The sequence below is a fragment of the Aulonocara stuartgranti genome, assembly GCF_965226115.1.
Source record: "Aulonocara stuartgranti genome assembly, chromosome: 18".
In the NCBI taxonomy this organism is placed as follows: Eukaryota; Metazoa; Chordata; class Actinopteri; order Cichliformes; family Cichlidae; genus Aulonocara; species Aulonocara stuartgranti.
In genome coordinates this window covers 2,748,985-2,871,754 of record NC_138954.1, presented here as the reverse complement: position 1 = coordinate 2,871,754, position 122,770 = coordinate 2,748,985, and the positions used below count along the sequence as shown (strand labels likewise).

Here is a 122,770-nt window from a genome sequence, read left to right as displayed (position 1 = left end):
GCTGGACTTTTGTTCAGGTTCATGAAGACAGTCGTGGCTCGTTGGAGCCGCTTCTCCTGATATAAGAGCTAATGGGGGGGTTGCAGGTATTTAACCTCTAATCTTCACGGAGGTCTTCCTGAGAGTCGCTGACCCAGGCAGAAGAGCTCTGTCATTCCTTATGTGGCAGGATTGTTGGAGAAACTTTCTCCATGCACAACTTCCCGTTGCACCTGAGACCCAGCATCACCGTCAGACCTAAACAGGCTCATCCCAAAGGTCATGTGAGCGCCCTGCAGACTCATGGCCCAGCAGCTCATCTGGCAGGAAACTCATGAGAAGACAAACGTTTGAGGAGCTTGTTTATGTCCACCTCTAATAACCATCTTTGAAGAGGTGGGGGCTCAGATGAGTGAACAGAAAGTCACACTTTGACCCACGGCAGCCTGAATAACCCACAGGACTGCAGGATCATCTCAGGCCCACCTCCAATGTGAAGACCCCACCCGAGGGTAAATACCCGTGACTCCTCGTCAGCTTTTAGAACTAAAGACGCCTCAGAGATGAGAGATGAAATAATACAATGGCAGTTATATTGTATATTTTAATTTAATGATGACATATTCTAAGTGTCGTGTCTCCTGAAAACATCACGAATGCAAACGTGTTCGTATGTGAAGAGCTCACAGCAGCTGCACAGATTTGTAACGGGACACCCGCCCTGCAGAGCTGTCCTCCTCCTCGCATTGAGCTTCAGAGGAGGAAAGTAACCGAAGATTCATCTTCCTGCGCAGCGGTGCCTGATTTTACATAATTAATGACTGCCATAACGTTTTAATAAGCTGACCCTGTCCTCTCCTCAAAGACTCTATACAAAGCCCATAAACGGGCTAAGTTCATAAAATCTAATCGTCTTAAAGCCACGACTGACACATTATATATCAGCTTTATGTGGCAGTCGTGTCATTTTTTAAAAATAAGTCATTAGACGAAGTGATTTACGAGGCTTTGGGAAAGGGAGTTCATTGAAAAGAGATGAAACTGTTGAAGTTTTTCTCTCGCCACATTTCTCCCGGTAACAGTTTTTCTTCCATTAATCTGACGTCTGCAGGTGCTTTATAAATTCAGATTGCACTTTGGACGAGATTAATCGTAACGAGGCGGCGTCCGCTAAATGTCCATCATTCACAGCACAAGTTAAGAGGCCTTCATGTCAAACTTCATTTTGTTTGATTCGCTGCGTTTATTTACAACCTGCGTGTCATAAAAATGTTTGGAGACAAAGTTGGAGAGATGCTTACATAAAGTGGACAAAGGATGATGAAGATGGAGCTGCAGTTCAGGAGGAGACCTCTGAGGATGTAGTGAAGGAGGACATGCAGAGGGCTGGTGTGACAGAGGCGGATGCTGGGATGAGGTGAGATGGAGGCAGATGATCAGATGACACCTGAAAGGAGGAGCCAAAAGAAGGAGACGTCATAAAAAAGCCAAACACAGAAGTTATTTGGGGGAAACTGAGCAGAGCGCCTCGTTTCTCTGACGTTATGTTCTCAGATGCTCGACAGCTGTTTCAGGATACATCGAAGTAAACCATGACCTGTCTCTATGCTCCTTCCCCTCACCCTCTGACCAGTCACAGCACAGAGCTGCCTCGTGATCCACCACGTGATATAAATTATAACTCTTAAAAGGAATATTTAATTAATCTTTTAATTGTCAGAAGGTTTAATAAACACACAAATCTATGATTTTCTGGTGATTATTTCCTGGTTCAGACTGTAAAGCCTTAAACCTGCCAGGTTCCTTTGTGTCACCGCAGAGATGACTTATTTATTTTTCCTTGTGGTCCCCATGGAGGACTTGAAGATGTAAAGCAGAGATGAGCTCCTCTGTAAATCTTTGAGTAAAAACCCGACCACCCCCCCAACAGGAACGTCAGAGCGAACCGAGCCCGCCCCGGGACTTTGATTCAGACAATTCTACATCAGGTCGGAATCGCTCGCCCTGGGCCTCGCTCCTCTCTTCCTCTCTTCAGAGCTTGAAAAGGAAATGACTTTTCCCCTCCATCTGTCACAGTGCTGCTGCGCTAATTGAAAGCTGAAAGTGTGAATCCATTCAAAAGGAGCTACATTTTCATTTTCACAAAACCTGTCCGATCACAGCGGCGGATGAACCTCGCTGCAAAAATTAAATCAGGATGAGTCACAGAGGACGTTCGGTGCGGGAAGCTCGTTTGTAACTTTGTGTCATCTATAATTAAAGGGTGAGATGATGTACAAATTAAACTTCTCTGTAAGATTCGGACTTTAATAACGCTGATTACTCCTCAGCTCCTGGTGGATTGCGGGAAACTGAAGAAAATGGGTGAACCAGCCAGATGATTGATTCATTCAAACTGAACAGAAAATCTCTGTGGAGTAAAATTTGACACTGAGGATACAGGTGAAACGATGCTGATGATGCTGCTTCCTCAGCTCAGTCATCACATGATGTAACGTGTTCATGTTCCAGCCCTAAAGTGAACATTTACTGGCTCACGTCTGTACATTTTTTAAATTGCAGCTAATTATTTTATTGCAGGGTGTAATGTCTGAATAGAGTTAACTAAAGTCTGGCTTTCTGCTAACTTTAAATCCATACGATGTTCTGCAAAAACTGCTGAACTACAGTGGTCCCTCTGCACCCTGCCACCTTTTTAGACTTCAACAACAAATATGTAGCATCATAATACAGTATGCATCAGGTAACCGATCAACAAACAAACAATCAGCCTGTCAGCCTTTGAGCAAACTCTAAATTTCATGTTGGCGAGCTGTTTAAGCTGCTTTAGCCTGCCTGCTGTTGCTAATGCAAGCCACTTTGCAGCCCACCTTCATCCCAGCTTCTCTTCTTCGTGCTGTCTGACATGATAAATATCTGTCGTTCTGTAAGTTGCTGCTGCTAACATTTAAAGTACTGCAGCTTTTACACAAGCTGGCTGGTCCATGGGCAGAAGAAAACTCAAATTATAAAAAATACTTTTTGCACAAACATGTCTTTAGAAGCGGTTAAATGTATTGATGCACTGATTGCAGTTTTCTTGGCCAGTTCTGATTTCCGTCTGTGACGTGCCGATACCAGTTTATGACGATTCCAGTTTTCTTTCTCAGAACTACGACTGACAGCATATACAAAAAAAAACCTAAACCAGAAAGCAGAGCAAAATATTAACCTTCACAGTTTCCCCCAAAGTGCAGCAAATCACAGGATCTAAAACTCTTTGCTACTGAAAAAAGGCACAAACAACAAAAGAAAGTGAGCTGCTGTACGCCCAGCGTGACCTGATGTATTTGACCTTACTGAACAAAAGCAGGTGCAACAGATTTAAATAGCAACACAAATAAACCGTCATTGACCCTTTTTTCTTTTTCATCATAATCTTCCACTGCTTTGCTCCGTTGCTCATACCGAGGCTGCTCTGGAAAGCTTTGCCTCCACAGTGAGGAGCTTCTACACTAATGACATTTATCACATAAGCATGCCAGACCAGCTTCTAATTGGTGATATGTGAGACTGACCGAGAACGCTGGAAACCAGCGATGTTGCTCCTGGCTGGTCGATCACTACATGTCTTCTAAAAAGAATGAAACAGACCAGCAGCTATGGCAGCAGCAATCTGGAGCTCGACTGTGACTCTTAGCAAGAAAATCCAGACTTTCATTAACACTTGTCTGTGCTAGACATCATCTTCAAACTGAGGCAGAACCAACCAGCAGAGAGGGGGAAACACTCTTCAGGAGCTGGATACATTTATTCCAGACCGAGACGAGGACGACACGCCCAGAAACACGCGGTGATTAAGAAAATGACATTTAAAAGCTGAATATAGCACAATCACAGGACTCTATGGAGTGAAATAAGTTAATTAGATAAAACTATGAAGCAAAAAAAGTGCACTTCCTTTTGTTAACCTTTCTTTTACTGAGAGGTTAATATCTGAAGGCCATATTATGGGCTGTGTTTGCTCTCGTTGTCTCTCTGCTGCTCATTATAAACTGTTTGTGTTTGCACCAAAAGACCACTAATTTCAGCTTCTGTGGCCTTTATAATTAGTGCCTCATTAGAAGCATTTTACCAGAAGTGTTCTGAATATTTCCATGAACTTATTGGTGAATCTGTGTTTGTTTTTTATTTTTCTGACAGCCGCTTTCCCATCAGCCCCTGCTCCCCTCGCTTGGTGTGCAGAGCTTTACTTTGATCATCACCCGCCTCTCTGAGTCGATCTGTTAATGAAGTGGACCTACCGGAGACCCGCAGCTTTAATCCTTCGATACAGCTGGAAGCTTATCGATACTCTGGCACCGTGCTGGGTTTTTTCAGGTTTTCATATCACCCTCCACCTCCACCTGCAGCAGCTCCCTCTGAATCCCCCTCTTGGTGACAATCGATTTAGACGGATCAGAGAGAAGGCTTACCCCGGCAGCGCTATTGATTTCACCCCCCACCCCAAGCAGGTTATGAAGTCAATTCAGTTTTGACCTATGAGAAACAAATCGCCCACAGAGTAATCACGGATCGGAGAAATAGATAAAGGAGGTAATGACATGGTTGGAGCGCTGCAGCTCGGTGATAAGGAGTCCTGAGAATACACAACAAAGCTGCTTCGAGCAGGAACCCGACCACAGGTTTAGAAAAGTGAGTCAGGAGAACATTTTATGTATCTGATGTTTCTCTCGTCTGATTTAAGAACTGACCGACGACATTGTTTATGAACTCGCCATGTTTTAGGTGAGATGTACAGACCACAGAGCTGGTTCACCCTCTGCTCCTGATGTGATGGTAGCAGGGTGATGTGGACGTGGAGGGGTCTGGGCTGGGTGGGGGAGGAAGGCCAGGTCACGATTTCAAAGCTGATCCTCTAATTAAACCCCTCCCTCCTTTGGGCCTGGGGACTGCTTCGTTGTGCAGTGGGCCGGCTCCCTCTTGTCTGGGGGAAACTCAAAGCCACAGATACCAGCTCAAAAACCCGGAAAGAAAATCAATCTTTGTGTGTAAAACTAGACAAAAAGCAAAAATAGGGATGAGCTGAATGACCTTGAGCTTCAGAGGAGGCTTTTTTCCATCCCCTCCTGAATGGACCCTTTAAAATGATCAGTTCTGTGTTTATGTTTAGATTTTTGTTCGTCTTGTGCCTCCTTTGAAAATGCCGTGCGCATCCACACCGCACTCATCTCCGTGTTTTTATTATTTCCTACGTGTTCATCTCCCGCGTCTTGTCCTGAGTCCGAACAACAGTTCAGAGGTTTTCAGTGCTGTGGGCTGTTTTTGGTCATTAAAGCATCCTTCAGTGGATGTTTCTCACACTGTGGTGTTACCACTGTTTTGGAGAAAGATTTTAAATGACTGCAAACAGCAACCCTACCGCTCCAGGTAAGTTTCAAAGAGAGACAGCTGACCTCGAAGGAGAAGATTTGTTGGTTCATCTTCACTGTTTCCCTCATCGACAGCTGCGAGTAGTGCCTGGAAGTTTATCCTTCGTGCTCTTTGAGCTCAGTCCTTCACTTGCTCACTCCAAGTCGAGATGACATGGTTGTCCCAGACTCCCGAGGAGGACCCAGGATGTGAGGGAGGGGTTTTATCTTCTGGCTGGCTTGAAGGGCAGCTACATGTGGACATGTGCAGACAGGTGCCTCCTCCAAAATGAGTTTAAACAACTACTTTTTAACCCATCCAGCTCTTGTGACATCAGACATCACTGAGGTAAAGATGTGTGAGGTCACTCCTGGGTCTCAGACTTATTTTCACCTTCTGAGCAGAGCCCAGATGTTGTCACTGACGTGAGGACAGAGGTAACAGAAGCAGGAGCCGTGCCAGTGGCTTCGTGTCACTTTCCATCATGTCAGCGTCGAAGGGCTGCGGGATGAAGATGAGTCATGGAAGTGTGTGATTAAGGCTCAGACTCGCCCTGATTAAATAAACATACAGGAAACAGTCACTCAGCGGCGGACTCTCATCAGGCTGCTGAGCAGAGCGGCTGATGAGAATCTGTTCACTTTGATCTGCGTCAGGCTCAATGATGTCGACAGCTGCTGTGTCAATGCTCACGAGGGCCTCAAGGACTTTGCTGTGTGACCGCCGGCCCCATGTTTGCATAGTCCTACAGGAAAGCAGGTCAGAGCTCCACCGCTGCTCCACAAATGTTCATATACTTCCTGCAACGACAGGAAGTCATCAGTCCACCAACAGTTCGCTGAAAAGCTGGGAATTAGACAGAGCAGTGTAATGTTTCTGGCATCAAACGTGGAGTACAAACACGTTCTTACTGATACTTAAAGGGAACGAACTCTTTAGGGAACAACAAGGCATCTCCATGGTAACCAAAGCAGATAAAGCCTGAGTCATGTTGAACAGGGGAAGAAATCTTTTTGAGTTTGGGTCGCTGTTTTTAATTTTCCTGCATTTTATATAATTTGTGCCTCCTTGTCTCCTCCTGTGACCTGAAAGTCAGTCTTAATATGTATCAAGTCCTAAACTCCACGCGGAGGACAGCGGACTGAGGAGGCCCGCCACAGCAGCTGCACAGATGTGCTGTTAGCGGATGTGTTGGCACACCGCTGTGTGGACTCGTCCTTTGTATTCAGACGTTTTCTGAATAGTGTCTGTTCACTTAAAAGAAAAGAGGTTGCATCTTGTCACGTGCTGCTCCAGGTTGTACAGTTAATCGAACTGTTATAAACACGTCATAATCTCTGTGACATCTGAGATCATAAAAAGCAGCCATAACAAAACAGTTTATGAGGCTCCGAAGGGACGACGTCTCACTGTTTCTCTCCTCGTGGATCTGCTGGTGGGACAAAACTGTGAAGGAGAGGATGCAAGGAAAGGAACTAAGGATGTACAGACTGAAACGTGACAAAGAGAAGATCGGCCCTGTCCTCGTTCAGGCTGCGGTCAGTCTCTGGTCTGCATCACTGCAACGTGTAGTCACACTTGCAGGAGCTGCGTGTGCTTACGGCGTGCACATTTAACACGGAAAAATAAATGCCCGTCAGTTTCATCTGTGCCCGTCAGCTCCGTTTGCCCTCGTCCTCATGATGTCATCACGCTGCCTTTGCCTCGTTTTTGGTTTCCTGCTCACTCATCATCCGCCTTCGTGGATGTTATTTCTCTGTGTCAGCTGTTAATGACTCGTTTTGCTGTTTATTAATCTGCCTCACTGCCTTCTGTAGAGCCTCTGTTCGTATATTTAAACGCAGGCGTTGTATTTTTGTGAAAACTTGTTTTTTACTTGTGTTGTTGTTCATATTTTTTATGTTTTTAATCTCTTGTTATTGCACAGTCGGTCAGCGCCTGCTGTTTGTAAGTGAGCGCATAAATAAACTGACATGACTTAAACTAGTTGCTGTAAATGATCTGAGTTTATTATAAAAACAGCTGCAGTGATGACAACATTGATAAACACTCGCTGTCTTGTTGTACAGCAGAAAACAAAAACACGACTCGTGATAAGAAATGAGTGAAATGTGTTTTTGTGAGCATGAGGCCAGTTCTGAAAGTTAAGTTCTTGCTGATGAACTTTATATCCTAGGATAGAAAACAATAAATGAAACTGTTTCATTTCATTGAATTAATACTATTTAACACAGATAATTACTGAGGTTACTTGTACTAAGGCTGAGTTTCCTGTCAGTGATCAGCAGGCTGTTGCACATCCTTCAGTGATTTTGTCGATCAGGTGTTTCTAGCTGCTCCTCCTGTTTGTTAGTTTGTTGTCAGCTCTCCTCTCCTCATGCTCTGAAATACAAAAGAAAATCTTTCATTCTTGCATTATTGGCAGCTTTGCTTCAAAACCTGCAATAAACCTCGTCCAGTGTTTGAGTTCATGTCTGTTCCAAGCTTGTCAAAATGTTATGAATGTCATGTTTATTGAGTTTAACAGAGTTCCAGGTGAGTGCAACGCTGAGTCAGAGCAAATAAAACAAAGAGCAAAAAGAAAAACATTTATTAAAAAGTAATAAAGTGGATGAAAGATTACAGTTGGTTTATGGTTCCTTCTGACTCTTAACTGACACAAACATCGTCCTGCTGCTGTTTAAATGTAATGAAAAAACACAAATAAATAGCATTTGTCTTTTTTAAGTAATACGTCACACACACACACGCACACACAGGAAATAGCAAACACAACAACAATTAAACTTTGCTGGTTCTTTTATGCTTTAAAGGGATTTTAAACAATGTGAATGAAAAATAAAATTATGAAACCGAACTTCTGACAGTTTGTGGTTCAGTCAACACTGTGGAAACTGTGGTACCACTGTGAGCGTGATGGGGCAAAATCTGATCTCCTGATAACTTTTCAACAACATAAATGTCAACATCAAATATACGAGCAACCAGTTACAGTGGGGCAAAAAAGTATTTAGTCAGCCACCGATTGTGCAAGTTCCCCCACCTAAAATGATGACAGAGGTCAGTAATTTGCACCAGAGGTACACTTCAACTGTGAGAGACAGAATGTGAAAAAAAATCCATGAATTCACATGGTAGGATTTGTAAAGAATTTATTGGTAAATCAGGGTGGAAAATAAGTATTTGGTCAATAACAAAAATACAACTCAATACTTTGTAACATAACCTTTGTTGGCAATAGCAGAGGTCAAACGTTTACTATAGGTCTTTACCAGGTTTGCACACACAGTAGCTGGTATTTTGGCCCATTCCTCCATGCAGATCTTCTCGAGAGCAGTGATGTTTTGGGGCTGTCGCCGAGCAACACGGACTTTCAACTCCCGCCACAGATTTTCTATGGGGTTGAGGTCTGGAGACTGGCTAGGCCACTCCAGGACTTTCAAATGCTTCTTACGGAGCCACTCCTTTGTTGCCCGGGCGGTGTGTTTTGGATCATTGTCATGTTGGAAGACCCAGCCTCGTTTCATCTTCAAAGTTCACACTGATGGAAGGAGGTTTTGGCTCAAAATCTCACGATACATGGCCCCATTCATTCTGTCCTTAACACGGATCAGTCGTCCTGTCCCCTTGGCAGAAAAACAGCCCCATAGCATGATGTTTCCACCCCCATGCTTCACAGTAGGTATGGTGTTCTTGGGATGCAACTCAGTATTCTTCTTCCTCCAAACACGACGAGTTGAGTTTATACCAAAAAGTTCTACTTTGGTTTCATCTGACCACATGACATTCTCCCAATCCTCTGCTGTATCATCCATGTGCTCTCTGGCAAACTTCAGACGGGCCTGGACATGCACTGGCTTCAGCAGCGGAACACGTCTGGCACTGCGGGATTTGATTCCCTGCCGTTGTAGTGTGTTACTGATGGTGACCTTTGTTACTTTGGTCCCAGCTCTCTGCAGGTCATTCACCAGGTGCCCCCGTGTGGTTCTGGGATCTTTGCTCACCGTTCTCATGATCATTTTGACCCCACGGGATGAGATCTTGCGTGGAGATTATCGAGGGAGATTATCAGTGGTCTTGTATGTCTTCCATTTTCTGATGATTGCTCCCACAGTTGATTTTTTCACACCAAGCTGCTTGCCTATTGTAGATTCCCTCTTCCCAGTCTGGTTCAGGTCTACAATACTTTTCCTGGTGTCCTTCGAAAGCTCTTTGGTCTTGGCCATGGCGGAGTTTGGAGTCTGACTGTTTGAGGCTGTGGACAGGTGTCTTTTATACAGATGATGAGTTCAAACAGGTGCCATTCATACAGGTAACGAGTGGGGGACAGAAAAGCTTCTTACAGAAGACGTTACAGGTCTGTGAGAGCCAGAGATTTTCCTTGTTTGAGGTGACCAAATACTTATTTTCCACCCTGATTTACCAATAAATTCTTTACAAATCCTACCATGTGAATTCATGGATTTTTTTTTCACATTCTGTCTCTCACAGTTGAAGTGTACCTCTGGTGCAAATTACTGACCTCTGTCATCATTTTAAGTAGGGGAACTTGCACAATCGGTGGCTGACTAAATACTTTTTTGCCCCACTGTATAACCAGGACATCAGCGATGAGTGCGTGCTGTCGCTGTCACCTTCAGTATTTTATCATCAAGGTAGCATTTACGTAGCCTTTAATCCCTTTCTAGTAACACATCACTGCCTCAGCTGCCCCCTTCCTGCTGCTCGAAACACACAAGGATGTTTTTAAGGAACCTTTGCTGCTTGTGGTGTGAAACATCAAAACTGAAACAAGCCTTAGCTGCTGTGGACGTCCACACCTGATGGAGGCTCCAGAACTCCTCAGTTTGTCTAAAATCTGAATCTCTCTGGTAAAAACAAACAAAAAGAGAAATGTGTGTAACTTATATTTGTCCATCTCTCAGCGCTGGACTAAAGCAGCATCTCTCTGCAGTAACCACCAGTGTGACCTGTGATTCCCGTGCTGATGGATTTTATGGTGTCACTGTGGGAAGTTCCACCAGGATAAGACAGAAAACATTAAATATATCTATCAGTCAGGAAAACAAACATTTTCTGGTGTGTATAATGACTGTAAAGCAATAAAAATGAGAGTAACTGAAACGTATGTGACTTTGATTGTTGCTGTGTTTGCAGAATAATAGGAAACCAATCACATCCAGGTATGTTTCCCAATTAGCTGCCCTCACTAAACAATTAAAATCAGCAGCAGTTTTAACACTTTGAAATAAAACCTCAAACCACTGCTCAGAAGCAGCACACGGGCCTGAATCTGGCACTTAATGGCACGACGTTTCACAGCACACGTCTGAATCACCGAGTCGAATAATTGTTTGAGTGTCACACTCGTTTACATATTGAGTGCATTTCCTGGGAACATGCCAGGAAAAACTATCAAAAACAACACGCGTGGGCGGACAATTTCAGCTAAAAGCCATTGTGCCGTCTCTCACACGAATAATAAGTGCTGCTCCTTTTAAAGCCTGAACAAATACCGGCGGTGTAAGCTCACGCAGCTGGCACAGGAAGCTGAATATGTGAATAATAATGAGTGAGCGACGCTGCGGCAGCTCCGAAGAGGAGCTCACCTGAACATCAGAGCAGTCTGTGGAATAAATAAGAGCCGAGGCCGGGTGAAACCGAAACAGCAGCGCCTTCAAATTAACTGTTTTCTGAGCTGATTTTGGTCAGTACTGCTCAGCCGGGCGGGAAAACATCTTATTGAACAGTTTCTGCCAGTGTGTGTCGGTTTGTTTGTTGGGGAGTGCAGGGAGCTGACAAGAGGCTCGTGTTCAGTTAAGTCTGTCCCACTGAACACCTGAGCACCCTCTCACTCCAATGTAAAGTACTACGGCATTAGAGGGAAAAGCCAACAATCAGACAATCCTATGAGCAGCACTCGGTGACAGCAGGGAGAAAGAACTCCATTTTAACAGGAAGAGACCTCCAACAGAGCCAGGCTCAGGGAGGGGCGGGGCCATCTGCAGTAAGTATGTGGGGGAGTAAGGGGACGAGAAGGGGGAAAAGAGAGTATAGAGATGAGGACTAACACAAACTGTGGGACAGAAAACACTGAATTATATTGACTCAGTGGATCATGGGAGATCCTCCAGCAGTCTGATCCTATAGCAGCACAACTAAGGGACTGCTCAGGATCAGTTGATCCAGCAGTAGTTTGAACCCTAACCTTCAAAGTAGAGAGGGTGTTGTTGTCTCCTGAAGCCAAACTGGGAGCTGGTTCCACAGCTGAGGGCTGAAGGCTCTGCCTCCCATTCTACTTTCAGAACCACAAGAGTTCTGCAGAGAACCTTTGTAGAGCCTATGATGTAGCTTGCACAGTGACCAGTGTCGTTGCCCACATTTATGCGTTTGTGGTGCATTATGTCTTCATTACGGCGTGGCTGTCCTGACGTCTCACACGCAGCGACAGCTTTTTTTCCTCTTTCTTCATGATTATTCTGATAGTTTCAACAATCTGCTGACATTTTGATTATGATCATTTATGCTTTATACACAGGTGATGATTGTTTTTGTGTAACTGTTAAATTCAAAAACTGTGTTGAAAAAGTTGCGGAAATGCAGATGAAGAATCGATGAAGCTGAACAGGCCACAGGTTGCATTTCTCTGGAGCTGCACATCAGGTTATGATGTAGATTTCCCAGTGAGGCTCCACTATGCTATCCAAAAGCCCAGACTGTATTCTGCTGTTGGAATAAAAAATGATTTCAAATGTGAGTCAGTGTGAAAGTGGACATTAGAGGAACTACCAGTGTTTGCTGCTCTCTGGGCATCCACACATCAGAGGGTCAGATCCACATCAGATCCAGCTACCTACAACCACCACACAGCTTCATCCATGTTGGCCAGCTCGCCCTCATCCATCGGCTAAACCCTAAATATTCCCAAAGAGTTTATTAGTTAGACTTTGTTTTCTACTCAAAGTCTCTTTCACGCTCTCAGAGATCAGCTGACAGCAGGATCATAGATGATTTTATACAAGGCACTCAAACACGTGACCTAAATTTAGCATCTGTATGGTTTTAATAGAAAGGAAAAAGTGGCCATTTTTTCTATCGACCGTGCTGAAAAGCTGTATACTTTCATACACCCTGTAGCCATACAGCTTCTTGCTGTGAAACTGTCACTACAGACAGAATGTGGACAAATCACCAAAAGCTGCAAATGGAGTGGAGCTTTTGAACAAAACTAATTCCCAGGATGTAAAAAACAGCCAAAGGCATCGTGAAGGACGGCGGTGCAGAAACACAGGAACTAAGATGTGCTACTTATGTTAAGAGCTGAGCCCCGCTGAGAGGAAACAGCTGAAATAAATAACAGAAGGTGGATTTCTTCTGAGTCTACTTAAGGAAATCTCCGTCGTGTAAGCCATTTATTTTCACTGCACCCCACCCACCCACACCCCAGCAAAGAGCACACTCCAATCAGACAAAGGAAATGTCCCGCAGAACCATTTCTTCTTCTGTCGTCAGAATTTAAACTGATGCGTTGTTTCTCTCTGAAACTCAACAATAAGTGCTCCCTTACAGTCATTACGCATCAATGATGTTATCAGGACAAAAATGAAGAAATGCTTCAGGTTACGGGCTGTTTTTGGACTTAAGCAGTCCACCTGAAACATATAAGGAGCATTGTCATAATTATATCCATGTGACCTTTAACCAGCGGGGTCTCGATGCCACTCGGGTGAATTTGGGGGCTCAAAGGAGCTTGTTAAACTAACTCAGCCTGTTAGAAATACGACCGTGCTTCCAGTTTCCAGCAGAAAATTACTTACTAAGTATGCAGGACACACAAGAGGCAGAGAGAATAAAATCTGAATCTTTTATCCAGTCAGAGGTCACGCGCAGGTAATCAGGTGGCGTGGCAAACAGGCGGGTGGAGAGCGCGCAAAAGAGCAGGAACATGAAACAACTCAAAGGACGAAGAGAGGACGGCCGAGCAGCTCGAGAGGAAAGAACAGTACAGTGTGAGGCAGGTGAACAACAGGGTGACTGGTTAATTCAGCACAGGTGATGCTAATGACGGCAGGTCAGACCATCCAGACTGCACACCTGAGACTCCTCGAGTCTTCACCCGACGAGGCAACGCATCTTTAACTTAATGACACATCTACGCTTTAAAAACAGCCTCGTTTAGAAAGTGATGCCAATTAAATTTAAAGTTTCACCAAGTGCATCATAAATTCTTCTGTTCATGTTTTATATTTAAGGCTTTTGATCAAAATCACATCAACCAGAGAGATAGGATCCATTTTTAGTCACATGCACCGAAAGAACTTGTTTGTATGTTCCAGCTGTGTGAAGCATACACCTGTGCGTCCTCGATTACAGCACCTCCCACAGCCTCCTCTCCCCTCATGATGCAATTCAGGAACTGAGACGCACTCGAGAGTGTGTACTGAGAACACCGGCAGGAGGACGGAGCATGGAAGAGACGAGGAAACACAAATAGATGAAAAAAACCCCGAACAAAGAATGGAAGTAAAGCCCACAACAGTGTGAAAGCACTGAGGATTACAGGAAACAAACAAACAAGAAATGAGCCAAAAAAATAAATGAAAACCACAAAATATGGCAGACGTGATCATTTTAGGCCTGATTGTAATTTAAAATATTAAACAACAAATTCATTTTTAGTGTTAGAAGAATCTGTTGCGGGCTGTGTTGCCTCCTGCAGTGGTGTACTGTAAAAAGAAGCTCAGGCAGGATTGTTCAAGTTTGTGTTTCAGGCTGTGAAACGTCGGTCTCTATTCCAGAAAGTCAGCGAGCTGCGAGGCGAAGGCTCCATATCCTGAAATGTTCGTGTTTAAGATCAATAAACGGATCCTTGTCCCCCGACAGTACAACCGATCATCAGTGACTGTTAAAAATAAATCAGAAGGACGTATCCTGATATTTTTGTTTTTATAAATGTTGGAAGACAAAATCATTGTGAAACTGGCTCTGCTGACAGGTCGGTGCTCATCCAAATCTGATCACTTCTAGATACAAATGAACAAAAAACTGAGGCTTCAATGTGTCAAAACAAAGCAAACAACAAAACAGAGGGTGATGTCACGTGGCTGCGTCCATCTTTTATGTACAGTCTGTGGTTTAAACCCAGCTCGAAGCTATGCGCATGCGCTCCTGCAGAGGCGCGCCCTCAAAATGAATCCGATGTGCTTGCGTGTATTAATGTTCCTTTGTCCAAAGTCTGTTTCACCCCCTGTGGTCTGTTCCTGTGCACTCTAACTCTCGCTGAGCGACTCTTTCTAAAGTTGTGTGGGCGAGCTGTTCCAGAGCGTCCCCTCGGGCGAAAACTGAATTTGCATTTCTGGCATGGGAACGGGCGTTTTTGGCTTTTAGAGCTGAGTTAGAGATTGAATTTGAGAAGCAGAACTCGGAGCAGATGAATAAGAAACCACCGAGTCAATGGCTTCGATTGAAGCGGGCATTGTCCATAAATATATTATGGTCATCGGATCTGCTGAGGGTCATAAAAAATCCCGTTTCTGATCTCTTTGATCAGCCCAGAAGTAACGAGGGCGATCTTTTGATGTCCTGCGAGGGTGTAAATTATTCACATAAGGCGGTGATGAGTCTAACGAGACCTGTGAAACACAAAGGCGCGTACAGTGCGCTCAGCTGTCACGTTAAACTCCCAAACTCAGGCGAGCATTTCCTGCACACAGGAAAACAGTGAAATAAACGCGTGGAGCGTAACATGGTTTCATCACATCCTGTCATATAAATTTCATCACATCCATCATATTAAAGAAAGCCCTAAAAGAAAGTTGATGAAACTCTCCGACACACTGTAAGAGCTTTCCCTGCGAGAGCACGCTGCCAGTGCAATCGGCTGGATTTGAACCGTAACTGGGTCATTCTGCCTCAAAAATGAAACAACTTCAAGTCTGTGGTAGAAATTTAAAGTTAATAACTTGCAAAGTTTGTCTTATTCCATTAAAATTCCCTCTTTCTGATGCCGTCCCTCTGCAGACTGTCGGGGAGCAGAAGAAAGAAATTAATTACACACTGAGAGTTTTGATTGAAGACTTTAAAAACTGCCGACAGCTTTAAATTTAAATCATTACGGTTTATTTTAGAGGACTGCATCTCCATTAACGCGCTCTCACAGCTCTCTGTGCAGCGGCAGTGAAACGGTCTCTGGGTGTCACCTGGTCTTAATTGCTGATTGTCTGCGCCTGACAAGGTGTGTTCGCGCGCTCTCCTGGCGATCATTATCCAAGACTGCTTATATATTCAAAAAGTATGATAAAGCAAACCCAGCAGGCCGAGCCATCACTTTCAATTCTCACGTTCATCTACAACAGTTTTACTCTTTTATGTTTTATTGTTTGTAATTACTGGCGAGGGTTGAAAAATAGCCACATGGCTCTTTCACTTTGCTGAAATCACTTTAAATAATCATACTAATAATATTAAAAATCATCTACATGCTGTGCCAGGTGGTTTGGGTTAAACTAAGGCGGTAAATACATTTTCCATGACTAAATTCTGAATGAAACTTTTAATCGCAGTGTTGTGTTTGTTTGTGTGGTTTGAATATGCACATTTAACAGTACTGGCATTACTGATTACTAACGGCATGAAATCATTTTTATTTTAAAGGTTATGGCAAAACAATATTGTGCATATATGTGATTACTGGAGACCTAAACACGCTTGTGTTCATGTTTCTCTCAGGGGGGATAATATGAGGACTGAGCTTTAATTCAAGGATGGTGCTGAAAACAGATCATTAAACATCCAGCCCTGAGATTAACAAAGTAAGAAGAAGATAATTTAACATAGTTTGAAAAGTGTTTAGTGAAATGAATGAAGAGCAGAGGACAGAGCACATTTGTGTCATTCACGGAGGTGGTTTTCTTGTAGGAGGTCGCCCCCTGGTGGAGGTTTACTTCACTGTGCAGTATTATTGCAGCTCACTCCCATCATTAAAAACAAATATTGCACATGTCAACTGTGAGCTTGTATTTATAACTTTCTAATCTCACCCAACACTCGAAGCACACTAGACTACAAGTTTAACTACAGCACTTTATTCTTTACACGTGAAACACTTTATCTTCTTCATCCTCAGCCAGTCAACCTTACACACACGTCTTTGGGCTGAGAGAGAAAGCCCGAGTTCCTGGAATCACCACCTGCACTCACTGAGAGGCTCGAACCAGGAACCTTCTTCCTGTGAGGCGACGGCGCTAACCACTGCACAACCACACCACCTAAATGCAGCTGTGGGAGCAGAGAGCAGGGATGAAATGAACCCTGTCATAAATACAAACACAGGGATGGGTGATGATTGGCTAATAATGAGACTAAAAGCAGCCTTCAGGTGCGTTTACACCCGCTGAACTGATGCGGACCATGATGCAACAGCTCTGCACTCTTGCTCTTTAATGACACAGATATTTTCTCCAGCTTCAGCCGCAGACTGTGACTCTGTGTAACAAGAGTGCAGTGAAAGTTCATTTCTGTCCATCTAATTACTAATCACTGAACTTCACAGTAACTGCACGAACATGTTTGAAGTGAGTAAAAGGTTCATATTTAAAGTGTTGCTTGATGCAGGACTAGACATGCTGTGTTTGGCCAAACAGGTAAAATGCAAGTTTTACACTTTGAATTTTAAGGTTTTATTGTTCAGTGAAGTTAAATGGAACCAAAAGACATTCTGAAAATAATCAACAGAAAACCAAACCCACAAATTCCTGAAAGTTACCGACACAAGTTGTTTGGTTTGATTTAAACAGCTGTGCCTCGATGCCATCGTTATGGCACCGAGTGAAGCAGCAAACAGACGGTGCCTCGTCTACGTTCGCGCCCCAGGTTTCAGCCCTCATGGTTTGGTAGCCAAATTTCATTAAGTCTGTAGGTCTCCATGTTATTGCTGACTAGCAGACAGTGCAGCGCAGCCGCTCTGAGATCCAGGAAACGAAATATGCAAAATGCACTATATGAACCTTTTAATGATTTTGAAGGATTCATTGAAAACATTTTAATGCCACCTGAGGCCATGCTGCAGGATGAGCTATTCCTGTGCATTTCTGCTGCGGTTCATTCCAAACACCAACACTTCTGGAGTTGTTGTTCTTCCTCCCACTGTCCACACATGCATGTTAGCTTAACTGGTGATGCTCTGTAGATGTAGGTGCAGATGTGAGATTTTTGAAATTTTGATGGGTCAGTAAAAGAACTTATAGCTACAGTGAGAAGCTTCTTTTCAGAGTTTGTTTCCACCTGAAAATGTGAAATCGGGCAGAAGTGAACGTAAAACAGGTTTAACAGGACTGGGAGGTATTTTTAAATGTTTTTCTTCAGCTGGAGTCACATCCTCACTTCCATTCTGAGGTTTTTTTGGTTTGACAGAAGTTCAAATGCCAACTGAAAGTGAGCTAAAGCTGCTCACAGACCTCCTGCAGAGGCTGAAGGTGAAGCTCACGCTCGAGTCTGTGCGCGGTGGAAAAAGGTGGAAGTGTCTCTGCTGCCGAACGCCTCGTCCCCCGTCTCACAACCCTGCAGCTACACATTAATAGTTAATGAAGGCGCTGGCCGCCTTGTGGCTGACCTCACCGCGACCTTTCCAGCAGCGCCGGGCAGAGGCACAACTGTTCATTTATGGAAATGACTCTGCGCTCTGTCATCTACCAAAGCCCCCAAGGCTTCATTTCAGCTCGAACACGTGGAGGTGAAGCGCTGAGAGGAAACCTGGGGCTGAGGTAAACTTCCTGCTGGTGAAGTGAGTCACAGCGAGATCAACACGCATACGCAGTGTTTCTCCTTTTATGGGCACTCTCTAATTTTAGATGGATGCTTCTGAGTACATATTTAAATTCAGTACTTAATAATAGAAGCTGGTGAGACAGATGTCTTCCTGTTTATCTTTGCTTTAAAGAAACATTTGGAAGATTCATATCTGTTACATATTGTTTCCTCAGACTGTTTGTCCTCAGTAGTTTTTCATGTTTTGGGGTTTCGGTTTGTAACTTTTGTTTTTGAAGAGCTCCAGCTCTTCCTCGGAGAGTTCAGGCTGAAGGATAAAGGTGGTCGTACCAAATATTGACTTTCAAGCTCATTAGAAACATAAAAAACTCAGTTTTTACCTGATAAACTGTATTTGATATGAAACAAAAACTTCAGCTTGCTTTGTGACTGTAGCTGTAGCTGTATTTTCATTCATTTCATTAAATATCATGTGGTGTTTGTTAATTATTTATTGAAATGCGTGGACTGACTATCAGCAGGTCTGAGATATTTTGAGAATCAGGCGGCACTGGGCTTGTTCCCCTTTGTGCGGGAAGATAACTCGTTTTGCAGTAAGAGCTTCATTTCCAGCTGTCTGATAACACAAACACGCCCACCCAACAGCCTCAGCTGAGCCCAACACTAATATTGTTCTTGTGGGCTGGGTGAGAGGAGCTCTGTGTGAACATGAGAGGCAGATGAAGGGCATCACATGTTGACCTCTGTACAGCGAGTCTTCAGTTTACTCAGCCCCGCCTGTCTGCTATGAACCACCACACAGACGCGATGAGTCCTTACAGATGAAACGTCCACTCAGCTGTCATCAGTGTTCATGGCTGTGATTCGGGTCATCTTCATGAATGTGTGCGTAAAAGGAGAACACAATGCACATGAAACAGAAGACTGTCAGAATAAAACAGGAAGTACAAACACTGAAAGCAAGACTAAGACACATGGGATGGTCAGGGACCGACGAGAAAACAGACAGACGTGTGCACGACTGCGAAGGCTGAAAGACACAGAGCTGGAACGACTGAGCTCAAGAGACACGGACATCGAACTAGAACCGTAACAAACACAAAAATGGGTCAGAGACCCAGGACTGTGACTTCCTGCACAGTCAGGACGTGCCTTCCACAGTTTAGTAGTTTTTATTTTACTGTACTCATGTGTAAGAATATCCCTCAGACACAGGAGCAAAGTGTGCAGGTCTAATCTTAACAGATGTACCTGTTAGTCATAATTACTTCAAAGACCTCGAGAACTGCAAACATACATGTTACTAAAGCGAAAAAGGTGCATATTTGTATTATTTCTTCTGGATTCAAGCCCCTAAAACACAGAAGACACAGGACATAAGGACGGTGCAGGAGCTGGCAGGGAGGACGAGGAGCACTGCTGATGAAAAATGTTGCATTCAGCCATAACTTCAACTGTCATAGATCAGCAACTGCAGATGACATCTTTACTCTGTGGTCACAAAATAAACAGACCACAAAGATTCGCCGTGTAGTTTCAGATGTGACGTTATTACAACCTCAGTTCCAAAGATTTGAGATGCTGATTCATCTTTATCGTGTTTTTCATGATGAACGTTTCAGTAGATGAAGAGTCTGGACTGCACCAGGCCGGTTCAACACTTGGACTCTTCTTTTATGACGCCATGCTGTTACAATAGACGCAGTATACAGGTTAATATCATCTTGCTCGAACATTCATGGCAATCCAGATGTTATGTGGATTGGAGCATGTGTTGTGTATACCTTTCAGCACTGATGGTACCTTTCCAGATGTCCCAGATGGTTCCTGGGTGGATGTGGCATTCATGTTTTCCAGAATATTTCAACCCTCTTCCCCTCAGTGCATTTTAAATGAGCTTTGGACCAGAGAAGTATTTCTTGATGGTGCTCACATACAGCTTTTCATCATATGACAGAGCTTTAACCTGCGTCTGTGGATGGACGGTGAACTCTGGTCACACTGATTTCTGGAGGTTTCTGCAGCGCTTTGAAAGCATCGTATCTGTTTGTAAAGCAGTGCCGCCCGAGGGCCTGAAGATCACAGGCATGAATATTGAGTTTCAGCTTTTTCCAGTAATTTTACACTGTGGAAAATTATTCTGCAAACGTAGACACGTTTTTTTCTTCCTTTTCTTTTTGCAGATTGGTGAACGAATGCAAATCTTTACTCGTGAGAAACTCTGCCTCTCTAAACTGCTTTTTCATACCCAATCATGTTACTGGACTGTTGCCAGCTGACCTAATAAGATGCAAAATGTTCCTCCAGTTGTTCTAAAAAGGTTTTTTCTTTAGTATCAGTAATATTGTTACTTATCCAGCTTTTTGTTTCCCAGTCCCAAACTTTTGTAGATGACACTTTTCATTACAGTCAGCATGACTTTGAAATGAAGCAATGCTTGTGCCTGTCGCATGTAGGTGAGAGGTGATTGAACAGAAACCCCCAGAACCAGGTTGTTTTTGATGCCCAGTGATAACTGGGTAGTTTGTAATATCTTGTTATTATCAGTACTATTTGTTGACTAAATTTGTTTTTTGGTGTCTGAACCAGTAAAACGTACTGAGCAAACACAAAAGAAGTCAGATAAAGTACTGACGTTTCAGCATTTCTTTCAAGTCAATGAAACTCCTCCTCCATCCTGGTGGGTTCTCTCCAGAAGGAACTGGCTGAGGTGCACATGTGAGAAGGGGAAAGCTGTGAGTGGTTAGCAAGCCTTAAAGTCCTTAAAAGAAAAGTCAGTGCATTTCCAAATGACTGAAAAATAAACATTTGTAAAAGGAAAGTTTAATGAGAACCTTTGAGAGTACTGCCATTGTGCCCCTAAAGCTAGAATGAGGTGCAATCATTTCTGAGGATGTACTAACAAGCCTGATAAACTGTTTCTGCTTCGTATCACAAAGCTCCACTGAGGTCCAAAAATAAAACTCATCAGCACATTCCCGTGAACGCACACAATGCATTTTATTTTCACTCAGCGCCATCATGCTGCCCCAAATAATCAGCAGAGCAGGAAATGTGAATTAGCTGCTGCTGAAGACGAGCTCACGGCAAAAACGGAGCAGTTTTACAGTAAAAAGCTGGAAACACATTCAAGTTTTAAAAAAGTCCACGCAAAACTGCTAAACCTGACAAAAAATGATCATCATAAGCGATGATCCCAAACTCCTGTGAGAAATCCTGTGATTTACACCAGCTCAGCCGTCATTACTGCATTTTTTATGCAAAGTAGGAGAAACATGCAAGTCATCTGACATCAACAGAAAGACCAGTGGAAACTTTAGAGCTTTGCATTCTGCACTGTGGACCAATTCACTGAGAAAAGGTGGAATAGTCATGAAAAAGAAATATGTTGGTTTCTTTTGTTACACTCAGCACAACTTTCAGACTGATAGATTTCAATAGAAAGTACTTTTGCTTCCACTCATGTGGATGTTTTCAATAATCTTCTATGGGGATCAAATGTGGCAACATCCCAAATCATAAGCTCTGCATTACAAGTCTAACATGTTACTGCCTACACTGGACAGTGTTTTAGTTTTCATTGCCTAAATCTAACTGAAGAACAAAGCTTCAATTTTAGTAAAAGTAAGATGACAGTCAAATGGTTACATTGTAACTTTGGTTCTTTGAGCGAGAGACTCTCTTCACTCTGTCGACGCCCACATATGGAAAACACAGCAGACAGTCGCGATGCTGCAGAGAACAGCAAAGTGAAATGCCGCCACCAGTTCCTTTTGCTTCCAAATATAAAATTTTATTTCATCTTTTAAAATAAAAGCTTCATTTTTCAAATGAAAAATGATGTGCATGTAAATAGAAACAGGGAAATTAATGAACAGGTGAAAAACACACTCTGAAATTTGAAATATATATATATATTTATACACACACACACACACACACACACACACACACACGATATAATAAAATGAAACTATATAGTTGTTCCTTTTCCTTTGTTGTCACTAATAAATAAAAGAAGACAAAAACGGTTCTTTTCAGTCATTTTCGTTTCTTCTTCTACAGTCTGAGTTTACAGACCCTCTTAATCAAATATCGTTGATCCTTCAGGAGCCAAAAACATGTTTGTCTGTTGGTTTATAATCACAAAACACGAGCTGCATTCAGTTCATCTGTTAACACCGACACAAAGATCAGGTGTGGACAGAATACTCAAACCGCTGTTTGTGCTGAGGGAGGGTTGGGAGACAGATTTGGGCGACAGGTGATTGTTTGGATCCGTCTGGGCTCAGCGTTCAGCTCAGCGGGGAGTTATCTCCTCTGAGACCGAGCCGTCCCCAGCTGATCTTCTGTTATCTTTGTGCACAACGTGAGACTCTGAACTGCAAACATTTCACACTGAAGCGAAACCTGAACAGTAGCGCTGTGGTAAGAGTATTCAGCACACTGCACACATGTATGATGTTAAAAGACCTTTTCTGTGGTCACAGGAAAACAGGTCACAGCTGCAGGATTTTTCCAGTCAGGAATAGATAAGCAAAGTTCAGTGACAGGTGTGTTTGTTTCAGCACAAGCTGCACGAGTATTACCGAATCACCAACTGTGCAGGAAGGTTAAAGAGGCGGTTAACGTAAAAACAACAACAAGGAGCTGCAAAAGAATTAGAGACACAAAGATGGTAAGAAACGAGGCGAATCAATAACAACTGACCACAGGGAGATCCACAACAAGAGAACTGTGATTAACTAAAAGGAGCACAAAAAATACAAAAAGGCACAAAATAGACACATGACGAACATAAAGAGACAAACATGTAAAAAAAGAGACGCAAAATGACAGCAGAGGCCTGCAGACAAGACAAAAAGAAGCAAATCAATGAGAGATATAAGCCGAGTCCAAACAGACACAGAAAGACACATAAAAATTAAAAATAACCCCCAAAACACAGAAACCAACAAAAAGACACAAAGGGGCAACAGACTGGTGCAAAATCACTGCAGAGAAACTCAAACGTTCTGCACATGCGCATCAAAATGATACGAAAAAGCACAAAGTGACTGAAAAGAATCGCAGACAGACACAGAGCTCAGAGTTTTCCTTCTGCGTCGAGTCTGCAGCGTCATCGCACATCAGAAGAATTTTATTTTTAACTGAAGATAGAAATAATTCATTCACATTCTCACTGGTGTTTATTATCATGTTTACCAACTGCAGATGACCAATCATCTTCCTTCCCGCCCTCTAACCGTGACTCTAATCCTCTGAGAAACCAAAGTGATGCTGACTCTTCCCTCATTCATCCTCCTCTTCCTCCTTCAAACAGACCTGGACAGGACTGCGCTGTCACGTGATCCAGCGCTCAGTCACATGTTGCGCACTACTGGCCTCCTTAAGAATTCTGCAGTTCCCCTATGATGCATTCAAGTGCTGCTGGGATTTTCTGACTTATTGGGCTCGATTAATTTTATTCTGCAAATGTAACAAAGATAATAAAACCCCCAGGGAGAAAACTTTAAAGTTTGATTCTTTAAATATGAAAAACAGACCTGAAACATTTAGCTAACAAGCTAACCACGCACAGGGCTGCATGCCACAATCTGCGCTAACGTTAATGCGGTTATGGCGTTCATGTCATTTCAACGAGATTAACGCTGACAGCACTAGCTGATACAATGAACTACTGGTAACTGCAATCTCATAAATCTGAGTATAAATAACTTTTTTTTTTTTGCCACAGGCAGCTTTAGTGTATTTCACCTGTTTTCAGTTTAATTATGAGCACAAAAAAATGCAAGCAGGCTTTGTCTAAAGTGTTGTACCAGTATGACAGCAGCCGGAAACCTCAAACTCTCAGGAGAGACATTTAGAGGTCATTTCTAGCTGCAGTTAACGATACAGCTGATCAAACAGCAGCATTGATGCTGGACTCAGGACTAAACATTTTGGTGTTAGTGTAGCAGATTTCAAATGGAAGACTACGTTGTGAGGACAGACACAGACTGGCTGGAAACTGGATTTATTTTCTAAAAGACAAAGTGCAGCAGCAAAATCAGTGTCACGCAGCAACAGCAGGCCTCTCCTCGTCCCTGTTTAGCACAAGTAAGGAACACATAGACGGATGGTGTAACAGATAAAAGGCAGTTCGTATTATTATTTTCCTCGTTCAAAGTAATCAAAAACACTTTGGCCATAAGAACTAATACTTAGTAAAGAAAACACATAATAGTACAGCGAGAGGAGCTACAGAAAGTGTGCCTTACCAGTGGGGAGTCCATGCAGCTCGACCGGGAACCCCCACACAGCATGTTTACAAATGGTGTCACACTGATTAATGCCCCACTTCAACAGTGACATGTGGAACTAGAGGTGGGAATCACTATGCATCCCACGATACGATATTATCACAATACTTAACGCACGATACGATATTATTGCAATTTTTTAAAAATATTTTGCGATATTCAGATTCTGTACATAAAGGTAAACTTTATCAATATTCATTTTATCTAATAACAAAGTCTCGCACTCAGTCTTTCTCTCATTTCAGTCAGTTTTATTGTTGACAAACTGAACAGTTTGTATTACAGTCTAGTCCAACTTAACTCAATGCAACCATCTGGTACAATTATAGCTATTCTGAACTATGCAATTTATGAAAACTATGCAGCCCCTTCAGCAACTGAAGAATTTGAAAGTAAACGAAAACAAAATATAATTTTACATTAAATAAAAAAGTTTTAAACTTAATTAAAATAAAACATGTCTTAAATTAAAATAAGTAAACTGTCGTGTTTATTGCTGCCAAAAAAAAAGTTAAACACATTTGGACAGTGAAGGAATGTCAGGATTCTTGCTCAGAAAAAGGACCAACATGCTCTGAAGTCAGAGCACAAAAACCTTTTTTGTAACAAAATATCGATTTCTGCCGTCCCTGTATCGATACATTATTAGCAAACAAAATATCACGATACTACACAGTATCGATTTTTTCCCCACCCCTATGTGGAACCTTAGTTTTACAAAAATTAACTTTACATAATAAAAAAAATCTATATACAATACAGTTTTGAGAATGTTCACACTCAGTATATTACATCTCAGCTACATTAGCATCTGCGCTAACGATTACTGCTGAAATTCAACAAATGTAAGAGAGCCACGTGCAGGTTTATGACCCTCAGCTAAAAGAGCTAAACTGTTATAATACAACAATAAATCAAATTCACTGTGGTTTAAAGGCAAAGAGGAAGTGTTTTAATCAATTATTAAATCATAGAAATATCAAAGGTGCATTAGTACGTCTGGTAATGACGCACAACAGATCAGCTGCTGCAGGCGAGTGACGATCTGTGAGGAGCAGACACAACCTGGCCCTCCAGTTAATGAAACCTATTTAAGAAATATTAGTCGAATAATAGAACTGGTCAAAAGGGATAAAATTATAAAAAAATTATGATTAAAACAAAGAAATGTCCGTTAAAATGAAATGCACGATGAAGGCATTAAGCCAGAGCTCCTCTCAGACAGTGTGGTGCTGAACTGTGGAAGGCCTCATGAAGAATTTATAATTCAGCGTGAACGTTAAACAGCAAACAGTGAAAGAATTCAAACCAGGCGAACTCGTCTCAGTCGACATCCGAGCAGCAGAACTCTGATTTAACCGTTTTGTTCTTCAGGAAGACGATAGTTACAGTAACTGAGGTGCCAAAAATCACTGTGAGCTTTCTATTCCTGCTTCTTGGCTCAAAGTGAGTCCCTGTAAACTATGAATCACTCTGCCATGTTATGTAGGAAGGCTCATGCTTAGAATTTGCATTTTGCCTGTAAACATATTTTATACACTGCACATATTTTGATTGAGCTCCGTAAGTCTGCTGAAATCGAGCCTTTTTATCTACATCGGTCAGTCTTTTCCTGCAAGGTGTCAGGAAATAAAGCACAGAAAAGATTCAGCTGTGAAAATTTACATTTTCATTGATAAATTGGAGTTTGTCATCGAAGCTGGCCTGTGCCATCAAACTTTACTAATGAACGGTGAAACTGCAGTTCCTGGAATGGCCACTGGAGGCTGCCTACATGTTTAGTTAATCCTTTCATGTTTACAGCAGCTGCTACGGATAGTTCCCCCACAGTTTTTACACTTGGTTAAGGCTTAAAGTAAGGGAGCATGGCTGCTTATACTGACAGGTGTTATGGCAAACTTATCCATGTCTGTGCGTTGCATCTGTACTGTTTTCTCCTGCAGCTCATTAGGATTAGTTGGTAAATTTGCTCTCCACCATCTGGCTCTAAATAAAACACCAGGACAGTGGCCAAAAACGTGAGTCCAGAAACCTGCAGGATCCTGTTAATTTGTGCTATATCTTGTATATAATATCCATTGTGATAATATATTTCAAGTTATTGTTTTGTAAAGCAATATGTAGCTTGTTTTGTATATTTCTGTTTCTTCAACTTCTTTTTTGTAGCTGATTGTTTAAAAAAAATGACTATACAACTCATCGATGTATTGATGGCTCCATTTATCAGACTAGTGATCCTATCTATATTTTTGGTAAAATTATGTGCAGAGCCTTTTTTTTGTAAAACATTCAATCTAAATTGAAACATAGAGGTCAGATCTATTTTGTGACGGTAGCGTGCTCAGTTTGTCGTTATGCTAATCACCTTTCGTTTCCCTCCTTCTGCCCCGTCCTTTGTATGCTCAGATTTCCGACAGCCAGTGAAGGTAACGCATCCATCAGCCGTGGTTACCGGACCGAAGGGGACAGAGCGGCACCGTGAAGCGTGCATTCATCCCCGCAGAGGATAAAAGCAGCACAAGCTCTCATTGTAAGTGGTTTCGGTCATTGAAAAGGCTCGCTTAAAACCTCTCTGCGGCCGCCGGGAGCCCCAGCACGGCCGGTCCAGTCCGCTCCGCGCGGTGGCGGCAGGAGCTGGTGCTGATTTCCGGGTTGTCGTCTTTGTGCACACGGCACACGGCTGGTGCGGAGCGCACAAACCCAACGTGTTACTGTTTACCTCCAGTGCGAGTTTGTGTTTCGGGTCAAATGCAGCCACGCGTGGCTGCTCGTACCACCGGGGATGTATTTTGTATGTTTTATTAGCCCTGTTTGAGCGGCCGAGCCTCGGCAGCACAAGGCCCAAGCCTGGCCCGGGTCATCTGGCAGATATCGTCTTTGAGCATCCTCCGAGAAATTTAAGAACTAACCAGGGGTAGCAGCGTAGCTAGCCGGCTAAACCACCGTTTAAAGGGGAGGAGGTGAGCGTCTGTGTGAGCGATATCGTCACTCATCGTTAAAATTGAACACCGCACACTCGTATTCATTAATACTAATACGATCGGTTTCTTATTTTAAGCTAACTTCCTAATGATCTAAACCAGCATCCGCTAACTTGGACGAACGGCACACCAAGATCCATTCAGAAAACGTCTAATTTTAACATTTCTCCTCGTGTCAAAGGACGCGTACTTCAAGTTTATTGTGATAAAATTCTTTATAAGCTGCTGCTTAGATCGGCTTAAATAAAACCTTTTTTCTGCACAGTGATCTCATCTGCTGTGCAGTTTCCATCTGTCACGGTGGGCTGCCGGTGTTTCTATTGTGTCATTTATTCACTGTAACTGTGGCGCGCATCTGTTCCATCTGTAGTTACTTACTGGGTGAGTCTCGACTGCAAGTTCTTGCAATACTTGAAGTTGAGGACATTTAAGCAGTAATGTTGTAGTGAGCACTAAAATCCCCTTTGACTCAGTGAACTGTTTTCACTTCCTTAGAAAAGCAGAGTCTCAGTCTGTTTCTTTGGTTTCTTATTTAGAGGGTGAAATGGTGAATCCTTTAAATAGAAACACAGACAGACATGAGTGAGTAAGCTGGGGAATTTCTGTGATTTCTGTTTATACGGCTATACTTGAGAATGGCGTCACCTATAGGCTGTGGGGAAATTACCACGCATTCGTGATTATGGATCCTTCATTAGTATCCTGTGATGAGTGCTGGAGCTTACTATTTTAATATTAGGTTTTAAGAGTAGATATTACATATAAATAGGTGATATAAATATGTAATAAGGGTTGTTTTTGATCAGTTACCCGTGGAGGGGGGGAATCTAAAACTGCGCCCTAGTTAAACCTAGCTAAAGCAAACGTAGTCTCAGAAGATAAATGTTACTTCAGATAATGAGTGCATTGGAAATCTGTTCAGATAATATGAGATAGACTCTATTTGTCTCAGAGATGGGAAATTCGCAGCAAAGTGGACGAAGCAGCATGCCTAAGAACAACAATACTGTGCAACAATCGAAGAGAATATACACTATATAAGGGAGAAGAAATTTATAGCTATATACACAGTAGTGCAGTACACTGGTAGCAGAATATTACAGTTTCAATGTTGGAGTTTATTTTTCGTCTATGATCACTGTTAATTAGTTAATGTCCCCAAATGATGCCCCATGCTTCATTGCTCTGTCTATAGAATAAATCAAACATCTTTTGGGAAATTTCATCAATAATCAATAATTAAAAAATTTCAGTTTCATCTACTGCTCAGCTCTCTGGTGTACGAGGGGCAGCCAATCAGAAGAATTTTGGCTTCAGGTGGGAGGGGCTAATAACAGTTTGTAGAAGAGGATAAATTGAGGACCCAGGAAGGCCCAGGATAAGATGCCCACCGATTACACAAGGACTGTAATAGAGTCCAAGAATAAAACAAATGTAATCGTTTCACTCAGTGTTGCCTCTTCCTGACGTGTCAACATGTCTACCGTCTGTTTTTGTCCACAGGAAGAAGAGGAGATGAGTGCAGTTCTGGTTCTGATGTTTCTCTTCGCCGTGAGTGGCGACTCATTAGGCGCCGTTACAGACTGCAGCGGGTCCACGATGGAAACCAACAGCGCGGTTCGTTTACTGTCCTCTGTCGTCGACGCCCAGAGAGCCGAGCAGAGCCGGAGGGAACACCTGGAGGCTCTGTTCAACAGGTGAGCTCCTGGCAGTGAGACAGGTGGAGCTGGTCCAGCAGCTGGTTTGTTAGTCAGCAGCTGAAGTCATCGATCGTCAGTCTGTGTGTTAGCTGCACAGGTGGCTGCAGGCCTCACATATATGCGCCATGTTTAATCGTTCTGTTCCATTGACAGATATGGAGAAAACGGCACCATCTCTCTGGCCGGGTTGAAGCGCCTCCTTCAGAGCGTGGGGCTGGGTCGCATGAGGACTGTTATGGTGCAGCATCACGAGCAACCCGGACACCATCCCCACCACCACCACCACCACCACAAAGGCCACCACCATCACCACCATCCCCATGAAAGCAATTCTGATCACCTAAAACAACTTTCACAGCCCCCGAAGTTTCCAGACACCCCCGACAACCACGACGGTGCTGTGGGAAAGAAAAGCGAGGATCCAGATAGTCGTCTAAACCTCTATGACAAGAAAACCACAGTGGCGGCGGTGGCTCAGGAGGTCGGCACCACGGTGACATACAGAGCTCAGCACGTGGTGAAACAGCAAGATGGAAGCCAGGGGCGACCGTCAGGGGAACAAACGACCAGGATCGCCGTCACTGAGAGCCAGACACAAGCAACCGCAAGCGGCGACAGCGAGCATGACCGCGATCAGGATCGTCCCCACGGCCGCAGCCAGAACGGTTCAGAGGTACGATACTGGTTTCTGGCTCAGTCGCAGTCAGCAAATCAGCTGATGTCAGCCGAGATGCTTGTACTCGTACACGTGATAAATCAAGTCTCTTATCAGGTGTTTTCTTTACTCAATGTTTTAATTTTTCCCCCTCTAGTGTCTGAACGCCTCCTTCATCCTCTCCTCACACGGGATGTCTCAGGAGGCCGGCGTCACGCTCAGAGACTTCAGCTTTCTTTGCCCCGCCCTCCTCAACCAGATCGATGGAGGAGCGTGCGTGCTGCACGGAGACGCCTCGGCACACGGGGCGAGAGGTAGGACCAAAACTCCTCATCAGTATCTCCAGGAAAATGTGTGCAGCTGCTGACTGATCTTCGGTGTTTCATACCAGAGAAATAATAAGAAAGCAGAACAAGAAAAACAAGCATTTTATTTTTTGTTGAGTCGAGATTTTCTTGCCTCTGCTGTAAAATCGAATGACTGACGTCTTCTTTAAGCAGACTCTAGCTGCTCTTTGTTTGAAGCTGTTGGGCTGAACGGTGAACTTGGCTCAGCGTTTGCGGCACTTTGTTGGATCTTCTGGTAAAATCACATTCCTGTTGCATGACTCGCTCGCTCCGAGTGTGACAGTGAACACGTCTGTTTGACTCCGGAGAGCGCTGACTCTGTCCTGGAATCAACAGGCTGCTCAGTCACGTCACCAATCAGAATCATTTTGGTAACTCGATTATTTTACACAGTTATTCTTTAAGAAACGTGCTGTTACTGAACTTCAACACGGGACCCTTTACAGGCAGTTTCTTTAACCGTCACTATAATTCAAATGAAACCAAACAAAAACGAGGTGGAGGAGGAGGAGGACAGGTTCATCTGGTCAGGCGTTGGGCCTCTATTGTGACTCCAAAGGTAAAGGGTAGTGATGAGTTAACTCGAAATAATAACTAAATGTGAAGTGAACGGCTGGCAGGAAGGAAAGAAAAGAAGGAACATTGAATGCAGCACGGTCTTTGTTTTATCACCAAACATTTGGATTCAAATTAAAATAGTTTTGCTCCCAGTGCAGCTCCGTCTGTCTCCAGGCCTTCGAACATCTGAGGAAAGTTCCCACCAGGATTAAACCCCTCAGGCAGGACTGCAGCTGATTACTGCTGTCAGACTCTGACTTTGTGGTCTGATTACTGTGATCTGGATATTTTGATCCTGATATTTGATTCGATGGCTGGAAAAAACAGATCCGAGTGTTTGGGAAATGTTGCCACCGACTGGGAATCAGGAGCATTTTGTATTTTATGATGAACTGTTTGCTTATCATCATCATCATCATCATCATCGTGTTTGTGTTGAGTGTAAGCCTGTGGTGTTTAATCTGGTGAACCAGTTTAAACCAGTTACACTCTGTCACAGTGTCCCGTCCTCTGACCTCAGCCTTACGGCTCTTTGAATTTGTAAGAATGAAGTAATAACTTCTGAATTTCATCTTTCCTTCTTCCTGTTTTTAGAGCATAAGCATCACAAGCATGCTCACGGTCACCATGGAGACCACAACCACTCAGACCACGACCACAGTGAGCACATGGGCGGGGAGAACAGCAGAAACATCACCACGGGTACGTTTAATGTGAGCCGTCTGCACCACCTAATCCTCCTCAGTGTGGGAGGAAAGTTAATCTCAGAAATATTATTATTAATAATATTTCTGCTAATATGAAATGTAAACACGGTATTTGTATCACACTTTTTAAAATGCAGTCATAAAGTTTGGATATGAACATAAAGAACTGGACATATTCTAAAATGCAAACACAATCAAGCACATGTATAAACTAAACTGTATATGTCGATACAAAGTCGGTCTGAGGAGACTGAGGCATGTTTTTAAGTTATCAGCTGACAGTAAAAGAAACAAGACTGGGTGTCAAATCTGAACCCTGGTGAAAAACAACTCTGGAGGTTCTTAGCAGGAGGTTTGATGCTGCTGCGAGGAGGCCGTGTAATGACCGAGCTCACTGTACAAACACTGAGACTGAGCTTGAACATTAAAACATCCAGTTAGTGGAAGTTGTGAAGCGTTCACTGAGGTCAGAGAAGCTGCTGATGTATTCAGGAAGCCACAGCTGTGTGTCAACAGCGTAGTAATCGTAAGAAGGATGGATGACGACATGTAGTCTGTAAATGTAATTGTGAAATGTCCGATAGTGTGATGAAAATGATCTGACAGCGCTGGTGTCAGACGCTGCAGATGAATCAAACTAAAACTGATTATTCATCGAGCAGCTCCGTTTGCAGACTCGTGTCAGGTGAGAGCATCTTTGAAGTGAAATTTGTGGTCCTGTGAACGTGTCCGTCCAGCGGTCTGCAGTTACTGTTTGCACAGCAACAGAAAGCTGAGCTGCTGGACGTGGACGACCTGTAGAGTTCATCAGGGAAAGAACGAATAAATGATCAAAGATAACACAAATACAGTGAGGACACTTCAGACTGCGACTGCTCGAGGCCTCTGTGCTGCTGCAGCAGAGTGAAACCAGTCTGAGGACATGACTCAGGGATCGCTCTGGGTCAGCACTGAGTTTGTGCCTGAAGTTGAAGAATCACAGCGTCGTGTGCTGGAAGCAGAGACTTTCAGAGGTCTTTACTGTCAGCAGCGTTTTGATGTTCCTGAAGCTTGTGTTTGTGTTGCAGCGTGGGTCGGCGGGTTCCTCTCCATCACCATCATCAGCCTGCTGTCTCTGCTCGGCGTCGTCCTCATCCCGCTCATGAACAAAGTTTTCTTCAAGTTCCTCCTCAGCTTCCTGGTGGCGCTGGCCGTGGGCACGCTGAGCGGCGACGCCTTCCTGCACCTCATCCCTCACGTGAGTCCCTGCAGAGTGCGACCACCTGACTTACAGGAAGTCTTACAACACGTGACGTTCATGCTCTCAAGTTAAAGTGATCAATGACTTCAGCTGTTGAACGCAGCGGCGAGCGAGCCAGCAGACAGAGGCTGCTTAGCTGCACGTTTGTAAATCTACTGCAGCCGTGAGGTGAAGCGAGTGTTCGAATCCCTTTTTTATCAAATTTGACTCTTTGTCGAGCTCTAAAACCAAACCTGATCTATCAGGTAGATCACGTCTCTGATTCTAATCAGCAGCCGGCTGATTGATCAGCCTCTAATTATTCTATTATTTTATCATAGTCTTGATTTTTCCAGTTAAAACTCACTGAGACTGTAAACGTCTTGTTCAAGAGCGATGTGAACAAAAGGGAAGCGGCCATTGCAACGTGTTTACACATTCATAGACACACGCAGACTCCACACATTATAAATGAGGATCACATGTCACGTGTGTGTGTGTCATGTGTGTGTGACATCATACGCATTCAAAGATCACAACAAGCACAACTTTAAATTATTTTTTTAAGAACAGTCAGATAAAGAACATTTTGTAACCGTTTACAGAGATTTGTGACAGTTTTTCTGTTTGCTTTTGTTCTGATAATAAAGAGCTTCATCATCATCATCATCATCAGTCGATGTGTAAACATACATGAGATACTTTCAGTCTAATTATTTAGTTCTTGCTGCTCCCCCTGTGTCACATATTTATGCTAAGCTAACGCTGTGTGATCAGTCTCAGGGAGGCCACCATCACCACCACGACGATGCAGCGATGACGGGACACCATCACCACCACGAAGATGCAGCGATGACGGGACACCATCACCACGAAGATGCAGCGATGACGGGACACCACCACGAGCATGAGGAGAACCTGGACGCGGTGTGGAAGGGCCTGACGGCTCTGAGTGGCGTCTACTTCATGTTTCTCATCGAGCACTTCCTGACGCTCGGAAAGATGTACAAGGACAAGAAACAGAAGGTCAGAGACGGCGAGTTTCTCTAACAGTCAGAATGACGTTTAAGACTCCTGATTCCTGTTGTTCGTGCAGACAAACTGTTAAACTGACCGTTTAACACACTGAGACCTGAGTCACATCATGCAGCCCGCTCTTACTTAGAATTTAGTTACTTAAAAGCCCTCAGTTAATAACCAAAGGTCAGAACAGAGCATCGTACAGTCACAGTCTTACAGGCAGACGGCCTGTTTGTCAAACGTCAGCTGCAGAATCCAAACATCCTGATGTCAAAGTTCAGGATCTTTCTTCGGGGCTTTGCACAGATCTTTGAGACAGCTTCACAGACGTGTGGGAGATTTCATTAAAAAAGCTCTTTGATCACATAGTTTACATGCAGTGTGCGGCGCAGCCTTCTGCCATGAAATTGGATGAACATAAACGCCTCAAAATTTCAGTTTTTCACAAAAATCCCCGACTCAGCTCAAACACTTTGAGGTTTGGCTCTGAGGAACATATTTTGCTGTCGTCGCCTTTTTTCAGCTGAGGGAGTTTCTGAAGTCCGCCTCCCCTGCGTGGCTGCAGATCGCCGCCGGCGTTTGGTTTCAACATGACTTTGCAGTTTTGTATTTTTTGAAACGTCATGAAAAATCGATGCATCCTCTGTTTACGCTTTGCAACGATACAGTCGGACACGAACGGTCTGATTTAGCATCAGCTTTCCTTCTCTGTGCAGATAGAGTTAATTGGGACACTTTGCACACAGCAGCTACAAAGTTGAACAATAAGTCTTTGTAACATGTTGATTTTCTGTTCTGATTGTTCACTCTTAAAGGAACTATTTATTTCTCATCTCATGGGTTTTTTTGTTGAGAAGTTGGTGTCTGACTTGGAGGTAAAATGAAGGCGTTTAAGCATTCATGGTAATTGTAAATATTCTGGCCTACAAACCTTCGTGCTGCTGTCAGAAAACTGTAAACTGGTCCTTTCATGTTGATGTTGATGAGTTTGTACGAACTCCACGCAGATCCAGAAGAAGTGTGATCAGAACGAGAACGCGGATCCAGAGAAACAGCCGGCGCTGGAGGAGAACAGCGTGAAGCCGAGTGAAGGTGAATTATTTCGTGTTTTGTTCAACAACTCAAAGTGAAGCCGAGCGTCACTCGAGCCGAGAGCTGAGATGTGTTTCTGTATGGAGGCTTGTGTCAGCTTGGTGCATGTTAACAACTGTGATGTCACGTTTGGCGTGAAGGCTTTAAGAGCTGCAGGTCGCTCCACCATAGAGAACAGAGCTCTGACCTCTGAAACGGCGCAGGCGGAGGTCGACCTCCCGGCCTAACCTGACCAGATCTCCATATTGTGTCTCCAGATGTGGAGACTAACGGCGCCAGCACGTTTGGCGACCACTCGAGCAGCCTGCACGGCAGCAACGTGGCGGAGGAGGAGCAGGTGATGCTGGCGCCGCAGGTGTCCGTCGTTTCGCCGCAGGCTTACGGCCGAGCGTCGGGGAGCGCCGCTAACTACACCGACGAGGACTGCGAGAACAAATGCCACTCCCACTTCCATGACACGGTTGGCCAGACGGACAGCAGGCACCACCACCACCACGACTACCATCACATCCTTCACCACCACCACTCTCAGAACCACCACCCGCACAGCCACTCCCACTCCTACTCGGAGCAGCACTTCCAGGAGGCCGGAGTGGCCACGCTGGCCTGGATGGTCATCATGGGAGATGGACTGCACAACTTCAGCGACGGCCTCGCTATCGGTGAGTAGAAGGGTCACAACCCGTGATGTCACTTCCTCTTTAGCTTCAGTTTTTTGTCTTGAACTCGTTTAACAGCAAACACACCAGTTTCTAACCAATCAGAGCCCAGCAGGGTTGGTTTGACGTGAATAAACATGGTGCTGAGAGTTTGTCATGTCACCACAGGAAGTGACCATTCAACAAGTCATCAGTTGGATATTTGTCTGCAGGAGAGAGATGAAGTTATATTTGTGAGGGTGTTAAAAACTAAATATGTGGTTTTGTTGTCACTGATGGGGATGAAACTCTTGAGCCTCAGCTTAAGGAACCAGTCAGTGTCTAATTACACCTGAGGCAGGTGTGAGTGGGCGTGGTCTGCAGTGATAGGCAATACAATATGGACCCAAACAGGGCGGGGCCTAAAATGGATCCCTGTGGAACGCCGCAGACCGAAGAAGCTGTTTCAGAAAGCTGATGGAAAACAAGCTGTTAGTCAGATATGAGCTGAACATACTCAGTGTGTTACCACGGATACCAAAAGACAGGAAATCAACGTTTCACGATTCACAAGTCGTACAATGAATGACTCACATCAGCAATACTCTAAAGATGCAGAGCTGTGATGTCATTTCAAACCAGACTGAAGAATCTCAACAAAGATTAAGAACTTCGGATGAAAGATTGTGGCGTTGGTCCAAAAGTCTCTGAAGACTCTGGAGGGACAGATGTCGTAATTAGTGGGTTTAAACTTCTCAACAGTTTGAAGTCTGGAAGCGAGACTGTTTGAAACTGATGGGAGTGGAAAAGTAGAAACATGAGAGAGTCACGGGATGAAGCGTCAGTTCGGTGCACAGAAATCATCTTCACAGAGTAGGTTAGAAAGTTGGTGCACAGCATATTTAACATACTTGACCACTGACGGCAGAATTAGTAATGTTAGAACAAACTGGTGATTAAAGTTAAACGTCAGGAGGATTCACCCTCAGCCACGGTAAACAGTGACATGAAGGTGTGCATTTTCATGCTGATGTTTGCCTCTTGCTGCTGCTGGTTTCTAATGTTTATCTGTTTGCAGGCGCTGCGTTCACTGAGGGTCTGTCCAGCGGTCTCAGCACGTCTGTGGCTGTTTTCTGCCACGAGCTGCCTCATGAGCTGGGTGAGACTTTTTCATCTTATCTCAGTGGAACATTTTCTCTGTAAGCCTCAGTCTTACCTACATAAAGTCCTTTATTGTTGCAGTGGAATAAAGAGATATTGGCTTTGAAAGAGTGAAGAAACCCTTCTTTCAGACTTTTAAACATCTGTTCATTTAAATATGGAAACCTTTCACTGGGAGGTCACAGCGTGTTTATTTTGTTATGAAATCAAAAATTCGCAGCCTGCATGTGTTGGTCGCAGCTGATTCCTGCGTTGTGCAGTCGTTTTGAAGCAGTAACATCACAGTAAGAGACAGACAAGGTTTAAATGTGTGGAACAGCAGAAGCTGAAGAGCTCGTTCCTTTCTGCAAAAGCAACGCAGCTCATTTACTCAACCACCTGAAAATACACCACAAACTGCACGATCTTTAATGCATGAAGGCAAAGAGAAACAGTGCAGTGGCTGCAAGGCTGAACCAACCAACACCAGCTCAGAGCGAGCTGTGCAGCACGTCTGTCTTTGTGCACAGTCCTGCTCTTGATTCTTTTCACGTGTTTCTCTGATGTTACTTTGATTTATTAGTTATCCTGTCCTTGGACGCAGTCTGATCCTTAATTTAGTTCACGGTCAGAGGTTTTATCCACATCCATCATGCGGGTGCAGCAGTCGTAGTGAGTAACAGTCTTCTCCGATTCTCAGGTGACTTTGCGGTGCTCCTGAAGGCCGGCATGACGGTGCGTCAGGCCATTCTTTACAACGTGCTGTCGGCCATGATGGCCTACCTGGGCATGATCACCGGGATTTTGATTGGACACTACGCCGAGAACATCTCCACGTGGATATTCGCCCTCACAGCCGGGCTCTTCATGTACGTGGCCCTGGTGGACATGGTAAGTGAGCATTACCCTCCAGCCAATCAAAAGGGAGCATCCACTCTCACATCCTGATCCATAGAGCGAGAGGTTCACTTTTAATGCTGTGAAATTTAAATGAATATTCCACATAAAAAATGTTCCTTTTGCTTGACACTAAATGCAGAGTTCAGCCTGAGATGAAGATACTGCCATCATTTTATTGGCATCTCATAAATCGTAAAAATCCCGTCATATAAATGTCTGTACGTCTGAAAAACAGCTGCAGGAGGGTTTAGTGCTGGAAAACACAGCAGAGCTTCTTTCTCCTGAACAAAGGCGCCCTCTCGTGGCTGTCGCCCTGCTCTACACTCTAGAAAAGCTTATTCGAATTTTTTTTTACCTCCTAGTGGTGTAACCGGGTACTGCAGCAGATGTGCGGTGCATTGTCCGTTCATTTAAACTAACGTCTCCTCCTCCTTCATGGGAAAAGTTCCTGTTTTCTGCAGAGGGTCTGTGAGCCTGAGACAGTTTTCTTCTTTCAGGTCCCCGAGATGCTGCACAATGACGCCGGCGACCACGGCTTCAGCCACTGGGGCTTCTTCCTCCTCCAGAACGCCGGCATCCTGCTGGGCTTCTGCATAATGCTGCTAATCGCCATTTTTGAGCACAAAATCCAGCTGGACCTGGGATACTGAGAGGCAGTCCTGAGCTTCACGGGCATTCCAGTACCGCCATCAGAGTTGTAGTGTTTTTTTTAATTGTTGTTGATAGACGCCTTGAGTTAGTTTTTACTTGTGAAGCAGGAAAGCAGCAGCTGAACTGAGCCCGTCTGCCGCTGAGGCGCCGACCTCGGCCGGCTGGAGGTCAGCTGTTCAAAAAGGGTTCAGAAATATTTTTTTTAAGTTTTTTCTTTGTGTTAAACTTGTAGCTGTTTTTGTCTTTGTCAACAAACACGCACGACCATCACAAGTGGGAAACACCTGGAGTCCTCCCAGGATCGCCTGTCACCAGTTATCGTTTCATATTTATGAAGAATTCATGAAGGAGAAACTGTTGCTTTCAGCCGCCCGGAGCTCTTCTGAGGAACCTGTTTTATTCTGTTTTTGCTGCTTTTGTGTCTGTTTTTCTTCTTCTGCAGCTGAGTGAGCCCGATCAGTGTTACAGTGTTATCCTCTAACTGTTTTTCCGTTTCTCTGCGACGCTCTGGACAGATTTCTTCGTCACAGGCTGAAAGTGAGAGTGACGTTCACGTTGCTTCAGTGTCTTCCTCTCACTCAGGTCATCAGCCAGTGTCTGAAGCCGCAGTTTGAAATCTGTCAGTTAATTTTAAATCCTGTGGGTTTAATTAATCTTTAAATTTAAATATTTGCCAACAAGTAACCGTTACACTGAGTTTTAAAGGTGTTTGCAGCCAGCTGAGTTGTGCTGGTTGTAAACACCTTTGTTTAGCTGAAGTTAAACTCTGGAACTCATGTAAGGAAGTTGAACTTTCCGTTTCCTGTCACCAGCTGGAAGTCCGTCCAGTTAATGAGAAATCTGCGACATGTTACCTGAGCTCTCTACAGGATGAAATCACAGACAGGCTTCAGATCTGATATAGAAATTAGTGAGTATAAAATAAATCTTCTGTTAATCTACTAAAATTTCTGACGTGTAAACGATCCGCTCGTTCCTGTGGAGACTGTTTTTAAAGAAAAGCAGTTTTTGTTCCTGTCGTCGAAACAGTCGATTCATGAAAAACTGAAAGGTGATGATTACAATCAAAAAGGGGAAACTGAGCAGTCTGCTTTTTTTCATTTAAAGTTCTGCTTTTTACATTTATTTGATTGTCAAGAGTTAATGTGGCAGCTCAACGTAAAACAAATATTTCTAACAAGTCTCTGTTACGGCCTCGTGCGCCGGCTGAACGTGGACTCGTTTCGAAGCATCTTGTTTTAAAGGTTCACGGTTCGTTTTTCAGACGCTGCTCTGAGGTTTAGGTCAAATCACGTTCTCCTCTTAAAAGAAGAAAAATCACCTCAAAGAAAAAGTTCAGACTCTCACTGTGCTCGTTACATGTGGACCATTATGTGTGTAGTACTTCAAAAGTATGCAGTTCATTTGACTTCCTGTGATGTTGATTGTGAAGATCGAGGATCATACAAGACGTGTTTAAAGAAAAAAAAGAAGTGGTTTTAAATTTGTGGGGAAAAGTACGGAAACCAAAAAAGCAGCGACTTCATGTTTGTGTGTTTAATGCTTCTGTTCATGAAAGGTGGATAAAATCATACAGAAAGGACAAACAGCTCTGCGGTGACGGTTTCGTTCAGATTTTATGCTCTTCCATGTTTGGCCTGTGAAATCATCATTTTTACTTGTCTTCTGTATTTTATTTAAACAAAAAGTTTTTTTTTTTTCTGTTGTCGTTTCTGTATCACTGAGAAACAACCAGCTCACACCTCAAAACCTCCTGGAGCTCGTCTGCACTCTGTATCCTCAGTTACTGGTGATTAAACAGATGTATATTTATGGTTCTGCAGAGCTGTTTCAACCTGTTATTTTGTCCACCCCTGTCGCCGACCGCAGAGCCCTTCAGGCAGCTTTGATGTCGACTTGCTGTGCTCTGACATTCCTGAACACCAATAAACTTCACACTTCACACCACCTGCTGCTCTGTGCGTCTGCTTTGGCTTGATTTTAGTTGTTAATCTTTCGATTGAGGTCACATTTGAACGTTATAAAAGTCACGTTCGTTTTTGAACTGATATGGAATAAATAACTGTTTTTTTAAGTTATAACATTTACAACTATTAGCGCTGTCAGCGTTAATCTTGTTAAAATGAAGTTAACGCCGTAACTGTTTTAACGCGCCAAATCTCCGTCAGCGAGTTAGCGTGGATCGCCCTGCGCGTGGGGCTGGACGGCGTTGATGCGCATCAATGCGGTTATGCCGTTAATGTCATTTTAACGAGATTAACGCTGACAGCACTAATAACTATAAAATAACATGAAACATTTTGGTCCCTAGTAAAGATGGGAACTGATAAGAATTTAGTGGCTGATTTGATTATGAATAACACATAAATTTAATTTCTCATTGATTCTCTTATCAATTTTCATTGGCTTCTTATCGGCGCTGCTTTGAGAGTCACTACCATTGCTAAGCAGACATTAATTCAAAGACATGACATTCAGTCTAGTTTATTTCCTCTGGGAATACAGAACACTTGGCTAGCTTTATGTTAGCATGCTGTCTGTGCAGGTCCTTACAAATAGCCGAAGTTGTGTTAGCAGGATGTGCAATAAAAAGTAAGTAAGGTCCATATTCCTGCTGCACATTACTGTTGTGTCTCTGCACACAAACTGAAATCAGCTGATTGTAGCAGGTGGAACCAATAAGAGGAATCAGTAGGCAATAAATGATTCCACTAGCAATTCCAAGGAAATTAACTACTGGAACAGATTCTCATCCCCAGTCATTTTGAAGACATGCACTTTCTCTGTGTGTGGGTGAAGATTACAGATGGTCTGCTGGAGCAGAAGTAACAATATTAACATAGTTAAAGCAGTAAACATCTAAAACTATTAGCACCTTCACATAAAGAATTTATGCTTTAAAAACGATTAAAAAAAACTGGAATTTAACCAGTTTTAACTAAAACCAGCAGACACACTTTCAGATGCACCTCAATTATCAGAAAATAGCTCAGTTATTTTCCAGAGTCTGTGTGAAACTGATGTGTAATAAACTTCACCTGAACAGAATTTAATGACAACATTTTATTTATTTTTCTACACAATCTATGCAGGTGTGTTTGGTTTCTTTAAACTTGTTACAGAGACTCAGGTAGGATCACTTCCTTATTCCAGCATTGGTTTACATCACTATTGGAGGACTAAAGCTCACGTAGAGCTGCAAGAGCAGCTGGTTTAATAATCAGGCATTTTCTATGGCAGCTACGTCATAATCAGCTCTGTCAATGCTCGCGCAGTTTCAAAACAAAGACTTTGTGTGGATGTTTTGTTCCAGTTATGTACTGATAATCATTGTTAAAGTATGTCATGGTCTACATTAGATCTAATAATAATAATAACTACATTTCATCAATTTAGTCCAAGTGAAGCTAAAACAGAAATTAATAAAGAGCTTGAAACAGAAAGAATCCAGGATAATCATTTAATGTCACATCTCAGACATCCTAACATTCAAATGTAAATGTGATTATTTAACGAGCATTTCTAGACACGTTTTTCCAAATCACATTGGAACAAAAAACAAAAGGAATGAATCACAAGAAAAACCATGCTGTAGTGTCAACAGGCTGAGAGTTACAGACACTGCATTAAACTACAACTGTTAAATGATTGACAATTGACACCAGTTATTTCAATGTCTGTTACCTTGGTGATCTTAAATACATCAAACTGGCAGAACAGAAATGACCTGTAATTAAGACAAAGACTGATTATACTGAAATATTTTGACAATAAATGAAAAACATCTGGCAGTAGTGGTCCAGATCATTAAACATGTTAAAAAGAAGATTTTCCACATAGACAAGAAACAATCTGCTCATAGATTCTGGTTTAATTTAATGATTGTTGGGAGATTACAATGAAAGGATCTTAACAGCTGGAAGAGCTGGCCTTTTTATTTTACATGTTCAGAACTTTTTATCAAGCTGCTTTAAATTGTTTAATCCTCATAACACCTCCAACATATCTGTAGACCTTCGTAATATTAACCTGAATATCCAAAGAAATTTAGAACTTTCTTAACAAAGCCTTGCTTTTCCGTCTTCTCCTTTCTTTCTTCAGATAATTCCTCCTCCGTTTTTGCAAGTTTGTCTCGTCGGGTTACCTTGGAGATAAGATTTGCCCTCTCCTTCATTGCCTCCAAAGATTTGATTCGAGCTTGGTAACCCTCTTTGGCCTCTGATCTTTCTCCCTCAATCATCATGTCAATGTACTCTGGGGTGGTCAGAGGGTTTGGCCTCAGGCTGATCTCTTGCAGTCGAGTTATACACTGAGCTGACTGATCCATGAGGGACACCATCATGTCCTGAAGGTGAACAATCTCTTCTTCCTGCCTCTCAATCAGTTCCTGAACAGTCATCTTTTCTTTATTAGCTGTTTCATACTTGCTTTTCAGCTCTTGCACTGTCTGCTTCTCTTTCACTTGAACATACTCCCAGCTGTATGTCTGATTGAAATGCACACTCCAAATGCATTTTCCAGGACAGACAGTGCACATCCCGTTCATATCCATTGATGCACAGCCACGTTTCTCACTATCTTGTGCTATTGCACATGGGTAGTGACATGTTATTGAACATTTCTGGCAGTTGGTGATGAATGCTCCTTTCTCTGTGATTGGTTTTTGGACTGGTTTAATAACATCCACCTCAATCTCAAAGTTTTCATTTGAAGTTATGACTGCTTCATACTCTTTGATCTTTTCTTTGGTTGTCTTAATTTCTTCAAGCTTTGCTAATCCAGTTCTAACTTGTGGCTGCAAACCTTCGATGGCTGTTTCAAGCTGTTTGCGCTCCTTTAAGACTTCTTTGGTCATTAGTAAGCTTTTGGTTTCCATTTTACCCAAAGCAGTGAAGAACTTCTCCATACTCTTGGCTCCCATCTTCCAAAACATTTCATCAAAGCTGGCATCATCTTCATCAAAATCCTCTTCACAGTCTTTGTTGCATCTGTTGTCTGCAAATAATGCTGAGTTATTGAACTTGAAGTGAACCGGAAGCCCTAACTCATTCTTTGGACACGGGACTGCAGAAACGCTTATTGCCTCAAGAACTGGTGGTTCTTTGCCATCAGCAAAAGTCACCAGCATTTCAATGTTCTCTGCCACATCTTTGCCAAAAATGGAGAGCACCGAGTCAAACACATATCTCTGTGTTGCTGTTAGTCGTGCAAGAGAGGCCTGAGCAACAAAACACACTGCATCAATCTCACTGACTCCGTTAGGAGAGGTGAAAAGCCTGCGGATTTGCTCTGTGATCTCCTTGTCTCTTGCTACTCCTCTTGTATCTCCAAAACCTGGAGTGTCCACAATGGTCATGGAGAACGGGATTTTAAAGCCTTCCTGGTGGTGGATTTCATACACAGTGACTTCAGATGTCTGACTGTGAGCTTGTGAACTGGTTGGATCCTCATCAACTAACTTAAATCTGAAACCGTCGTTCCACTCTACACCAACAATGTAGTTGATCATTCCATTGATGAGAGTAGACTTTCCTGATCCTGTTGCTCCAAGCAGCATTATTGTGCGATTCTGCCTCATGCTTTCTTTGCCAAACATATACCTCCGACATCCATCTATGTCCATATCGTTTTCTTCCAGGGGCAGTTTGTAAACTGAGGGCAGCTTTGAGTTTGTTTTCTTGCTGATATGTTTTAGGTACTCAGCCAGACGTGCAAATTCACGCTTTGTTGTGCAGACATTAACAATGATGCTTTCCTTGCTTCTTCCATCTACACCACAGTCACATCTGACCCTGACTGCATATTGTGTCTCTGACTGAAGCCCTGAAATGATGGCCTTCTCACTTCCTGAAATAGTTTGATTCCACTCGAGGTCATTTATTGTTGAGCTGCTATCTGTTTTTGTGTATTCCACTATGTAACTCAATATCTCAACATCCTCTCCAAGCTCAACAGACTTCTCCCAGCTAACTGATATCTCACTTGAATATGGCTGAGCTTGAGGTTTTCCAGGAGGGCCACATGGTAAGGTTTTAATGGCATCACTGATTACATTAGCTGGTCCGACACCTGCTGAGGTCACTGCTCTGCATCTGAAAACATACTCTGTGTTTGGCTTCAGATCTCTCACTGTGACTTCTTCAGCCTTTGCTTCTGTCTTCTGCTGCCATCCATCCTCTCCACTGACACAGTACTCAACAGAGTAGGAGGTGATGTTCTCTGCTCCAAATCTGGGTGGAGAAATCTTCAGTGTCACACTGTTGTGGTTTATGTCAGCTGCTGTCACAGTTTCAGGCTTTGAAGGAGGCTCAAAGTTCTCACTGACAGTAAATCCACCTTCATAAAGGTAGATACTGGAACTTTTCTGTGTCTCATTAGTTAACCCCACTGTCAGGAACTTAATGTTCTTGTTTTCCTTGTTGGCCTCTGCAAAATCACTGAAGAGTTTTGCTTTCTTCCTCATATCATCTGCTACTTCTTTTGAAAGGTACCATTGTTCCTTCTCTACATTGTAAGTATGATAAACGTGAATATCTGTTTTTATTGTTTCTTTAAGGTAGTTAGATAAAGCTGAGAGGTATGGTTCATCCTTCCCCAGTGAGGTGAAAACAAAACACAGGCCATGCTCTGCACTGAGAAGTTCCTCGTGTAGATGATTCTGAGATGGGACAGTCTTGGTGTTTTTCATCATGTTGGTGAAAGACTTTAAGATACTGATTTCTCTCTCTTTACAGTCCATCCACTCAGTCAGGTTTTTGCTGTTGAAAAGTGAAGAATGTCTCTTCTTCAGGATCTCAGCGAGTTCAGCCTCCTCTTCTCCTCCTCCTCTGATTGATGGTAGTCTCTTTGCTAACATCCGCTGAAATTCCAGCTTGAACTCGGAACACATTTCTTTAAAACTTTTCAGTTTTTTGCTAATCTGTGGGAACTGTTGGACAGTGGAAGATCTCAGTGCATCGTTACACCTCATTTCCAGTTCACTGAAGTCCTCCAGGACGCTCTGTGATTCCTGAACTAATCTTATACTTATCTGACGGACGAGTTTCGCAGCACAAGAATCTAAACTGGTCAAAGGTAACAGCCAGACCTTCATTGGTACAGCCTTTTCGCCATTGGTTCCTAGTAGTGTTGGAAGGCTTTTGTAGACTTCTACAGCTTCCTGAAATGTTGTTGGAGGTTTCTTAAGGCAAAAGTCTCCATAAAATCTGCAGGAGAATTTCTCAACACTGTTTTTTTCCTTATCTTCCATTTTCAGGGAACCTTCACCCTCTATGGAAAGCAAGGGGATCTTCTTGATCATCACCTTCAAGCTGCCCTGGATGTCTTGATGAGTTTCCTCTTTAGAAACCTCACGGTCAAACACAAAGAAAGCTTGTGCCCCATAAAGAATACCTGTGACTACATGTGTTGCTATTCTTTTCTCAAAAACATCAGGGTGCTTTACGTTGCCTCTTCCAAGGTGATTCATTGACAGTTCCTGGAACTTTGTTGTAGTTTTGTAGTTCAGTGTCACTCTGGCCTGATTTTTGGATGTCTTTTGATCATTGAGGTATTTGGCTGATCCTCCAACCTCAATCAGTCCTCCCAAGAAACTTGCCTTCAGGGATGCCTCAACATTTAATGCTGAAGATTTGTCCTCAATTGATTCAGATGCAACTATTTCAGCTTCAGTGTTAGGTTGTTCTTGTTCTCGTCTATCTTTTTCAAGGTCATTACAGTCCCACAGTGTCATTCCTGCAAAATATGTTACCATTTATTTTTAGCAAAAATAGATAGAAACAAAAATACAAGTAACAACTGCCTGTCTAAAAAGTCCTCTTTGTTTTATAGTGAAAGCATTATCAGTTAAATTACTTAAAGACTTCCACAACATCCCATAAGTGTATGTTTCTAACTCAAAGCCCTCTGACAATTTGAATCCAGCCCATAATTTACATTCATCGTCACAATAAAAGTAACATCTGTACATTACATTTAAACTATGATGTTTTACTTTTTGTTCTGAAGGCAGGACTGTGATGCAGTTTTCTGCCTCGCCACTAGAGGGCGCGGCCGTTTTGTGAGTAATGTTTTGACTGGGATGAAAAATGGTGTTCATGGAGGCAGTGTGAATCACAAGTTATGCTCGGGAGCAGTTTATGTGGGTTCAATGAGAGTGTGCGTCCATAAGACTGGTGAGTTACAGGATATTTCTTGTGTAAGAAGGATAGCCTGTATGTTTTATCGCTCTGGACATCCTCTGTTTGTACATTTTCTATCAGCTAAGTTATCGCTAAGCTAAGCTAAGTTCGCCTAAGCCAAACTGAGTTTGGTTTGAGTTTGTGATTTGTTATGTGTATTTGCCTTCTTTAGTTGGCATCATAAGTGAGTGGGGCACAAGAGTTAAGTGATGGGAAGATGTTTATTTTCTTTGTTGCCAAATATGGTTCAGACTATAAGTAAAGGCCGCCAGCTTAGTAGTAGGGCCTATAAGACAAGTATGTGGCTGTAATATGTTATATGGTGATTATTGTTGTCTATAATTTGATTGTAATTTGTGTTCTGTTTTTTTTTTTTTTTTTTTTTTTTTTTGCCTGTCCCGTTTGGCTCTTTTGCCATCAGAATTGTTGTCTAAAGGCAAAGAAAGATGCCCAACGGATTTACTTTACCAAAGTGACCATCCCAGCCTTGCCGTAATGGTCCATTTGATTCACCTTTTATTGTTTATTTTATTTTCACTTACTGAATACGGGACAGACTTGACTGTGTTCTGTTTTTCCATTCTGTTTGTAGAACCACACACACATACCCACACCCACGCTAAATCTGCCATTAAAGAGCTGAACGATCATCCCCTGTCCTTGTTATTTTCTGGAGGGTCATAGTGGCACTTGACCTGTGCACACCCTGCGATCACCACCGAAGAACTGAACCTCATATCAGAAATCATCATAACACTTTTACTTTTTAAAAATTTCTCACGCCACCTTTGACCTAATTAAAAAAAAAAAGAGTCAATAAGGGTCTTGTGAAAAGAGTATTCTTTTCACAAGACCCTTATGAAAAGAATATCGAGGGAACAGTTTACCCTGCCCGGGATAGGGTTACCGGGGCCCCGCCTTGGAGCCAGGCCCGGGGAGGGTGCCCGAGGGCGAGCGTCTGGTGGCCGGGCCTTAGTCCATGGGGCCCGGCCGGGCACAGCCCGAAGAGGAGACATGGGCCCATCCTCCCGCAGGCCCACCACCCGCAGGAGGCGCCATAGGGGTCGGGTGCATTGTGTGCCGGGTGGCGGCCAGGAGCGGAGGCCCTGGCGGACTGACCCCGGCTGCCAAGACTGGCAATAGGGACATGGAATGTCACCTCTCTGGTGGGGAAGGAGCCTGAGTTAGTGCGTGAGGTTGAGAGGTACCGGCTAGATATAGTCGGGCTCACCTCTACGCATGGCTTGGGCTCTGGAACCAGTCTCCTGGAGAGGGGCTGGACTCTGTCTCAGTCTGGAGTTGCCCCTGGTGAGAGGCGGCGGGCTGGGGTGGGTATTCTAATACCCCCTCGGCTTGCTGCCGGTACGTTGGGGTTTTTCCCAGTGGATGAGAGGGTTTGTTCCCTGCGCCTTAGGGTCGGGGAACGGGTCCTGACTGTCATCTGCGCTTATGCGCCGAGTGGCAAGTCGGAGTACCCAGCCTTCTTAGAGTCCCTGGGGGGGGGGTGCTGGAAGGTGCTCCACCTGGAGACTCTGTTGTCCTGCTGGGAGACTTCAATGCTCACGTGGGTAACGACGGCGAGACCTGGAGGGGCGTGATTAGGAGGAACGGCCTCCCTGATCTGAACCTGAGCGGTGCTTTGTTTTTGGACTTCTGTGCTAATCACAGTTTGGCCATAACGAACACCCTGTTCGAACATAAGAGTGTCCATAAGTGCACGTGGCACCAGGACGCTCTAGGCCGTAGGTCGATGATCGATTTTGTAATCGTATCACCAGACCTGCGACCATATGCTCTGGACACTCGGGTAAAGAGAGGGGCTGAGCTGTCAACTGATCACCACCTGGTGGTGAGTTGGATCAGGTGGCGGGGGAGGACGCTGGACAGACCTGGTGCACCTAAACGCGTAGTGAGGGTGTGCTGGGAACGTCTAGCAGAGGCCCCAGTCCGCGAGATCTTCAACGCACACCTCCGGCAGAGCTTCAACAGCATTCCGAGGGAGACTGGGGACATTGAGTCCGAATGGACCATGTTCAGCGTCTCCATTGCCGAAGCTGCTGCATTGAGCTGCGGCCGCAAGGTGGTTGGTGCCTGCCGTGGTGGTAATCCCCAAATCAAATGGTGGACACCAGAGGTGAAGGGAGCCACCAGGCTGAAGGAGGAGTCCTATCGGGCTTGGTTAGCTTGTGGGACTCCGGAGGCAGCCGACAGGTATCGACAGGCCAAGCGGAATGCGGCTCGGGCAGTGGCTGAAGCAAAAACTCGGGTGTGAGAGGAGTTCGGAGAGGCCATGGAAAAAGACTTTCGGACTGCCTCGAAGAGATTCTGGCAAACCATCAGGCGTCTCAGGAGGGGAAAGTGGTGCTCTACCTGCACTGTGTATAGTGCTGGCAGAGTGCTGCTGACGTCGACTGAGAAAATTGTCAGGCGGTGGAAGGAATACTTCGAGGACCTCCTTAATCTCACTGACACGTCTTCCGAGGAGGAAGCAGAGTCTGGGGATGAGGGGAATGACCCGCCAATTTCCGGGGGCGAAGTCACTGAGGCAGTTAAACAACTAGTTGGTGGCAGAGCCCCTGGTGTTGATTAGGTCCGCCCCGAGTTCCTGAAGGCTCTGGACGTTGTAGGGCTGTCCTGGTTGACACGCCTCTGCAATGTTGCGTGGAGATCAGGGGCAGTACCTGTGGACTGGCAGACCGGGGTGGTGGTCCCCATCTTTAAGAAGGGGGACCGGAGGGTGTGTTCCAACTACAGGGGGATCACACTCCTCAGCCTCCCTGGGAAAGTCTATGCCAGGGTGCTGGAAAGGAGAGTTCGTCCGCTAGTCGAACCTCCTTTACAGGAGGAACAATGCGGTTTTCGTCCTGGTCGCGGAACACTGGACCAGCTCTTTATCCTCTCGAGGATACTTGAGGGTGCATGGGAGTTTGCCCAACCAGTCTACATGTGTTTTGTGGACTTGGAGAAGGCATTCGACCGTGTCCCTCGGGGTGTCCTGTGGGAGGTGTTGCGGGAATATGGGGTGTCTGGCCCATTGCTACGGGCCATTCGATCCCTATACAACCGTTGCAAGAGCTTGGTTCGCATTGCGGGCAATAAGTCGGACTCGTTCCCGGTGGGTGATGGGCTCCGCCAGGGCTGCCCTTTGTCTCCGGTTCTGTTCATAATTTTTATGGACAGGATTTCTAGGCGCAGCCAAGTGGCGGAGGGCTTTCGCTTTGGTGGCCTCAGAATCTCATCTCTGATTTTTGCGGATGATGTGGTTCTGTTGGCTTCATCGGGTGAGGGCCTCCAGCTCGCACTGGAACGGTTCGCAGCCGAGTGTGAAGCAGCGGGAATGAGGATCAGCACCTCCAAATCTGAGGCCATGGTTCTCAGTCAGAAAAGGGTGGAGTACCCACTCCGGGTCGGGGATGAGTTCCTGCCCCAAGTGGAGGAGTTCAAGTATCTCGGGGTCTTGTTCGCGATTGATGGGAGAAGGGAGCCGGAGATCGACAGACGGATTGGGGCTGCAGCTGCAGTAATGCGGACGCTGCACCGGTCCGTCGTGGTGAAGAGGGAGCTGAGTGTAAAAGCGAAGCTCTCAATTTACCGGTCGATCTACGTCCCTACCCTCACCTATGGCCACGAGTAGTGACCGAAAGAACGAGATCGCGGATACAAGCGGCAGAAATGAGCTTCCTCCGAAGGGTGGCTGGCCTCTCCCTTAGAGATAGGGTGAGAAGTTCGGCCATCCGGGAGGGGCTCAGAGTAGAGCAGCTGCTGCTCCACATCGAAAGGAGCCAGCTGAGGTGGTCCGGGCATCTGACAAGGATGCCCCCTGGGCACCTCCTGGGTGAGGTGTTCCAGGCATGTCCCACCGGGAGGAGGCCCCGGGGCAGACCCAGGACACGCTGGAGAGATTATATCTCTCGGCTGGCCTGGGAACGCCTTGGTGTTCCCCCGGATAAGCTGGAGGAGGTGGCTGGGGAGAGGGAGGTCTGGGCCTCTTTGCTTAGGCTGCTGCCCCCGCGACCCGGCCTCGGATAAAGCGGATGAAGATGGATGGATGGATGAGTCACTACATTTGTACTGAATAACTGCTTTTGTCTTTACTAACAACAGGAATTCTGGCAACTTAAATGTTCTTGTGTAGCTAACTATACTTTCTATACTTTGGCGGAAAGATGGTGGCGTGCACAGATGCAGTGGCTTCAGCCTCCCCACTTCTTTTTCTTTTGTTTTCCTTATTGCATAGCCAAACATCGGATATAACAGCCAGTTACCTGTTACCAATGATTATCAGCGGATCAACAACATTTCCCTGGAGAACATTGGGTGCTCCGTGGATTGTTATCAAGCAAAGGAACCGGTGGAAGGAACGCAAACAAAAGCAGGGTTGCCGGTCAGGCCTGCGAGCCAGGCTAAAGAAGCAGCCTTTTACACCACCGCTTCTCAGCATCTTCCTGACCAACGCATGGTCGGTCGTCAACAAAATAGATGAACTGAACCTTCTGTTCACCGTACAGCCACTCGTCCACAACTGTTGTGTTTTGGTCGTCACAGAGACATGCAGCTAGCAGGCTACACAAACCACCTCAGCGACTGGATGGCTACAGCGGGGAAAAGCAGAGTTTGTGCAAAAGCATTTACACACATAACAACTGGTGCACAAACACTAAGATCATCATCATAGTCTGCTCCCTGGACATAGAGACAATGTCTGTCGTGTGCAGACCTTTCTACTTCCCCAGAGAACTGCCCGCAGTGCTAATCACAGCCGTCTATATACCACCAGATGCAAATGTTAGCTCAGCCCTTGCCTGCCTGCACGTCTTGATCTCTGAACAGCAATGGACATGTCCAGAAGGAGTACACATAATCGCAGGGGATTTCAAAAAAGCATGCTTAAGAACTGTGCTGCCTAAATTTGTTCAACATGTGACCCCTGAGAGGAAATAACACCTTGGACCATTTTTACAGATCTGTTCCCCTCCCCCACCGGAGTATATCTGACCACCTCTCTCTGCTTGTTGTCCCGGCAAACACACCACTCAGGAAAAGGACAAAGCCTACCATCAGAACTTTCAACACCTTTTCTGAGAAATTCTGGCACAGCTGCAGGACTGTTTTGCCCTCACAGAGTGGAGTGTCTTCGAACATGTCAAGCTAGAGACTCAAACTACCGCAGTGCTGGGTTACATCATACATTGCATGGACACTGTCACCACAGTAAAGCAGGTTCGGGACTACTCCAATTGTAAACCCTGGATGACAAGTAAGGTTCAGGCATTGTTAAAGGCAACTCTGCAACTGTGCACACAAATCTCAGATAACAACCCTAAAAAGGTATGGGAGGGCCTTAAACACATCACCAACTCCAAAGGTAACAGGACAAATACAGATAACATGGACATCTCATTGGCAGAGGAATTTAACCACTTCTTCGCCTGCTTTGGGAGAACTGTAGACACCCTTACGATGTACACCACCCTGCCTATAGCCTCCTCTGAGCACATCCCACACACATTCACTCTCCAGCGTTTGCAATGTGTTTAAAGCAGTTAATCAGAGAAAAGCCGCTGGCCCTATAGGGAATACCTGGGATTGTGCTCAAAGTCTGTGCCGACCAGTTGGCTCCTGTGTTCACCAGGCTATTCAACCTCTCCTTGTTACATGCCACAGTCTCTCACTGCCTGAAATCAGCAACAATATTCCCAGTCCCCAGGTCCACCACCATCAGTGGCCTCAATGACTACAGACCCATTGCACTGACTCCAGTGGTTGCTAAATGCTTTGAGAAGCAGCTTCCTATAGCACATAAAGGACTGCCACCCACCCAGCTTTGACCCCCACCAGTTTTCCAATAAGGCAGGATGCAATTTCCACTGCCCTCCAATCTGCTCTGCATCACCTGGAGAATCCTGGGACTTCAGTAAGGATGCTCTTCATTGATTTTAGCTCGGCTTTTAAAACCATCATCCCAGACATCCTTATAGCCAAGCTGGTAAACCTGGACTTCTCCCCCCTACATGTGGATGGATCGAAAACTTTCTTACAGACCGATCACAATCTCTCAAGGTTGACAACCGGAGATCATGCTCCTTATCACTCAGCACTGGCTCACCACAGGCATGTGTGCTGAGTTCTCTCTTATACACCACCTACACCCGCGACTGCACCCCCACGCATCATCAGATTTGCAGACAACACCACTCATCGCCAACGATGACGACACCACTTACATAGATGATATCCAATGTCTGACAGAATGGTGTGACCACAATCACCTGACCCTCAACACCAGGAAAACCAAGGAAGTGGTCATGGACTTCCACAAGACAAAAACTGATCCCTCTCCCCCCTCTATAAAAGGGGACTTTGTGGAGAGGGTGTCCTCCTTTAAGTTTCTCAGTACGCACATTTCCGAGGACCTATCCTGGACTAAAAACACATCAGCCTTGGGGAAGAAATCCCAGCAGAGCCTCCATTTATTTAGGGTTCTCAGATAGAACAGGCTGCAGACTGTCCTACTAGTGTCCTTCTATCAAGCCACAATTGAGTGTACTGGTGCACACCATCCCCGTGCGGTACGCTGGTTGCACAACAGCTGATAAGAAGAGACTCCAGAGAGTCATCAGAACTGCAGAGAAGGTGATCGGCTGTCCACTTTCCTCCCTGGATTCCATTGCCAGCTCTAGATCTCTCTGCAGAGCCAGGGCAATTATAAAACAAAAACAAAAAAACACCTGCATCCAAGCCACCATCTATTCAACATCCTGCCCTCTGGAAAAAGGTTCAGTTCCATCAGGTGTGAAACCAATAGACTAAAGAACAGCTTCTATCCGTGGAATGTCAGAACCATAAATGCAAGTTAAGAGTGGGAGCAGATCTCTCCCATACAATCATTCTGACCCTGCTATTTGCCATTTATTATGTTGCTGCCTTTTTTTTTCTCCGTGCAATATTTTGGCAGATATGCAATTTCCATCCCTATCCTTAACAACTGTAGCCCTTCCACCCTTATTATTTAACCCTCTGGGGTCGCCGGACGCGTGTCAAAATCACATGACCAATTTAAGATGGCACAGCTACAAGATGCAGCGAGTCTGAGTCTCCATTTCAACTTGGGTTGAAAGTGCGGACTTCTAACTATATCCCAGTTTTTGAATTGTGTCAATGGGCCACGTAAAACCAGAGTTATGATAAAAAATACACGCAATGTTTTTTTCTGAACAAAACAGTGGTGTTTACAGCGGGAAGAACGGTAAAAACTGCATTTTCTACAGACAGCACTAGCAAACACTCTCTGCTTGCGAGTGAAAAAAGAAAAAACACCCCTTCCTTATTGGTGTTAGAGTTTATCATTTCAGCCAATCAAAATAATGATATGGCAATATGTGGCACTTGGTTGATTAGGGAGAAGGGGAAGTTTTTAGGAGGGACACCCGGGGCGGAAAGTGGGTGAGTGAAAGAAAGAGAGAGAGCGAGTTTTCATATGTGAGACATTAGTGACTTTTAGCGTGTTTGGAGGCTATAGTTAGTTTGTTGTGTAGTTATTGTTTTTGTGTGTCAGTTACACTGCTGAATGTCATATTTTCTCCAAAAAAGCCGTCAAAGGCAGATTCCAGTGTAAACGCTGTTCCCACGTGGAAAACTGGACTGATGCACCTCCTGATGTCAGACCTGCAGGCCTGTGGTGTTCTCCTCTGTCTTATACTGAACACAAACCATTTTCTTTTGGACTGGCATAAATAATTTGTGTGCCTTCTTATTTGATGCAGCACACCTGATTGTTCTGTAAATAGATTTAAATGGTTATATAAAAATGGCTGAGGCCTTGGCTGGATTTTTAGGTAAATAGTACCATATAACTTTGTTGTTTGCAAAACTTGTGCATAATTTTTACAAGTGTACAATTTATATTTGCATTTCAAGTTATGAAAATGATTCGTTAAACATGTTTGTGGGTTTTACAGTAAAAAATATACCTTTTTTCTACTCGGATTTTGAAATTTTTTTGTCTGAATTTAGATCAATTGTGCTAATATCGTATGCTAAAATGAAAAAATAACTCAAATTTCAGATATTTGAGGTTGTGCTGAAAATAATGATACCAAACAAGGCAAGAAAAACATATTTTAAAGGTAAAATATAAATATAAAATATAAGGTAAAATCAAAAGTAGTCAAAAATGGCCAATTATACCCAGGACCCCAGAGGGGTCTTGTACACACCCCCAAAATACTTGCTGTAACCCAAACATTGTGTATATAGTGTTGTTATACTGCTTTTTTTCTTTTCTTGTATATTGTTTTCTTTACTTTCGCACCTTTGTGGGCTTGCTACCTAATTTCACTGTGCAAGCAACTGTACAATGACAATAAAAGTTCTAAGTTATATAATATTCCTGTGAAATTCTACCTTTTGTCATGGTGGGCTGTGTGGCAGGCAGGCAGGAAAAAGGACCCAAAATGCAGGACTCTCAAACACGGACGTAAAACTCAAAGCACAGCTTTATTGCTGGGAAAAACCTCTTAATAAATTAAACTGACCAAAAAACTAGTGATGTGATGTTCTGTATCGAGGCTTCAAAGCTTGTGTCGAGTAATGAAGGGGGCGTTTCTGCGATGCGCGTAACGAGGCTTGCTTCATTTATGGGAGGAGCTGAAAATGATGACGTCCGAAGCCTTGCTGCCCGGCTGTACCACGTGACTGGTTCAGGAAGTGGTTTGAACTTTTCCGCGAGCTGTGACAGAGATATAAACCCCTCAGACTTCATTCAAAATGTGGGTGTTTGATGGAGAGTTGCGGTTAGTGAGAGTTTGGAGACCGTATGGAGGTTTATGAGAGTGAGGAGAGAAAGTCAGGAGAGAATGGAGCCAGCTAAGAAGAGGAGGATGTCCTCCCCTGTGTGGGAACATTTTGATCTTATTCCTCCCAACAAGGTATGTAAATTTCTACAGAAGATGTATTTTCATAATACTGATGGTGCAATACAATTTATGTTACGCTGTCTTTACTTTTGTACAAGGTGAAGTGCTTGCTATGTGCCAGGGAGAGTAAGTGGAACACCGATTGTGGAGCAAGACCAGGTGAGCCATCAAATGCCATGATAATATAGCATGCAGTAATGTTACTAAATGATATAACAATATTATACAACTATAATAAGTTACGTGTGTGATATTTATATTTGTGCTTTGTTTTTATTGTCTTTCCTCAGGAGAACAATCTCAAATAGATGAAGACCTGGTTAGCATGGTGATTGAGGACTCCCAGCCATTTAGCATTGTGGAGGACGAAGGATTTAAAAGATTTGTTAAATCGTTAAATCCTAGCTATGTTCTCCCCACTAAAAAGGTCATAACAGCAGTGAATATTTAGTTTTTACAGAATAAAATGTGAACAGGCAGGACTGAGGCTCAAAGCCTCAGTGTGTAGCTACACTACACACTGCTTCACAGCCACGTCGTACTTTTAAACAAAATGTTTTTTCTTTCCTTTAGGCCCTGAAAGTCATGATGGAGGCCAGATACCAGGAGATGAAGGAGAAAGCTAAGGCCAGCATTGAGAAGGCAGCAGCTGTGAGTCTGACATCAGATGGTGCTGCCAATATGGGGGCTTGTGCAAGGGAGCTACTACTCAAACATGCCATATGCATAGCTCACACCCTGAACTTAGCGGTGAAGAAGGCCCTTGACCAGACCCCTGAGGTCTCTGACATCTGAGCCAAGTCCAGGAAGATCGTGGGATATTTCAGGAGCAGTACCACTGCAAAGGTACGTTCTTAAGTGGCTTAATTACAGTTTCTTTAATGCTACTTAAGTGTGTAGTTCTGCTCCCTTGACAATCTAATGTATGCATTTTTAATTGTATTTTGTAAGGAGAGGCTTTCAGTGGCGCAGGAACAACTAAGGAAGCCTCAACTCAAACTAATATAGGAGGTGGAAACCCGCTGGAACAGCACTTATAATATGCTGCAAAGACTGTTCAAGCAAAGGGAGCCAGTGGGTGCTGCTTTGGCAAGTCTCACAACAGACATCCCACCTGTTTCATCTGAGAAATTTGGTATAATTTCAGAGTGTCTGGTTGTCCTAGCACCGTTTAACAATGCAACCACTGAGCTCTCTCAGGAAAAAAGGATGTCTGGGTCAAAGGTCATACCTTTGCTCACTATGCTGGATCATTGCCTCAATGAACAAATGGAAAAATCACCATCTTCTCTGGCTCAGAAGCTGAGGATGCTATTGAGAGAGAAGCTGGATAAAATAAAAACCATGAGCATTATGATGGTTCAGGAAACTTGGGTTTCTCAGCCCTGCAAGAGCTAGCGAAGCAGAAAAAAGACTGAAAGCAGAATGTGCTTCCGTAATGAGGGCCTCCACTACCTCCTCTTCCTCCGCACCACCACCACAGCCATCAACGTCACAAACTGTTGAGGCTGTTTCCCACGGTACTATTGTTATTGCATTTGAGTTGCATTTATATAAACTGATTGTTGGGTTTTCCTCTGTATCTATTATTGTATGATCTACTGTACAATATAAAGCGCCTTGAGGAGACTGATTTGGTGCTATATAAATAACATTGAATTGAAAATTGAATTTTTAGTATCACATAAAACTCTCCTTATTGTTTAGGTAACAACCTGTGGTGTCACCTGGATGAAAGTGTCAGGCAGACGCGAATATTGAGGTCCAACGGTACATGATGGAGCCTATTATTGGAAGGCTGGAGGACCCCCTTAAATACTGGAAGAGACAAAAATATGTCTATCCTCACTTATATAAGTTAGCACTGACATACCTGTGTACCCCTGCCTCATCTGTGCCCTGTGAGCGAGTGTTTTCAAAAGCAGGGGAAATATTGTCCAAAAAAAGAAATCGCCTGCGACCTGCCACAGTGGAGAAACTGTTGTTTTTAATTAAAAACCAATGATGTGCCCCCTAAACACTAATCACTGTCCATACCTCAACATTACAAAAGCACAACCACTGTCCATACCCCAACCACACCTCACAGTAAATGATCACTTCCATTTTAAGCATTTCCAAATAATCATTTTCCATACTGCCAGTATAAATATACACAGTATACTGCCATCACTACAATATACATGTTTTACACACTCCTTTTGTTGTTGACATTTACAGGCTGTGTGCAAAATGCCACACTCTTCAAATTCATGCCAACTAATATTTTTACATCCAGTAGGTGTCCTACTAGAGCAAATGAGACTTCAAGAAGCTTTGCGCTGGGGTGAACCAATTGGATGAAAAGCTTCAGGGCTTCATGAAGCTTTATCTACCCATCACAACAAAAAACTAAGGACTGGAAGAGGAAAACCTAAAAAGGCAAATGAGACAAAACACACAGCATGTAGAGGGTACAAAGCAAAAGGAGAACACAGGGCTTATATACACAGGGGAGTAATCAGGGAATGGGCAACAGGAGGGAGACACAGCTGGGAGAAATTAGGCTAACGAGACAGGGGAGAAGTAAAAATGAACACACTGACATGAGACATGAACTTTCAAAGTAAAACAGGAAATCAGAAACAACTCACAAAAATGCAAACTTGACAGTGACAGCTAGACAGAAGAATAAAACCCATGAAACAGAGAAGACAGTGACTGAAACTAGAGGCCAGAATAACAAATGACGTAAAGAGAACAAAACCAAGAATAACCCTTAATGCAAAATCAAACCGCACAACTCAAAACCCCAAACAAATCATAATTTAGAAAAACAAAACATAAACAGAAAAAGCTGGGTCAAAATGACCCAGAAACGTGACAACTTTAATGAAATGTACTTACAGATGGATCTGCTTTTTTGATTTGGTTCAATTTTTTTGTCAGACCCCCTTGCCCATGGAGGGCCTCCACCCCCTGATTACCAACTTTTCAACAGTTTGTCAGTTGTACCACCAGAGCACTATGCCAGCCATAAGCAAATTTATACAGTGCTACTGCCCTCACCCCACCCGATTTGCAGAGCTGATCATTAGCTCGATCTGCTGGTATGAAAGTGTGTTTGTCTTGTTAAGCAACAACCTGTATCTACAGTCATTAGGAGACACAAGAGGTTGTGGTGATACTTTAGGACAGGGGTGTCCAACTCTAGGCCTTGAGGGCCAGAGTCCTGCAGGTTTTAGATATAACCCTGGGTCAACACACCTGAATCAAGTGATTAGTTCATTACCAGGCCTCTGGAGGATTTCAAGACATCTTGAGGAGGTAATTTAGCCATTCAAATCAGCTGTGTTGGATCAAGGACACATCTAAAACCTGCAGGACACCGGCCCTCGAGGCCTGGAGTTGCCCACCCCTGCTCTGGGACTACTTTGAGACTGGAATGTACTTTGTGAACCACATGGAGGGGTCAGAGTAGGTAACATTGAAAGAACCTGAAACTACTGGCTAAGGATAATAGTAGGTAAAATCATAATTCACAAAAATTGCATAAAAAGCGCTTGCAGGAACAAAAACATAATATTCCAGAAACACGCTTTGCCGATCCGATCAGCTGTTCGTAACACTTCCCACATTGAAGCAGACATCAGCGCAAATGATCGCATGTCTGCCATTTCCTGCCCGAAACCGGAAGTGACGCTTTTTTTCGCTTGTAGGCCTTAAAAGCCTATACTGGAGTTTTTATAAGTCATGTTTGACTTTATGCCTTTCTGAATAGTTTCTGGGATGCTTAGAACTTGAATTGCATTGCTGGAAATAGTTTATTTTGATGCACGTGCTGTTTTCTTTGGAAATTTGCATCATAGGATTGTTTTTCGTTTTTCCTGCAGTATATAAAAATTGGTGTATCTCAAAAATAAAACTATGAAGACACTCAAAATAAATTTCCTGTTGTTGTTAACTATTTTTTGCAACTTTTTTGTATTTAAAGTTTTGAGGGATAAGCCTCTTAAATTTCTTTAAGTAGAAATATATGTAAAAAAAACAAAAACGATTTTTCATTTTTTTTGTAGTTTATTGCACTTTTTTGCAATTATGGACTTAATGCAGACATATTATTAAAATATGGGCTATAACAGTTGTAATGATGTATATCAACTTGAAATGCTCCCAAAAATGGGTCCATAACATGTAAAAATATAAAGTAAGCTCTGGTGGACTTGGTTCTATGGTAGGTCTTAAAGGGTTAAAATCCCTATAAACCTTGAGTGGGCAAACAATAGAAATTAAACTCTTTAAATGATAAATACATTTTTTAAAGACGGAGACTACAGTACGCAGCGGTAGCATCTCTTCCACAATGTAGCCTGCAATCATTATTTTAAGCTCACCTTCAGACGCTTTCTGTGCTGCTGAAGTAAAATCAAGTTTTGCCTGCTTAGCAGGAGTTGCCGCGCTGTTATCCATGGATGATGAACAAGGATCACTCAGAAGTGTTCATCTACTGCACCTTAGAACACACATGCATCAACACTACAATGAGCGGGTGGAGGGAGGTTTGGAGTCTTCTCCCACCCCCGTTCTCTGCGCCTGCTGGAGCGGGAGGGCTAGGAGGAGTTGGCCGTCCGACTGCGGTCTGGGGTCTGGGGTGTGGGGCCTCCCTGCTGCTACGGAGTCGGGGTGGTCTGCCTCTCCCCACCGCAGGGAAAAGGGTAACACCACCTGGGTCTAGGTGCAGTTCCCCCCTCCAGGGGCAAGGGTACCTAGACCCGGTTTGTAGAGTACGCTTGGGGAGTGTGATCGTGTGTACAGCGTCTCTTTATGTCTGTCTCCACGTTGGTTGAGTGTGGAGTAAGTGCACATGAGAGCATGAGGGTGGGAATGAATGTTTGTGTCTGTGTGTGCCTGTATGTCTGTGTCTATATGTCAGGTTGGGTATCAGACGCCACCTCTCTGGGGACACCTCAGGCCCTCCAAGGTTTGGAGGCCTATCTCCACCCACCACCACTTCCCCTGCCGGTGGCGGACTCCCTCAGGTGTCGGTGCGTTGGTGGTTCTTTGTGTCTGGGGGTGGGCGTCCAGGTACACACCGGCTCACTCCTTGGCGGCCGCTTATCGGGGCCTGGAGCCTGGGGCTCGCTCGGGCCCCTTCGGAGGTGGGGTGCCCCCGGCCTCTCGGCCTGGGGCTCGGTCACTCAGGCACAGCTGGGGGCCGGCGGAGCTCATGGGCGCGTCACTGCAACTCCCCCTGGCTTCTGCTCCGCGGCTGCTGAGTGAACCCTCATCTGGGACTCTCCTCAGCTCTTACTGGAACAGTGGCGCGGCTGCCCCTCTGTTGGTCTTCCATGGTCTCTTGTGTTCTGGGGGCCTCTGGATGTCTGGAGTTTTGATCTCCTCCATACCCGCTTCACACCCTGGAGGACGGGGCTGTGGCCCCCCCCACACTCCCTAGCAGATCGTTACATGGAGAAACCTTTGGAATACAAGTGCGCTGATCCACACAGGTATGCACACGGGTGTTCACTGCTCGTAGACCCAAATTACACCTTTCTTGGCTACTACTTCGAAGCACATCTGTCCTGCGTGCTGCACAACAACATTGAATATTTAGTATTTACTGCTGTTTACACTTAGCTAGATTAATGCGATGGTGTTGTGTTTAGTATGTTGCTTTGTTTTTTTTGCTTGTTTTCTATTTTTCTCTCAACAGGTGATCCAGGAGATTTTTATTTATTTTTTCTCCCCCCTTTCTCACTGTCCCTCTCCCCTTCTGTTTTTCCTTTCCTTCCTCTTTCTTTCTCCCTTTCCTATCCCTCACTCATGTCTGTCCCGTCTGTAACATCTGAAAATAAAATATAATAAATAATAAAAACAAAGATCGACCAAATGGACCAATACGGCAATGCCACGATGATCCATTTGGCAAAGTAAATCCATTGGGTATCCTTGTTGGTCTTCAACCCGTTCATGTGTCTAACCGTTTTTCCCCACTCGGCGACACACCCGCCGGGGGTCAAACTCTGGTAATTGGCGATTCTGTTCTCAGACATGTGAAGCTAGAGACACCGGCAACCATAGTCAATTGTCTTCCAGGGGCCAGAGCAGGCGACATTGAAGGAAATTTAAAACTGCTGGCTAAGGGTAAACGTAAATTCAGTAAAATCATAATTCACGTCGGCAGTAATGACACCCGGTTACGCCAATCGGAGGTCACTAAAATCAATATTGAATCGGTGTGCAACTTTGCCAAAACAATGTCGGACTCTGTAGTTTTCTCTGGTCCCCTCCCCAATCAGACCAGGAGTGACATGTTTAGCCGCATGTTCTCCTTAAATTGCTGGCTGTCTGAGTGGTGTCCCAGAAACGATGTGGGCTTCATAGATAATTGGCAAACCTTCTGGAGGAAACCTGGTCTTGTTAGGAGAGACGGCATCCATCCCACTTTGGATGGAGCAGCTCTCATTTCTAGAAATATGGACAAATTTATTAAACCCCCCAAAATATGACTATCCAGAGTTGGGACCAGGAAGCAGAGTTGCAGTCTTACACGCCTCTCTGCAGCTTCTCTCCTCCTGCTACCCCCCCAAAAACCCATCTCCATAGAGACTGTGTCAGCTTCCAAAAAGACAAAAAACAAACTAAAAACCAGCAACAAACAACTTAAACATAAACAATCACAAAGAAAGAACAATACAGTATCCACATCTGAACCAAAGAGTAAAACAGTGAAATGTGGATTATTAAATATTAGGTCTCTCTCCTCCAAGTCTCTGTTAGTACATGACTTAATAATTGATCAACAAATTGATTTACTCTGCCTTACAGAAACCTGGTTGCAGCAGGATGATTATGTTAGTTTAAATGAATCAACACCCCCGAGCCATTCTAACTACCAGAAATCTCGAAGCACAGGCCGAGGGGGCGGTGTGGCAGCAATTTTTCACACCAGCCTATTAATTAATGAAAGACCAAGACAGACTTTTAATTCATTTGAAAGCCTGATGCTTAACATTGTCCACCCCAGCTGTAAAACTCAGAAACCAGTCTTACTTGTTATCATCTATCGTCCACCTGGGCCTTACACAGAGTTTCTGTCTGATTTCTCAGACTTTATATCTAATTTAGTTCTGAGCTCAGATAAAATAATTATTGTGGGTGATTTTAACATCCATGTAGATGCTAAAAATGACAGCCTCAACATGGCATTTAATCTGCTATTAGACTCAATTGGTTTCTCTCAAAATGTAAAAGAACCCACCCACCACTTTAATCACACTCTAGATCTTGTTTTAACATATGGCATCGAACCTGAACATTTAACAGTGTTTCCTGAAAACCCTCTCCTGTCTGATCATTTCCTGATAACATTTACTTTTACAATAATTGATTACACAGCGGTGAAGAGTAGACTTTATCACAGTAGATGTCTTTCTGAAAGCGCTGTAACTAAGTTTAAGAATATAATCCACCCACTGTTATCATCTCCAATGCCCTGTACCAAGACAGAGCAAAGCAGCTATCTGAACGCTACCCCAACAGAGGTCGATTATCTTGTTAATAATTTCACCTCCTCACTACGTACGACTCTGGATACTGTAGCTCCTGTGAAAACTAAGGCCTCAAATCAGAAGTATCTGACTCTGTGGTATAATTCTGAAACACGTACCCTAAAGCAGATGACTCGTAATCTGGAGAGGAAATGGCGTGTCACAAATCTAGAGGATCATCATTTAGCCTGGAGAAATAGTTTGCTGCTTTATAAGAAAGCCCTCCGCAAAGCCAGAACATCTTACTATTCATCACTGATTGAAGAAAATAAGAACAACCCTAGGTTTCTCTTCAGCACTGTAGCCAGGCTGATAAAAAGTCAGAGCTCTTTTGAGCCAACCATCCCTTTAACGTTAACTAGTAATGACTTCATGAACTTCTTCACAAATAAAATTTTTATCATTAGAGAAAAAATTACCAATAATCATCCCACAGATGTAATATTATCTACAGTTACTCTTAGTACCATTGATATTAAGTTAGACTCTTTTTCTCCAATTGATCTTTCTGAGTTAACTTCAATAATTACTTCCTCCAAACCATCAACGTGTCTTTTGGACCCCATTCCTACAAAACTGCTCAAAGAAGTCCTGCCATTAATTAATTCTTCGATCTTAAATATGATCAACCTATCTCTAATAATCGGCTATGTACCACAGGCCTTCAAGCTGGCTGTAGTTAAACCTTTACTCAAAAAGCCATCTCTAGACCCAGCAGTCTTAGCTAATTATAGGCCAATCTCCAACCTTCCTTTCATATCAAAAATCCTTGAAAGAGTAGTTGTCAAACAGCTAACAGATCATCTGCAGAGGAATGGTTTATTTGAAGAGTTTCAGTCAGGTTTCAGAGCTCAGCACAGCACAGAAACAGCTTTAGTGAAGGTTACAAATGATCTTCTTATGGCCTCTGACAGTGGACTCATCTCTGTGCTTGTCCTGCTAGACCTCAGTGCAGCGTTCGATACTGTTGATCATAATATCCTATTAGAGCGATTAGAACATGCTGTAGGTATTACAAGTACTGCGCTGCAGTGGTTTGTATCATATCTATCCAATAGACTCCAATTCGTGCATGTAAATGGAGAGTCCTCTTCACACACTGAGGTTAATTATGGAGTTCCACAGGGTTCAGTGCTAGGACCAATTCTGTTTACATTATACATGCTTCCCTTAGGCAGTATCATTAGAAGACATAGCATACATTTACACTGCTATGCAGATGACACCCAGCTCTATCTGTCCATGAAGCCAGATAACACACACCAATTAGTTAAACTGCAGGAATGTCTTAAAGACATAAAGACCTGGATGGCCGCTAACTTTCTGCTTCTTAATTCAGATAAAACTGAGGTTATTGTACTCGGCCCTGAAAATCTTAGAAATATGGTATCTAATCAGATTCTTACTCTGGATGGCATTACCTTGGCCTCCAGTAACGCGGTGAGGAACCTTGGAGTCATTTTTGACCAGGACATGTCCTTCAACGCACATATTAAACAAATATGTAAGACTGCTTTCTTCCATTTGCGCAACATCTCTAAAATTAGAAATATCCTGTCTCAGAGTGACGCTGAAAAACTAGTTCATGCATTTATTACTTCCAGGCTGGACTACTGTAATTCATTATTATCAGGATGTCCAAAAAACTCACTGAAAAGCCTTCAGCTAATCCAAAATGCTGCAGCAAGAGTCCTGACAGGGACTAGAAAGAGAGAGCATATTTCTCCTGTTTTGGCTTCCCTTCATTGGCTTCCTGTTAAATCCAGAATTGAATTCAAAATCCTGCTCCTCACATACAAGGTCTTAAATAATCAGGCCCCATCTTATCTTAATGACCTTGTAGTACCATATCACCCTATTAGAGCGCTCCGCTCTCGCTCTGCAGGCCTACTTGTTGTTCCTAGAGTATTTAAAAGTAGAATGGGAGGAAGAGCCTTCAGTTTTCAGGCCCCTCTTCTGTGGAACCAGCTTCCAGTTTGGATTCGGGAGACAGACACTATCTCTACTTTTAAGATTAGGCTTAAAACTTTCCTTTTTTCTAAAGCATATAGTTAGGGCTGGACCAGGTGACCCTGAATCCTCCCTTAGTTATGCTGCAATAGATGTAGGCTGCCGGGGGATTCCCATGATGCATTGAGTTTTTCCTTTCCAGTCACCTTTCTCACTCACTATGTATTAATAGACCTCTCTGCATTGAATCATATCTGTTATTAACCTCTGTCTCTCTTCCACAGCATGTCTTTATCCTGTCTTCCTTCTCTCACCCCAACCGGTCGCAGCAGATGGCCGCCCCTCCCTGAGCCTGGTTCTGCCGGAGGTTTCTTCCTGTTAAAAGGGAGTTTTTCCTTCCCACTGTCGCCAAAGTGCTTGCTCATAGGGGGTCATATGATTGTTGGGTTTTTCTCTGTATCTATGAAGCGCCTTGAGGCGACTTTTGTTGTGATTTGGCGCTATATAAATAAAATTGAATTGAATTGAATTGAATTCTGATGGCTAAAGAACCAAATGGGACAGGCAAAAAAAAAAAAAAAAAAAAAAAAAAAGAAGTGTTCGTCTATGCTCTCGTGTCAGGCGCTTCAGCAGATTACTCGTGCTATTAACAGCAGCCAATAGTTTTTACATATTACTATAATATTCTTGTCTGCTTGTTTCAGAAAAGTGAAGAGAAGGGAATATGTCCATTTCAAAAAACAGCCACTCGCTTCAGCCGAGTCCGACATCTTCCGCTTTAGAATACGACTATGCAGCAAACTGGCGTGAAATGACTATAACAATGTTAAAGCGGCAGAGTTTACTTCTACGTTTAGAAGACAAATTTTTGAAATTAAATAATGATATTCAGCGAGTTTAATTATTTTACAATGTAACGCAAGTACATTAATAATAATAATACTTTTTTTTTTAAAAGCTCAAATGCGCTGTTAGCATGTTAGCAGAGCGATGGTACTGTGAACCGAGGAGCTATTTTCTTGATGTGAGCTTCTACTCAGGGTTTTTTTCTTCCAGTTCAGAGCAGAATTTTTTTGTTAAGATACTGGATGTTGTGTTTTTCTCCACAATTTTAATTATAAGCTAGATATATTGCTGCTAACAGCAACAGGGATGAGTCAGTGAGTCAGTTGGGCTTGTGAATCATGATTCATGAGTCAGTAAAGTGATTCTCGAGTATTGAACGATTCGTTCATGATTCGCGCATCACTAGAGCGGAAGGAACAGAGAGGGAAAGAGAAGATGAAGATCTGAGGCACTGGGATGGGAAGTTCATCTGTACTAAATCAGAGAGGTATGGTGGAGAGAGAGAATGAATAGCCTTAAATGTATAAAGGATTATTTTAAAATGGATGCGAAATTTAACCGGGAGCCAGTGTAGCTGCTTCAGGATTGGGGAGATGTGGTGGGTAGAGGAAGTCCTAGTAATAATACGGGCAGCAGAGTTCTGGACACGTTGGAGCTTGTTAATGGATTTTTGTGTAAGGCCAAATAATAGTGAATTACAGTAATCAATTCGAGAGATAACAAGATTATGGACGAGAATGCCAGTGGCACGAGGAGTGAGGAAAGGGCGGAGGCGATTGATGTTACGGAGTTGAAAATATGCTGCACATGTGACATTATTGATATGTGAATTAAAGGATAATGTGCTATGAAGAATGACACCCAAGCTTTTCACAGAGGGAGAGATAGGGACCAACGAATTATTGATAGTGAGAGAGAAATCGTTAATTCTGGATAGCAATCGTTTAGTGCCAACCAGGAGAAGTTCTGATTTATTGCTGTTGAGTTTAAGGAAGTTGGAGGAGAACCAGGAATTGAGTTCAGCTAAGCAGAGGGTGGAAGAAGAGTAGAATCGGGTTTGGTAGAGAGGTAAAGCTGGGTGTCATCGGCATAGCAGTGGAACTGACCCAGATAGCAAGGAGACATTGAACAGATGTTGATTTTCCATCTGAACCATCAGAATTGTCAGGATTGAAATGTCAACACAAAACCAATGTTGAAACAACATTGAAATACTGATGAAACCTTACACTGACATTGAAATAACATTGATTCACTGTTGTTCTGTCATCGTTGATTGTTGATCTATTTATAGTTGACAAGGTGACAACAATCACGTTGAAAAACCATCGATTTATGGTTGAGCGGGAAATTAAAGCTGCTACCACTTGGACTATTCCGCAGCACCCCTCTCACAGTGGTACATCCCTCCAGGTAACCATTGTCTTGTACAGTAGAGCGGGACATTAGATTTACTCTCAGCAGAATTGACCGGAGAAGGCATCAGTTCATGCACTGCACTGGCCTGCACCACGATTAGTATAAGGTAAGAATGAATGACTTTTGTTCTATTCGTTATTTCCACGGTTGCATTTGAATAACAGTAAAAAAAACAAACTTGTTAATGTAAAGTTTCGGATAAAATGTGGGAGCCCGAAATTGTCTACTTTCATCTTACAATCCGGCAACAAATAAATTGCACTGCAAACAAAGTCTATCAACAAAGAAAACATTTTCGTTTCATACTTTTCTGTTATATTCCCTTACAAAGCTAGCTTTAACGCTTCGAAGGGTTCCTTTGTTCTTGCCGTCGCCTCGGCGCTTGACCCAGACTTTCGCTCTGTAGTTGCTTTTTAGCATAGTACTACAAAAAATTGTAAATCTGTGATATATGATTGATAAACGTAAAGGTAACTGTATAAATGTGTTCAATGACTTTGTTACTTTTAATGATTGGTGAGCACCCGCTTCGATTCGCACTCAATTCAAACTTTACGCTGCACGCTCACCTAACTTGCGTTTGCACCTTTTGTCCACACGTAAACTGCGTTTAGCATTTACGTGCGGACGAGGAAGACTGAGAAAACGCAGCGTCAAAGGTGTGCGCCTATTTTGACGCCACACTGTGCGCCAAGTTTTTGTCTCGGTGCCATGAATTCCTACAATGGCAGACTTAGACAAAATACTGTTAATTTTATTATCTTCAGTGTTTAAATGCTTACATATACGGGTTTGCTTGTAATTGTTGCCTATATACATTTTAAGCTATTATTTATTATTTAGTTCAATCAATAGATCAAGTTTTGTAGTGACTATGAAATATATTGTAATTATCTGTTTCCTGTTTATCCTAGACAGGGCAAAAAAGGACTCCAAATTAAAAAAAAAGATAAAAATGAAAGACTGGTGCATTGTGCAGTTTAGCACTGGTGGTACAGAAATAGTCCCTAGATCATGGATAAATGGGGAGAAATTGTCATGGCCTCCATATCCTCCGTGAGACACATTCAGGATCCACGACGCAGTAAAGAGGAGAGTTCATCCTGGTGCAACATGGCTCACCTATGCACCAGTCCGACTTCTAATAAGCCATGGTGGGTATCATCTGGATTGGTGTTGTATAAATGTAACAATAACAAGTTTTTCGTGTCCTAATTTATGTCTGGCCATACATTGTGTTTGTACTTCCAGACACATTTCACGAAGCAGAACGCAGTCTTCAGAAATATCTAAGTGAACACTGTGATATGTCTGACCTTCAGTCCGAAGCTGAAACTCAGACCAGTCATAAAAGAAAGCACAAGTAAAACTTTTTTTATTTCACAAACATATCTTTGATTGCTAAGAATCTATGATCTTGTCTTTTATACATATCTGTGGTGCTTGCATACTGCAATATCACCACATAATATAGTCCAAAAAGTGGAAGCTTGTAAACTTTTTATAAATGCAAAGCCGTGTACACTTGTGCACTTCAAAAATTCCTTGTATACTGTACCTTCTTGCACATCTCCGTTTCCTGTGTGTGTTTCCTCTGCGTCGGGAAGATCTGGCGTTCTGGTTCGACTGAGACGGCGCACTTACAGACCACCGTTACCCAGTTTATTACTGGCTAATATGCAGTCTCTGGAGAACAAGCTGTGCGAGCTTCGGGCACGGATCTCATTCCAGCGAGAGATGCGGGACTGCTGCGTGATCTGCCTCACAGAAACCTGGCTATCGGACAAGGTACCGGACTCCGCAATACAACTACCGGGGTTCTCCGTGCACCGCGCGGACAGGTCACAGGATCTTACTGGGAAAAGCAGAGGCGGTGGTGTGTGTTTCATGATCAACAACAGCTGGTGTGATTATGCAAACGTGCACCCGGTCAAATCCTTCTGCTCACCGGACCTGGAGGACTTGATGATTAAGTGCCGGCCATTCTGGCTACCGAGGGAATTTACAGCAGTGATTATTACGGCTGTTTACATTCCCCCACAAGCCGACACTGACCGAGCACTCAGGGAACTGTACAGCGCGATCAGCAGCGAGGAAACCGCACACCCAGAGGCAGCGTTTATCACAGCCGGAGACTTTAATAAGGGAGACCTGAAGAAAGTCTCACCAAAACTCCATCAACACATCCTTTTCAACACACGTGGAAACCGGCTACTTGACCACTGTTACACCTCTTTCCGGGATGCGTACAAAGCCCTCCCCCGCGCCCCATTCGGCCAATCAGATCACTGCTCCATCCTGCTCCTGCCCGCCTACAGGCAGAAGCTGAAACAGGAAGCTCCAACCCGGAGGGCGGTGCACTGTTGGACGGACCAATCGGAGTCTGCGCTGCGGGACTGTTTTGATCACGCGGACTGGGAAATGTTTCACGTGGCCGCCAGAGACATTGATGAATACACAGACTCAGTCTGTGGATTTATCAGGAAATGCGTGGAAGATGTCGTCCCATCCAGAACAGTCAAATCCTTCCCAAATCAAAAACCCTGGATTAACGGAGATGTTCGCGCGGCACGGAACACCGCCTTTGCCTCCGCGAACACATCGGACTACAAACACGCACATTACCAACTCCGGAAGACGATCAAAGCAGCCAAACGTGAGTACAGGGACAGGGTGGAGCAACAGTTTGACAACCCTCGGAGTATGTGGCAGGGACTAAACATGATCACAGACTTTAGAGGGAAAACCAGCACACCGCAGACCACGGCCTCTCTGTGTGAGGATCTAAACGTATTCTACGCTAGATTCGACACAGCGAACACCATGAGACCGGACAGTGTGCGCACCGCGGATGACGTCAGTGCGCACACTGTGTCTGAGGAGGATGTGCGGAAGTGCTTCAGGAAGTTGAACGCACGCAAAGCTACTGGTCCGGACGGGATTCCCGGCCGCGTCCTCAAGTCATGCGCAGCTCAGCTGGCTGGAGTGTTCACGCACATCTTCAACCTTTCCCTCTCTCTGTCTGTAGTCCCAGCCTGCTTCAAAATGGCCACCATCGTCCCTGTACCCAAATCCTCCACCATCTCCTCATTGAACGACTGGCGACCTGGAACCCATGACCCCCATCGTAAGCAAATGCTTCGAGAAGTTGGTCAGTGACTTCATCTGCTCTGGACTACCCGAGTCACTGGACCCTCTACAGTTTGCATACCGCCACAACAGGTCCACTGATGATGCCATAGCCCTGACACTACACACTGCCCTGTCACACCTGGAGAAGAGAGACACGTATGTGAGGATGCTGTTTGTAGATTACAGCTCAGCATTCAATACCATCGTTCCCTCGAAGCTGGACAGGAAACTGCAGGATCTAGGACTGAGTAGCTCCCTCTGCAGCTGGATCCTTAGCTTCCTGTCTGACAGACGCCAAGTGGTCAGACTGGGCAGCATCACCTCATCCCCCATCACACTGAACACTGGTGCTCCACAGGGGTGTGTACTGAGCCCTCTCCTGTACTCACTCTACACCTACGACTGCACGGCCACTAACAACTCCAACATCATTGTGAAGTTTGCGGACGACACTACAGTGGTGGGTCTTATCACCAACGGTGATGAGACGGCTTACAGGGAGGAGGTCAGCGCCCTGACCCACTGGTGTCAAGACAACCATCTCACCCTCAACGTCGCAAAGACAAAGGAGTTGATAGTGGACTTCCGGAGGTGCAGAGAAGTACACACCCCCATCACCATCAACGGCGCTGCTGTGGAGAGAGTGAGCAGCTTCCGGTTCCTTGGAGTACATCTGGCTGAGGATCTTACGTGGTCAGTACACACAAACAAAACAGTGAAGAAGGCGCAGCAGTGCCTCTTCTTTCTCAGGAGACTGAAAAGATTCGGCATGAGCCCCCGCATCCTCAGGACCTTCTATCACTGTGCCATTGAGAGCATCCTCACTGGATGCATCACCACCTGGTATGGCAACAGCACCGCCTACAACCGCAAAGCTCTCCAGCGAGTAGTGCGGTGCTCTGAACGGATAATTGGAGGTGAGCTTCCCTCCCTCCAAGACATCTACAGGAAGCGCTGCCTGAGGAAAGCGGGGAGGATCATCAAGGACTCCAGTCACCCCAGCCATAAACTGTTCAGACTACTTCCATCAGGAAGGAGGTTCTGCAGCATCCGGTCTCGTACCAGCAGACTGAGAGACAGCTTCTTCCATCAGGCCATCAGACTGCTGAACACGTCATAGACACCTCAGCTTCACTACTAGAACTTCAACATTATGCACTCCACACTGTATATAAATGCCACTTGTTTTGCACATATTCAACTCTGTATATTTTATATATTTTATTATTATTATTATTATTATTATTACTATTTTATTTTATTTTATTTTTATTTTTTATTTTTATTTTTTAACTATTTAATTTGTAAAAATGCACACACACACACACACACACACACACACACACACACACACACGTAGAAAATATTTAGTATACACATCCAGAAATGCATACAGTATTATATATTGTACATATATTTATTAGTTTCAGGTTGGCCATTCTTGTATTTTGCTCGTTTGTGTTGTTGTGTTTGCACATCTCTGTTGCTTGTGGGGCTCGCACACAAGAATTTCACTCGCATGTGCTGTGCCAGTGTGCCTGCACATGTGATGTGACAATAAAAGTGATTTGATTTGATTTGATTTGTTATAAATCAAACTGTAACTTTAGGAAAAAATATTCCAAAAGCACATTTGTAATTACTTATGACTGTTTTCAACTTTTTTTCTTTAGACCAAATCCCCTGTACACATATAGTGACTCAGAGGATGAGCAGCCCACAAAAAAATGGTTTCCCCAGGCCCCTCGAGTGAAAATACCAGGTAATAAAATACTGTCTAGTGTCTTTGTACATATCTGTGTGTGACACAAGGAAACGTTTGACAAGTTGTCTGTATTCTTAAATACTTAAATTTTTTTTTATCTTTTTCTGTCAGACCTGACGAGAGCTGTTAACGAACTCCGTGAGGAGGTCAGAGCCAATCGCAATACCGGCTGCAATGAATCGGTAGATGCTGGGGTACTGCCTCTGGATTTGCCCTTGCACAACATTGAGGAGCTAAACAATGCAGAGCCAGCTCTTCAATCACAAGAGGCAAATAAGGCAATGGTAAGTATATAAAGGTTATGTACACTTTGTAACTATAAAGTGTAATAGCTGTCAGATGTGATTTAAATACATAACAACGGCCTGTTGATTAAACACACAAGCACTTGCATACACATTTAAGACACGAGACACGCTAATTCCATCTCTTAAAATGTGTCTATAGGTGAGACGCTTTGCCTTGATTGGAGCCTGACGCAGCAGTTAGGGGCAAACTCTATGTCCGAGTTTGTCTTTGCACAAGCAGTGCAGAAATGGCTCCGATACGCCCCAGATCGTTTGGGTGGTGCAGGACGCACATCATGCAAAAAATTACAAACTTCTGTGAATCATATAAACGTAAATAGGAAACTGTCTTTTAATAAAGTATTTAGCAAACGAAACATGCCTATTGACCTTTTTTTGTTTATTTTTTTTCTCTGTTACATCACATGCAATGCTTTCTTATTTTAGGATATTAATATTGACATGATACATTGTGAGACATTTAGGTTTTTTTTATAAAGGGTGTCCAATTTAAGGAATAAGTACAATTATGTGTTTAGGTGGTTGAAGTATTGATGGAAACATGCAGTAGTTTAGTATTGGTTAAAATACCTATAAAGAGAGGTAGATTTCCAGTCATGATTTAACTGTTGTTTTAATTAAAAGCAACTGTGCGAAAGAGGTGGAAAATCAACACCATAGCTCAACAGTGTTTCAATATCAGAATCTGACATTGTTTCAATGTCAATAGTATTAGAAAATATAACGTTGAATCAACGTCAGGTTTCAACATTGATTCAACATCAAAACCTGACGTTGTTTCAACGTTAAAAAAGGGTGCAAGAGTGACGTTAGGTCAACGTCACACTTCAACGTTGATTCAATGACACAGCCTGATATTGACTCAACATTGTTTCAATGTTTCCTTGCTATCTGGGGAATGTTATATTTACGAAAAATGTGTCCAAGTGGAAGAAGGTAAATGATGAAAAGGAGGGGCCCAAGGACAGATCCCTGGGGCACCCCAGTAGATAGAGGAGAAGGCTGAGAAGTGAAGGATTTTAATTGAATGAACTGAGTGCGGTCAGACAGGTATGATTTAAACCAGGCTAATGGAGTATGAGAGAGACCAATAGAAGCTAATCTGCTAAGAAGAATGGGATGAGAGATGGTGTCAAAGGCTGCACTCAGATCAAGGAGAATAAGGATGGAGAGGAGACCAGAATCAGCTGCCATAAAAAGATCGTTTATTATTTTTATAAGAGCAGTTTCGGTGCTTTGCAGAGGACGGAAACCAGACTGGAACTGTTCGTAAATGTTATTATTAGTTGGGTGTAGATGGACTTGTGAAGCAACTATTTTTTCAAGAATTTTTGAGAGGAATGGTAGATTGGAGATAGGACGAAAATTGTTAAAGTTGTTGGGATCTAGACCTGTTTTTTTCAGGATTGGGGTAATGGCGGCAACTTTGAAAGAAGCAGGAACAGTTCCAGTGGTGAGTGAAGAGTGAATAATAGCAGATATGAGGGGAAGGAGAGGGGGTAAACAGGCTTTGACAAGGACAGTGGGGATAGGATCAAGCTGGCAGGTAGAAAGCTTTGATTTGTGGATGAGATCAGCAATATCAGTTAAAGACGGAAGTTGAAAAACAGAGAGGAAGTGAGAAGGAGGTGGAATTAAGACAGAGGAGCTACATTGAGCATTAGGGACCAACTCTAGGTGTATTTTATGAATTCTTTCAGTGAAGAATAGCATTAGAGAGTCGCAGAACTTAGATGAATAGAGATGAGGGGCAGAGAATCAGGTGGCCTGTTAAAGGAGTTAAATAATGAGAATAGGGTCTTGGTGGAGTTCTCACTTGAACAGACAATGGTAGAATAATAGGAAGATTTGGATTGACTGATACATTCCTGATAAAACAGAACATGGTTATTAAACATATCCTTATGAATAGTAAGGCCAGTTTTCTTATAAAGACGTTCAAGCCGTCGGGCTTTAGCTTGCAAAAGTCGGAGTTCAGGTGTGTCCCAGGGTGCAGAGCGAGAAAAAAGTACAGTTCTGGTTTTTTGTGGAGCAAGAGAATTCAAAATACTACTGAGGCTATGATTATAATAAAATACTAGATCGTCTTGAATAGCCAAATTGTTAAGAGACAAGCAGCTAGAGAGAGCAGAAGAAAGGATATCAAGATTTATATTCTTGATATTCCGGAAAGAAATAATACGAGGATTATTAATTATAGATAAAGTCATGTGAACATTAAAGGAGAGAAGTAGATGATCCGAAATTAGCCGACGAGCTGCTAATTTCAGAGGGGGTAAGTCCAGAACAACAGACTAGGTCCAAAGTATGGCCCTTAGTGTGGGTAGGGAAAATTATGTATTGTTTAAGGCTGAAGCTATCAAAGCAGGATAAAAGGTCCTTGGTAAGAGGATGATCGCAGTTGTCCACGTGGACGTTGAAGTCACCCAGCAATATTATATTAGGGGAAACAGTAGCTAGGTTGGTCAGCAGATCAGCAAAGTCACTTATAAAAACAGAATTAAATTTTGGGGGACGGTAAATGACAGCTATGACAGTTGGAGCAGGTCCTGAAAGTTGACAAACAACAGATTCAAAGGAGCTGTAGGTAGGGACAGACAGCGGCGAGACTTTCCAGTTCTCGAGATAAATTACCGCGAGGCCACCACCACGGCCGGACTCATGAGGTTGGCAGGTGTAAACAAACCCCGGGGTGGAGTCGTTGCATTGTGAAAAGTCATTGGGCTGTTACCATGTCTCAGTCAAGCAGAAAAAGTCAAACTTACGGTCTGTTAGGAGATCCTGGATGAGATGTCCTTTGTTCGTAAGCAAACGGATATTAAGCAGGCCAAAGTTGACGGAAGTACTGTCAGACTGGATGAGAGTGTTGGCCGACCTAGGCAGGTTAGCCAAAACATTGTGGTCAACAGACCTGCTGGGGTTGCGTTGAGAGCGACCAGAGGTGGACCAGAAGGACTGAATTGGCTTGGAATTATCCTGATGGAAATACCGACTGGAGCCCCGATGTACGTACTTTCGGCAAGGGAGGAAGGCAATGTCCGTGTGGAGATGAAGAGCAGCCAGCGGTGGAGCAGCCAGGGAGAAGCGGAGCCGGAGGAGCTCATCAGCTGTATACTGATGGAGCCCAGTGCCGAGTCGGTAGATCGATGACATACAGGGAGTGCAGAATTATTAGGCAAGTTGTATTTTTGAGGAATAATTTTATTATTGAACAACAACCATGTTCTCAATGAACCCAAAAAACTCATTAATATCAAAGCTGAATGTTTTTGGAAGTAGTTTTTAGTTTGTTTTTAGTTTTAGCTATTTTAGGGGGATATCTGTGTGTGCAGGTGACTATTACTGTGCATAATTATTAGGCAACTTAACAAAAAACAAATATATACCCATTTCAATTATTTATTTTTACCAGTGACACCAATATAACATCTCCACATTCACAAATATACATTTCTGACATTCAAAAACAAAACAAAAACAAATCAGCGACCAATATAGCCACCTTTCTTTGCAAGGACACTCAAAAGCCTGCCATCCATGGATTCTGTCAGTGTTTTGATCTGTTCACCATCAACATTGCGTGCAGCAGCAACCACAGCCTCCCAGACACTGTTCAGAGAGGTGTACTGTTTTCCCTCCTTGTAAATCTCACATTTGATGATGGACCACAGGTTCTCAATGAGGTTCAGATCAGGTGAATGAGGAGGCCATGTCATTAGTTTTTCTTCTTTTATACCCTTTCTTGCCAGCCACGCTGTGGAGTACTTGGACACGTGTGATGGAGCATTGTCCTGCATGAGAATCATGTTTTTCTTGAAGGATGCAGACTTCTTCCTGTACCACTGCTTGAAGAAGGTGTCTTCCAGAAACTGGCAGTAGGACTGGGAGTTGAGCTTGACTCCATCCTCAACCCGAAAAGGCCCCACAAGCTCATCTTTGATGATACCAGCCCAAACCAGTACTCCACCTCCACCTTGCTGGCGTCTGAGTCGGACTGGAGCTCTCTGCCCATTACCAATCCAGCCACGGGCCCATCCATCTGGCCCATCAAGACTCACTCTCATTTCATCAGTCCATAAAACCTTAGAAAAACCAGTCTTGAGATATTTCTTGGCCCAGTCTTGACGTTTCAGCTTGTGTGTCTTGTTCAGTGGTGGTCGTCTTTCAGCCTTTCTTACCTTGGCCATGTCTCTGAGTATTGCACACCTTGTGCTTTTGGGCACTCCAGTGATGTTGCAGCTCTGAAATATGGCCAAACTGGTGGCAAGTGGCATCTTGGCAGCTGCACGCTTGACTTTTCTCAGTTCATGGGCAGTTATTTTGCGCCTTGGTTTTTCCACACGCTTCTTGCGAAACGCTTGAATGAAACGCTTGATTGTTCAATGATCACGCTTCAGAAGCTTTGCAATTTTGAGACTGCTGCATCCCTCTGCAAGATATCTCACTATTTTTGACTTTTCTGAGCCTGTCAAGTCCTTCTTTTGACCCATTTTGCCAAAGGAAAGGAAGTTGCCTAATAATTATGCACACCTGATACAGGGTGTTGATGTCATTAGACCACACCCCTTCTCATTACAGAGTTGCACATCACCTAATATGCTTAATTGGTAGTAGGCTTTCGAGCCTATACAGCTTGGAGTAAGACAACATGCATGAAGAGGATGATGTGGACAAAATACTCATTTGCCTAATAATTCTGCACTCCCTGTAAAGATCCAGACCCACACAGACAGTGCATAGATCCTGAGAGGCCACATCACGGACAGGATCAACCGGACAGAGACAGAGACACCGGTGGGCCGTAGAGACAGGAACAGGACAGGAATCCGGTAGCGACAGAGATAGCAGTGAGCAACGGCAGCAAGTCGCGCCAGCGTTCACTCAACTTACATTGTAAGTAACTGTAATTAAAATACCTAAAAATGAGCAGTAATTAGTTACTCTACTTTTTCAGTGGAAAAGTAATTTAATTACAGTAACGCGTTACTTAGTAACACATTACACCCAACACTGCTTAACGGCAATATTTCTGCCCGTGTTATGGCAAAATGACCGTGTAACGAAATCCGCTGGCTCTGATTGGCTGAGCCCAGAATGCCTACAATGCCCACAATGCCTTCCGAATCATGTGACAACCCCCTTGGCTTTCGTACTTGCGCTTCGCTGTTCCACTTGAACGACGTATTGTTGTTGCAGTTAGGAATTAGCCTATAGCCTATCGTTCACTCAAAAGGCGTGATGGGTGCTTCGACTCACGAAAGACCCTCGGGAATGAATTAATTTCGTAAGTCGGGGTTCCACTGTATTACGTTGAAGCATAGTACGTATCACTCCGCAAGGCTGCTGACTACGGTAGCTGTAATGCTCCGATAATCCATCAAGCAGTGCGGCTTCGTAGCTTACCACAGTTGTACTAAAACATTTTTTGACAGATTGCTGAGCGCCGTGTACCACATAAAATCTGTTCGCGATCAGTAAGCACAACCAGAATTCATACATGAGTCACACTGTCTATTTTTTAAAAAATGAAAGGATGTTAGTGTAAGGTTATAGTCCGAAAAATATGCTAAACGAGTTTTGTAAGTTGATTTGTTTTGGGGCAGAAGGCTGGGAGACTTCACGGTCTGGGACAGCACGCAGTTTCACACACTCTTCATTTTGCATTTTATGGCGCTCCAGTAAATGGTGAAAATACTAATAATGGATTGCATTTATATAGTGCTTTTCGGGACCCCTCAAAGCACTTTACAATACCACTATTCATTCACTCTCACACACTGGTGAAGGCAAGTTAGAGTTGTAGCCACAGCTGTCCTGGGGCAGACTGACAGAGGCGAGGCTGCCATATCGCGCCATCGGCCCCTCTGGCCATCACCAGTAGGCGGTAGGTGAAGTGTCTTGCCCAAGGACACAACGACCGAGACTGTCCGAGCCGGGGCTCGAACCGGCAACCTTCCAATTACAAGACGAACACCCAACTCTTGAGCCATGATCGCCCGCAAGCGGTGCTAGTTTCATCTCTTCAACACGTTAACGAGCTAACCGCAACGCTAACATGTTGACGCCGTGCAGCCTCGCACGGGGCGATCCGCGACAACTCATTAACGGAGATTTGCTGCGTTAATGCAGTTATGGCGTTAACGTCACGCTGACAGCACTAAAATAGTAATCTCCAAATGTTTTCTTTTTACCCACCAGCTCCTCTTTGATAGCTGCCGTATCCATCTTGTTGTTGTCTGCAGGTGAAGCGATAGGGGAGGGGGAGACATGTTCAGTGAAGGAGAGAGGCGAGGCAGAGTAACGTTGCATAGAGACAAAAGTGGACGAAAGAGAGACAAACTTGCGCCTCCACAAGTATGATTATAATGTAACATAGACTATATCGATATAAATGATATTGTCACATCTCATATCTCGTATAAAAATATATCGATATATTTAAAAACTCGATATATTGCACAGTCCTACTTTAAAGCCCGACTGAAACCCCTCTAGGATATTGTGACTATTTAGAAAGAACTGCAACTGAACAAATACAATCTTTTCTAAGATTTTTGACAGAAAGGAGAGCGTAGAAATAGGTCTAAAACTTGCAAGGACAGAGGAATCAAGGTTAGGTTTTTTGAGTACAGGCTGCATGACAGTATGTTTAAAACAGGCTGCCACCGCTCCAGAACCAAGACTACTATTAAAAGTCGCTAAAATGTCAGAACCGTCCATCCATCCATCCATCCATCCATCCATTCACTTCCACTGATCCTTTTCAGGGTCGCGGGGGGCGCTGGAGCCTATCCCAGCTGTCATAGGGCGAGAGGCGGGATACACCCTGGACAGGTCGCCAGTCTGTCGCAGGGCTAACACACAGGGACGGACAACCATTCACACTCACATTCACTCCCGCATTCACACCTATGGGCAATTTAGATTTCTCAATGTCAGAACCGACAATATTAAAAATCTTTTTTAAGAAATGTTTTGGCACAACATCGATAGGGCAAGATGATGTCTTTATACCATTGCAAAGTTCTTCTACCTGATTAAAACATACAGGCTCAAACTGGCCAAAGGCAGTAGAGCAGGTGAATTTCGTAGAAGCGTCATGAGAGGGCAAGGCAGTCGTAGAGCGAAGTAGTTCTATCTTGTTAATGAAGACCTGCAAAAATCTTTCACAGGTTTCTGTGAAGCTATTTATGAGAGCAGCAGGAGAAATATTCAGGGCCGAGTCAAAAATTAAGAAAAGAAGCGTGGGGTTGTTAGTGTTGTTCTCAATTATACTGGCAAAAAACTTAGATTTTTCTGCTTTCACAATGTGCTGGTATCTATACAGGCTGTCTCTCAGCATCAGGAAAGACACTTGCAAAATACGCTGAAGTTCAAGGATGCAATTCCCCCACTGCTAACTTTAATGAAATGTGCCAGCATATGGCAAACTAGATCCCCAGAATCTATTCCTACTGACGTCAATTATCTCATTAATAAAGTGTAACATCAATTCACTATTATACTTATTAAAACAAATGTATTTATCTTTCAAATATTAGAACCAGAATAATTATTTGATTAATCCAAAGAGGTAAATTGCTTATTTACAGAGGTGATGTAAATGTGGAATATGGTTCAGTTACATTTAGTTAATATGGTGTATATTATTATTGTTAATACAATATAGTGAATCCTTACCAGGTACGATTGCATCCTGGCGGCAGTCATACAGCATCCCAAGGCTGAATGGGCGGCCAAGCGCCGCAATTTCCATCGTTCTGCTGGCTTCAGTGTCCATCTCTTAGTCCAGACTAGACAACACAGACACTCTGGGTTAGTTTGATAATAGTTCAGTTTTTATTCTCCTGCTGTTCAAAATGTTACGTGTGGCATGTATAAATCCCAGCCACTCAGAATAGACCCTTGGTATATTACAGTAGGAAAAACACAAGCACAGTTATTCATAGACAGGTTCTGTGAGACAGCATACCAGGGCCATCTGAGTGGAATGGAGCCATAATTATTATTAATCACACTTTCATATTTGTATTTTCACATTGCAGAATTCTATTATTACAAAACAAAAACAGATTTGGTTATTAAATTACACTTTACACATTACACATGTAAGAGATCAAATGTAAGATACATCGAAGACAAGCTCCATTCTCTACACGTCTTTTTTCTGTTTTACACAGACCTTCATAAAAACTATTAAATAATAATAAAAAAGAAATAAAATACATAAATAACAGCCACCTACATAAATTTAATTATTTATCCAAGACATACAATAATGCATGCAGGAGAATATCAAAACAATATTGCTGTACTTACAGTTGATATATATGTGAACTTCTAAGGGAGCTCTGTTGTATTTGACATTATATACTCTGTGAGAAAGACCCGCCCCTTTAGCTTTACTTGGGAGGCACCACAGAGGAAGATCAAGCTGAGTTCACAGAAATCACATGATCTGCATAAGGACAAAAATACTACTTCTGTCTATAACATAACACATTTAAAGTTATGTGGCATTTTCTGCAAGCCTAAGATGTGCAAGATATATATAATAATGGGAATCAGGTTAAGACTGCAAGTTTATGTCCATAACTAAGATTTATTTTACTGAACATTTTTGCTGAAAACATTTATGGTCAACATGAACTTTGGTCTTTATGGTCGCTATAAACATCACTGTTCAAATAAAGCAATTGTTTCACTTTCAGATTTAGGTATAATGAAGCAAAAGTCAAGTCAGTTGATAAGTGACTCACTGAGTAAGCAAGAAACTTATCTTTCATATCTTTGCCCATAATATGTCAGTTTCTGGTTTTGATTATATAGAAACTCTAGGGCCTCCTGTCAGAATTGTAGCCTTTATTGCATGTCATCAGAGCACAGGTGCTACACCTTAAATATAAGATAAGATAAGATAACCTTTATTAGTCCCACACGTGGGAAATTTGTTTTGTAAAAAAAAAGAAAAAAAAGAAAAGAAAAACAGGTTTAAAAAAACAAACAAAAAAAAGAAGAAAACAGAAAAAAAAACAGGATTTCATAGTGTTACCAGTGTGCACCGGAGAGACGCTTCACTTTAACTTTGAATGTTTTATTTTTTTTTTAAAGTTTTTTGAAACGTTATTGTCACTTAAAGTGTGTTACATGGAAAGATTGAACTAAAGACAAAATGGATGGTAAAAGCCAAAGGGAGAATGCACCCATGGCACCCAAATGTTTTTTGGGTCATCTAAGAAAAGTAACCATGTAATCACACTGTGCACAATGCTGATATGTTTTAATGTGACAAAAAAACTAAACACAGTTCAGTCAAGTTCGTTTCCTCTTGGATTTACCAAAATAAAAGGGACTCAGCTCTGAACATGCAGGAAAAGACTCAAGCAAGAGTTGAAAGACAGAGCCAAAAGTTATCCACGATGAAAAGTAACGTGGGAGTTTAAGGTTAATGATTAGCCACAAATGTGATTGTGAAAAACAGGTCATTTTCTTTCATTTTCAGGTTCACTATTTCTGGGAATCACTCAGATTCCTGTCACAGTTCAACTTATTGAGGTTAGAGGTAAGATCCCCTTATGTAAGAGGCTTATATCTTCAGATACTATTATGAGAGGAAGAAGAAACTACTATAATGTTTTTCATATTTTTTAAGGTCTCTCATATATCAATTCATTCTCATATAAAGATGGTTAACTGCAAAAGTGGTTAAACTGACTGAACCAGCAGGCAGAGAAGACTGTGTGTGTGTGTGTGTATTTGTACAGCTTCTTTCTATCTTGGTGGCCCTCGTTGGGACCAAAATCCAGGTCCCAACAGGGTTGAAGGCATTTTTCACACTCAAAATCTGGTTTTAATGTCAGGGTTATAATTGGGATATGGTTAGGTTTGGAGTAAGGGTTAGTCATTCTTGGTAGTTTTGATGGTTAGGGTAAGTGGCAGGGAAAGCATCATGTCAATGGGATGTCCCCATGAGCATAGCAAACCAGATGTGTGTGAGTGCAGGTGCAAGACTGCAATATAATACCAAGCTTAATGGGAGATGCTACAAATGAACTCCTTTAATTTATATATGAAATGTCTAATACATCCCAAACTGGGTGTGAAAGTGGACAAGGTTTTCTTTTCTACATGTGTGAAAAACATTGAATATTGTGATAAACTGAGGAAATACAGTGACTTAAAAACAGAAATACAAGAGGCAGAAATTTCAAATATGAGAAGAAAGATAAACAGGAATGGGAGGGTATTTATCTATCTATCTGCTAGATGAGAAACACTACTCTTCTACCAGTTTGAATGTCGCCCAGATTAACATTAAGGAAATTGAGCTATAAGAATAAAAACTGCCCAGCAAAATGAGCCACATTAAAAAAAAAAAAAGATTCTGGAAACGTATCTTAAAAAATTCAGGCTGTCTGAGAAAGAAACTGCTTTAAAATGTGACCTGTGAGACTTTTGAATGTTATTACTGAGCAGTCTCTTTTAATTCAATGTGCTTGCGACATGTCAAAATTAAAAATATCAAAGTGTCTTCCACAGATCGAGTGTCTGCTCTGATAACCATCTTACCAACAACTGATAAGATTGTGGAAAACTTTGACGTTGAGGTTAATGATAGCCATAAGTGTGATTGTGAAAAACAGGACATTTTCTTTCATTTTCAGGTTCACTATTTCTGGGAATCACTCAGATCCCTGTCACAGTTTAACTTATTAAGGTTAGAGGTAAGATCCCCTTATGTAAGAGGGTAGATACCATGGCACTGTAAAAAATTCTTTCACTTTTAAGTTTACATCTATATCTACATATAGACATTTATTGGTGTTATCTGCTTATTCCCTGCTTAGTTCCACCCTTGTGCCATAAATTTTTTTTCTGCTTTCGTTTTGAAGATGACAAGAGTGAGGAGAAAAAAAAAGTAACATCCGAGCACATATAATTGGGGAGTGGGGACGTGACAAATAAAAGGAACCACAGAGTGCAGTAGAGCAGAACTTGCGCTGTCTTTCTGATCAGAGAAGTTGCCGTAAGTAGTTAAATACTAATGTGTTTTTCATTGTGTTCATCTGTTGCTTTCAGTGAAACTAAGCTTTCCTAGTTTCTGGTTAAACTTTATAATTTTGTAATATTCCTAAAATCAAAAAGATGTTGACATTTATTAGTGTTTCTATGTTTGAGGACTAAATGTTAAATACACACACACACACACACACACACACACACACACACACACACACAGATAAAAGAAAATATTAGAGTGTATACATTCTATGTTTAACCCATTACAGTTTTAGAGTTAAATAAATTAAAACTCCAAGCTTGAAGTTGGACAGGGATACAAGTATTAGTTCTGCAAGATAGAGAATAACATAACGTTGTTTGCAGTTTTAATTTGCTTCTCTGATTGAGCATGTTGACTTACTGCTGGCTGCATTAGATTGTCACACAAACAACGCTATTAAATAAATTCAAACAAGATATTTTGTGACTGAGCAAATAGGATTCTTCTTTACCCCATCCTACCAGGTGTCTATTGACAGCTTAATTCATACATTACAAAACAATCTCTTTAAAATTATCCTTACAAAGAACACAGAGCAGTTTAGAAGAATTGTTGCATCATAAACATAATATATGTTTCATGTAGTTGTTTGTTGGCCTTTTTCTTGTTGTATTTTAGGGGTTTTTAAAAGACTGATTTGAATCTAACCCAGTAAATCTCATCAACTTTGTGGCTAATGACAAATGACTGAACAGCCTTAGGAGGTGGGTTTAAATTCATTTCTATATTTAAAACCTTAAAAAAAATGAAATGTTACATGTCATGAAAATGTAGTGTTTGTTATGTATAAACTCTGATGTGTGAAATGACAACTGTAAATTTAAGATACTACTATTATTACCTCTGCTTTTTGTATTTTAGGTTTTTTTAAAGACCAGTTTGAATCCAAGCCAATAAATCTCAGCACTTGGGTATAAAAGCACGTGAATGAGAACAGGTGAGGAGACTTTTTAGGTTATCATCTCTCAAGCTTTATTTCTAAGTGAAAGATTTATTAAAATATACTTGTATTTTTACTATATTGCATGATATTTGTAATGGTTAAAGTATAAAAATAATACTTGTAAATGTGAAGAAAAACAATCAATGGCCACCAGCTTGGTTTACGTTTTCTTGTTTCAGGCCATCAGCCCATTTGTTGTTTTTGAACCATAAACTTGTTGTTAACAACAACAACAACAACAATCTTTATTTATAGAACACATTAAAAGCCAGGGGCATGCCAAAGTGCTTTACATAAAACAATAAAATGATTTACACTAAAACATCAGAGTCATATAAGTGTGGGATTATGTTCACAGGTAAAAAACCACTAATAGGAATAATCTATAGCACACAGCTATAGCAAAGTAGAACTGTACCATCATACACAGTGATAGAGGACATAGGCAACGCAACAATAAAATAATAAAATAATTAGCACTATAACGTCAGAGTCATATAAGTGTGAGATTATGTTCACAGGTAAAAACCACTAATAAGAATAAACTATAGCACACAGCTATAGCAGAGTAAAGCTGTAAAGCTGTACCATCAAACACAGTGATAGAAAACATTGACAGCACAGAACAACGCAAAACAACCAGACACATTAATAGAACAACTCACTAGAAGCAAGGCGAGAATTTAACTAGTAGAAAAAGCACGTTCAAACAGATATGTTTTAAGCCGTGATTTAAAAGATTGAATAGAATCAGACGCCCGGATGCCAATCGGGAGACTGTTCCACAGCTCAGGTGCAGCTAGAGCGAACGCTCGATCACCTCTAGACTTCAAGCGAGATCTGAAGTCTAGAGGTTAATTAATTACTTGTTTTCATATTGCTTTTTGCTACAGTGTAGCAAAACTCAGCTGGCTTTGTGTTTTTATGTCTGTTTAATTCTTCTCTTTCATGAACATTTTAAACCTGGTAAAAACTAGATGATGCTTTTCTAGTTCAAATTAGAGCTGAATTCTGTGTATTTTAATTTTTGGATACATATTTCATCTGCAGATCAGGGGCTGAAAGAACATCTTAACAACACAAGAACCTGACTGCGCAGAAGCCACTATATTTGTTCCTGAGAAAAAGAAAAATTTACATCATTTGTAGTGAATTTAATAACTGACGTACAACAAAACAGAAAATGTTTAAAGTGCTCAAACGAGAACAAAAGCTTTCAGATGCTATTAAAAAAATTAGTAAACAATCAAAAACACAGACAGGGCATCTCCCTATTTATATAATTAAACTGAAAAACAATGATTTCAATGTAGATGGATGTGAAAGTTTCAGTTTTGGGAAAGAGTCCAGTAAACCTAATCGCACCATAATGGTTCTCGGAGCGACTGGTGCTGGGAAGACAACTCTCATCAACGGGATGATCAATTACATTTTAGGTGTTAAATGGGAGGATCCATATCGCTTTAACTTGGTGAATGAAACTCAGTCAACATCACAAGCTCACAGTCAGACCTCTGATGTCACTGTGTACAAAATCAACCACCAGGATGATTTTGAAATCCCGTTCTCTCTGACCATTGTGGACACTCCAGGCTTTGGAGATACAAGAGGCATAGAAAGAGACAGAGAGATCACAGAGCAGCTACGCAATCTCTTCTCTGCTCAGCATGGTGTCAGTGAAATTGATGCTGTGTGTTTTGTAGCTCAGGCTTCGTTAGCACGACTCACAACAACACAGAAATATGTGTTTGATTCAGTGCTCTCAATCTTTGGCAAAGATGTGGCAGAAAACATCAGGATCCTGGTGACATTTGCAGACAATCAGCGACCTCCAGTTCTCGAGGCGATCAATGCTGCAGGAGTCCCATGTCCTAAAACAAAAGCCGGGCTGCCGGTTCACTTCAAATTCAATAATTCAGCACTTTTTGCAAACAACAAATCAGCTGAAGGAGACAGAAGGAGTGATGAAGATGATGATGGTGATGAAGGAGGTTTTGATCAGATGTTTTGGGAGATGGGGACAAAAAGCATGAGAAACTTTTTTACCACTCTAAATAAAATAGAAACCAAAAGCTTGACACTGACAAAGGAAGTCCTCAGAGAAAGAAAGCAGCTCGAGAATTCAGTTGAGAATCTGCAGGAGCAGGTGAAACTTGGGTTAGCCAAGCTTGAGGAGATAAAAGAGACGAGGGAAAAAATTAAAGAATATGAAGCAGAGATCAGCAGAAATGAAAACTTTGAATTTGAAGTTACTGTCAAAAAGCCTGTTCAGGAGGACATTTCTGGCACTGGAAACTACATCACCAACTGCCAGCAATGTCATGTCACCTGTCACTACCCTTGTGGCATACCAAATGATGCAGATAAACGTGGCTGTGTAGCAATGGGGCCAAATGGAAACTGTAAAGAGTGCCCAGGAAAATGTATTTGGAATGTACACTTTAATCAGAAGTATAAATGGGGCTATAAAGATGTTAAAGAAAAAAGAACAATAAAAGAGCTGAAAGAAAAATATCAGGAAGCCAAAGGAGAGAAGATGACTGTCCAAAAAGTGATTGATAAACTGAAGGCAGAGTATAAAAGTTCACAGGCTGAGGTGGTGAAACTAATGGAGGAATCTGCAGAGTGTCTGAACAGACTCAAAGAGATAGCACTGAAGCCAAACCCTCTGTCCACTCCAGAGTACATCGACATGCTTATTGAAGGAGAGAAATCTGACGCCAAACCAGGCTGGAAGGAACGAGTTGAGTCTCTGAGGGAGATGAAAGGCAAAGCAGAGACAATGGCTAAAGTAGCGAAAGGAGAGAAACTCTTACGTCAACAGCAGTCGGTTGAGGTTAATCCTTAGCCAAATCCATGAAACAGCACATAGTCACTGGGAGTCAGAAAATGATAGAGGGTAAAAATCACAGCCAGCTGTGGCAACCTTTGAATGATTTTAAAGTTTCACCACTTAAGATTTGTATTCATGATTCTGAAAATTTAGAAAGAATTTGTACTTGCACTACTATAAGCAACCTTAATAATAATAAAACTCATTGTTTTTTTAATGTCCTGATCAACTGTATTTTCTTTTCCACTGGTTGACACATGTCACTCTCATCTTCATGCTCATTTTAATATTAATATGTTTTGTTTGGATCTAGCTAAGGTTTAGTAATTTAATCAAGATTAATGACTTCCTTTCTAACATTAACTCTTCAACGAATTTCCTGATTCTGAGATAAAGTGGTTTATAGGCTTTCGCCTATCAGTACCACTTATTAAAAGATTTATGTGAATGCATATATTTGAGACTGTATAAAATCCAAAATAAATTAATTATGATTCAACTTCATCGTCTTCTCTTTAAAAAAATCTTTAAATATGTATACTATATCATTCCTCCCTGTAAAAAGAACAGTTCAAAGACAAAAGCAAACTACTGGCAAACATTCATGGCCCTGATGAGCGAATCTAATCTTCGGACTACAACTATATATCAATGCCATCTTCAGTCTTTGCCGTGGCAATGGGCAATTACATAAGCCATAAAGTAATGTTCAAGCAGTTTGAGCCTCTTCAAGCTTGCTTAGTGCAGAGCACATGAGGTAACTAAAAGCTAGTTAGTACTTATGGGACACAAACTTTTCATATAGTAGAAAATGTGCTTTCTAGCACAGGCAACTGTGGTTAGCGCAACAAAAAGGTTCAGAGTTTGACTCCACCACCTGGCCAGGTCCTTTCCGTATGGAGCTGGCATGTTCTCCTTATGTTTTAGTGGGTTCGGTCCAGGAATTCCCACAGTCCAAAGACATGCAGTTAGTGGGGTTAGGTTAACTGGTGATTCTAAATTGCCCATAGGTGTGAATAGGAGAATTCTTGGAATAGTAGTTGTAGCTAACTACTCATCTGCCGAGAAATGGTTTATTTGAAGAGTTTCAGTCAGGTTTCAATTCAATTTTAATTATACAAATCACAACAACAGTCGCCTCAAGGCACTTAATATCGCAAAGTAGACTCTAAAATAATACATACAGAGAAAACCCCAACAATCATATGACCCCCTATGAGCAAGCACTTTGGCAGCAGTTGGTAGGCAAACTCCCTTTTAAAAGAAAGAAAGAAAGCTCTGATAGAACCAGGCTCAGGGAGGGGCGGGGCCATCTGCCACGACTGACTGGTTCAGAAAGAGACAGACAAGCTGCTATGTAAGACCGTGGCTGATGTGATGTGGCTGAGCAGGGAACTCTGGACTCCTCCAAAAGCGGTGGACAATACCTGCTTAACCCATCCTAAAGCAGGATGTTGGCGTATCCAGGTAACTTCATACGCCACTGGGCCCAGGCTCCTCTAGCAAGGCACCAACAAGTAAATCAACAGTGACTTCAACGGGCCATCACAAGGAAATACTAATCTCACCATTTTCAAAATGCCACCTAAAAAAGCTAACCCAGGAGTTGAAGAGGAGTTGGAGGAGATTAGGAAATCGCTTAATTTCATGTCTGATGAACTGAGCAAAGTGGCTAAACAACAAGGTATGCTACATGACCTAATGGATGAAATAAAACAACTAAAAAACCTCATAAAGGACAAGGACAAGAAAATAGACGACTTGGAACGGCGAATCGAGGACCTTGAACAATACACAAGAATGGATGATTTAGTCATAAGTGGTCTGGAGACGCAACACCGAACCTACGCCAGAGTAACAGCTGGCGGAGGTAAAGACGGTGAAGATGCCCCGGTAGAGGAGCTGCAAACGCTTGAACAGCAAGTGATAAAATTCCTTCAAACGAAGAATGTAAGTATTCAGAGCCATCATATTGCAGCATGCCACACGCTCCCCAGAAAAGACAGTAAAACAAAGCCAGCAATCATTCTTCGGTTTGTGAGTCGCAAAACAAAGATTGAGTTACTGAAACAGGGTAAGAAGCTAAAAGGGACTGGTGTGTATTTAAATGAACATTTAACGAAAAAGACTGCTGAAATTGCAAGACAGGCACGCAGCCTGAGAAAACAAAATAAGATACAAGCGACATGGACGAGGAACTGCAAAGTAATGATAAGACTAAATGGCAATCCCGAAGAAGCGAAAGTTGTGATGATAAGAGAACTCAAAGACTTAGAGCAATATAAATAATCAGGAATCTGCTATGGAATCTATTGGAAAAGTGACGATTGGATAATGAACAATGGGTATGGAAAGTGTTTCTGGCCTTACGGCTCAAAAACAATGGAAACAACAACAACAAAAACACATAAATGACAAGTTTGGACACAGATTATAGGTTTCCATTCGGAGATATTGAAGAGGAAGACTTTGATTATGAAAAGGACTGTCAAGGTGGTTATTTTGCCACACACGCTGAGAAAACGAACTTCAAAATGTTTAACTATGCAGAGCACAACATGAATGACCCTGAAAGTAACATTGACCCAGATACCCACTTCTACAATAACACCAATAATACTTGTGAGTACTATACAGATGACCAATTCAATGTGAATATTAAAATGGCAAATGCATTGTCGGTCATACATTTCAATAGTAGAAGCCTGTATAAAAATTTTTCTAAAATTACAGAATGCTTAAGTAAGTTAAAAAAGTTTAACATAATTGCAATATCAGAAACATGGCTCGATAATGAGAAAGTTAGTGAAATGGGACTGGAAGGATACGAATTATTTACAATGAACAGGGTGAATAAAAAAGGAGGCGGTGTTGCTTTATATGTAGATAAAGTTTTGAAATGTAGTCTGATTGAATGCATGTCAAGCACCATAGATAACATATTGGAATGTGTCACTATTGAAATTCATGTTGAAAAAGCTAACAATATAATTATAAGTTGCATCTATAGGACACCAGGTTCATGCCTTGAGATATTCAATGAAAAACTTGCTGCTATGTTTAGCAACCTAAATGATAAAAAAGTGCAAATAATTTGTGGTGATTTTAATATAGATTTGCTAAACCCAAATGGACATCAGAAAACAACAGATTTCATAGATACAATGTATAGTAACTCCCTTTTCCCTGTAATTATAAAACCAAGTAGAATAACAATTGATACAGCTACATTGATAGATAATATATTCACAAATAAAATTGACCATGAAATAGTAGGTGGACTTCTTATAACTGATATAAGCGATCATCTTCCTGTTTTTGCAATTTTTCAAAATTATTTTGGGATTAAAACTAAACAAAAGAATCAAACATTTGATATGATACGACATAGAACAACAAGAGCCATTGCTGCCCTCCAGGTGGACTTAAAGGAACACAATTGGAATGAGGTTTTTGCAAATGAAGATTCAAATAGTGCATATGATGCATTCTTATCAACTGTAATTTCACTATATGAAAAACATTGTCCTTTAATGAAAATCACTAGAAAGCATCACAGATCAAATAAGCCATGGATCACAAAGGGGATAGAAGATGCATGTAAAAAGAAAAATAATCTATATAAGAGATTCATAAAACAAAGGACAAAAGATGCTGAAATAAAGTACAAGTTATATAAAAATAGATTAGTAAATATTATAAGAACAAGTAAGAAAGAATATTACCACAAATTATTGGAGCAAAGTAGAAGTAACACACAAGAAACATGGAGGATATTAAACAGTCTAATCAAAAAGGGCTCAAAAAATAAGAATTATCCAGATTATTTTAAAAAAGATAAAGATATTGTGCTTGATAAAACTAAAGACATTGCAAATGAATTTAATGATTTCTTTGTAAATGTTGGTTTTAATTTAGCAAAAGAAATTCCAGAGTCAAGAAATAATAACGACCTAAATAAACATATTACTCAGAATGTGTCCTCCATGTTTATTGGTGCTGTAACTCATAGAGAAATAATTAACATTGTGAAGACATTTAAAAATAAAAAGTCCACTGACTGTTTTGGTATTGACATGATATTAGTTAAAAGTATTATAGAATATATAGTGCAACCTTTCGCATACATTTGTAATCTGTCCTTTCAAACTGGTGTGTTTCCCTCACAAATGAAAATAGCAAAAGTTATTCCAATCCATAAAAACGGAGAGAGATGTCAGTTTACCAATTATAGGCCAATATCACTACTCCCACAGTTCTCAAAAATTTTAGAAAAGTTATTTGTTAATAGACTTGATAAATATATTGAGAAGCATAATCTCCTAAGTGATAACCAATATGGCTTTAGAGTGAAAAGGTCCACTTCAATGGCAGTGATGGAACTTGTTGAAGGGATATCTAATGCTATAGATAATAAGGAATATACTGTTGGTGTTTTTATAGACTTAAAAAAGGCGTTTGATACAATTGATCATTCTATATTAATGAATAAACTAGAGAGATATGGCATAAGAGGGATAGCATACAAGTGGATGAAAAGTTACCTGGATGAAAGATATCAATATGTCGAATTCAATAATGTAAAATCTAAGCAGTTGAAGGTAACTTGTGGTGTTCCTCAGGGCTCTGTGCTGGGCCCTAAATTATTTATATTATATATAAATGATATATGTAGTGTTTCCAAACTGTTAAAATGTGTATTGTTTGCTGATGATACCACTCTGTACTGCTCAGGTAAAAACTTAGAACAGCTTCTGACTACAGCGGAAAAGGAGTTAAATATATTAAAAAACTGGTTTGATGTAAATAAGTTATCATTAAATATAAAGAAAACAAAATTGATTATTTTTGGCACTAGACCAATGAAAAATGTATCTAAAATAAGGGTTAATGGAATTGAAATTGAAAGAGTGTACGAAAATAAATTTCTTGGAGTGATAATTGATGATAAGCTGAGTTGGAAGTCTCATATAAACCACGTGAAAACAAAAATGTCAAAAACCATTGCTATTCTCTATAAAACAAAGCATGTCCTGAACAAAAAAACATTATACACACTTTATTGTACTCTGTTGCTTCCATATATGACTTACTGTCTGGAGATATGGGGTAATGCATATAAAACGAACACTCTTCCTATTTTCAAGTTACAAAAAAGAGCTATAAGAATTATAAACCAATCAAACTATATAGAACCAACTAACATTTTGTTTATTAATCTGAATACCCTGAAATTTTATGATTTAGTTGAATATAAAATGGCACAGATAATGTATAAAGCACAAAATAACTTGCTTTGCCCCAGTACTCAGAAGCTGTTCAAAGTCAGAGAGAGTCAATATGACTTAAGGGGAACAGATTTCTTTAAAAAAAACAAGATAAGGACAAATATAAAGCAGAGATGTGTTTCTGTTAGAGGAGGTAACCTGTGGAATAGTTATGACAGTGATTTAAAAAGGTGTAGTTCATTTTCCTTGTTTAAAAATATGTTTAAAAATAGAGTATTAGAAAAATATATAAATCAAGAATGAAAAGAGCAAAAAGGAGAAAGAAAAAAAAAAAAAAAAAAAAACAACCTCTTGATTCTTTTGCTTTGATGTAGTTACTTATCTAAGGTGGAAAGTTTTTTTTTTTTCTTTGTTTTTTTTTTGTTTGTTTGTTTGTTTGTTTGGTTTTTGCTTTGTTTTATTGTTTTCTTCAAGCCCTGTGTACAGGAGCTGCATACAAAAAGATATTTTGTGAAAAGGGTTGGCGTAATAAGCAAATGCTTCAGCCAATACCTTTTGATTAGCCTTGTCTCATGCTTTCTTTCTTTATGGTAGATTTTTGTTCTGTTTTCACTGTTTGTTTGTTTGTTTTTTCACTGTTTTCACTGAGATTTGAATTTGAATGCTAATCAATAAAATCAAAATCAAAATCAAAATCAAACTTCAGGGTTAACCATGGTTTTACTCTACTACTAAGGTGGTTGACTTCTTACCAGGGTAAAGTGGCATTATAATTTTGTCTTATGAACCCAAACTGCACTGGAGCAGGTTGGGTTCCAGATTAGCAATAAACAGCTATAAAATCAGCCCCTACTAACCAATCAATTCTCCAGAAAATAAAGTCATAATTTCTTGTATTCAAGGCATTCAATGGTAGAATACCTGAGCTGATGTTTATCAAACTTCCGAGAGAAGTAACTCACAGGATGGTCAATGCCCTGGGTATCCGCCTGGAGAAGCACCGCTCCTGCCCCAACTGCGCTGGCATCTGTTTCCAGTTTGAATGGTAAAGAAAAGTTAGGTGCAATAGCCAAAGTCAATGTTTATGTTTTTCCTTTTTGTTTTGGTGGCACAGGTGTATAGCTTTACCTGCGTCTCAGGTGATGGTATGTGGGTGTGGTCACAGTCTATTTACCTGATGTCGGTGTTTGCAGCAGGTGTTGGGTGAGTGGTTTGTGGGCAAACTTTTCTGTTGAACGTCATTTTTTGGCACACCAGTTAATCCATGCGCTATTTGTAAATTGATTGAAAGCGCAAATGTTTGTTTTTGTTTTGTTCTTAAAATAAATACGCAAAGTACAAGTACGACTCATTATGGATTATTGGAGGCGCGTCACAGGGACACAACCAACTCAGCCGGCCGCGGCTTTATCTACGGATGAAAGTCGCAACATTTAGTCAACAGAAAATCTTGTCTTTTATTGCACGCATCAAAACAATGAAGAGGATTTTTGGATATACTGTACGTTTTGGAGTCACGGAGCTGTCAGATGAGTGGACGCAGTTCTCAAATGAGTAATTGGAAACGGCACCGTCACACTGACATGGTGGAACGCAGCGCAACAGACACTTCAGAAGCGGTAGGACACGCGGATTCACTCTGTGTATTATTGGATGTTTTGAACACAGTTTGTAAGTGTCATCGCTTGTCCATTGGGGACATTGGTTTGATCTGCGTTGTGTGCGTGCGTGTGCTTGATTTGGCAAGCTGGAGGACGCTGCTCTGGTTTTGACAGCCTGTGACACTGCTGCGCATTGGTTTGCACGGACGAAAAGTATTGGCTGTGATCTGTCTTTGAAGCTGTGGAATATAATGTTGTTTTGATGCATGTGAAAAAGTGACGATGAGTGAAATAAAAGAAGCCGAACATGAACTGGAAGAAAAAAGATCTGCAAAACTGACGGCTAAAGCGCTTGCTTTTAAAATGGAAACTTTGCAGAAAGAGCGAAAAGCTCATGTTAACAAGATTAAAGGGTTAACTCGTGATATTAAAGAATTGATGAACAAGGATGACAATGCAAAAGCTGTGCTGCTTAACTTGGAAAAACTGAATGATTTGTATAAAAATGCCAAAGTAGTTCATGATGCATTCATTTTATTGATTCCTAAAGATGAACAAGATGCTCATATTGACTGGTTTGGACGCATAACAAAATGTAATGATGATTTTGTTGAAGATGTGAAACAGTGGCTTCTTGAAGCTGGAAGACCTTTTATGGAAAAAGACAATGAAGCTGAGAAAGTGCCTACTGCTGTTACTTTGGATGTGCCCGTTTCTGCTGAGACTGTTTTATCAAAGGAGACGGTTTCTTCCACAAATGATAAACATAACATCTTAACATCTCCAAAGCAGGTTAAAACAAATTCTGACATACAAGATGAAATACAGCCAGGTGACAGTGTTTCAAACGTAGGAAGCAAAAAGAGTAAAATCAGTTCTTCAAGTTCAAACTCCAGAGCATCAAGTACAACATCAGCACGAATAATGGCTGAAGCTGAAGCAGCTGCTCTGATGGTAAGGCAAAAACTGCTTAAGGATAAACATGCCTTGGAGGAACATGAAGCACAGTTAAGGAGACAGCGGGAGCAACTGGAGCTGGAAACAAATATAGCTGCCACGGTTGCAAAAATGAAAGTACTGAGAGGCTCAAAAGGATCCAGTATTAAAAGTAAACTATCAAAAATATCAGATGGTATGGAGTCATATTTTGAAAAGGGACAGAAGGTAACTCAAGTGTTGAATACTAGTCCTGATACTCCTGTACATGAAAGGCAACATGTGCATATCTTTAGGGAGCATAATGTTGCAGACTCACAATCTCTCTTAACCACAGGCAGAGTTCCAATACAACCTCAGACTCTTTCTGAAGATCCCTTGACATATCAGTCAAACATTAGAAATTCACATGAAAATAAATCAAATCAAATCAAATCACTTTTATTGTCACATCACATGTGCAGGCACACTGGCACAGCACATGCGAGTGAAATTCTTGTGAAATGTACCTTCTCAAATTTCTAGTCATGAAGAAGACTGTAACATCTTATCTGTCATGAGTAAGCAAAACAAACTCACTGCTTTATTAATCCAACAACATAGTCTTTCTTCATTACCTAAAAAGGAGATCCCAGTTTTTGATGGAGATCCACTTCAGTACCAGACTTTTATTAAAACGTTTGAACACAACATTGAAAGCAGAAATAAAAACCCTGGAGATTGTCTTTATTATTTGGAACAACACACAAAGGGTCAACCAAGAGAACTTGTAAGGAGTTGCCTACACATGACTTCAGAAGCAGGATTCAGAAAGGCAAAGTCTTTATTACGGCAGCATTTTGGTAATGAACATAAACTTGCCACGGCTTACATGAGCAAAGCACTTACTTGGTCTTCAATAAAAGCAGAGGACACGAAAGCTCTTCAAGCTTACACAATATTCCTAAGAGGCTGTTGCAATGCTATGGAAGATCTCAGTTATATGCAGGAGCTTGACATGCCTGCCAACATGTTAGCTATAACAAAGAAACTTCCCTACAGGCAGAGAGATAAGTGGAGAACAGCAGTCTGTGATTTCCATGAGAAGTGTAATCGACAAGCTACAGTTAAGGATCTTGTGGAGTTTTTAGAAAAACAAGTGAAGATCGCATCTGACCCAGTGTTTGGGGACATCAAGGGTATCTGCACGACAAACAGAGACACAAGAAAACTTAAGTCTCAAACTCACACAAGATTCAAAGAAAGTTCTTTTGCTACCTCTGTGATGGCATCTGAAAAAGAAAATAACAAGGTTAAGGAAAAGGAAAGAACAACACAAATGAGGAGTTGCTTGTTTTGCAAAGGTGAACATACCTTAGAAAATTGTCAAGAGCTGGAAAGAAAAACGCAAAAAGACAAAATCACTTTTCTAAAAGAGAATGGAGTCTGTTTCGGATGTCTTTGTAAAGGTCACATTAGTAGAGACTGCAAAAAGCGCCTCAGGTGCAAGACGTGTGGTTTAAAGCATCCTCAAATGTTACACATCTATCAAAAGACAATGAGTAAAGAACAAGAATCAAAGGAACAAACTCAAAATCGTGCCATAGTCTCTATTCAGACCAGTGCTCTTACTGGGGCCGGTAAAGATGAATTCAAACTTTCAATCGTGCCTGTGAAAGTTAAGGCCAAGAAAGGAAATGTAACATTATACACCTATGCATTTCTTGACCCAGGCAGCACTGCATCATTTTGTACAGTAAAGCTGATGAATGAGCTGAAAATTCATGGAAGAAGATCCAACATTCTGCTGAGAACTATGGGACAAAATAAAGTTGTTGAAACGGATATTATTGCAGATTTAGAAGTCGCTGGACTAGACGGAAAGGAGTTTTGTGATCTTCCCATTCTTTATACTCAGTTCATTATGCCTGTCCATAAAGGAAACATTCCTCACCAGAACGATATAATCCGGTGGCCATATTTGAAGTCTGTACATCTGCCAGAAATTGACTCTGAAATTGATTTGCTAATTGGCTCAAATGTGCCAAAGGCTCTGGAACCACTGGATGTCATTAGAAGTGTTGGAGATGGACCGTATGCTGTTAAAACTGTCCTTGGCTGGACAGTGAACGGACCTTTGGGTGAGACTCAAACTGAATTGTAAGTGTTGTTGCCATTGCACATTGCACTTTTTTCGATGGAATATCTAGGTTGTTTTATCAGGCTTATATTATATTATAGTATTTTTTTAATGAGTGTACGTGATGTGTTGGTTGTATGTTTGTTGTTTGTTTTGACATACTGCGAATCAATTTCCCATCAGGGACAATAAAGTTACCATTGGCCATTGACCATTGACCATTGAAGTTCACAATCAGCCACAGATAAGTGTCAATAGAGTTTCAGTGGTGAAACTTGATGAGCTGTGGAATCAGCAGTTTAAAACTGATTTTCTAGAGTGTGCCAGAGATGAGAAAGAACCTTCTAAGGAAGACCAACAGTTTTTGGATAAAGTTTCCAATACTGCTAAGCTACATAATGGTCATTATTATATTGGACTCCCATTGAAAGACTTAAAGGTCTGCATGCCAGATAATAAAAGTGTTGCTGAACAACGCCTTCAGAATCTGAAGAAAAGACTTATGAAGAACTCTACTTTTCTGCAGGACTATAACAGCTTTATGTCAGATATGATCTCTGAAGGTTATGCGGAAAAGGTACCAGAAGACAACTTAGAACGGACGGATGGCAGGAAATGGTATTTGCCGCACCATGGTGTTCTGCATCCGCAAAAGAAAACCCTTAGAGTGGTGTTTGACTGTGGAGTCAAGTATCAAGGAGTGTCGCTAAATAGCAAGCTCTTACAAGGTCCAGACTTGACCAGCACGTTACTTGGAGTTCTGACAAGATTTCGTAAAGAACCTGTTGTCATTGTTGCAGACATTAAGGCCATGTTTCACCAGGTTAAAATACCAGAGGAGGATCGAGATATGTTGAGATTCCTTTGGTGGCCCAACGGAGATTACACTCAAGCCATGGTTGAATATAGGATGACAGTACATGTGTTTGGAGCAACTTCATCTCCCAGTTGTGCAAATTTTGCACTAAGGAAATGTGCTGAAGATCATAAACAACAGTTTAGCCTTCAAGCCGTGGATGCAATGTTGAACAACTTTTACGTCGACGATTGTCTCGTCTCAGCAGCCACAGAAGAGGAAGCGATCGATCTCTATCATGAACTCTGTGCGATATGCTTGAAAGGAGGCTTTCCACTGAACAAATGGATAAGTAACAGTTGTAATGTGTTGGCTGTAATACCTGAAAGTAACAGAGCAAACAAAATAAAGGATCTAGACTTGATCAGTGATGAACTTCCGGTGGAAAGAGTTTTGGGCGTTCAATGGTGTGTTGAGTCTGACGTTTTCAAGTTCAGAATCACTCTAAGAGATCGACCTTTGACAAGACGTGGCATCCTTTCTGTAGTCAGCTCTGTTTATGACCCCTTAGGAATGTTGGCACCAGTAATCTTAACTGCTAAAAAGATTCTGCAAAATCTGTGTCGAAAAAAGATTGGATGGGATGATGCATTACCTGATGCAGTTATACAAGAATGGACTATTTGGATGCAAGAGCTCTACAAGCTGGAGGAGTTCAAGGTTGATCGTTGTTTTAAAACCAAGAGTTTTGGAACTGTAAAAACTGTTCAGTTACATCATTTCGCAGATGCATCTGAGGACAGCTATGGAACATTGACTTATTTGTTACTAAAGAATGAACGAGACCAGACACACTGTGCATTCATTATGGGAAAGGCACGTGTTGCTCCTTTAAAACCAGTTACAATCCCTCGAATGGAGTTAACTGCTGCCACCTTAGCAAGCAGAATGGATGTAATGTGGAAAAAGGAGCTGCAGATGGAACTGAAGGACTCAGTATTTTGGACTGACAGCACCTCTGTACTAAAATATATCAACAATAAAACAACAAGGTTCCGCACTTTCGTCGCCAACAGAGTTTCTGAGATTGTCAAAGTTTCAAATCCTCAACAATGGAGATATGTGGACACGGATAATAATCCAGCAGATTTGGCTTCTCGAGGTTTAACGGTACAATCCTTTTTGAAAAATAAACAAACTTGGCTCTCTGGACCTCCATTTCTTCTACTACCACAAGAGGAGTGGCCTCAGAATCCTGATGAAGTGAAACAAATCTCATCAAGCGATGCAGAAATTAAAACAACAGTGAATGCTGTTCAGACGTCACAAGAAATGGATCCGGTTTCTCACTTCATTCAGTATTTTTCATCCTGGACTCGGCTGAAGCGTGCAGTAGCATGGTATCTGAGAGTTAAAAAACTGCTTCTGCATTACAGTAGAAGAAAACTACAGAGTAAACATGATCCTGAACAAAGGTAAGGTAAGGTAAGGTAACTTTATTTATACCTAAAGGCAAGGTAAATTTGCTTTACAGAAAAATGACAGCATTTGACATCCCTTTAAAAACACACATACCTAGTAAATATATAAAACTCACTGTGACACATACTTTAATATTTCAAATCAAAAACAGTTCTTATTTAATTCAGTGACAGCAACGGGGACAAAGCTATTTTTATAACGCTTTGTCCTGCATCTCGGAAATAGAAACCTCCGTCCTGAGGGAAGAAGCTGAAATTCACCCCTTAGAGGATGGGAACCATTTTTAAGGATTGATAAAGCCATCCTCTGTACCTGCTTAGAGTACAGGGAGGCTAAACAAGACTGTGGCTCACCTATCAGACGACTGGACCATCTCACTATCTGATTTAGAGAGTTTTTCTCTGTGACAGAGGTCTGACCAAACCATGCCACCAAACAAAAGGATAAAACAGACTCAATAAAAGAACGATAAAACAAAGTTAAAATTTTTTGGTCAATGTGGAAATGAACAAGTTTCCTAAGGCAATAAAGGTGCTGGTGACCCTTTTTACAAACTGATTTGCAATTTTGATCAAAGTTCAGTTTTTCATTGATTATGGTCCCAAGATATTTATATGATTGTACTTGCTCTATTTTCTGACCTTTAATTAAAGTGACTCCGTGCCCATTTTGTTGTTTCCTAAAATCAACAACCATGTCTTTTGTTTTAGATATGTTCAGCTGGAGATGAGACTCCTCACACCACTGAACAAAGTCATCAATGACTGGACCGTGGTTAATTTCACCCTCTTTCAGTAAGCTGACAATAACAGAGTCATCTGCATATTTAATAATGACCCTGTTTTCATGTCTGCCCTGACACATGTTTGTATAGAGAGTGAATAATAAGGGCGATAGGACGCAGCCTTGAGGAGAACCTGTGGAGGAGAACACTGGGTCAGACAGAACCCCATTTATTCTCACTCTTTGTGACCTGTCAGTTAGAAAATCTAAAATCCAGCCCACCAGGTTTTTCCTGATTTCAAACTGTTCTAAAAGTCTTTTAATTAAAATATGGGGCTGTGTTGTATTAAAAGCCGAAGAAAAATCAATGAAAAGAAGTCTTGCAAAAGTCCCTTTACTCTCTACATGTTTAAGAATTAGATTTAGTAAAGTCAAAAGTGCGTCCTCCACTCCTCTGTTGGGCCTGTATGCAAACTGCATTGGATCCAGCTGACCTTCAGTCTCTTTCATAATCACATTTCTGATGATTTTTTCAAAGACTTTCATGACAACTGAAGTGAGGGCAACAGGCCTGAAGTCGTTTAGAATTTTTGGACGACTAGATTTAGGGACAGGAACCACGACTGCTTCTTTCCAAAGAGAGGGCACATGTTGTGTTTGCAAGGATTTGTTAAAAATAACCTGAAATATAGGACTGAGTTCATCAGCACAAGATTTAATTAGGCGGCCACTAATATTATCAGGACCTGGCTCTTGTTCACATTGACTGTATGAAAGGCCTTTTTAACATCGCTGAGTTCAATGATAAAGTGCTGAGTATCTCTCAGTTTCTGTTTCAGTTCCAAAATATCCTCGCTAAAATCAGAAGAACTAAAACGAGCATAAAACATGTTTAAAGCATTTGCAAAATCTCTGTCTGAATTAAAACCATCTAAAATGACCTGACTACTGCTCTGGGGATTTTGAAACCCTGCTATGGTTTTCATACAAGTCCAGGCAGACCCCAAATTTTTTGCAGCAAATTTGCTTTCAAGAAGGTTTTTGTAGCTCTGTTTTGCTTTCAAGATCTCGATTTTCATTTCCTTGGTGGCTGTCTGAAAATCGGTAACAGCCCCCTCTTTAAAGGCCTGTCTCTTTTTCCTTAAACAGGATTTGACACTTTTAGTGACCCATGGCTTATTGTTAGCGTAAATTTTAACGCGCTTACGGGGTATAATCATGTCTTTACAAAATACTGCATAAGAGCTAGTAACATCCACCAAAGCGTCGAGATCATCTCCACAAGACTGAATAAAAACTTCCCAATCTGTACACTTAAAACATTCCTGCAAGGTAAGCACAGATTCTTCTGACCATATGTCAACATCCTTAGTCTTTGTCTTCTCTCGTTTTAAGACAGTTTTATAGATGGGCAGAAGATGCACACAGTTATGGTCAGAAGATCCCAGAGGAGGAAGCGGGAGGGATTTATAAGCATTCTTCACCGATCCGTAACAGAGGTCCAACATTTTATCCTGTCTGGTAGGACAGGATACATATTGATACAGATTGCCCAAAGTTGATTTAAGGGAGACATGGTTAAAGTCCCCCATTATAAAGTTTGGTGCATCAGGAGAAAGCGCCTGCAGCTTCTGCACTACATCTGAAATGATGCTGCAAGTGGAGGCGGGGTGAGCCTTCGGGTGAATGTAAACTACGGTTATAAAAAGTTGTGGAAACTCACGAGGGAGATAAAAAGGGCGTAGTGACACGGATAGAAGTTCAACATCTGGTGTACAAATACATTCTCTAACAGTCACAGCGCTACAGTAACGTTTGTTCACATACAAGCATACTCCCCCTTCTTGAGATTTCCCTGTTACCCGTGCATCTCGATCCCGGCGGAAGGGAGCTCCAAAACCGTCGATTGAAAAATCGGCGTCCTGATCCAGCTCCGTCAGCCATGTCTCGGAAAAAGCCATTACACAGCTGTCCCTGAAGTCTTTCTGGAACCTGACGTTTCCCTGGAGTTCATCCAGTTTGTTCCTAAGAGACTGAACATTTCCAAGGATAACAGACGGCAGGGGAAACCGACTGACCTGTTGTCTCCTCATACGCAATTTAACACCTCCACGTCTCCCTCTTTTCCTCTTCCTCTTCTCACTCGTTCTGTTAGAGTCTTTATGTATAAAATCCGGTATACATGAGGTGAGGTCCTTACCATCATACGGTAAGTTAAGTTGTAACAGTTCGTTGCGGGAGTAAACAATCCTCAGCTGACTCACGGCCTCACCCACCTCATTGGAAACGAGCCAGCACAATAGAAATCCAACCAAAATGAAGAAGAAAGAATCCATGACGTTCTCACTGTTGTGGAGCGTGTGTCACTTTGTAAGAAACTGTCACTTCTTTCAACCAAAACACACGGCAACAAATAAAACCGAAAAGAAATAATAAAAACTTAAAAACTTAGGATGCCAAGCTCTCACTCACTGCCGGTCGCTGCGTGCGCATGCGCCCATGATCTTGAACTTCAAATGAAGAAATACTGTCTGGACACCAGCAGTCTCAAAGTTGAGGAGCTGATTAGCGCTGAAATGGCTATAATCTCCTTTTGTCAAAGGAAGCGGTTTGCTGATGAAATCTGTTTAACAAAAGGATCGAATGTTAAGAGAACCAGTCACATTTATAAACTTACTCCCATCCTGGAAGAAGGTGTGTTGAGAGTTGGTGGACGACTCAGTAGAACTGCAATGCCAGAAGAGAGAAAACATCCTGTTATTCTGGCCAAAGACTTCCACATTTCTAACCTAATCCTTAACATGTCCATGAAGCGGTGGGTCATGGAGGTCGTAACCACATGTTATCTAAACTGTGTCAAAAATACTGGATTTCAGGTGTCACAGTACCTATAAGAAAAATTGTGGCTAAATGCATTTTGTGTCGGCGCGTAAATGCCCCACCAGGACCACAGCAAATGGCAGACCTGCCCCTACACAGAGTAACTCCTGATGAACCACCATTCACGTATGTTGGAGTGGACTATTTCGGACCGTTTCTAGTGAAACGTGGAAGGACTACTGTAAAATGCTATGGTGTGATATTCACATGTTTAGCGTCAAGAGCTATTCATATTGAAATGGCATCATAACTGGACACAGACTCTTTTATCAATGCCCTTCGTCGCTTTATTGCCAGACGTGGTCAAGTAAAAGAACTGCGATCTGACAACGGCACCAACTTTGTGGGATCCCATCGTGAGCTGAAGGAAATGATAGCAGATTGGAATCAATGTCGTATACACGATACCCTTCTTCAAAAGGGCATTAAATGGACTTTCCATCCCCCAGCTGGCTCACATCATGGAGGTGTATGGGAAAGACTTATAAGATCTGTGAGAAAGATTCTTAATTCCACCTTAAATGTACAAAGTCTTGATGAAGAGAGCCTCAGGACTGTGTTATGTGAGGCTGAAGCTATTTTGAATGGTCGTCCTATTACAAAGGCTTCTACAGATCCAAATGACCTTGAAGCACTTACTCCAAACCACCTGTTGCTTCTTAAGACTGCACCATCATTACCACCAGGATGTTTTCAAAAAGATGACATATATGCTCGTCGCAGATGGAAACAAGTCCAATATATGTCAGATTTATTCTGGAAAAGGTGGATTAAAGAATATCTTCCACAACTGCAACAAAGACAGAAATGGTGCAACCCAAAACGAAACTTCATGCCAGGAGACATTGTGATCATTGTTGATGATTCCGCACCACGAAATTCCTGGATAACTGGAAAAATAGAAGAGACAATCCAGGACAAAAGGGGATTTGTTCGTCATCTTCGGATCAAGACAAAGACTGGATTCCTAAACAGACCTATAAATAAAGTCTGTCTTTTGCAGGAAACAGAGAATATTTAACATATTGGACTGACTGGATAATCTTTAAGTGACCTACTCCTTTTATTTATGGGTTATTAACTTCACAGATGGTGAACCACAAGTAGTAGTACTGATGCATGTTGCACTAAAGAGCAATTGAAATGTTTTATGAACAGGCAAATGATGTAAGACTTGATTATTTTGTAATTATTATTTAAAAGATAATAATTAGGGGCCGGTATTGTAAGAGCCAAAGTCAATGTTTATGTTTTTCCTTTTTGTTTTGGTGGCACAGGTGTATAGCTTTACCTGCGTCTCAGGTGATGGTATGTGGGTGTGGTCACAGTCTATTTACCTGATGTCGGTGTTTGCAGCAGGTGTGTTGGGTGAGTGGTTTGTGGGCAAACTTTTCTGTTGAACGTCATTTTTTGGCACACCAGTTAATCCATGCGCTATTTGTAAATTGATTGAAAGCGCAAATGTTTGTTTTTGTTTTGTTCTTAAAATAAATACGCAAAGTACAAGTACGACTCATTATGGATTATTGGAGGCGCGTCACAGGGACACAACCAACTCAGCCGGCCGCGGCTTTATTTACAGATGAAAGTCGCAACATTAGGAGCAGACAAAACGGGGGTGCAACAAAGTAAGCCCTTAAGGCCTTCGAAAGCCTGCTGGCAACTCTCAGACTAAATAAACGGCTTTGAGGGACTGGTTAAGTCAGTGAGAGGGGCAGCAACAGAAGAGAAATTCTTAAAAAATCGTCAGTAATATCCTGTCATCCCAAGGAAACGCCGCAGTTCTCTCCTGGTGGTTGGTTGGGGGAACTCCCTAATCGCAGTGACTTTGGCATCTGCAGGGCGCACTTTTCCTAGACCAACTTGCTGGCCAAGGTAGAGGACACTGCCTTTAGCAATATCACATTTGGCAAGGTTCAAAGTGAGAGATGCATTTTCCAGGCTAATAAAGACTTTTTTTAATGTAGCCATGTAGGTTGACCAGTCACTGCTATACACAACGATGTCAACCAAGTATGCTCTGCAGTTGGGGATGCTTCCCAACACTTTATTGACCAGTCTCTGAAATGTTGCAGGGGCATTGCACATGCCAAAAGGCTTAACCGTATACTGCAGGAAGTGGTCAGGAGTGACAAAAGCTGAAATGTCAGAAATACATAAACATATATAGCTTCTTAGATACAACTTTTTTCCCCAATATTATTTTCTGTTGGCAGTAAACAATCATAAAACAACTTTATTGTTCTATAACCATTCTATAAGCTTATATCTGATCCTAAAACAGGACACCTAGACTGTACTAGCTAACCTCATGTTCAATTTCTATGTAGAATAAACAAATATTTAAATTCTGATTTTATATTTAAAAGCAAACTATTGGCAAACATTCATGGCCATGATGAGTGAAAGTAAACTTCTGACTATATATCAATCATTGCCGTGGCAATAGGCAGTCACATAAGCCATAGTGTTCGAACAGTTTGAGCCTCTTCAAGCTTTCTTAGTACAGAGTGTTAGAGTTGATTCTTTAAAGATTGTCATTTGTGCTAAGATATATATAACCATTGCTTGTGTAACCGGTTTCTGCTTCATCCCGCTGCAACAGTTCGGCCCAAACAGACTCCTCGACTGAAAGAAATCTCCGTCCCGGGTCATCCGTGGATCGGGTTTTCCTCCGAGGCGTGGGCACCTATAAGCAGAGTTTTGTCTTTACCCTATAAGATTCAAAATTATTCAAAGTAACACTCAGGTATGCCGTTCAGCAGGTTAGTTACGACGTCGGGAGTAGCTTGGGAGAACAAGGAAACACAGACTGCTTCAGGTTGCCTTCCCAAAATCAACTCAAAGGTTTATTCATCATACAACAGTTTATATAGAGGAAAAAGGTTCGTGTGTCAGCAGATTCTCAGTTCAAACCGGTACAGACCAAATAAGGAAGCGTCTTCCTGCCCTCTGAGCAAAGAAGTATCCTTTGTATAGTTTATCAGTTCAGCTACAATTTATGATCATCCCAGCAAAATACACTCCTAGACATAGAATACAGAGTTCTTTCATTAGTGAATTCTGAAACAAACCACCTGGCCTTTAACAAGCCTTTTTCTAAGAGATAAAGAAGGGAGGATGGGAGTAAGGAAGTGATCTCTGTGGTATTTTCGACCTTGAGGTACCAACCTGTGATTCTTACACATTAATTCTTGGGTCACAGAGAAAGAGAAAAACAACTAGTAAATGGGCCTTATTGAGTAAGTTTTCCTGTATAATATCACTATAAAACAATATCCTGTAAATGCTACCATGGTATCAAAATATCACAACATCGACTCTGCGTTGTGTTGTGTTTTTTTAAGAAGACAAGGAGTCTCTTATCGATCGTTGCCACTTTATTTCCTCTCATATGGCTACAGCAGACTGGCAGCGATTACTGCAGCAATATTACAATTTCTAATATACAATAAAATAACAGCAAAAACAAATGATGTACCTGAATGGAAACAACGGTGTATTATCAGTGCACAGGCTCGCCACACACCACTCCGCACAGCACACTACGGCAGAACATCTCATTAGCATTCCACTTTAGCATACAGTTTCACACAATAATAAACAAATGAAAAGTACATAAAACTGGTGTTGGACATGTGTCCACTAAGCACTTATTACACTCGGTGCTCATCAGCTAATCAAACATGTTTTATGTGTCTGTACTACATAGCTATATCGTGTGTGGAACAATACAACTCACCTCTCGTATGGCTACGGCAGACTGGCAGCGATTACTGCAGCCAGCCTCACCTAACCAGCCACACCGAGAGGGGGGGCGCTGTTTCCCCATTACACTGAGATTTGTGGCAAGTGGAATAATATCACATAAACACTGTTACATTCCCCCCTGCTGAATTCCACTTGCACACTCAAATAAACAAACACCACAAACAAAAAAAAAACCCTTAAAAAAAACAGGTACACCACAGTCACCATAACACAAACAGAGGACAAAAACCCAATAATCCTCAAAAAAAAAAAAAGAACAAGATAAAAAAAAAATCCAATAGCTAATCCATAGCTATCAACATGTGATAAATCTGTTCAGTAATACCAGGTCGTACAGTCACAAAGAAAATCCAGTCAGAGGACTATCCCCAAAGGAAGTAGAAGAAGAAGTTGGCCAGACCCCTTCCAAAAAAAGAACAAAATATGCCAGTTACATATTCTATCACATCACAAATGTACGCCACTCTGACACAGAAAAATCAACAACAAATAATCAGTTTCAATTCTAAAGATCAAAGTCCCACTTCAACAACAATAGAATCAACTCACAGTTACCAACAATATTTAAACTTTAACAGGTCTCTGATTAGGGATGGGTATCGAAACCCGGTTCTTGTTGAGAACCGGTTCCCACTGTTTCAATTCCTTGGAATCGTTTGCCATTTTTGCAAACGATTCCCTTATTGATTCCAGTCGCCCCGAATGACGTCACCACGTTGCGGAGCGTCGCTTACCTGGCAGGAAACACGGTACCTAAGCGGCTCAAATGCTCAAAAGTTTGGTTATACTTTACGAGAACGGATGACAACAGGGCAACTTGGAATACTTGCAAAGTAGATACTTCATTTAAGGGAGGAAACACTACGAATATGCAAAAGCATTTGCTCACAAAACACGCGATGACCTTAAATCAATGTCGTGTTTTTAATTCCGCTCCGGACTCGTGAATCTCAACCCAGCAGCAGTGGTAATGTTTGCACATCCTCTCCCGTTAATGCGGCAGGTAAATAATCAACTAACAGTGCATATTATGTTAGCGCGATCTGCCTTATTACAAAACCTGCATTTACTGTGCATTTAGGTGACCACGATGAGAGACACAGACAGAGTCTGGCTCAGATGCTGGCAGTTCTCGCTGCAGTCTACCGGTAGCGTCTCCTTTCAGGCCAGGATAGACGAATGTCACCGAGCAGTGACTAAGTTTGTGGTCAAAGGCTTGCACCCATTTGCCACAGCAGATGCCCCCGATTTCACTTTGGTAAGTGAATGTGTTTAATTGTAGGCAGGACATTGCTGGATATTCTTGTGTAATTGCTACAGAATAATTTATGTTACCCTTTGTTATTGCTACAGGAGAATATTTATTTTATTATTTTACATTTACAATTTTTTTCCTGGGGACCATGTGACACCCCATTGAAGAGCCGTAGGCTGTGGATCTCTTAAGATTTCACTGCTGGGTTTGTAAGGCCATGTTACTCCTAAATTTCTATCTTGTTCAAAGAGAAGATATAAAACAAAGTTCTAAGCTAATCGACTTTAGTGTCCTCCTTTTTTAAAAATAAGAATCGATAAGAGGATCGATAAAGAATCGAATCGTTAAACAGAATCGAAAATGGAATCGGAATCGTTAAAATCTTATCAATACCCATCCCTATCTCTGATGCATCATTTCAATCAACCTGGAAACAGGCTTAAGTAACCGTCCCACTCTCGATCTAGCACGGGTCCCCACCATCCTGCTAACATCAATCGGGTCTGCGTTGGGTGGAACAACTGTGGTTGAGACATGACCCTCAATCGTAGCTTCATTGTCCTGGTCACTGTCAGTAATGGCTGCCAACTCCGAAACAGAGGAGGCTGCAACTGGGGCCACAGACATAAGCAGGTCAGAATGTTGACCACCAGAGGTGGCATCTACCTGCTCCTCAGTGTCAACAGGGGGAACACTGGTACAGGCAAGCTCTCGATCCACCATGCTGCCTTCTGGTTGAGTAACCTCTGTCATCAGCGAGTCGCTGGACACTGCAGACGGTAAGTCAGACACCCAAGCTCTCGTCCTGTATTCAGCCGTGCCCACTGATGAGTTGCAGACAGCTTCTCCGTCGCATCCAACCATCAGCGAGCCAGACTCAGAAAGCTCATCTCCATCATCCTGAACTGAAGCACCACTGAGAGGGAGGAAGTTCACTGGCATTATCAGGTTGCGATGCACAACTTTCACTTGCCCTGTGGAATTATCCATCAGCTTAAAGGTGTGACTCTCATCATTTTTGTCAAAAACTGTATAGACAACACTCTCCCAGCGATCAGCAAGTTTTCTTTTGCCACGTCCCTTTTTGTTGGCCAAAAGGACATGATCACCAATCGCTACGGGGCTCCCCGCACCTTCCGGTTGTAGAGGTCTGTGTGACGCTTCAAATTTTTGCGTGCCACCTCCTGTGCCAAGTCCATGGCCTCTTTGAGGTCCCTCCTCAATGTCTGGACATATCGATCATAGTTCATGATGTCCTGGTGCTCAATAACAGAGCCAAAGATCACATCAATCGGCAGTCTTGGCACTCTGCCAAACATCAGCAGAAATGGCGCATAGCCAGTTGTCTCATGGACTGTGCAGTTATAGGCGAATGTGAGAGCTTTCAGTGCATCAGGCCACCTTTGCTTGGCTCTTGGGGGTAATGCACGAATCATGTTGCCCAAGGGACGGTTCATCCTCTCGCAGAAGCCGTTTCCCATCGGATGGTATGGGGTCGTGTGAGACTTCTGGACACCTGCCACATTCAATAGCTCGGCAATGAGCACACTCTCAAAATTAGCTCCCTGATCCGAGTGAAGGCGTTTCGGAAAGCCGTAGATGCAGAAGTAGTTATGCCAGAGTTGGTGTGCTACCGCCTTAGCAGACTGATTGGGGCATAGAAAGGCCTGAGCCATCTTAGTAAAGTGGTCTGTGACCACAAGCACATCCACTGATTTGTTTGCCGAATCCTCTGCAGACCAAAAGTCTATGCAGACCAATTCAAGAGGCTCTGATGTTCTCCAAAGGTGCTCTCGCCTCTGGCTCAGGCGACTTGCTAACAACACACCTTCTGCAGCACCGTACATACTCTGACACATGTTTGGCCATACCCGGCCAGTAGAATCTATGCCTGGCCAGATAAAGTGTTCTTTGTTGTCCCTGGTGACCGGCTTCATCATGGACGCCTTTCAGTACAGCGAGCCGCAAGGTTGGCGAAACAACATACAGATAAGTCTTTGTCTTTGAGATGGGATTCTTGGAGACTCGATACAGCACACCATCTCTGACAGTTAACTTGTCCCAAGCCCTTAGAAGTCTCTTCGTATCAACCGGTTCACTTGCCCGCTCCCTCCTTGAGGGTCTCCATCCCCTTTCCACATAGGAGATCACTCTGCACAGCACATCATCACGCCGCTGGTGTCCCACTAGGTCATCATGCGAGAAGGGTTCAGAGCCAGACTGGTTTGGCGTAAGCACAGTCTGCGAGCATTGGGGCAGAAGAAGAGCATGTGGCCACACCCTGGACTCATGTTCACTATGGGCCTGGAAGACAGCTCCCACCTCAGAAGATGTCAGCATTCCTGTCTGTGCAACAGCCGTGCACTGCGAAACAACAGGCTGGTCATTGCTTGAGGCCTTATCATCTGAAGGCCTCCTGAACCCCACCAGTGGCGACTGCCTCTGCTTCTGCCAGAAGTTCCTTATATGGAACCCTTATCAACCGGACACCACTCCTGACATTGAACTCAGCAGATTTTTATTAGGCTGTTCTTCAGCACTCAGGGTCTTGCTGCATTCCTCTCCTAAATGTCCCTCTTCCCTCAGGCGATTACCCAGATACCTCATTAGGTTGCTGCCCAAAATGAGGTCCTCACTCTGCCCTGCAATCACCAGCATTGGCACAACAACTTTACAGCCATACATCTCCACCGTAATGTCACACACACCAGATGGAACGGTCCTCGAACCACCACAGCCAATCAGGACGACATCCGTGGGTTGCAAGGTGGGGGTCTGCAGCACTGCATGATGTAATAGTTGGGGCATCATATTGGTGCTGAGGGTGCAGGCCATAGAGCCACTGTCAAGCATGGCTTTAACAGACACTTTGCCACCCAGGGTCACATTTTCATAGAACAGCTCATCATGCTGTTTTAGTCTGTGTGTGTTCTGAAGAATGGGTCTCCGGCCTAGCTGGCGCTCCTCACAAACAGTGTGTAATACAGATTCTAAATCATCAAAATCATCCTCTTTGGGGGTGATTTCAGGCCTAACTCTTGCCCCCTCCACATGTAGGCCATCTAGTTTCCCAGCTGCTGGGTGGCTGATTCAGGCCCCCTCACTCTGACAGACACGGCCCTGGGGCATTGAGCCCATGTGTGGTCGCCAGCATGGCAGATGAAACATAGCTGATGGGCTCTACAGTGGTGATACGTAGAGTGTTCAGTGTCACCACAAATCACGCAAGGCACAATTTTGTGTGTTTGGTTCCGGGGGACCCTTACATCATCCTTAGCAGGCAGCTTTGCTTGTCGAGGCTGTCTCTCCAGGACTTTCTCTAACAGGGCTATCACATGATCAAGACGATCAGTAGGTGGTTTTGCATGAAGGTCGGTAAGTGAAGCTGAGGTAGAGGTTGGTGATGGTGTAATACACTTACTGTTGCCTGTCGCCTGCTGCACATAAGGACTCACCACCTGTTGCTGAAAACTCAAGGCACTGACTGCACTAAACCGAGGAGTGCACTTCCGGTCCTTGCCATGCTCCAGCAATTTCTCGTGCACATCAGCAACCGTCCACTGCTGCAGGGGCTTGCACTTGAAAATAAGAGACAGTTCTGAGTCTGGGCAGTGGCGGATAAACATAGCAGTCAGCTCTTTTGTCAGATATGCAAAGGACTTATTTTGTCTCTTCAGAGAGTCTTCTGTCACCTCCATGGCTTTGTTCAACCTGAGCCAGTAATCAAACGGTGTTTCACCTGAGTTGGGTAGTGTTGCATAAATATCTCCTAAAGGCATGCTTGAACAGGCAGTGTCACTGAAGTGCTGCTTTAAGATCTCAAAAATGGGCTCTGGGCCCCTCTCAAGACACACAGATGGCTTACTACGTATGCCCACCTTGACTATTTCTCGTGCCCTCCCCAGCAGTTTACTTAGCACATCATCGGCTTGTTCAGCAACTGGTACCCCTCTTCTCTTAAAAAAAGTCATCATCATTTCCTCCCATTCCTGAACACTGCATGTATCACAGCCATCCCCTCTGAAACACACAGGTTCTTTAACATCAGACTTTACAATCACATTCAATAGTGAGGGTTCTGATAACACATTATTGGCAGACCCAACAACACTGTTTCCCACTCCAGAGCCCAGCCGAGATTCAAGACAAGAGGCAATGCTTTCCCCAATAGAAAACCCAATTTGCGTTGCAATCTCTGCATAAAGGTTCTCTTTTGTGGGACTGGTTTCTGATCCAGCATTTTGTAGATTATCACAGTTCCCATCAATAGGGTTTTCATTTAACTCAGCAAGGACAGGCTTAGGTGTGGAGGAAACTGGGGCTGTCAGCAACCTTGATCTGCCTCTGCCAAATGAATGGAGAGGGGTAAAACCAACTGCCCCCCTTCCCCTGCCAAAACTGGGAAAATCTGCCATGGCTCAGCAATGTGTCCCTCCCTGTTTTTTTTTTTTTTTTTTTTAAATCTCCAAAGAAAAGAAAGGACAGAGCCCTGCCCCGATGTCTCTAAAGAACACAGAAAATGGCGGGACTAAGAAAAGCCAGTCTCCCGCGACTTTTCCACCTTCCAGGAAGTAGACGGCCCCCGTTGCGGTCGCAGGATTGCAGGAGCTGGGGTCACGGCACTAGTGTAACCGGTTTCTGCTTCATCCCGCTGCAACAGTTCGGCCCAAACAGACTCCTCGACTCTGCGTTGTGTAGTGTTTTTAAAAAGACAAGGAGTCTCTTGTCGATCGTTGCCACTTTATTTCCTCTCGTATGGCTACGGCAGACTGGCAGCGATTACTGCAGCAATATTACAATTTCTAATATACAATAAAATAACAGCAACAACAAATGATGTACCTGAATGGAAACAACGGTGTATTATCAGTGCACAGGCTCGCCACACACCACTCCGCACAGCACACTACGGCAGAACATCTCATTAGCATTCCGCTTTAGCATACAGTTTCACACAATAATAAACAAATGAAAAGTACATAAAACTGGTGTTGGACATGTGTCCACTAAGCACTTATTACACTCGGTGCTCATCAGCTAATCAAACATGTTTTATGTGTCTGTACTACATAGCTATATTGTGTGCGGAACAATACAACTCACCTCTCGTATGGCTACGGCAGACTGGCAGCGATTACTGCAGCCAGCCTCACCTAACCAGCCACACCGAGAGGGGGGGCGCTGTTTCCCCATTACACTGATATTTGTGGCAAGTGGAATAATATCACATAAACACTGTTACACTTGTATGTGTTTTGATAAAATGTTTCTTCCATATTAGGTTGCGTACTTAAGATGTAGGAAGCTGTCTCGTCGCTATAGGTTTCCATTGTACATTTAGAAACCACAAGCTTCTGGTTTTATAAGTTTAGCAGGACTGCTCACTTCTGCTTTTGTACATGTTAGTTCGTTGAAAGGTCACCCCATAAATGGAGAGACTGAAGATGTTGTTAAAAGGTCGAGCCATATATGGTGTAACAGGAAATAACACACACACACACAAACACTGACTTGCTGAGATATTTGTGTAACTGCTTATTGTCAACAAAAGAGATGACGAGGGAGGTCAGGTTCGGAGTTGGCTAAGAACCTAGTTAGTGCTCCTGGGACACAAGCTTTTCAGAAGCTAGAAAATTTGTTTTCTAGCACAGGCAACTGTGGTTAGCACACCAAAAGGTCCAGAGTTCGACTCCATCACCTGGATGGAGTGCATGGAGTTGGCATGTTCTCTGCGTGTTAGGCGTTACTAATCACTTTGTTTGATTTCTGACTTCTAATGTGTTCATACACCTAGTAACTGATTAAAACAGCAGAAAAAAAACAAGCCTTTTAAGTTAGCAGGAATCACGTGTTCTGATTCTTTTTTTGTAGTTAAACTCTTGCTGCTGTTGCTGCTGCTGACTGTATTCACAGCAGCATGTGGCTTTAGCTTGTTTCCTGCTGTCTTCTCAGAGCGTTCTCACTCCCGAGGCGTAACATGTCGACGTTTTGTCACATCCCGCGGCGTTCCTGAGGAACGCGAAAGGAGACCTTCGGCGTTCTTATGGTACGCGGCGGGTTATGGCTGGAATCCAGTGCAATGACGCTCCCGCGGTAATAGACGTTCCAGCCCTGTATTCCAGCCCTAAACCTAACCTTATACCTAGCCCTGACCATAACCTTATTCCTGACCTTAACCAGGACTTTAATGGTGTTAAAGTCCTGGCATGTTTCTAAGCGATTTGAAGAAAAAGAGCGAACATGTGTAGATTCAGTCCAGACGGTTCTCATATTTCCTCTTTCTTCCGAGGTCGTCATTTAGGAACGTGGTGGGTAGCCGAAAACGTAATATGTTGACGATTTGTCACCTAGCGTAAAATGTTACGCTTTGGGAGTGAGAACGTGTTGGTCTTCGCATCTCTATTACAGCCTACTGCAGTAACATACTGACTGTGGATTGAAGCCTCATATTTCTGCACTTTCAAAAACTGAAAAGATGCGATCAGTTGGAGAACCACTGTGTTTTACTTGTGCTTTGTTTTTTTAGTGTTTTTTTTCCTATTCTCCCCCATTCCCCCTTTTTTTGCTCTTTCATTCCCCCATTTCTTTTCCTCCTTCATCTTCTCTTTATTACTTCTCCTCCACCTGAGAGGAATGAGAGGGGGGGGCGCTGCCCTTGCGGCGACCAGCAGTTTGTGTCTGTCAGTCAGTGTCAGTGTTTTAACTTGTTTTATTTCATTTTTAAGTTATGCTTTTTATTTTTTGAGCCTAAGGAAATCCTAAAGCTTTGGCTTGTGCTTTGTGGAACTCTCTTTTTAATGAAGATAGGTTTTTTTAATTTCGCATGGTTTTATTTTCAATCCTGACGGTTGTTTGGAGTCATTGCTACTCACAAACAATTACATACTGTAACAGCAGTCTGGCGAGCAAGGAGCGGCTAGCAGGTCCAGCGGGCATGTGGTGTGGAGGTTAGCTCAAAGCCAGTCAGTTAAATTAAACAACAGACCTTTATTCATTGTCAGCAACATAAGACCATACAAGCCAGGTCTCCACGGCTCTACTCTGTCCGTACATACACGTGTGGCGATCGGTAGTCGCCGGCGCCAGCCCGTTACAATGGTAAGGTTTCTCCTGAGAACAGAACATGAGCAGCGTGTAATGGCTGCAGCTCTCCTGCTGCCAGCCGTACACATGAACACCAAAAACAACAACAGCACAAGAAGCGCACAGGTTTTAAGCCGGCGAGGCATGATTGTAGATGCCGTGAAGGTGAGTCGATCTCACCTGCAGCACCATCGCAGACCACAACTCGCCACAATAATAAAGCTTTTTTAAATTTAATTATAAATTAATTATTTCTCCTAATTATGTCCTGGGTTTTAACTATTTATTTATTGAAAAGTATCTGTAATTGTATCGGCGATACTGGCCTGTATTTACTTGGTATCGGATTGATACCAAAATATGCAGTATCGCACACCACTAATACTCATACACCCACTAGGAGACTCCCACAACTACTACGATAGGATAAGATAAGATGACCTTTATTAGTCCCACAGGTGGGAACTTTGTTTCATTACAGCAAAAGTGCAAAGTTATGCAGCAGAAATTAGAAGACACTGGAATGGAATAAAATAGAATAATATATACAATAGAATAAAATAGAATACAAATGCTATATACAATTGAGTGAGAAAATACAAAAGTGCAACTTTGTCAGAAAAAGAATTGCACATATAGCAGTCTTATTGCACATGTGTGTGTTTGATCAGTTGAAGTCTTTGTTGTGGAGTCTGACAGCCGTGGGGAGGAAAGACCTGCGAAATCTCTCCATCCCACATTGTGGGTGCTGCAGCCCCTGAAGGAGCTGCTCAGTGCTGTCAGAGTCTGCTGCATGGGGTGGGAGACGTTGTCCATCAGGGATGACAGCTTAGCCGCCGTTCTCCTGTCACTCACCACCTCCACTGGGTCCAGAGGGCATCCTAGAACAGAGCTGGCCCTTCTGATCAGCCTGTTCAGTCTCTTCCTGTCCCCAGCAGAGATGTTGCCGCCCCAGCAGACCACACCATAAAAGATGGCTGAGGCCACCACAGAGTCATAGAAGGTCTTCAGGAGTGGGCCCTTCACTCCAAACGACCTGAGTCGCCGCAGCAGGTACAGCCTGCTCTGCCCTTTCCTGTAAAGGGTGTCTGAATTCCAGTCCAGTTTGTTGTTCAGATGAACACCAAGGTACCTGTAGCTGTCCACAGCCTCGATGTCCATACCTTGAATGTCCATTGGTTGCAGTGGAGGATGTTTGTGCCTAGGGCAACCCCCCCTAGTGGTGCTATAACACAATAAGGGTTGTTACAATACTCACAGGAGTTTCTTCTGGATCTTCGGTGGAACGGCCCGTCTCTGGATTCTTTTCACCCTCCAGTGTTTTCCAGCTCTGGATTATCCGGTAACCACAGGGGCACTTTTGTTTTTAACAGAGTCAAAGCAAGGAAGCGGGGTATGAAGGGAGGTCTACATCAGCAATTGAGGAAGCAAATACGATACAATCGTATTCCTTTACCATCAATAATCCTGGCTGATGTGCAGTCTCTGAGGAGTAAATCGGATGAACTGCATTTGAATGTTGCACATTTACGTGACTACAGGGATACATGTCTAATGGCATTCACAGAGACTTGGCTCGGGGATTCGGACCCTGATTCTTCTCTGGAACTAAATGGCTTCGAGTTTCCCATACGTTTGGATCAAGACCCCGGAGCTACCCAGAAATCTCACGGAGGAGGAGTGTGCTTGTGTATTAATCAGAAATGGTGTAAAAACGTTACCGTTTGTAAAAAGGTGTGTCTGCCTGACATTGAGCTCCTCTCTGTGTCTTTGAGGCCGTTTTATCTGCCGAGGGAATTCCCACAGATTAACGTCACCGTCGTTTACATCCATCCTAAAGCGAATCCAAAGAATGCGACTGACACCATCTCCAACGTCATCCACTCACTACAATCCTTCTCTCCTGAGGCCCCTAATATTGTTCTGGGAGACTTTAATCGCTGTGACTTGAAGGAAACATTGGGCAGTTTTTATCAGTATGTGAATTGTCCCACACGCTTCAATAAGACTCTGGATCTATGTTATGGTTCCATAAAAGGTGCATATACATCTGTGGCAGGTCCCGCCCTCGGATCCTCGGACCACAACACGGTGCATCTTCTGCCAGTTTATAAAACTGTGCTGAGGAGAGAGAAGGTGAGGAAACACCGCATCAAGGTTTGGAGTGACGACGCCTCTTTAGCCCTGCAGGGCTGCTTTGACTGTACAGACTGGTCGGTGTTTACAGAATCATGCAGAGACATTAATGAACTGATTGACGTGAACTGTCTGCAGCTATATCTCCTTTTGCAGAGATATGATTATTCCTTTAAAATTTTTTCCCTAATAAAAACCATGGGCTTCAAAAGCTCTTATGAGGCTGATTCATTAAAGGAAAAAAGCTTTTATTGAAGGGAATATCTTGAAAGTTAGAGAAATTAGGAAGTAAATCAGATCAGAAATTAAAAAAGCCAAAATAAAATGCAAGGATAAGGTAGAGGCAAAGATGGGTAGAAATAACTTTAAGTGATTTTAGGCCTGTCGCTTTAACATCTTTAGTGATGAAGCCCTTTGAAAAACTTATCAGGAAGGAGATCCTGCAGCAAGTAGAAAAGCTAATCGACCCACTACAATTTGAATACAGGCTTTGTAGAGGTGTTGATGATGCAGTGGTCACTCTGTTGAATTTCCTGTATCGCCATCTTGATGGCGCCAAAGCTCATGCTCGGCTCATATTTATTGATTTCTCTTCAGCTTTTAATACTATCCAGCCACATCTTTTAGTTGATAAACTTCTTCTTCTCGTTGGTTGGATTTTAGACTTTTTAACTGACAGATCTCTGTGTGTGAGAGTAAACGGCTGTTTTTCCAAACAACTGAACTCTTCTACTGGCTCACCACAAGGTTGTTGTCTCTCTCTTCTACTGTATATTTTTTTACACTAATGACTGTCGTAGTACACAGCCCAACAGGCATTTAATTAAATATACAGATGACACAGTCATTGTAAGCCTCCTTCATGGTGAAGAGGATTCCCATGGGCCTGTTGTGGATGAGTTTGTTTCATGGTGTGATCAGTCTTTCTTAATGATCAACACCTTGAAAACCAAGGACATGGTTTTTGACAGAGACAGAAGGAGCAACTGGGGTCAAAAGCCACCTCAGAACGGACAAAACACAGAAGAAGATGCAGGTTTCACCTACAGTGAGCATGGACACTGGAGAAAGGACTGCCCCGACTGGGGCCAGAACCAGGATGGACAGAAATTTGAGCAGCAGCAGCAGCAATGGTCGCAAACAGAGTGAAGGAGGAGAGCAGGACCCCAGGGCACGCTTCAGGCTGTGGTTTATCCAAGACACCAGAACAGGAAAGTGATGAACACACACACACACACATCTACACACACACTGACTCAGCATGACGTAATATACACATTGTCTATGATTGAGATTTAATTGCTGGAGGAACAAAATTCCAAAACAATATTGTTCCCTGAGGAAGAGTGAAAATTTTCCTGTGAGTTTTCTGTTGATTTTTCTTAGCACTAGGTTTATTTTATCAGTGAGGTTTGGGTTGTTTTCTTTCTCTAAGAGAGAGAGAGACAGTTTTATGTTTGGACATATTCTGGAACTGGCCCTAGTAGTTCTTATTTTATTATTTTATTGTTTACTTTTGTTTTGCTTTTGTTACAGTGCACTGAGATAAGAAATCTGAGAGGTGTGATCCACCGGTGGTGATATTTTCATGAGTTCATGATTTAAGAATCAGCTCTCGTTTATCCAGGCCTGGAATATTGAAATTTAATGTGCTATGAACTATTCTTACTGGAAACAGTCACAAAGTGTGCTTCTCCACGATTGTAATGGTCTTTGGAGAAATTCACTTATATGATGGGACACTGACCACATGAGATGGTAAGTCCTGAGTCTAAAAGGATTGCAGCGAGTCAATCCAGTCAGAAATCATAAAGAATTGTTTTCCTTTTAAAAATCTGACGTGATCTTGCTGTTGAGGGAGACTGGAATAGGCTGCACGTGGGACTCCATTATCAGCAATATCTGGTATGGATGTGTGTGAATGAATGCGTGTGACTGGACTGTGATGCACTGACCACGTAGACTAAAGTTTTGACTGACTTGATACTGAGACAAAGACTGCACCAACTTTAGGATTAGTAAATGTTGACAAACAGCCGGTAAGAAAAGGGTGGATGCTTTGCTTTGTTCTGTTTTTTTGCAGGAGCAGGAGGACAAGAGAGACTGGAGGGGGAGACTGTAGCTTCACACGAGAGTGTGGAACTGCAGACTTAACCCTTTGGCTGCTAATTTTGAGTTACTGATTTTTGCATGAAGAAAGCTGTGTTTTATTGGCTGTGTTTTGATTAGAGTATCACATTGCATGGTTGGGAAATGCAAAGGAGGGGACTGCCACTCTCAGTGTGGAGGTTTCTAAAAAAGACGAAAGTGTAAATGTCGTAGTTTTTCAGAAAAAGGAGGGAGATTGGACAACATGGAAAATGGACAAGAAAATCAGCGGAAAATCAAAATCAGCATACTTATACAGCCGCATATCACCTATGGCACTTAAGTAATCAACATGGCTGAAGGAATGACATTATGGAAACATCAACAACATGACTGCAAAAGAAGCTGTTATGGACATCAGATTGACATCAGATCTATAAACTGAGCCACTGATACATCCAGATCTTGAGAAAGCTTGCTATGGTTAATTAGAGCCTTGAAGGAAACATCATACAATCTGCCTTAGCTCAGGTGGCAGAAATTTTGTCTCTCACCAAAGGCAATACAACTTTCAGGAGGAGGAAGGAGTAAAACATCTATACAGACTCAGCAGACCTGACAAATGAATGCGCTAACAGAGGAGTCATCACCATCATTTGACAGAAGATGACATTAAAACAAAGAGGCAGGAGCCTACAAGATCAGTGAGCGGATGGAGAAACAAACAACACAGAATAGTGGACGTACATGGTGAGAGATCAAGTTGCCCCAACAAAACTTGGTCAACTATTGTTAAAACCACCACATGGTCCTTCACATGAGAGCAGAAACAGACTCGGAAGAACATGGAAGGCCTGTAAGTGACACCCACACATGCAAGAGATGGTGGAAAACTGTGTGGGAACGCAACACCTGTAATGAATATGACCCAAAGCAGCTGTACCAGTGTTTAAACAGGGAAGTTTACAACACTGGGGGCTCCTTTGGGGACATGAAAATGGATTCTACAGACATGAGGAGCTGACAAAAAGACACCAAAGAACATGGAAATCTTCTTGTGATGGTGGACAGATTCACCAACTACGAAGAAGCAACACCCTGGAAAGAAAAGACGCAAACCCAGTCATAAAATGGCTGTGAAATGAACTGATACCAAGACATGAAGTATCGAGATCCGTTAAAAATCAGACAAGAGATTCCACTGTAACAACGAACATCTGAAAGAACTGGAGAACAAGTTCTGACATGATTAATCACTGGAACATCTTACCATTCAGCATCGCAGGCCATTGTAAAAGGCCAATTAAATATTTTACAGGAAAATCGCCAAAACCAAAACAATAACAAAGGGTATGGTATGATTTGTCACGTCCAAAATAGAGCTGTGTAATGATAAACCCTGGTCCTATGGCACCCACTTGGCCACACCACCAGTTTTTCGCGACCAAAGGAGGGTAATTACAAATGTTCGAGGGAGGAATATCACCGAAAAGTGGGAAAGGTAAGCCCTAATGGGTGTGATAACACCATAAATGTCACTTATGGTCAAATTCTTAAACTGTGACACCAAGCATAAAATTTAGAGACAGAGAGAGAGTTATAGATAAACATAATTTAGCTAACCCCGTAGGGATTGAGGGTGAGAATCTATACTATTTTGAAATAACACTAAATATAATGTTGACCATGTTGATTATGTTTATTCCGATGTGCAGAGATTGGCTAATGTGACCAGGGAATGTAATACACAGGACTGTCAGAACGTACGGTTACGGTGTAACCTTGGTTCTCTTAGTGAGAGACTCTCTCCACACCTTTACATATTCCATATGTACGGGGTACGACCCCCCTTGGTCGTGGCGTGTGGATATTTCTTTAAGACACTCCGGCACGCCCGGCTACGCCCCACAGCCAGTGTTGGGGAGTAACGGAATACATGTACCGCCGTTATGTATTTAAAATACAAAATATGAGAATACAGTTACTTTGTTGAAATAAATGGATTACACGGCGGTACTTTCCTGTTTCATATTGTTGCGGATCAGGACTGTTTGGGTTTGTTTGACAGCTATGTTCTGTTGTTCCAGGCGGCAGCGTTACGGTTGCCATGGTTACAGGGTGACGCTCTCTCTCTGTGTGTTTCCTGGGTGAGAGAGCGCCTTTTTGTTGTTGTTGTGCTAAGCTAATAGGCAGAATGCTACAGGTATAGCTCTAAAGAATGTAGCATCATAGGCAGTGTAGTCCGTGCTGCAGGAAGAATGGACTGCCATACCCGTTATGTGTCTGTGAGCGAGGGAGGGAGAAAAAGGAAAAGTACGAGCTGTCATCGAGCAAAAACGGGAGCTGGAAGCATGTAAATATAATAATAACCACTGCAGCCAAGAAGAGAGCCTGACAAGCCCAGTTGTAAGTACGCTATTAAGACTCTACTGTACACTGTGTTCGTGTGTTCCTCCGAAACAATAAGTTCCGTTGGAGCAGCCTTTCAACTCCTCTCTCTGTCTCTGGTAAGCAAAGTTGACCCAGACAACAAAGTAAAGCTAGTTTTCGGCTACTAGCCTAAACGGACCCTGCCGTATTAGCCAGAGGTCCTTTACTACGGTTCGGAGCTGCGGACCTTCAGTAACAGTAATAAATCACACAGCAATAGTACATTCACATAGTTGTAAGCAGCATGATAATATATTAAGTAATCCAAAGTATTCAGAATACGTTACTCTCATCGAGTAACGTAACGGAATACGTTACAGAATACATTTTGGGGCATGTAATCTGTAATCTGTAATGGAATACATTTTAAAAGTAACCTTCCCAACACTGCCCACAGCATACGTATAAAACAGCTGTGCAGACGTGACACCGGTGATCGTTTGATCGGAACGCATCTCCGAGTGGCCTCACGGTGGAGAGATAGTCTCTCACTAAGAGAACCAAGGTTACACCGTAACCGTACGTTCTCTAGCATATCGAGACTATCTCTCCACACCGTTACATATTCCATATGTACGGGGTAACTCTGTAAGACACCCCGCGAGGAGACAGTGCAACCGTACCGCCGAGAGTGAAGACCAAAGAACCATATACAAGACACAGATGTACACACCACCCCGGTCAGGGCCAAGCCAGACGCGAAGGCCGAGCCAGGGGGTGGAGTCAGCAGTCTGCAGATGCCAGACTGGCCTGAACCGGTCCTACAGGACGCAGGACCGCAAGTGATCGGCCGCTCAAGGGCAGCCCGGGAACCGCGAGGTAGATAGCCAGGGAACGCAGCACACCAAGCCGCCAAGTAACAGCCCGCTGGTCGCATAGGGCTACGACATGCGGGCAATGCCAGACAGAGAGTCAGCACTACAGCTGGAGAACTCTCACTCGCCACAGCGAGGTCCGACTGGCGTGTACGCCGGCAAAGCGGGCAACCACAGGTGAAGCTTGGAATGTGACCCGTCCATTCTCAAAGCTGAAGCCACCCCGAGCTGTTGACAGGCAGGGAGGGGGGGCTGGCAGCCTAGCCTGCGTAAGTGGAGGGCTGAGCAAGGCAATGACCCAACGGTCCACCCGTCACTGTCACCACGTACATGTCCGCAGACAGTGGAGCCTCAAGAGTGAACTCTCAAGAGACACTCGAGGTCAGACACAAAGTCCCAGCCACTGGGCGACCCTGTGCTAGCCATGTAAGTCCGTGACACACAGGCAAAGCACCAACCGGGAGTCAGCAGCGCAGGCTGGGGACCTCTCACTCACTGGC

At 42.7% G+C, this 122,770-nt stretch overlaps 3 protein-coding genes and 1 long non-coding RNA gene across 7 annotated transcripts; 2 read left to right on the top strand and 2 right to left on the bottom strand.

Annotated features, from left to right (window-relative positions):
* Positions 1-7,482: 7,482 nt before the first annotated feature.
* LOC309693659 lies at positions 7,483-13,344 on the bottom strand. The gene is made up of 3 exons (XR_014272689.1): positions 13,188-13,344; positions 12,160-12,284; positions 7,483-7,752 (listed from the first exon to the last, which is right to left on the bottom strand). It is a non-coding gene; the product is annotated as an uncharacterized lncRNA (long non-coding RNA).
* Positions 13,345-26,147: 12,803 nt separating this feature from the next.
* slc39a6 (solute carrier family 39 member 6) lies at positions 26,148-39,992 on the top strand. Of its 4 annotated transcripts, none has more exons than XM_082513085.1 (14): positions 26,148-26,455; positions 26,844-26,967; positions 28,922-29,115; positions 29,272-29,791; positions 29,931-30,087; positions 31,273-31,380; positions 32,453-32,622; positions 33,382-33,410; positions 33,447-33,630; positions 34,632-34,716; positions 34,974-35,378; positions 36,433-36,513; positions 37,195-37,385; positions 37,892-39,992. In XM_082513085.1, the coding sequence occupies exons 3-14, from the start codon at positions 28,934-28,936 to the stop codon at positions 38,042-38,044; spliced, it is 2,265 nt and encodes a 754-aa protein (XP_082369211.1). In that variant the 5' UTR covers positions 26,148-26,455; positions 26,844-26,967; positions 28,922-28,933; the 3' UTR covers positions 38,045-39,992. The 4 variants fall into 4 exon arrangements, with proteins under 4 accessions (XP_082369211.1, XP_082369208.1, XP_082369210.1 ...); XM_082513084.1 differs by having other exon boundaries at positions 26,150-26,455; positions 33,382-33,441; positions 33,478-33,630; XM_082513082.1 differs by having other exon boundaries at positions 26,149-26,455; positions 33,382-33,630.
* A 1,499-nt stretch (positions 39,993-41,491) lies between these two features.
* Positions 41,492-79,903, bottom strand: LOC309693744 (uncharacterized protein). The gene is made up of 2 exons (XM_082513252.1): positions 79,770-79,903; positions 41,492-45,779 (listed from the first exon to the last, which is right to left on the bottom strand). Exons 1-2 carry the CDS (start codon positions 79,867-79,869, stop codon positions 42,070-42,072), a joined length of 3,810 nt encoding a protein of 1,269 aa, XP_082369378.1. The 5' UTR covers positions 79,870-79,903; the 3' UTR covers positions 41,492-42,069.
* On the top strand, positions 59,846-87,068 carry LOC309693746 (uncharacterized protein). Its single transcript, XM_082513254.1, has 5 exons — positions 59,846-60,626; positions 82,982-83,115; positions 83,770-83,855; positions 84,013-84,088; positions 85,145-87,068. The coding sequence occupies exon 5, from the start codon at positions 85,278-85,280 to the stop codon at positions 86,940-86,942; it is 1,665 nt and encodes a 554-aa protein (XP_082369380.1). The 5' UTR covers positions 59,846-60,626; positions 82,982-83,115; positions 83,770-83,855; positions 84,013-84,088; positions 85,145-85,277; the 3' UTR covers positions 86,943-87,068.
* Positions 87,069-122,770: the final 35,702 nt, after the last annotated feature.

What these genes read in the sequence shown, in the direction of transcription:
- LOC309693746 (XM_082513254.1), top strand. Translation starts at nt 85,278, where the DNA reads ATGTTTAAAGTGCTCAAACGAGAACAAAAGCTTTCAGATGCTATTAAA.
- LOC309693744 (XM_082513252.1), bottom strand. Translation starts at nt 79,869, where the DNA reads ATGGACACTGAAGCCAGCAGAACGATGGAAATTGCGGCGCTTGGCCGC. An exon ending in CCAGGATGCAATCGTACCTG is followed by an intron (nt 45,780 to 79,769) that starts GTAAGGATTCAC and finishes CATATTTTGCAG; the next exon opens with GAATGACACTGTGGGACTGT.
- slc39a6 (XM_082513082.1), top strand. Translation starts at nt 28,934, where the DNA reads ATGAGTGCAGTTCTGGTTCTGATGTTTCTCTTCGCCGTGAGTGGCGAC. An exon ending in CTCGGCACACGGGGCGAGAG is followed by an intron (nt 30,088 to 31,272) that starts GTAGGACCAAAA and finishes TCCTGTTTTTAG; the next exon opens with AGCATAAGCATCACAAGCAT. An exon ending in TCCTGCACCTCATCCCTCAC is followed by an intron (nt 32,623 to 33,381) that starts GTGAGTCCCTGC and finishes CTGTGTGATCAG; the next exon opens with TCTCAGGGAGGCCACCATCA.